Source organism: Loxodonta africana, chromosome 2 (genome assembly GCF_030014295.1).
Source record: "Loxodonta africana isolate mLoxAfr1 chromosome 2, mLoxAfr1.hap2, whole genome shotgun sequence".
Classification (NCBI taxonomy): domain Eukaryota; kingdom Metazoa; phylum Chordata; class Mammalia; order Proboscidea; family Elephantidae; genus Loxodonta; species Loxodonta africana.
The window spans coordinates 104,928,682-105,072,860 of NC_087343.1; the positions used below are offsets into that span (position 1 = coordinate 104,928,682).

Consider the following 144,179-nt stretch of genomic DNA (forward strand, 5'->3'; position numbering starts at 1 on the left):
TATCCATATGAAGACGTTTGTACACTGAACAGCCTTGGAAGATAGATAGTGTGACCCTCTGGAGCAAAGGGCTGACATGCCTACTGTCCAGTATAAAAGACTCCATTTCTCTAAGCTCAGAGTTCCTCTCCTGTAATGCAACCCACTGTATATGCAGATATTACTGAGCCCTCTTCATGTTGGCCTGTGAGAAACTTTGCTTGGGGGATGGCGCAAAAAAAAAAAAAAAATACTGATTCTCTGGCTATTGTATTGTTGTGAGTAATAAAATTCTTTATTTCTGTTGTGGGAGTTTTCAATATGTTTTTTTCCCAGCATCTGTGAAACTATGACATGACAACTTATTAGTTTGAAAGTAAGATAAAATCTCAGACCTTTCACATTTCTTGACAAGGAGATGTGAAGATGTTCAACAGTAGGTAGAGGAAATTCTAAATGAAGAAATGAGCATTGTCAAAGATGTGGATGGGAAAAAGCATAGAATTGTATAGTCTGGTTTTGTGAGATCATGGTGTTCATGGAGAAGGGAAACAGACAACAAGCTTGGAAAAGGAGCATGGGGGGTTGATTTGCAATGAGAATTTTATTTAATCTTATTTAGTAGGAAAGGAGACTAGAAAATGGTCTTTGAATAAGTATATTTTCTGTTCTTCAAAAGATTAATGTTATAGCAATGTCCATGAGAGGTTAGACAGGGGAAAGACTGAGGAAGGAGAATCAGTTATAATTATATATTATAATTATAATATTCTAAGTAAGGAATAATTGTTTCCCAGAATTGAGTTAGTGGCAGTGGAGATTGAGAAGAGAAGACAAACACGAGAGGTTTAATGCAAACAGAGAAATAATAAATTGGATGCTGTATAGTGGGCAGAGACCTTGTCTATTTGGGTACGAATGTATTTACATACACGTTGGCATGTGACAGGTGTTCAATAAATATTACTGAACTGGAAGTTGAACGAAAAAATTAGCATGAATTCTAACAGAGGAGAAGGGAGAAAAATTTGCTTTAAGTCACAGTAACAGGGAGAATGATGGCAATAAAGGAAGAGCATGTTTGAAGGGCACACTAATGAGTTTATTCTTCAACACATTGAACTTGATACTCCTATGACTCAGCAGGCAGTTAGGAATGGTTAGGAATGGGACTCATAAGTCTGGGAAAGTTCTCAAGCTGATGACCATCAACATAAAAGTGATCACTTAAGGAGAGACAATGAGGAGGAGAAAAAAAAAAGGAGGGGAAGGAGGAGGAGGATGAGGAGAAAAAAGACTAGAGTTAAGACAGAAACCCTGAATAATACCCAGACCTGGGATCAAAATGAGAGTTTAAGATAGAGAAAGAGAAGTCAGAGAGATAGAACAAAAGAAGCTTATCTCAAAGTTTTAGAAGATAAGTTGGAATGTTTTTAAAATAAAATGATGGTCACCTGTCCCGAGTCTTCAGCAAGGCTTAGAAGAAGAGGTCTAGGAAAGGGCCACTGGGAAACTAGTGAAATATTTTTGAGAGGGTAATCCAGTAGAGCGGTGAAAGTGGAAGATAAGATTGTAGAGAGTTGCTGATTGAGTAGTAGTGAGGCTATGTGGGAACATGAAGGTTTTTGCAAAAGGTTTAATGTCAGACAATATTTGGGTGAATATGTTCTTGATTTTGGAAGGAACTGGGATATGAATGCAATTTGTAGGTGGTGCGGGTGCATATGTTTGCTGAGGCCCAAATTTCTAAAACAGACAAATTGAAAGCAAGTGATATTCTGTGGGCAAGACTATGATAGCAAATGATGGAGCTGAGTAATAGAATGATGCCTGGGGAATGTGGCCAGGCCAACTGGGTTAAAAAGCATAATTCCAAATATTTTGAAATATTATTGTAAATAATGGGGCCTTCTTTGGAAATAGGGTCTTTAATTTAGCTAAGTTAAGATGAGGTCAAAATGGAGCACCAAAACCGGTTGCCCTTGAATCAATTGTGACTCATAGTGACTGTACAGGACAGAGTAGAACTGTCCCATTGGGTTTCCGATGGAAGCAGGCTGCTACGTCTTTCTTCTACAGAGCAGCTGGTGGGTTTGAACTGCTGACCTTTTGGTTAGCAGCCAAGCACTTAACCACTGCACCACCAGGGCTCCTACCATCCGAGTACATCCTAAATACAATATGACTGGTGTCCTTATAAGAAGAGAAGAGACAGAGAGACTGGCAGAGACACAGAGGGAAGATGACCATGTGAAGATGGAGGCAGAGATTAGAGTTATGCTGCCAATGCCAAGGAATGCTTGGGGCTACCAGAAGCTGGAAGAGACAAAGAAGGATTCCCTCTTGATCTTTGGTGGAAGCATGGCCCCACTGACACCTTGATTTCATACTTCTAGCCACCAGAACTGTGAAAGAATAAATTTCTGTTGTTGTAAGCCACCACCCAGTTTGTGATACTTTGTTATGGCAGCCCTCTTAAACTAACAGCACTCCCAAACACAACCTATTATGCTTATTTAATCCTAAAATTACTGTTTGCCTAGAAGGTCTTAGAAACGAAAACAGTCTTTTGCACTGAAACAAAATGAGTATGCTTTCTTTCCTTTTTTTTTTGTAAATAGCTTTCCCTTTAGATTTGGTAGAAGTTAACGTTTTGCAGAGGCTCATCACCATGACAGAGACTGGTCTTAGGAAAGGAATTTTGAAGCTAATAAATAGAGAAGAGTGAAATGTGGTCACTCACCTTGGACAAAGCCCTCATCTTAGGGAAGATAATGTCCCAGTTGTTGCTATTTTTGCCCCAAACAGGAGTCCCAGGTGCCAGGTAGTTAGCTCCCACATCATCATTTACAGCATATGCTATGTACTTGTGAAAACCGATCTTGAGATACAGAAGAAGCCCTGGGTCAGAGAGATGTTCACTGCAGGAAACGATGCTGTTGTCACCTGATGAAGATGGTGTAGGTGATTTAAATGGAGATTTAATTTAAAAATTTTAAAAGAAGAAAGAAAATATCCACTAGTTGAAAGCTTCAACTTAAAAATTAAATAGAATTCTTACTCTAATTTTTACCGTGGATATCATTTAAATAATCAGCTCATGCAAATTGCTTCTGCTGGTGAGCTAAGGGTAAAGTGGCTGCTTTTCTGGTGCTCCTGGGCATAACCATGGGCGATGATTAATAGATTTAAAAACTGGCTAGAATCTTGCATAAGAAACTACCAAACGTTCACTCCTGTTAAGCAGATTGTGTTTCTGGATAACTGAAAAGTTAAGCAGCTTTTTGTCTTCTTGACAAGCTTTTAGTGATACCCACCAATCCTGCAGACAGATTCCAGTGTTACCAGGCCTGCTCTGGAAAAACCCTGGAGGTGTAGAGGTTAAGTGCTACAGTTGCTAACCAGAAGGTCGGTAGTTCGAATCCACCAGGCGCTCCCTGGAAAATCTGTGAGTTGGAATTGACTTGACAGCAATGGGTTTGGTTTGTCTGTTAAGTGTAAGTGGGTTCTACTAAACGTTCTCCAAATGCTAGGTAGAAACTAAACTTAGTAAAAAGCTATTAAAGCTTAATTTGATGGATAGAAAGAAAAAAAACCACTTTTTTTTTTTTTTTTTAATGTCATGAGGTCTCATATTTTTTCCTAGTCTGAGCAAGATTGGCTTTCACAATGTGACCTTGTGAGAGTTGTGCAGGGATGTATTGGTGTGTATTTAGGGGGCTAACGTTACTTCCTTGGTTAAGGATTTTAATTTCCTGGTTTTTCATTAGAGGGACAGTGGGGGCTTTGGAACTCAGAGGCATATCTCTGATCATGTGTGTATCTAAGCCCCTGTTAGCAGGCCAGTTTCAAGTATCTTCAATTGTACTGTGCTGGGGAACAAGCCTGAGAGTTGATAGCAGCAGATGAGAGAAGTAAAATCTTTTGCAATCATTTGAAATATATTTTGGGGAAGGCATATAGGTTGTACTGACACATTTCCTGGGTATTCTATATTTTGAAACTATGGAACCTATGTTTTGTGATGTCTTTGGATTGTTTTACACTGTCAACATGGTACAGAAAGAAGACGGTGGTTGTCAAGCAGTGACTGAATACCCATCTGGAAGGAAAGGCTAGAGCCGGGAAGGTACTAAAGATCTTTGAGGGCCTTCACCTTCTCATTCATTCATTCAGAAAATATTTATTGAATATCTACTAGGTGACAGACTCTGAGGATACAATGCATTTCTCAAAGGGTCTACCTTTTGAGTGCTGACAGTCTGGTGGGGGTGGGACACATAGAAAAGTTAACAGTCCATGATGATGGAGTGTAATAACTGCTAGAATAGTAATAAACTTAAGGTGCCTGTCCTAGCATGTGGGAAATCCAGGAAGGCTTCTTTGAGAATTTTGGGTCTAAATTGGATTCTAAAAGACAAATATAACTAGGCAGGTGTAAGGAAAGAAGACAGATGCTAGGTAGAAAAAACAGAATATGCTAAGTTCTTGGAGATAGCAAAGAGCCTGGTATGCTTAAAAATCTGTAAGTAGTTGATCTGCACCCTGGACCAGTGGTTTGGAGGAAGTGTAAGGAACAGAGAGACATGAGGATGTACTGGCAGGCCAGATGAGGCTTCCTATGTCATTTGAATAACTATGGATTTTGTCCTTCTTGCAGGAAAGCAGGGAGCCATTTTAGAGGTTTGAGCAGGGGAATGACAGTGAAATCATCCTGGTTGCAGATGGGAAGTGTTCAGAAGGGGAGACTCTGAATTTAAGGAGACCATTTAAGAGGAAATACAGTGATAAGAGTGAGTGACAACAGCAGCCTCAGCTGAAATGAGATAGTGGTGACAGGGAGAGTGATTTCAGAATTAACGAGCAAGTGTTTATCTCATTCATGGGGGTTCTGTTTATTATTTTCAGTCCCAGATTTCTGCAGGACCTGCCACCGCTACAGGCCCTGCTGCCCATAGGACACCACCAGCCCCAGGGTTCCCAGCCATGTGGTGACCTGATTAGAAGATTGGTCAGGCCTTGGGATTCTTCTCTCATTCTTAAAGAATATGGGAACTGAGACACCAAAACATTGGATCCGTTAATATTGAGAATTTGACCTGAAAGACTGTATGACTGTTAATGAGTGAGAAGAAAAGAACTAATCATCAAAGGGAGGAATATGAAACAGAGTCTCAGATTCTGACAGAGACAAGAGCCACTGGAGCATTTGGGAGACTGAGAGAGTTGTCTGACTTTACTTCATATCCTACTCTTAGATTACCAAAGATGATACTGACTCTACAAGAATCACAGCTTTTTTACTTGAACTATGAGTTTACATTCCTTGACAACAAAGAGCTTTTTCTTGAATAGTGAGCTTATTATTAATAATGCCTCATACCTCAGCATTATGTTTAGAGTCCCTGGGTGGTGCAAATAGTTAATGCCTCAGCAGTTTACTGAAAGGTTGGAAGTTTAAGCTCACCCAGAGGCACCTTGGAAGAAAGGCCTGGTGATCTACTTCCAAAAAATCAGTCACCAAAAACCTTAGGGAGCACAATCCTACTTTGACACACATGGGATCACTATGAGTCGGAGTTGACTCAATGGCAACTGGTACTAGTATGACATAACTTAGGATTCAAGTGGGGCTAAGTGGGTTGCATGGTGAGTCAGTTGAGGCCTCTGAGCCTTTAATTATTCTATTTCCTTGTTTACATCTCCCTTAGCATATGCATTTGAAAGTGAGGAGGTAGAACGCTCATGATCACAAATTCAGTACTCCGGGTTTCTGAGTTTGAGCCGATGGGTTTGCTGGTTCCCTGGACGTCTTTATTTCCACTTACAAAAACGTCATGAAACTGACCAAAGCATCCCCACCCAGCCTGTCAGAAGCCTTGTGATAGGACAAGTTGATGTGTTATCATTAAAAACCCATCATGTTAGTACTGATCGTATTATCCTAGGGGATGAGAATGCTGCTTTGGCTGTGGAGTGGACCGTGGGAAATGATTGTACTATTTGACAGTAAGAGGAAAAGTATGAGGGCTTCTCCCATCTAATGTTCAAACTCCAGTCTTTTCAGAACAAATAGGCTCCTACATTTGAAGACTCTGAAGCTAGTAAATGGAACTGAAAGCATCTTAGAGCTCCTGTTGACACCACATGGTCATAAACCCTTCAGACTCTGCAAAGAGGTTGTAAAGCAAATTGCTCCTTCACAAGTAAACCAATTAAAGGGAGACAGAGCTTAGACATCTTGGAGCCTAATGAAGGCATTTCAGGGAAATGATGCTCCTTTTCTAGAACAAATGATAAATTCTTGTTATGTGTGAGAAACAGAATTGCTCATAGGAATAAAGTCAAGGGGACAGTGTAGGAACTGCGCTGGTCTATTTTCAGTAACACTGGGTTAGGAATCAGGAGATTTGGGATTCCTAATGTCCTTGGCTGCTAACTGAAACGTTGGAGGTTTGAGTCCATCCAGATATGCCTTGGAAGAAAGGCCTGGTGGTCTACATTTGAAAAATCAGCCATCGAAAACCCTATGGAGAACAATTTTACTCTGACGTGTATGGGGTTTTTATGAGTCAGAGTTGAATCACTGGCAACTGGTTAATCTGACATTAACTAGATGACCTTTGGCAAGTAACCTAACCATTCTGTTTCCTTTCTTATCTGTAAATGGAAAAGTCTTCTCTTCCCGTAGACATTTATTGACTAAATACTATTATCCTGTTACTTGCACTTTTTTTTTTTTTTTTACCTGCTTAACCCTCACTAGAATCCCATGGGGAGGCTATAATTATTCATTTGTACTAATAAAGAATCTGAAGCTCCGAGGATCTAAGTAACTTGTCTGAAGTAATTTTGTTGGTAAGTGGTGGAGCCAGAATTCAATTCCAACGTTTGAAGTCCAGTATTATTCCTACTACTGTAAGTTGCCTTCCTTATGGTTTAATTGTGTTTATTAATGTATGTAATTACATTGATCAATGCATGTTATCTCATTTGAATTATTGTCCAGTTTCCTATGTGCTTGTATGTTTTCCCAACTAAATCATAAGGAGAAGGTCACGATGCTTCCGTCTTTATATACTTGCCTCCTCACCTCCACAAGGTAGTGTACTGATATTCATTCTTTGTTTATTATTGATTCCTTACTTAGAAAAATATTAATTAAGTATCTATTATGTGGCAGACACTGGTTTAAGTGCTGGGAATATATTAGTGAGCAAAATACATGATATCCTTGACCTAACGCACATTATATTCTACTGGGAGAAGCAAGTAAATAATAAATGGCATAAATCATGAAATATATTAGGATGTGATAAGTGTAATAAAAAAAGGTAGAGCAAGTTAAGGGGATTAAAAATGTGGGAGAAAGTGTTGGTTTGCAATTTTAAACAGGGCCATCATGGTAGGCTTCATTGACAGCTGCATATTTGTTGCCTCAATTCAGTTGGGATTGCCCCCTGACAACTTCAAACTTGGCTTTACTAATGTACAAGGGTGAAATGACAACAGGCCTTGGCCTTAACCAAACTTCACTGACACACACTCATTCCCCACCAGAGAATTTTAGATCAATGTCTTCCATATCCATCTACAGAAACACCAGTGGTATAAGGGGTATGTGGCCAAAGCATAACCTGAATTTATGTCATGCCCTCTAATGCCGACAGCTCAACACCAGGGTGCAGGGCTTAAGGTAATGCTGACCTTGGTGAGAAAAACATGAGTCTACGAGCCTCACAGATGTGTAATCAATTGTGAGGTAACTGACTACAGGAGGCTTTATACATCTGTCAGCTAAATCAGAACCCTAAAGGGAAAATGCTGTTCTAAAGAACATTAGCCAGATTTGTGCTGCTGACTCAAGGAGTTTAGGTCCATAAACCAATGCATGCATTACAAGGAGACATTGGCATGACAATTTGTCATTGGTGACAGTCATAATCCTGTTTCAGTCTGGTTTTCTAGTTGATATTCATGGAAAAATGTTGGATTGGCTGGGCTGTCATCAGAGATGATTTTGTTTTTATTTTAAGCTTTCTTTTTTATTTCTGTTCCCATCTTAGAATACTTTTCCTCTTGGGTTCTGTCTTAGGCTATATTCTCTAGAGAAACAAAACTAGTGAAGTATATATATATATATATATATATATATATATAAAACCAAAAAAACCAAACCCGCTGCCATCAAGTCGATTCTGACTCATAGCAACCCTATAGAACAGAGTAGAACTGCCCCATAGAGTTTCCAAGGAGCGCCTGGCAGATTCGAACTGCTGAACTCTTGGTTAGCAGCTGTAGCACTTAACCACTACGCCACCAGTGTTTCCATATATATAGCAAAAAAAAAAAAAAAAAGATCCCAAATCTGTTGCCATTGAGTCAATTTGGACTTATAGCCACTCTATAGGACAGAGTAGAACTGTCCCGTAGGGTTTCTTAGGACTGGGTGGTGGAGTTGAACTACCTATCTTTTGATTAGCAGCTGAGCTCTTAGCCACCGTGCCACTAGGGTTCTATATATATATATATATGTATGCGTATATATATATATTATATATATACACATATATATAGGCAGAGAGATTTATCTCAAGGAAATGGCTCATCCGGCTGTGGAAACTGTTAAATCAGATGACAAGCTGCTGGCTCAAGTCCCAAGAACTGGAGGTCAGGTGACGATGAGCCAGAAACAGGATCCAGAGCAAGCAAGCATGCTTTGCCAGAATGTTCACATATATATTAGGTGCAGACCACACTCCAGGGAAACACCACTTACAACTGATTGGCTGATCACATTATGGAGGTGATTACATAATACTGAGAATCGTGGCCTAGCCAAGTTGACATGGAACATTATCCATCACAGACTCCATCTTTCCTCTATTTTCTGCTTGTTCTTTTCTTATCATTCCTTTTTTTTTTCTAAAAGTTATATGCTTTTTTTCTGGCTTTCCTCTTATTTAGCTTTCATCACTGTCATTCCTTCTCTCTCCTCCTTCCTTCTTGTCTTCCTTAAATATTCATGGTGTATCTAGCATGTGCTGGGGGAGGGGATTGTGCTGAGTGCTGGGTAACAGTGGTAAGAAACAGAGGACTTTCACTTACGAACCTATTGTCTAGGTTAAAAGACGGACATTAAACTAGTAAACACAAATAAATCTGTACTTAGCATATGGTGGTGAATTTTATAATGAAAAAAGTTGATGCCTTAAGAGAATAATGGAGGGACCTGCCTTACCTCCATGGTAAGAGAAGTCCTCTCTGAGAAGAGGAAAAAAAGAAATTATGATGAGACTTGAAGGAAGGAAAGGAACTATCCAAGCCAATGTCAAGGGAGCAGTCTTCCAGAGAGAGGGAGCATTGCGAAGAAAGACCTTAGGGATGCCAAGAGCTTGGTGCATGAGTAACTATTCAAAGACCAGTGGTGCTGGAACACAGTGTGGGAGGAAGAACTTGACAATAGGGAAACTGGGGATTCCAGAGGCCTTTCCTCTTATTTTTCCTTCTTTTCTCGTATCCATTTGGGGTGGACATAAATGTGGTATTTGTCTGAAGGTACCTTTGATTTTTTAGGTTTCTGCCATGGTTTCTGTTGTTAACAGAACATGATGAGCATGAAAAAATAAAAATATAAAAAGATGCAGAACAAGAAGCTTTGATGAAAGAACCAAGAAGTTTAAGTGGACACTAAGCAAACAGAAGTGGCTACTGTGGTTTTCTACGCAAACATGGACTAGCCTGGTTGCTAAGACACCTAATGTGAATGTGACCCACAGTTATCAGGGTTACAGTTTGCCACAGCATATGCATATGTGTGTAGTGCATGTGTGTGTGCATATACATGTATGTGTATAGTTTTTGCTGAGAGGTAATATTTATGCCTAAATCACAACTAAATGTTTTCTCCTGAATTAAAAAAAACCTTATTTTAGTACTTCAAATTGTTTTGTGAATTTGATGCCTCTTTTGTGTTTTCTGTTTGAAACATTCTTTCTCTGTTTCTTCATTCTTTCAAGAATTATAAAGTAATTCTATGTATAAGTTGTTTTTGTTGTTATTAGGTGCCATCAAGTTGGTTCTGACTCATAGCAACTCTATGTACAACGGAATGAAATACTTCCTGGTCCTGTGCCATTCTTGCAATCGTTGTTATGGTTTGAGCCCATCATTGAAGCCACTGTGTCAGTCCATCTCGTTATGGGTCTTCCTCTTTTTTGCTGACCCTCTCTCTCTCTCTCTGTATATATATATATATATATATATGTACATACACATATATATGTGTGTGTGTATATATGTATATATATATATATAAAAATCTCTGAGTGGCACAAAGGGTTAAGTGCTCAATTGCTAACTGAAGTTGGTGATTTGAACCCACCCAGAGATGTCTCAGAAGGAAAGCCTGGTGATCTGCTTCTAAAAGGTAACAGCCTTGAAAACCCTATGGAGTGCAGTTCTGTATCATATGGGATTGCCACGAGTTGGAATTGCATTGAAGGCAACTGCTTTGGTTATATGTCTATCTCTGTTTCTTTCTCTATCTGTCTGTATATTTGGAAACTATATTATAGTTTCGTTTTGACAGGCTCAATATTGATGAGTGATCAAGATACAAAATATGTGGCAAAGCTTAATCTTGTAATTTATTAAGATAAAAATATCATGCACTATAAGCTAGAATTCTCTGTAGGTACAAATGGGTATGCAACCTTAGAAATAAATACGCATTTTTGCTAGATGTAACAATTTAGTTAAATGGTTTTGCAGCTTATAAAGGCTTATTCTCCTCATAATATGTGTTTTGAGCAGAATACTTTAGGGAATAACGTCATGCTTTCCTAGAGACTGAATTTAATTTACTAAAAGTTAATGGGAAAAGAATGAGAGAAAAAAAAAAAACTCTCCATTTATTGACCCACATTCTTAAGGAGGCTAAAAAACAACACCATTAAAATCTCTTGTAATACTACAAATGAAACATTAAAAAAATTATAAAAAATAAAGTGGTTCAAATCAATACTTGATAATAATTGTGTGCTATGTTTTAATTTGCTATAAAGAGGAGGCCCTCAAAGGATTTAGGGAGTCACAGGACACAGGGTGGAATTGGGGGCCACATGTGATAATCATAATAGACCAGTAAGGGATAATGCAGATCGGAACAAAGCTATTAGTACTGGGAAAAGATAAGGATATTAAGGATATAAGATGTGGTGAGTTAAGGAGAGGGAAAATTGAAAATGATTTATATGGTTCTGTTTTACGTGATCTTTATTGCAAAACAGAAAGAGGAAAGTCAGGTCCGTTGGAAAGATGATGAGTTAGGTGGTGAATGTGGTGGGCTTGAAGTGTCTGTTGTGTATCTAGAGGGAGACCTTTGAGGGGTAGCTGAATTCATAAGCTTGGAAACTGGGGAAAGTTTCTGGGCTTAAGTAATGGATTCGGAAATAATTGGCATGTAAGTAGATAGTATATCAAACCGTGGGAGGAGGTGGAATCCATGAGAGTTATGTGTACCTAAGGAATCATAGAGATGTAGATTGGTGTAATGGGGAACATACTGGGCAAACAATTACAGTTTAGACTTTATCCTAACATTTAATAACCAGCCATTTATGCATGTCACCTAGCCCAGTTCCTTTTAAAATAATTGTCAGAGTAACTGTCTTGCCTTCCTTAAAATGGTGTTCTGAGAATAAAATAAGTTAGTATGACTGAAATATCTTTGAAAAATCTTACATTCCTTAGTTCCTTTGCTCCTCCCTCCTTCTCTCCCTCCATCTTTCGTTCCTTTCTGCATTCCTTCTTTCCTTCCTTCTGTCTGTTCATCAGTGATCCATCTCTCCAGTGTTCTCCATGAGCAAGGCCTTATGGGCAATAAGATGATGTCTAAAGGATGGTCCTTACTTTTAGAAAGTATCTTGGCTAAACAGTTGGGTGAAGAGCATAAGTGATGGAGACAAGAAGGGAGAACACATGTGAACAACTAATATAATACAACAAAGAAGTAATTTACCACTAGACTAGTTTTTCAAGCAGGGTAATATGAAGGAAAAAAAAGGAGCAATTGATTGAGAGCAGAATGATGAGACAGGTTTCTTGGAGGAAGAAACATCTGAGTTAGACCTTGAAGATGAGGAGAATTGTAGCCAGTGTAGAAATAAGTGAGAGCATTTCAACCTGAGGGATAATAATAAAATTATATTTATTGAGTGATTTTTAAGTGTTTAATACTATGCTAAGTTCTTAAACGTTCGCAAAATTTATTGTGCATTATAAATGGGATAAACATAGTGTAGAGAAAATGATTTTGTCTTGGAATTTTTTCCGTTCTACAAAAAGAATCACGATGTCCTCAGCTCCACTGATATGCAAAATGTATGTACATACCTGTCCCCAATCCCTTCTGCCCAAGCAATTAGTTTATTTGCCATATCACTCTTCCGTTTCCCTAATCACAGTTAATGAATCAAGAAATGATGAACACCTGACCCAGGTGAGACTCAACTATAAGTTGCCCAGTGAATTATATGTCACATGGCCTGGTTTCTGAAGCTAAAGAAAGTCAGATTCTAAATCTCAGGAATTAAACTGGGAGATAGTGACTGGTATGTGGTAGGGCTGGAAGGTCATGCAGACTTTGGAGTTCTGGTAGTCAACTGGGCTATGAGCAAAAACAGTAAGCAGAGGCATTTGATCATTTGAATAGGGAAAAAGGAGATAACACAAATTTGAGAGACAGAATATACAGAAAGCAGACAGGCCCTATAATGTAGAGACAAAGTATGTACTTTACATGTACTAACTTATTTAATCTTCACAAAACAATGATTAAGTAGGTCCTACACATGGGACGGCTAGGAGTCAGAATCGACGTGACAAGGGGTTTATTATTAGGACCATTTAAAAATGTTTCTTCCTCCAAGAAACGTGTCTCCTCATTCTGCTCCCAATCAATTGCTCCTTTTTTTTCTTCATATTACCCTGCTTGAAAAACTAATCTAGTAGTAATTTACTTCCTTGATATATCATATTATTTGTTCACATGTCTTCTCTCTTCTTGTCTCCATCACTTATGCTCTTCACCCAAATGCTTAGTTGAGACCTTTTCTAAAAGTAAAGACCATGCTTTAAACATCGTCTTATTCCCCATAAAGCCTTGCTCATGGAGAACACTGGAGAGATGGATCAGTGATAAATAGGAAGGAAGGAAGGGAGGGAGGGAGGGAGGGAGGGAGGGAGGGAGGGAGGAAGGAAGGAAGGAAGGAAGGAAGGAAGGAAGGAAGGAAGGAAGGAAGGAAGGAAGGAGGGAAGGAAGGAGGGAAGGAAGGATACAGAAGTTAAATCATTGCTGCAGGTTACATGGTTAATCCATTTTAGTACCCAGACTTGAAACAGGCTGTCTGACTCTGCAGCACATGCCCTTGTAATACCTTGTAGTTCCTAACCTTCCAGTTTTCAGGAAAGCTCTGGCAAATCTGGGCTGTGCTTCACATTCTGTGAAGTCCACAAGGTTCATTATCCTATAAGAAGTTCCTCTTCTTAAACTTGTTTGGGAAAATTTCTGTTACTTGCATCTAGAACTATGAATAGGAAGGAATTTATCATCCTAGAAAATAAAGCTTTTTTTTTTTTTAACAGACTATCTTATATAGAATAACTTAAAATAACTTAGAATCTTTTAAATTGTAATGGAGGTTATAAAATCTCAACTTATTGAAAATATTCAGTGATAAAGAGGCAGTTATATATCTTGGCTTAGTCTAGCTTCTTTCAGGTCTACAATCTATGTTTCTAAAGAATAAGCAATTATTATAATAGCTACTGGAATCATTGTTTAAATAGCAGAGGCACAGAGAAGAGTGACTACGCCTGGCACTATAAAGGATTGCCTTGCAGAGAAGGAATCATTAAAATTGAATAGTAGAAAAAGAGTAGAAGCTCTCTATGGAGATAAGAGGAAAAGGCATCAAAATAGAATGGGTAGCATATACAAATCCCAAGAATTATGTAAAAGTATGGCTTCACTGTGACTTGGGAACATGTAACAAGATCAGTGACAGTTAAAGGTGTGTGTCATCTTGGCTGGGCCATGGTTCTCAGTGGTTTGGCAGTTATGATGTAGTCTGGCAGTCTTATAATGATGTAATCACTTACATGATGTGATCACCTCAATTATGAGATTTGCTGTGAGTAGCCAAGCAGTTGAAAGGAAGTCTTCTTGGGGGTGTGATCTGCATCCAATATAGGTGGACTTTCAGGTAAGGCTTGTGGGCTTTTGCTCACTCTGGATCCTTAGGCTGGCTTCAGTTAATCTGACCTCTTATTCTTGGGACTTGAGCTAGCTGTTTACCTGTTGTCTTGCCTGCTGATCTTGGGATTCATCAGTCTCCAAAACCTGACAGCCAGGAGAAGCATCCAGTCTGACCATGGATTTGGGACTTTCCAGCCTCTACAACCGTGTAAGCCATTTCCTTGATATAAATCTCTCTCCAATGTCACTATGAGTTGAAATCTACTCAATAGCAATGGGTTTGGTTTCTTGGTTTTATATATGATATTTATACACCTTAGTGGTTTTTCTTCTCTAGAGAACTCAGCCTAAGACATTTGGTACCAAGAGTGGTTCTAGAGAAACACAATTGTAAGGATGAGTTTTTTAAATCGATTCTCAAGTTTTTTAGTCCTAAAGATGTTGATAACTCTGCTTCCTGTAGTAAAGAAGGCACTGCTAATCCATGGCATGAGGTGACAATAGAAATGCACAAAATATCACCACTGATAGATCAGGTATTGGTGAAAGGTGAAACTGAGTCATTGCATGTTTGACACCTTTCTACAATTTCATCTGAATGAGAAGTATAAGAAAGCTGGTCAGTTGGTCCTACATTTCCTAGACAAAGTGGTGAAGGGAAGAGATGAACTCAGGACTTCAGAATGAAAGCTCAAGTGCCACATAAATGACCTCAAAGTTTCCACTTGTGCCTTGAAAGAAAGCCTTATTCTTGTAGTTACAAAGCTGATATTGCCAAAAATCAAACCCAGAGTCTTATTGTAAAAGTGGCTGAATTGCAACGCCAACTGAATTTCCAACCTCAAAATGTGTCTGAAGTTAAAGTGAGGGTATTGATTGGGAAGAAATGAGATCCTGAAACTTGGGGATGGGGACATAAGGACAAATAATCAGGATGCTGGGGACACAGAGCCCTAAATTCTGTTAAATCACTCCTGCGAACAGAACCAGCCCTCTTACATCTGAAGAAATCACTCCATCTTTGTCTGCTAAGCCACCCTCCCCAGTAAAACCACTAACCTCTCCACTCCCATCTGATGAAATGAACCCAGCTGTGCCTGAAGAGCCTTTGTCTGAGTCGTTGCCTGGGACATTGCCTGGGGTGGATGTCCTAAAAGACAATGTTGAATGTTCTTAAAACACATCCCCATCACCCATTTTGACTTCTAGACCTATAACTAGACTTAAATCTGAGCGAGCCCCAAGAGATGAAATGCCAAGTGTGATCCAGGAGGAGGTATATTACACTCCAAAAAAACAGCTTGACTGTTCTAATATGTAGAAACAGAAACCTGGAGGATTTGTGGTATGGGATAATGGTGCAAGAAACATAAAGATGTATTAGTCTGAGTTTACTGATACGGACCCACTAAGTACAGATTCTTCATTCAGTGTTTTAGCTTGAAATGTTAGGAAAAGAGCTAATAGTTTATTTTGTTGGGTCGCTGAAGCATGGCCTATGTGGTGGCCTACACTAAATCAAGTTGAAGTACTAGACCTGCCTTGGTATACTGTAGAAGGAAGTATCCAAAGGCTTAGGGAAATTCTCAAGTTAGTGTGGATTTATGGGGTTAGACTCACACAAGGAGCACCCAGAGGACACACCTTTTACCACAAGGTTGAGGAACAAATTTGTGAAGGGAGCCCCAGCATCCTTGAAGACTGCTGTGATTGCTATTTTATGTAAATCAGATTTGACAGTGAGAACAGCCCTAACTGAATTAAGACACCTAATGTAGGAATCAACTAGATGGCAATGAGTTTTTTTTGGTAACTACAGTGGGGCTAATTGGACCCCTTAGTAGTAGGGGCCAAGTGATGGCACTCAATCAACAAAGATGGACATGGTTACCATAATGGACAGCAGAATCAAAGCAGCAATCAGAATAGTTTGACTCATACGGGCTTATTGCACTGGCTACTTAGTCATGGTGTCACCAGGAGTGAAATAGATAGGAAATCTACCAAATGCTTACTTGATCTGTACAGTGAAAGAATTCTAGGTCAAGTGAACAGCAGTCTAACTTGAATCACCAAAATAGTCAATTCCCAGACTTAAGTGCATTTACAGACCCACAATCCCTTGAATGAAGAGGAAGCTTGGTCCTCTTGAGGAAGGACTCTATTAACACTACAAAAACTTATACTGTTAATCTTACTCCCAGCCTTCCCCAAACGAATCTATGGAATTTTACTACAGTGACTGCTCATTGGGGAAAAAGAAATAACCAGACTTTTCAAGGATTACTGGATACTGGCTCTGAACTGACACTAATTCCAAGAGACCCAAAACATCATTGTGGCCCACAGTGGAGTGGGGGATGTGGAGGTCAGGTTATTCATGGATTCTTAGCTAGTGTCCATCTCAAATAGGTCCAGTGGGTCCCTGAACTTATCCTGTAGTTATATTCCCAGTTCTGGAATGAATAATTGGGATAGATATACTCAGCAACTGGTGGAACACCCACACTGGATCCCTGACAAGTGGAGTAAGGGCTATTATGATAGGAAATGCCAAGTGAAAACCACTGGAATTGACTCTACCTAGGAAAATATTAAACCGAAATAAATACTGTATTCCTGGAGGGGTTGCAGAGATTACTGCCACCATCAAGGTCTTGAAGGATGCAGGGGTGGTGATTCCCACCACATCCCCATTCAATTTACCCATTTGTCTTCTGCAAAAAAAGGATGGATCTTGGAGAATGACAGTGGATTATCGAAAACTTGACCAGGTGGTGACTCCAATTGCAGCTGCTGTTCCAGATGTGGTTTCACTGCTTGAGTAAATTAATACATCTCCTGGTACCTGATATGCAGCTATTGAACTGGCTAATGACTTTTACTCCATACCCGTTTTGAAGAACCTCCATGAGCAGTTTCCCTTCAGCTGACAAGGCCGGAAATACACCTTCACTGTCCTACCCAAGAGTTATATCAACTCTCTAGCCCTGTATCTCCCCATGCATCTGTCAGTTTGTCATACTGTGGGGCTTGTGTGTTGCTGTGATGATGGAAGCTATGCCCCCGGTATTCAAATATCAACAGGATCACCCAAGGCAGACAGATTTCAGCTAAGCTTCCAGGGTAAAGCAGACTAGAAGGACCCAGAGGTCTACTTCTGAAAAGAATTAGCCAGTGAAAACCTTATGAATAGCAGTGGAATATTGTCTGATTTAGTGCCGGAAGATAAGCCCCTCAGGTTGGCAGGCACTCAAAATAGGACTGAGGAATAGCCGCCTCCTCAAAGTATAGTCTGTCTTAATGATGTGAATTGAGTCAAGCTTTAGGGACTTTCATCTGCTGATGTGGCACAACTCAAAATAAGAAGAAACAGTTGCAAATGTCCATTAATAATCAGAACATGGAACGTATGAATTATGAATCTAGGATAATTGAAAGTCATCAAAAATGAAATGCATAAAGATTGATATCCTAGGCATTAGTGAGCTGAAATGGACTGAAATTGGTCATTTTGAATTGGACAATCATATGGTCTACTATGCCAGGAATGACAAATTGAAGAGGAATGGTGTTGCGTTTGTTGTAAAAAAAAAAATTCAAGATCTATCCTGAATTACACCGCTTTCAGTGATAGGATAGTGTCCATATGCCTACAAGTAAGAACAGTTAATATGATTATTATTCAAAATTACGCACCAACCACTAAGGCCAAAGATGAAGATTTTTACCAACTTCTGCAGTCTGAAATTGATTGAACATACAATTAGGATAGACTGATAATTACTGGTGACTGGAATGCAAAAGTTGGAAACAAAGAAGGATCAATAGTTGGAAAATACCGCCTTGGTGATAGAAATGATGCAGGAGATTGTATGATTGAATTTTGCAATACCAACAACTTCTTCATTGCAAATACCTTTTTCACCAACGTAAATGGCAACTATACACATGGACTTTGCCAGACAGAATACACAGGAATCAAATAGACTACATCTGTGAAAAGAGACGATAGAAAAGCTTAATATCACCAGTCAGAACAAGGCTGGGGCCGACCAGAGATCAGACCATCAATTGCTCATATGCAAGTTCAAGTGGAAACTGAAGAAAATTAGAACAAGTCCCTGAGACCCAAAATACGACCTTGAGTATATCCGACTTGAATTTAGAGATCATCTCAAAAATAGATTTGATGAGTTGAACAATAATGACCAAAGACCAGACAAATTGTGGAATGACATCAAGGATATCATACATGAAGAAAGCAATAGGTCATTAAGAAGACAGGAGGGAAAGAAAAGACCTAAATGGATGTCAGAAGAGACTTTGAAACTTGCTCTTGAAAGTTGAGTAGCTAAAGCAAAAGGAAAAAATGATGAAATAAAAAGAGCTGAACAGAAGATTTCAAAGGACGGCTTGAGAAGACAAAGAAAAGTAGTATGATGACAGGTACAAAGACTTGGAGATAGAAAACCAAATGGGAAGAACATGCTCTGCATTTCTCAAGCTGAAAGAACTGAAGAAACAAAATTCAAGCCTCAAGTTGCAATACTTAAGAATTCTATGGGGAAAATACTAAATGATGTAGGAAGCATCCTAAGAAGATGGAAGGAATACACAGAGTCACTATACCAAAAAGAATTGGCCAACATTCAACCATTTCAGAATGTAGCATATGATCAGGAACCACTGGAACTGAAGGAAGAGGTCCAAACTGCACTGAAGGCGTTGGCCAAAAACGAGGCTCCAGGAATTCACGGAATACCAATTGAGATGTTTCAACAAACAGATGCAGCGCTGGAAGTGCTCACTCCACTATATCAAGAAATTTGGAAGACAGCTATCAGGCCAACCAGCTGGAAGAAATCCATATTTATGCTTATTCCCAAGAAAGATGAGCTAACTGAATGCGAAAATTATTGAACAATATCGTTAATACCACACACAAGAAAAATTTTGCTGCAGATCATTCAAAAGCAGCTGCAGCAGTACATTGACAGGGTATTGTCAGAAATTCAAGCCAAATTTAGAAGAGACGTGGAACGAGGGATGTCATTGCTGATGTCAGATGGATCCTGGCTGAAATAAGAGAATACCAGAAAGATGTTTACTTGTGTTTTATTGACTATGCTAAGGCATTTGACTGTGTGGATCATAACAAATTATGGATAACATTGCAGAAAATAAGAATTCAGGAACACTTAATTGTGTTCATGAGGAATCTGTACACAGATCAAGAGGCAGTATTTGAACAGAACAAGGGGATACTGCACGGTGTGAAGTCAGGAAAGGTGTACATCAGGGTTGTATCCTTTCACCATATTTATTCAATCTGCATGGCGAGCAAATAAACCAAGAAGCTGAACTATTTGAAGAAGAATGGGGCATCAGGATTGGAGGAAGACTCATTAACAACTTGCATTATGCGGATGACAAAACCTTGCTTGCTGAAAGTGAAGAGGACTTGAAGCACTTACTGATGAAGAGCAAAGACCACAGCCTTCTCTGTGGATTACACCTCAACATAGAGAAAACAAATATCCTCACAATTGGACCAATAAACAGAGAAAAGATTGAAGTTGTCAAGGATTTCATTTTATCTGGATCCGACAATCAACACCCACGGAAGTAGCAGTCAAGAAGTCAAAAGATGCATTGCATTGGGCAAATCTGCTGCAAAAGACCTCTGTAAAGTGTTGAAAAGCAGAGATGTCACCTTGAGGACTAAGATGCACCTGACCCAAGGCATGGTGTTTTCAGTCACCTCATAGGCATGTGAGAGCTGGACAATGAATAAGGAAGATGGAAGAAGAATTGACACCTTTGAGCTGTGGTGTTGCTGAAGAATATTGAGTATACCATGGACTGCCAAAAGAACGAATGATTCTGTCTTGGAAGAATTGTCAGCAAAATTCTCGGAAGCAAGGATGGTGAGAGTACGTCTCACATACTTCGGGCATGTAATCAGGAGGCATCAGTCCCTGGAGAAGGACATCATGCTTGGTAAAGTGGAGGGCCAGCTAAAAAGAGGAAGACCCTCAATGTGAGGGACTGACCCAGTGGCTGTAACAATGGGCTTAAGCATAGTAACAACTGTGAGGATGGTGTAGGACCAGGCAGTGTTTTGTTCTGTTGTGCATAGGGTTGCTATGAGTTGGAACTGACTTGACGGCACCAAACAACAACAACAACAGTGTCATAATTTAGTCCACAGGGACCTTGACTGCCTTTCGCTTCCATTAGACATTACCCTGGTCCATTACATTGATGATATTATGCTGATTGGACCTAGTGAGAAAGACATGTCAATGACTCTGGACTTATTGGTAAAACATTTGCATGCTGGAGGGTGGGAAATTAATCGGACAAAAATTCAAGTCCCTCCCAACAACTAAAAAGAGGCATAATACCCAGCAGGCCTCTGAATTTTGGAGGCAACATATTCTTTGTTAGCTACTGGTGGCACAGTGTTTAAGAGCTACAGCTGCTGACCAAAATGTCGGCAATTTGAATCTACCAGCTGCTCCTTGGAAACCCTATGGGGCAGTTCTACCCTGTCCTATAGGGTAACTATGAGTTGAAATCAACTCGGCAGCAATGGGTTTGTTTTTTGGGGTTTATATTCCTCATTTGGGTGTGCTGCTGCAGCCTATTTATCAAGTGACTCAAAAAGCTGCTAGTTTTGAGTGGAGCCCAGAACAAGGGAACAGGTTCTGGCTGCTATACAAGCAGCTCTGCCACTTGGGCAATATGATCTGGCTGATCCAATGGTGTCTGGAGTGTCAGTGGCAGATAGAGGTGCTATTTGGAGTCTTTGGCAAGCCTCTATTGATGAATCACAGCACACCCTTATAGGATTTTGGAGCAAAGCACTGCCATCCTCTGAAGATATCTATTCTCCTTTTGCGAAACAGATTTTGGCTTGTTACTGGACCTTAGTGGAGACTGAATGCTTAACCATGGGCCACCAAGTCACCATGCGGTTGAGCTGCCCATCATGAACTGGGTGTTGTCTGACCCACAGAGTCATAAAGTTAGACATGAATATAGCACTCCATCATTAAATGGAAGTGGTATATATAAGATGGCACTTGAGTAGGGCCTGAAGGCACAAGTTGCATGATGAAGTGGCGTAAATGTCCATGGTATGCACTCCTTTCACATTACCTTCTATCTCCCAGTTTACATCTATGGCCTCATGGGGAATTTCTTAAGATCAGTTGGCTGAAGAAGAGAAAACTTGTGTCTGGTTTACAGATGGTTCTGTGTGATAGGCAGGCACCATTTTAAATTGGACATCAGCAGTACTACAGCCCTTTTTTGGGACTTCCTGAAGATCAGCGATGAAGGGAAATCCACCCAAAGGGCAGAACTTAGAGCAGTGCACCTGGCCTTTCACTTTGCTTTGAAGGAGAAATGGCCTGATGTGTGATTGCATACTGACTCATGAACTGTGACCAATGGTTTGACTGGATGCTCAGGGACTCAGAAGGAACATGAACAGAAAATTGGATGCAAGAAAGTATGGGAAGAGGTATGTGGACAGACCTCTCTGAATGGGCCAGAGAAGTGAAGATATTTGTGTCTCATGTGAATGCTTATCAAAGGGTGACCTCAGCAGAGGAGGATTTTGATAATCAAGTGGATAGGATGGTACATTCTGTGGAACCACTCATCCTCTTTCCCTAGCTGCTCCTGTCATTGCCAATGGGCTCATGAACAAAGTGGCCAGGATAGTGGCAGGATGGAGGTTATGCATGGGCCCAGCAAGGTAGACTTCCACTTTGCAAGGCCAACTTGGCTACAGCCACTGCTGAGTGCCCAACCTGCCAGCAACAGAGACCAACAGAGTCCCCGATATGCCACCATTCCTGGTGGCTGGTTAAATACATTGGGCTGCTTCTATTCATGGAAGGGGCAGTGTTTTGTTCTTACTGGAGAAGACACTTACTTTGGATATGAATTTGCCTTCCCTGCATAAAATGTTTCTGCCAAAACTACCATCTGTGGACTTGCGGAATGTCTTACTCACCATCATGATATCGCACATAGAATTGCCTTGCATTAAGGAACTAACTTCACAGCAAACGAAGTGCGGCAATGGGCCCATGCTCATGGAATTCACTGGTCTTACCATATTCCCCATCATCCTGAAGTAGCTGGCTTGATAGAATAATGGAATGGCCTTCTAAAGGCACAATTACGGTACTAAGTAGGTGGCAATACTTTGCAGGATTGGGGCGATGTTCTCCAGAAGGCTGTATATGCTCTAAACCAGCATCTAATATATGGTGCTGTTTCTCCCATAGCTAGGATTCATGGTCCAGGAATCAAGGGATGGAAATGGGAATGGCACCACTCACAATTACCCCTATTGACCCACTTACAAAACTTTTTCTTCCTTTCCTGGGGTCCCTATGCCCTGCAAGTCTAGAGGCCTTAGTTCTAAAGTGAGGGATGCTCTCATCTGGAGACACATCACTGATTCCATTGAACTGGAAGTTAAGCATGCCAACCAGCCACTTTAGGCTCCTTATGCCTCTGAATCAATAGGCAAAGAAGGGAGCTACCATATTTTCTGGTGTGATTGGTCCTGATTACCAAGAGGAAATCTTATTGATGTTACATAATAGAGGCAAAGAAGAATATGTCTGTAATGCAGGAGATTCCTTAGGGCATCTCTTAGTACTAACATGCCCTGTGATTAATGTCAATGCAAAACTACAGCAACCCAATTCTGACACGACTACTAATGGCCCAGACTCTGCAGGAATGAAGGTTTGGGTCACCCCACCAGGCAAAGAACCACAACCAGCTGATGTGCTTGCTGAAGGCAAAGGGAATACAGAATGGGTAGTAGAAGAAGGTAGTTCTAAATACCAGTTATGACCACATGGCCAGTTGCGGAAATGAAGACTGTAATAGTTATGAGTATTTCTTAAGCGTATGTGTGCATCAAATAATTTTGTTCTCTTATAAAATGTAAGCTGTAAACAGGGCTAGTGTGTTTTCAGTTGCAAGTCCGTTAGTTGCATCATTTTAGGTGCAAGTACGACTTTATAATTGTCTTTATTCAGAGATTATGTACTGTTTAAGATGTGTACAGGTGCCAAATTAACAAGGGGTGGACTATGATGGTTAAAGTTGTGTGTCAACTTGTCTGGGTCATGATTCTCAGTGGTTTGGAAGTCATACAATGATGTAATCACATCCAGGATGAGATCTGCTGTGAGTAGCCAATCAGTTGAAAGGGAGTTTCCTTGGGGGTGTGGCCTGCATCCAATATACGTGGACTTTCTGGTAAGGCTAGTGGGCTTTTGTTCACTTTGGATCTTGCAGTTGGCTCCTGTTTGTCCAAGCTCTTGTTCTTGGGACTTGCGCTACCAGCTTACCTGTCGTCTTACCTGCCAACCTTGGGATTCATTGATCTCCACAGCCTGTGGGCCAGGGAGAAGCCTCCAGTCTGACCCACGGATTTGGGTCTACAACCACATGAGCCATTTCCCTGATCTCAATGTCTCTATATGTATTTATATGTTGTACTGGTTTTGCTACTTTATAGAACCCAGCCTAAGGCATACCTCCAAAAGATATATTTGTACTTGTTTATACATGTGTTGTTATGTAAATACATCACAAAATACTCCCCCAGAATAGAATCTAAAAATGAGATTGAAAAGAAATAAACAATCTTTTAAATTAATTTTTCATTTTATTTAAAGTACACAAATGTCTTTGCTCTTATTGAAATTATTACTAATAATATTTTACCAAGCAATGTGAATGAGTATGATTTATTATTTTCAAAGATTTTTTCAAACTGTAATCCAAAACCCATTGCCATCGAGTTGATTCCGACTCATAGCAGCCCTATAGGACAGAGTTGAACTGCCCCATAGGGTTTCTAAGGAGAGGCTGGTAGATTTGAACTGCTGACCTTTTGGTTAGCAGCCAAGCTCTTAACCACTGTGTCACCAGGGCCGGTTCTGTGGTTGGTTTATTTCAGTACCTTAATGAAAATCAAAACAGAAATATATTTATCCCAGTGGAAAAAACAAATGCTTTGTTTGCTGACCTTAATAAATCATGATTCTTAATACTTAAATTCCTTCATTAAAGTATGCAAATGTTTTTGTCAGTTTTCAGACAGTAAATTTCCATCTTCCATGATGAAAATCATCCATTTTTTTAAAACTAATCAGAAAGGCTTGCCTTCTTATATTTTTAACACATTTTTCAAAATCCACCAAGCCCTTAATTTGAAAGATTTTCAGACAGGTTCTGAAGTTCTAAATATTTCCTATATGCTACTTGTGAATTTCTTGTATCCCATTTTGGAGACTACAGGCTTTCCTTAGATAACCCAGGGTGATTACCAGCCAGGCTGACCATTGTCAGGGAATCTACCACAGTTGTACAGGTTTGAAAATTATGTATGAAAGCTTTAAAAGTGTATTGGTAAAGCATTTTTATAGGCGATACCTTGTTTTCTTCCAAGAGCACAACAGTGAAAATGTTTCCAAACATCAGGTTTTCAAAATGACTTTATAGCATGAGTTTCTTTTATGAAGAATTTTCTTACTTATTGTCAGTATCACTTTCACCTTGAAGGGACAAATAAAGTTTTTCTTTTTATGAAATATTTTGTTAGGTAGTATCCCGCTGACAGCCATCTGTCGTCACAATATATATCAATATATTTGAAAAAGCATGTGCTTGGAAAAGGAAAATGCCTAACTTATTTTATGTTTGATGATTCTTTTATGTCCTGGCCATTAGAGAAACTTCTGTGTGGTAAGGAACTCTTTCATGGCCAATTCTATTTCTTTGCAAACACTTGTAAACATTTTGCTATTTAAAGATCTTGCTTTATAAAATTAACCACATCAAATACATTCTGTAGCACGTAACAAGTGATATGTTTTAACATGCTGAAAGCAAACAAACCTCCCTCTAATCCTTTCAGACTGTGGCCTTCCTTTTCCCTTAAGATACCTCATTAACTGTGTCAAATGACTCTCTGACATGTAGGTAAAGTAAGGGCACTGCTAACAACCCATTTATTAAATATTAGTAAAGCTTAATTTCTTCCGTACACACACACACGATTAATAGTTCTGAATATTTCCCCAAATGCCATCTGTGAATTTCCTGCATCCCATTTTGGAGACCACCAGGCTTTTCTGAGATGACCCAGGGTGAGTATCCACCAGGCTGACCATTGTCCAGGGAATCCTCAATGACTGTACCAAAACTGCTGAATTCAGGAGAGAAGGTTCAGGCAGGAGAGTATCCTTCCTGTGGAATGAGAGATGAAATGATGTGACAGAGAGGTTCTATTTAACCATTGTCTTTTTTTTTTTTTTATAACTTTTATTAAGCTTCAAGTGAACGTTTACAAATCCAATCAGTCTGTCACATATAAGTTTACATACATCTCACTCCCTACTCCCACTTGCTCTCCCCCTCTTGAGTCAGCCCTTTCAGTCTCTCCTTTCTTGACAATTTTGCCGGCTTCCCTCTCTCTCTATCCTCCCATCCACCCTCCAGACAAGAGTTGCCAACACACTCTCAAGTGTCCACCTGATATAATTAGTTCACTCTTCATCAGCATCTCTCTCCCCCCCGCTGACCAGTCCCTTTCATGTCTGATGAATTGTCTTCGGGGATGGTTCCTGTCCTGTGCCAACAGAAGGTCTGGGGACCATGGCCGCTGGGATTCCTCTAGTCTCAGTCAGACCATTAAGTTTGGTCTTTTTATGAGAATTTGGGGTCTGTATCCCACTGATCTCCTGCTCCCTCAGGGGTCCTCTGCTGTGCTCACTGTCAGGGCAGTCATCGATTGTGGCCGGGCACCAACTAGTTCTTCTGGTCTCAGGATGATGTAGGTCTCTGGTTCATGTGGCCCTTTCTGTCTCTTGGGCTCTTAGTTGTCGTGTGGCCTTGGTGTTCTTCATTCTCCTTTGATCCAGGTGGGTTGAGACCAACTGAGGCATCTTAGATGGCCGCTTGTTAGCATTTAAGACCCCAGACACCACATTTCAAAGTGGGATGCAGAATGATTTCATAATAGAATTATTTTGCCAATTGACTTAGAAGTCCCCGCAAACCATGTTCCCCAGACCCCCGCGCTTGCTCCGCTGACCTTTGAAGCATTCATTTTATCCTGGAAACTTCTTTGCTTTTGGTCCAGTGCAATTGAGCTGACCTTCCATGTATTGAGTGTTGTCCTTCCCTTCACCTAAAGCAGTTCTTATCTACTGATTAATCAATAAAAAACCCTCTCCCACCCTCCTTCCCTCCCCCCCTCGTAACCACAAAAGTATGTGTTCTTCTCAGGTTTACTATTTCTCAAGATCTTATAATAGTGGTCTTATACAATATTTGTCCTTTTGCCTCTGACTCATTTTGCTCAGCATAATGCCTTCCAGGTTCCTCCATGTTATGAAATGTTTCACAGATTCGTCACTGTTCTTTATCGATGCGTAGTATTCCATTGTGTGAATATACCACAATTTATTTACCCATTCATCCATTGATGGACACCTTGGTTGCTTCCAACTTTTTGCTATTGTATACAGAGCTGCAATAAACATGGGTGTGCATATATATCTGTTTGTATGAAGGCTCTTGTATCTCTAGGGTATATTCCCAGGAGTGGGATTTCTGAGTTGTATGGTAGTTCTATTTCTAACTGTTCAAGATAACGCCAGATAGATTTCCAAAGTGGTTGTACCATTTTACATTCCCACCAGCAGTGTATGAGAGTTCCAATCTCTCCACAGCCTCTCCAACATTTATTATTTTACAAAGGACCAGTGTCAATTAATTGGGGAAAAGATAGCCTTTTTAACAAATGGTGCTGGCATAACTGGATATCCATTTGCAAAAAAATGAAACAGGACCCATACCTCACACCATGCACAAAAACTAACTCCAAGTGGATCAAAGACCTAAACATAAAGACTAAAACGATAAAGATCATGGAAGAAAAAATTGGGAGAACCCTAGGAGCCCTAATACAAGGCATAAACAGAATACAAAACATTACCAAAAATGATGAAGAGAAACCCGATAACTGGGAGCTCCTAAAAATCAAACACCTATGCTCATCTAAAGACTTCTCCAAAAGAGTAAAAAGACCACCTACAGATTGGGAAAGAATTTTCAGCTATGACATCTCCGACCAGCGCCTGATCTCTAAAATCTACATGATTCTGTCAAAACTCAACCACAAAAAGACAAACAACCCAATCAAGAAGTGGGCAAAGGATATGAACACACATTTCACTAAGGAAGATATTCAGGCAGCCAACAGATACATGAGAAAATGCTCTCGATCATTAGCCATTAGAGAAATGCAAATTAAAACTACGATGAGATTCCATCTCACACCAGCAAGGCTGGCATTAATCCAAAAAACACAAAATAATAAATGGATCTATGTCTGGGTTCTCAATTCTGTTCCATTGGTCTATGTGCCTGTTGTTGCACCAGTACCAGGCTGTTTTGACTACTGTGGCTGTATAATAGGTTCTGAAGTCAGGTAAAGTGAGGCCTCCCACTTTCTTCTTCTTTTTCAGTAGTGCTTTGCTTATCCGGGGCTTCTTTCCCTTCCATATGAAATTGGTGATTTGTTTCTCTATCCCCTTAAAATATGACATTGGAATTTGGATCGGAAGCGCGTTAAATGTATAGATGGCTTTTGGTAGAATAGACATTTTTACTATGTTAAGTCTTCCTATCCACGAGCAAGGTATGTTTTTCCACTTAAGTATGTCCTTTTGAATTTCTTGTAGTAGAGCTTTGTAGTTTTCTTTGTATAGGTCTTTTACATCCTTGGTAAGATTTATTCCTAAGTATCTTATCTTCTTGGGGGCTACTGTGAATGGTATTGATTTGGTTATTTCCTCTTCAATGTTCTTTTTGTTGATGTAGAGGAATCCAAATGATTTTTGTATGTTTATTTTATAACCTGAGACTCTGCCAAACTCTTCTATTAGTTTCAGTAGTTTTCTGGAGGATTCCTTAGGGTTTTCTGTGTATATAATCATGTCATCTGCAAATAGTGATAACTTTACTTCTTCCTTGCCAATCCGGATACCTTTTATTTCTTTGTCTAGCCTGATTGCCCTGGCTAAGACTTCCAACACGATGTGGAATAAGAGTGGTGATAAAGGGCATCCTTGTCTGGTTCCCGTTCTCAAGGGAAATGCTTTCAGGTTCTCTCCATTTAGAGTGATATTGGCTGTTGGCTTTGCATAGATGCCCTTTATTATGTTGAGGAATTTTCCTTCAATTCCTATTTTGGTAAGAGTTTTTATCATAAATGGGTGTTGGACTTTGTCAAATGCCTTTTCTGCATCAATTGATAAGATCATGTGGTTTTTGTCTTTTGTTTTATTTATGTGGTGGATTACATTAATGGTTTTTCTGATATTAAACCAGCCTTGCATACCTGGTATAAATCCCACTTGATCAGGGTGAATTATTTTTTTGATGTGTTGTTGGATTCTATTGGCTAGAATTTTGTTGAGGATTTTTGCATCTATGTTCATGAGGGATATAGGTCTAAAATTTTCTTTTTTTGTAATGTCTTTACCTGGTTTTGGTATCAGGGAGATGGTGGCTTCATAGAATGAGTTGGGTAGTATTCCGTCATTTTCTATGCTTTGGAATACCTTCAGAAGTAGTGGTGTTAACTCTTCTCTGAAAGTTTGGTAGAACTCTGCAGTGAAGCCATCTGGGCCAGGGCTTTTTTTTTGTTGGGAGTTTTTTGATTACCGCTTCAATCTCTTTTTTTGTTCTGGGTCTATTTAGTTGTTCTACTTCTGATTGTGTTAGTTTAGGTAGGTAGTGTTTTTCCAGGAATTCATCCATTTCTTCTAGGTTTTCAAATTTGTTAGAGTACAATTTTTCATAATGATCTGAAATGATTCTTTTAATTTCATTTGGTTCTGTTGTGATGTGGTCCTTCTCGTTTCTTATTCGGGTTATTTGTTTCCTTTCCTGTATTTCTTTAGTCAGTCTAGCCAATGGTTTATCAATTTTGTTAATTTTTTCAAAGAACCAGCTTTTGGGTTTGTTAATTCTTTCAACTGTTTTTCTGTTCTCTAATTCATTTAGTTCAGCTCTAATTTTTGTTATTTGTTTTCTTCTGGTGTCTGATGGATTCTTTTGTTGCTCAGTTTCTATTTGTTCAAGTTGTAGGGACAGTTCTCTGCTTTTGGCTCTTTCTTCTTTTTGTATGTGTGCATTTATTGATATAAATTGGCCTCTGAGCACTGCTTTTGCTGTGTCCCAGAGGTTTTGATAGGAAGTATTTTCATTCTCATTGCTTTCTATGAATTTCCTTATTCCCTCCTTGATGTCTTCTATAACCCAGTCTTTTTTCAGGAGGGTATTGTTCATTTTCCAAGTATTTGATTTCTTTTCCCTAGTTTTTCTGTTATTGATCTCTAGTTTTATTGCCTTGTGGTCTGAGAAGATGCTTTGTAATATTTCGATGTTTTGGACTCTGCAAAGGTTTGTTTTATGACCTAATATGTGGTCTATTCTAGAGAATGTTCCATGTGCGCTAGAAAAAAAAGTATATTTTGCAGCAGTTGGGTGGAGAGTTCTGTATAAGTCAATGAGGTCAAGTTGGTTGATTGTTGTAATTAGATCTTCCGTGTCTCTATTGAGCTTCTTACTGGATGTCCTGTCCTTCTCCGAAAGTGGTGTGTTGAAGTCTCCTACTATAATTGTGGAGGTATCTATCTCACTTTTCAATTCTGTTAAAATTTGATTTATGTATCTTGCAGCCCTGTCATTGGGTGCATAAATATTTAATATGGTTATGTCTTCCTGATCAATTGTCCCTTTTATCATTATATAGTGTCCTTCTTTATCCTTTGTGGTGGATTTAAGTCTAAAGTCTATTTTGTCAGAAATTAATATTGCTACTCCTCTTCTTTTTTGCTTATTGTTTGCTTGATATACTTTTTTCCATCCTTTGAGTTTTAGTTTGTTTGTGTCTCTAAGTCTAAGGTGTGTCTCTTGTAGGCAGCATATAGATGGATCGTGTTTCTTTATCCAGTCTGTGACTCTCCGTCTCTTTATTGGTGCATTTAGTCCATTTACATTCAGGGTAATTATAGATAAATAAGTTTTTAGTGCTGTCATTTTGATGCCTTTTTATGTGTGTTGTTGACAATTTCATTTTTCCACATACTTTTTTGTGCTGAGGCGTTTTTCTTAGTAAATTGTGAGATCCTCATTTTCATAGTGTTTGACTTTATGCTAGTTGAGTCGTTACTTTTTTTTGGCTTTTATCTTGAGTTATAGAGTTGTTATACCTTTTTGTGGTTACCTTATTATTTACCCCTAGTTTTCTAAGTAAAAACCTAACTTGTATTGTTCTATATCGCCTTGTATCACTCTCCATATGGCAGTTCAATGCCTCCTGTATTTAGTCCCTCTTTTTCATTATTGTGATCTTTTACCTATTGAGTTCCATGATTCCCTGTTATGTGTATTTTTTTTTTTAATTAATCTTAATTTGTTTGTTTTTGTGATTTCCCTATTTGAGTTGATATCAGGACGTTCTGTTTTGTGACCTTGTGTTGTGTTGATATCTGATATTATTGGTTCTCTGACCAAACAATATCCTTCAGTATTTCTTGTAGCTTTGGTTTGGTTTTTGCAAAGTCTCTAAACTTGTGTTTGTCTGTAAATATCTTAATTTCACCTTCATATTTCAGAGAGAGTTTTGCTGGATATATGATCCTTGGCTGGCAGTTTTTCTCCTTCAGTGTTCTGTATATGTCGTCCCATTCCCTTCTTGCCTGCATGGTTTCTGCTGAGTAGTCTGAACTTATTCTTATTGATTCTCCCTTGAAGGAAACCTTTCTTTTCTCCCTGGCTGCTTTTAAAATTTTCCGTTTATCTTTGGTTTTGGTGAGTTTGATGATAATATGTCTTGGTGTTTTTCTTTTTGGATCAATCTTAAATGGGGTTCGATGAGCATCTTGGATAGATATCCTTTCGTCTTTCATGATGTCAGGGAAGTTTTCTGTCAGGAGTTCTTCAACTATTCTCTCTGTGTTTTCTGTTATCCCTCCCTGTTCTGGGACTCCAATCACCCACAGGTTATCCTTCTTGATAGAGTCCCACATAATTCTTAGGGTTTCTTCATTTTTTTTTAATTCTTTTATCTGATTTTTTTTCAGCTATGTTGGTATTGATTCCCTGGTCCTCCAGATGTCCCAGTCTGCATTCTAATTACTCGAGTCTGCTCCTCTGACTTCCTATTGTGTTGTCTAATTCTGTAATTTTATTGTTAATCTTTTGGATTTCTACATGTTGTCTCTCTATGGATTCTTGCAACTTATTAATTTTTCCACTATGTTCTTGAATAATCTTTTTGAGTTCTTCAACAGTTTTATCGGTGTGTTCCTTGGCTTTTTCTGCAGTTATCCTAATTTCATTTGTGATATCTTTAAGCATTCTGTAAATTAGTTTTTTATATTCTGTATCTGATAATTCCAGGATTGTATCTTCATTTGGGAAAGATTTTGATTCTTTTGTTTGGGGGGTTGTAGAAGCTGTCATGGTCTGCTTCTTTAAGTGGTTTGATATGGATTGTTGTCTCCAAGCCATCACTGGGAAACTAGTTTTTCCAGAAAATCTGCTGACTGGTGCGCTGGCTTCAGGCTCTGGAAACAATCGCTGCTTCCCCGTATTAGTTCGTTCTCCATCTCTAAATCTGTGTTTGTTGTTCAGGGTTCGTAGATTGTTATGTATGTGATCGATTCACTTGTTTTTCCGTGTCTTTGTTGTAAGAGGGATCCGAGGTAGCATCTGCCTAGTCCGCCATCTTGGCTCCGCCCTCTCACCATTGTCTTTTTGAATAGACCAGGTGTCATTAACATTGTTATAACTTACCATATAGAGTAGGGAATGAAAAAGAAAATCTGACTCTGTAGCTGGAACTGTGTAGCAGTTGTATGTGCTCTGTACATGACCACTGGGATCCATCCACCCTTTTCTGACACCAGGCTAGTTTCCAAGGCCAGCACCTACATCTTTACCTGGGGGCTGCCCTTGGTTTTGAGAACAGACTTGGCTTGTGCTAGAGGCAAGTTGGAGGTGCCTGGAAATAAACACATCTCTAGAAACAGTCCTAAAGCTATGAATGGTTGGTGTGTGGTTATAAATAACCAGCTCTTTATCCAGGTTTGCTGGATAATCCTGAGGGAGGAGTTTTGCATTGTTACCTACAATTTGCACGTGGGATTAAGCAACAGTCCTCCACTGTGGGAGCTAGCCTTTTCTTACTTATATCACTTCCGCCTCCACCCTGCTATCATGCATGCACCCCTCAAAAAAAATATACCTTGAATCCTCATCTCAGACTCTGTATATGGGGAAGCCTAACTGACTCAGACTCCTAGGCCTACTGTTGGCTTTTTATTGAGACTGGAATTACATATATACCAGAGCTGCAGAAACTCTAGTTGAAATTTAAGGGGTTCTGGAAACTCCAAGAGACACATGTATTAGTTTGAAAATCATTGGGACTAGGAGCAGGGGATTGAGACTTGCCTGAAGATTTCCTTGGTTTCTAGGTTTATCTAAGTCTTCAGAGCCATGGTCTTCCTTTTTCATTTAACTTGAAATCATCTGAAACAGACAGAATTTTGGAGAATAGTCAGTGTGCAACTGACGACTTTGAATGGCTTCTTAAAGATCCTCTGCATACACAAACAGTATAATACCAAAAACCAAATCAGGTGTTGTAGAGTTGATTCTGATTCATGGTGACCCTCCTTTCTTCTGAACTTTCAGAATCTTCCTTTCAAATTACTAGAACTTCTCTACCTTAGGTTTGATTATCTCTCCTTCCTGGACTACTTTCCTATACTAGACATACTTTTCTACCACGGGTCTGTCGTTTTGCCATATTGTGGTGACCTAAGTGTTGCAGTGGTACTGGAAGCTTTGCCACTGGTATTTCAATACTAGCAAGGTTACCCTTGGTGAACAGGTTTCAGGTGAGCTTCTAGACTAAGACAGACTAGGGAGAAGGACCTGACAGTCTACTTCTGAAAAACTTGGCCTTGGAAACTTTATGAACAGCAGCGGAATATTGTCTGGTATAGTGCCTGAGGATGAGACCCTCAGGTTGGAAGGGACTCAAAATAAGACTGGAGAAGAGCCACCTCCTCAAAGTACAGTTAACTTTAATGACATGGATGGTGTAAAGCTTTTGAGATTTTCATTCGCTTATGTGGCACAACTCAAAATGAGAAGAAATAGCTGCAAACATCCATTAAGAATTAGACCAAAAAATGTACAAAATATGATTCAAGAAAAATTGGAAGTCCTTAAAAATGAAGTGGAATGCATAAAGATTGATATCCTAGGCATTAGTGACCTGGAATGGACTAGTATTGACCGTTTTGAATCAGACAATCATATGGTCTACTATGCTGGGAATGACAACTTGAAGAGGAATGGCATCACGTTCATCATCAAAAAGAACATTTCACGATCCATGCTGAAGTACAACATGGTCAGTAATAGAATAATATCCATGTCCCGAAAAGGAAGACCAGTTAATACAACTATTTTTTTTTAATTTACATACCAACCACTAAGGCCAAAGATGAAGAAATTGAAGATTTTTACCAATTTCAGCAATGTGAAATTGATCAAACAAGCAACCAAAATGCATTGATAATTACTGGTGATTGGAATGTGAAAGTTGGAAACAAAGAAGGAGGAACAATATGGCCTTTGTTATAGATACGACACCAGAGATCTCATGATAGAATTTTGCAAGACCAAAGAATTCTTCATTGCAAATACCTTTTTTCACCAACATAAACGGCCACTATACATATGGACCTCATCAGATAGAATAAGCAAGAATTGAATCGACTACATCTGTGGGAAAGAGATAATGGAAAAACTCAGCATCATCAGTCAAAACAAGGGCAAGGGCTAACTTCAGAAAAGACCATCAATTGCTCATATGCAAGTTCAAGTTGAAGTTGAAGAATATTAGAACAAGCCCATGAGAGCCAAAGTACAAGCTTGAGTATATCCCACCTGAATTTAGAAACCATCTCAAGAATAGTTTTGGTGCACTGAACGCTAATGACCGAACACTAATGATAGACGAGTTGTGGGATGACATCAAGGAGATCATACCTGAATAAAGCAAGGGGTCATTAAAAAGAAAGAAAAGACCAAAATGGATTTCAGAAGAGACTCTGAAATGATGAAGTAAAAAGAGGTGAACAGGAGATTTCAAAGGGTAGCTCAAGAAGACAAAGTATTATAATGAAATGCGCAAAGCCCTGGAGATAGAAAACCAAAAGGGAAGAAAACACTTGGCATTTCTGAAGCTGGAAGAACTGATGAAAAAATTCAAGTCTTGAGTTGAAATATTGAAGGATTCTATGGGGAAAAATATTAAATGATACAGGAAGCATCAAAAGAAGATGGAAGGAATACACAGAATCACTATACCATAGAGAATTGGTCAATATTCAACCATTTCAGGAGGTAGCAAATGATCAAGAACCGATAGAACTGAAGGAAGCAGTCCAAGCTGCACTGAAGGCATTGGTAAAGAACAAAGCTTCAGGAACTGGTTGAATACCAACTGAGATGTTTCATCAAATGGATGCTGTGCTGGAAGTGCTCACTTGTCTATGCCAAGAAATTTGGGAGACAGTTACCTGGCCAACTGACTAGAAGAGATACATATTTGTGCCCATTCCAAAGAGAAGTGATCCAACAGAATGTGGAAATTATAGAACAATATCATTAACATCACACAAGTAAAATTTTGCTGAAGATAATTCCAAAGTGATTGGAGCAGTACATTGACAGGGAACTTCCAGAACTTCATTCCAAATTCAGAAGACACGTGGAATGAGGGGTATCATTGTTGATGTCAGATGGATCCTGGCTGAAAGCAGAGAATACCAGAAAGATGTTTACCTTGTTTTTTGACTATGCAAAGGCATTTGACCGTGTGGATCATAACACATTATGGATAACATTGCGAAGAATGGGAATTTCAGAACACTTAATTGTGCTCTTGAAGGACATGGACTTAGAGCAAAAGGCAATCGTTAGAACAGAACAAGGGAATAATATGTGGTTTAAAAGTGAGAAAGGTGTGCCAGGGTTATATTTTTTCACCATACTTATTCAATCTCTATGCTGAGCAAATAACCTGAGAAGCTGGACTATATTTAAGAATTGAAGGAAGACTCATTAACAACCTGTGTTGTGCAAATGACCCAAACTTGCTTGCTGAAAGGGGAGAGGACTTGAAGCACTTACTGAGGAAGATTTTATTTTCATACTTGTCTTATTCTCCTGCTAGCTTTTGGGGTTTTTTGAGGCCATAGGCTTAATCCTTTAGCCCTTACATAGCTCCTGACTTGAAGCCCAGTACATATATACCCTTGTCAAATCTGGCTTACAAAAAACTAAATAAAATTAATTTTTAAAGGTTTAATAAACAAAAGAAAAAAAAAAGAGAAAACTTCTAAAATAGTTTGAAGCATTGCAGAATGTAGTACCCTTGGCTATACAGAATATTAAAAAAAAAAAAATGCAGACAATCTTGTGAGAGTTACTGAAAATTTTTTTCTTCCCAAAGCTCTCTGACAAGATTTGCAGTGAAAAACTGCAAGAATCTTGGTAGCCTAGGAGGTTTTGACGTGTAACAGATTTTTTTTTTTTTTACAATTTGAGTTCTGAATCACTCTTGCCTGCTGTCCTAAATATTTTTCTCAATGTATAGTGATGTGTTGAAGTGACTTGAAGAACTAAATCTATGTTTTGATTTGGGTACCTATGTCTCTTCAGGCTTTTGTCTCTGAAGAATTTTCATTGCTAGCTTTTTCTTAGCACTTCATAAATACACTGGCATAGTCTGGCAGGAGACTAGTTGCTGCTGACAAGGGTAGGATTTTAAATTTGGAATGATAATATTCTGCAGTGAGGTGGCCATATAAGTCAGAAGCATGAGTTATAACCTGCTGAATCAACTGATTCATTTGGATAGGCACTTATGGCCAATATTTGCTGGCTGTATACAATATCATCCTTTTCTTGGAATTTTCAGAGTTCATGAGTTAGTCATCAATATTTATTGAGTGGCTCCTGGATACAGAATATGAGGTACTATATCAGGAGCTATGACATATGTTCAGAGAATGAGAGACTGTACACACATCATGTATCATGGGCTATATTTGGAAGAAAAGTTATCAACCTGCATGATTGCAGTAGTCAAGCCAGGCATCTGCCAGTTCAAAAGCCCTGTTCTGGGAAGCCTCAGAATGCTTCTTTTCATACCTAGATGCGTTATGATGTATTTCTAATGAATGTTGTTGTTTTCGTTAGGTGCTGTCAAGTGAATTCCAATTCATTTTGACCCTATGTACAACAGAACAAAACATTGCCTGGCCCAGTGCCATCCTCAAAAATTGTTGTTATGCTTGAGCCCATTGTTGCAACCATTGTGTCAGTCCCTCTCACTGAGGGTCTTCCTCTTTTCAGCTGATCCTCTACTTTATCAAGCATGATATCCTTCTCCAGAAACTGGTCCCTCCTGATAACATGTCCAGAATAGATGAGACAATGTCTCTCTATCCTTGCCTCTAAGGAGCATTCTGGCTGTACTCCTTCCAAGACAGATTTGCTCCTTCTTTTGGCAGTCTACGGTATAATCGATATTCTAATGCATGGGTGGACATAATTTGCACCTCATATCTCCACCATCTTTGACCAAGTTTACCAGCTCCAGTAGTAGTTGTCGATGAGGCCATTCTGACTCTTGAAGACTCAATGTGTGTCAAAGTGAACTGTGTTCCATAGGGTTTTCAACAGATAACTTTTCAGAAGTAGATCACCAGGTCTTTCTTCTGGGGCACCTCTAGGAGGACTCAAACCTCCAACCTTTTTGCTGTCAGTGGAGCTACTTTAACCACTTCCCTTAACCAGGGACTTGTTGTGATGTAAATACAAGTTGATGACTGTTTTCTCAGAACAACCTAAGGATGAACAGCAGTGCACTATAGCAGATGTCAGCTAGATGAATTAGGCTCAAACTCAGGGAGTTTAAACAGGAAATTGGACAGAGAAATCAGAAATAGTAGATGTAAATTGAGGAGTGGCTAGGTCACTGAGGTAGAGCACCAGTAGGGAGTAGCCACTGGTTACTCTGAGAGGGCAACAAAGTATCTGAGTTTCTATTACAGCGTCAGAACTGCTATTAGACTCCACGAAATATTACTTTGTGCAGAATTCTGAGGCATGTCCCCTTGATGGTCTCTCAGAGTATCCCTGAGATACAACTAAGGCAGGATTGAACCCATTAACACATTTCGTTTCGCTTCTTCCTGGGCTTACTTCCTAACTGCCTCAAAGTGTTTCCTGAGATCCTCTCAAAGGTAATGCTTATCTCAGCATTTACTTAGCGGGGGATACAAATCAATATAATCTTCTCTTTGCATGGTGCTGCAACTCTCATGGGTAGTAAGAACTCGGGGACTAGTTCAGGGCACAGTCGCTCAAGTGGATATCAGGCTTTGTACCAACTCACAGCTCTGCCATCCTTACTGAAATTTCCTGGACAGAAACCTGAGGACTTGAAAGCTCTTTGAGAGGTGGTTCTCTTGGCTAGCACTCTCAGATCAGGCCTCTTGAATTGACCAAGTGAATTATCATGTGTTAAAATATGATTAGCTCTTTTTAATTACTGACCTGTTACAATAGTTAATTATAAAGTTATAATTGTCTTAAATTGAAATGGATAGTGTTTTTAGGCACAAAACCTTTTATTAATAATACTTGGTTATCTTTTCAGCATTTTACTGTTGACTGGCTATTCAATTGTGATTTATTTTCTTTAGAAAAATTCTTATTTCTAGGATGTAACAAAACATTTCATATCCATTATATTAATTCTTTCTCACACAATTACAAAATTAGCTATAAAATAGGAAAGGCAATTTGCAAGCATTGAATTTTTCTTGGTCATGTAATCTGAAGGAAAAAAAATGACAATTCAGTTCAAAGTCTTCATATTTACATAAGGAGTAAGGAAAGAGACTAAAATGTGTTGGTAAATAAACAGAGAATCCCAGAGAATGGACATTTATGACAGGCTTGAGAAATTCTGCAATGCAAGTTAACTGGGATTGTCAAATCTGCTTTTTAAATAATACATTGTATAAGACTTTGGACATTTTTTCCTACATAGTAAATTTCTCTATGAAATAAACCTGTCATTTAAAGCCACAAACAGTCATGTCTTAAGTTGCAGAATATGAAAAAAATGTATAAAATAAACCTCCTCAATAGCCAAGGTGTACGTATAGTGACACATCAAATCTCATTTGCAGATTTCCAAATAAAATTTGTTTCTTTTTGTTTTACTTTAATTATGGATATAATTAATAAATTTCCTAATATATTCAATTAAGCTTTTAAAATATTAAGAAATTTGTCCAGTAAAAATTTTATACACTCATTTGTGAAATTAAAATTGATTGGTGTTTTCATGCAGGTTTCAGAACTGCTTGTGTGCCAAAAAAAAGTGTGTTCTGTTATCTCTCAGGTTCTTTATCATTCTGTCTTCTGTCTGTTCTTGCTCGTATTGCCTTCATTGTCCTCAGCTCAGTGAGATGTCAGCACTTTCACTTTCAAAGAGAATATGTAGTGCATTTCCCTACGCCCTTTCTCTAACGTCGCCAACTACTAGCAGCATGCAAGTGACTTTAATAGGGGCTATGTGTCTTAATTCATTTGTGGAGTCAAAGGATCCATATAAGGCAAACTCTAGCATATGGCAGAGCTAAGTCTCATTGTTCTCACGTAATTCTACCGTTATCAGTTTAATTGATCCTGTTCTTGTCAGAAGGCAATTTGTGTCAGCTCTACAGAAAGGGAGACAACCAATAAAAGGCAATACACTTTAGGGCCAAGTTGTATACTTCTACAGTGTCACTGTCGGGCAGATTTATATTCCTTAGTATTATGCAGGAAATGGTAAAAAAGAAAAGAAAAAAGAAGGGTGAAGAGAACTGTTTTCTCAGTGGGCCAATTAGATGAGGGGTTTGGAAGTAACGAATGAAAAATTTGGACCTCCTAGGTACAGGTTACCTACCTAGAATGCAGTTTAATGGCAATGGTGCATAGAATATCATTAATTCATGAGTAATAATCAGTGGACAATTCACTTAAACACTTAGAAAGGATAGTGTAGTGTTGTAGAGCTCGTGTAAAAGTGCTTCAAGTGTACACAGTTAGCCTTCTATCATCTTCTTTGATGGGGAGAAGAAAAGAAGTTGTGAATAATTTTTGCTTAAAGTACAATTTGAGGACTAGGTTTTTCTTAAAGAGAAATAAGACTTAGGATGCTTACGCTCACCCCTGTTAATAGCTAAAATAATATACATGAATTACAATGTTTCATTTCTTAGATAATTAACAACATTTTGGCACATAACCAAAGCAAATTAAATGAAAACTCAATAACCTGGTGGACCAGAGTTGGAGGGGGAGAAGCATAAAGAATCCCTAGAGCCACTGCGAGTTGATCCACATGTGCACATACAGACAGGCACACACAGAGCTGCACACACACACAAATAACAGTTGCTGAAAACTACCACACTATAAACAAATAGATTTCTCTCACTCAAAGCTCAAATGTAAAAGAATACTTATTCTGATGGGAAAAATCACAGCTTTGTTTTTTAAAAAATTAGCTTCACACACACACACACACACAATCAGTTTTGTTTTTTAAAAAATTAGCTTCACACACACACACACACACAATCAGAAATGCCAAAGCAAATAAACAAAACCTGTATTCCAGACGGTTTTCTGGAATACAGGTTTTGTTTATTTGCTTTGGCATTTCTCTGAGTAGCTTTTCAACAGAGGGATTTGTCCAGGTGCTTCCCATTAGTTTTTAATGTCTATACCACCTTTCTTTATTCTGATTTTGACTCATCTTGACACTTTTGGATATGACTGAGAGGCAACCTCAAGTTATTATTATTATTGAGTGAATAGAATTAGAGAGACAATTCTTAATAGTTTCTTGAAGTTTGAGCCTTCTCATTTTAGGACTAGTGTAGTATAGGATATGATACCCATATAAAAATTTGTCAATAACTTTCGTTTGTAAGTTGTTGGTTAATTTCCAGCAACACACTAATCTTCACTCTGTCCTTTTTTATTTCTCTATTTTCTTTGACCACTCCATTTTACATTGCTTGAGCACTCATTGTGGGCAAGCTATAGCACCTTCCCATAAATAACTTAAAATCACTTGATTTGGTTTATTTCTTCATGGAAAGAAAGCATACGTTATTTAGGAACTGGAAGTGAAATTGGAGGTAGAGAAGTAATCTCTGGCTTCTTAGTAAAGGAACATGGTTTTCTAAGACTTAGATTTAAATTTAAGGTATTTATTAATGAAAGCATACACATAAATGTTTCTCTATACTTGATTCTTCACCGATTCCCCAAATTTTTGACTACACATAGAACATCTATGAGTTGTTCTTTCATAATTATCAAAATAACACTGGCTGATAAGTAACATACATATAAACCAATGTCCTTATTCAGTTTATATCTTTGTCATTCTGAGAATTCAACCTTCTCCAGCATGAGTGGATCTGTGTTGAATAACTAAGGTAGGCTGAGTACAAAATAATCTGTACTAGGAATAGATACAGAAAAACTGTGAAAATTTTTCTATTCTGATAATATTTTTTCCCAATTTTATGACCTTTCCAGGAATACTACTTATTTTTTTAATAACCAGAAGTATAGAAGCATGGAAGATGTATTTCCTATGGCACACACACACACACACACGTGCAAGTTTGGTAGAATAATATTTGTGATATTATCTTATGCATCCTTCTCCCCCTCTTCTGGTTTTTTTACATTACACTGTGACCTGCCCTCATTCCAGTGTCTAGACTACGAGGCATCCAATGTCTCAGGAAGTTTTGTTACAGCAGAGAGCAAAGAATGAGTCAGATTCTTAACTTTTGAATTAAAAATATCATGGCCTAAGCATAAAGACAAAAGATTTTAAGAAAATACAAGACCAATAAAGTAAGAGCCAGATTTTTCACTCTTGCCCCACTGACCATATAAAGAATATCCAGACTCATGAGGTAGGGGGAGAGTGGTGGAGAGGAAAAGACAGAACAGAAAAAGAATGCTTAGCTGCTTGTGAGTCCTTGAAAAAGGGCCAGATACACTTTGTCCCATCCTCTTTCCCTAATTGACAATTCGGGAGAGGTGATAGATCCCCCACCGGTGAATGGGTTTGGCAAACTTTGTGCTCTTTTTTTTCCCCCAGGTAAAACCTAGGAAACGGAATCGTCAACTTCTCTGCATCCTAAAGCCAAAAAAACTCATCACTGTCAAGTTGATTCCGATTCATAGTGACCCTATAGGACAGAGTAGAACTGTCCCATAAGATTTCCAAGGGGTGGCTGGTGGATTCAAACTGTCGACCTTTTGGTTAGCAGCCAAGTTCTTAACCACCGTGCTTCCCAGCATGGTGCAGAATGGATTTGAAACAGCTTCATTACATATACATTTCATTTCATACACGGTTGGAAAAAGGAAAACCATTTTAATAGTCTTTTCAGATAATTGTGGACATATCTTGAAGTCTCTGGAAAACTCCACCATATCCTTAAGAATGAGAGTAAAAAAGACACGTAATATTTCAGTATTATGAATATGGTTTTAGCCTCATGTACTCCTTGAAATGTCTCAGCAGCTCACAAGTATCTCCAGGCTGTGGTTTGAGAACTACTGGTCTTAAATACATTATTCCAAGAGGGGAAAATTTTTTTTCAGGTTGAATTTTTTATTATTACTTCCAACCAATTTATTTAATCACTTTCACAGGGTGATTTATTTCAGTGACATAGAAGCAATTGGTGAAAACCCTATACAGCAGTAAAAGGATGTACTAAATGTCACTATAAAGTTAGGCAAGGTAAGTCAAATTAAACAATTTATAGTGCCAACAGGTCATCTTCACTTGGTATAATTTTCTCCCTCACACCTTCTCCTTTTACTTTCTTCCTATTTGCCCATTATAACTTGTCTTACTATCACACTCGGTGGTTAGGGCAGCTGTGTAACACGTGTGAGGAGGGGTCACTTGCAGGCATTTTTCCATGCTTTGCCCTGATCATCAATCAGCCATGATGAGTGGTTGTGTGAGCAATTTCCATCATGAAAACACCTTGTGGGGTACTTGAGAGTGAGAGAGTAAAGGTGGGCTTAGCAAGAACGAGGAGGCAGGGGAACAAGCCCAACACCAATTTTCTAAATCTGTGGCTGTGTTGGAATGATTGTGAGAGATGACGGATGACTGATATCACTCTTAAGTGTCTTTTACCCCTTAAGATCGTTTTGCCAATTTTCTGGTGACCTTAAATGTCCACAGATGTTTGAGATGAAACCTACTGATTTGTAACTCAAAAGCTTACACTGCCAAATTGTTGGAGAATGTCAGTGGAAACTGGCTATTTGACTGCAGTTTCAACAAAGACCGTTGAGTGTCCTGAAGGTACTCTTGTAATTTGTCACTGGCACCAATGTGAAGCTTAATGATTTTTTTTTTTTGTACAGTAGGTTGGGGGTAAGAATGGAATGTTACTTATTAGCTGCAGTTCACAGTTGGTGAATATATACTACATTTCCCTGTCTATTACTGTTGATACTCTTAGTTCAAGAAAAAAAAGGTAGCTAGGTCAAAGTTGTGCTGTGTTTTGGATTTATTAAAATAACTGTGAATATTAAAAAAATAATTTTACAGGGCATAAAACATAAGAACATTTTTAAGAAAAATAATATTTTCTATTGACACATACATGAAACAGATGAAATGGATATGAGCTAAAATGAAAAGAATATCTCTATAGTTAAAATATTGCTCTGAAATTTGTTGAAAAAGACACTGGCCTCTCTGTGTCTTTCTGACTTGTAGACCTCATCCTACTTTTTATTCTCTCCTCTCCTTAATGTTCTTTACATCGATTACTAAATGTTTGACAGAAACGATGGCTTACCTTTTTCCTGTCATACCTCCCATTAAGCACATTAAATATTTTAACTACAGTTCACCCCTTTTATTGGGAATAAAAATAGAGAAGCTTTGTATTCAAATATTAAAATATTTAGAGTCTGGATTTCATAGACAATTATTTTCAATGGTAAGTATTATTATTTTCCTTTTCCTAAGATGCATGTCACTTCATTGCTGGGCTTCAAACTGATTCATTCTGGTTCAACCCCCTGTTGCGAATTTGCATTTCCACCCCAGATATACTGAATCAGAATATACATTTTAACAAGATCCCCAGGTGATTCTTATAGGTCCCTAGGAATCACCTGACTCATTTCTATCGTTGCTGTATAACCACATCTACCAGAAATCTTAGTCAGAGTTTCTTAACTTTACTGTATATTAGAATCACCTGAGGAACTTTAAAAACTATAGAGGGCTGGATGCCACTCGAACCAAGGGAATCAGAATCCCTGGCAGGTGCTTTTTCGAAGTCCTCCAAGTGATTCTAATGCACAACTTGAGTTGAGAATCACTGGTCTAGGCTATAAGTGACAAGCTTTCATTTCATATAACACCAACAGATTGTTAATAGCTGTCTAGAGGACCACATTAAGAATGATTCCAAGGTCATGTATGGGCTCATGGTGAGACAGCTGTGATGTACTCCTGATATCTGCAAAGGACCCTAGAGAGGGGATCAGTAGCTGACGTGTCAGGTTCTTACCATCCCTCACATGGCCTTCTGACTTTAAGTTTGTTCCCTTATAAGTACTAAAGTCCACTCCCAATTTCTCTGGTCTGTACACATATTGTGGAGCCCAACATGCATATCTCATAATATCGATGTGGAGCAATTTCATTTTATGCAAGATTTGCTATTAGTTTTACAAAAAAATGGATTCTAAGAGTAAACCCATTATCTATATCTGTCGCATAGTGGTCAATATTCAAATATATATTCAGAGGTATTTTAAAACTTCAGAAATCTTGCTTTACATATTCACATATTGCCAAAGCAACTGAGCATTTCTTATGGCCATATTAAAGAATATAAGGGGTCTTTTTTTTTTTTTTTTGACAAGACAAATGCCAATATATGTTATTAGTTAAATGTTATGGACTTAGAAGTGAAGGGGTGGGGCTTCCTTTTATTTCAGGTTACCAGTTCTACTTACTCTATAACCTCTGCTAGTTGCTTGATCTACCTGATCTTCAGTTTCGTCATATATTAAATAGAGCTAGTAATATTATAAGATTTCATTGGTGAATTTTTTTCAGAAGTAAACTGTCAGGTCCTTCTTTCTAGTCTATCTTATTCTCGAAGCTCAGCTGAAACCTGTCCACCATAGGTGACCCTGCTGGTATCAGACTAGCAATGGCATAGCTTCAAGCATCACAGCAACATCTAGCCCCCACAGTACAACAAATTGATGGAGTGTGGGGAAATCATCAAAAATGAAATGCAACTCATAAACATTGATATCCTAGGCATTATTGAGCTGAAAGGGACTGGTATTGGCCATTTTGAATCAGACAATTACATGGTCTACTAAGCTGGAAATGAGAAAATGAAGAGGAATGACTGTGCATTCATCTTCAAAAATAACATTTCAAGATCTATCCTATGGTACACGGCTATCAGTGATAGGATAATATCCACACACCTACAAGGAAGACCAGTTAATAGGACTATTATTGAATCTTAACCAACCACTAAGGCCAAAGATGAAAAAATTGAAGATTTTTACCAACTTCTGCAGTCTGAAATTGATCAAACATGCAATCAGGATGCACTGATAATTATTGGTGATTGGAATGTGAAAGTTGGAAACAAAGAAGAAGGATTGGTAGTTGGATAATACGGCCTTGGTGACAGAAATGATACTGAAGATGGCATGATAGAATTTTGCAAGACAGACTTCTTCATTGCAAATAACTTTTTCTTAACAACACAAGCAGCAACTATGCATGTGTAGCTCGCGAGATGGAGTACACAGGAATTAAATAGACTACATGTGTGGGAAGAGATGATGGAAAGCTCAATATCATCAGTCAGAACAAGGTCAGGGGCTGACTGCAGAACAGACTATCAATTGCTCGTATGCAAGTTCAAGTTGAAGCTGAAGAAAATTAGAATTAGTCTAGAAGAGCCAAAGTATGACCTTTAATATATCCCATCTATATTTAAAGACCATCTCAAGAATAGATTTGATGCATTGAACACTAATGATTGAAGACCAGATGAATTGTGAATGACATGAAGGACATCATCCATGAAGAAAGCAAGAGGTCATTAAAAAGATAGAAAAGAAAGAAAAAAACAAAATGGATGTCAGAAGAGACTCTGAAAGTTGCTCTTGAACAGAGAGCAGCTAAAGCCAATGAAAGAAATGATGAAGTCAAAGAGTTGAACAGATTTCAAAGGGCGGCTCAAGAAGACAAAGTACTTTAATTATAATGACATGTGCAAAGACCTGGAGTTAGAAAACCAAAAGAGAAGAACACACTTGGCATTTCTCAAGCTGAAAAAATTGAAGGGGGAAAGAAAAAAAAAAAAAATCAAGGCTCCAGTTGCATTATTGAAGAGTTCTAAAAGAAGATGGAAGGAATACACAGAGTTATTGTACCAAAAAGTCATTGTACCATTTCAGTAGGTAGCACATGATCCAGAACCAATGGTACCGAAGGAAGATGTCGAAGCTGCACAAAGACATGGGCAAAAAACAAGGCTTCAGGAGTTGATGGAATACCACTTGAAATGTTTCAACAAATGGATGCAGCAGTGGAAGTACTCACTTGTCTATGCCAAGAAATTTGGAAGACAGATACCTGCCCAACCAAGTGGAGGAAATCCATATTTATGTCTACCTTAAAAGAAGGTGATCTAACCGAATTTGGAAATTATTAAACAATATCATTAGTATCACACCCAAGTAAAATTTTGCTGAACATCATCCAAAAGCTGTTGCAGCAGTGTATTGACAGGGAATTGCCAGAAATGGAAGCCAGACTGAGAAGAGGACATTGAATGAAGGATATCATTGCTGATGTCAGATGGATCCTGGCTGAAAGCAGAGAATACCAGAAAGACGTTTACGTGTGTTTTATTGACTATGCAAAGGCCTTCGACTGTGTGTACGCTAACAAATTATGGATAAAATTGAGAAGAATGGGAATAATTGTGCTCATGAGAAACCTATACATAAATCAAGAGGCAGTCATAGAACTAGGTTGATCTAGCTACACTTGCAGCTAGCTGTTAGTTGTTGTTAGATGCCGGCAAGTTGACTTTGACTCATAGTGACCCCATGTGACACAGCAGAACTGGCCCAGAAGGTTTTCTTGGCAAATCACCAGGTCTTTTTCCTGTAGAGTGGCTGGGTAAGTTCAAACCACTGGTCATTTGATCAGCAGCCTTAGTATTTAACCATTTACACCACCAGCTGTTAGATAATACTTCATAATTTACAAAACCTATTGATTTAAAAAAAAAAATTTTTTTTTTTTTTTTTATTGATTTACATCATCTCATTTGATCCTAATAGCAACCTGTGAGACAGGTACTATTGAACACATTTTTGTAGGTAAATAAGGGCTCAGAGATTTAAAATGCTTTGATCAGCTGGCTCAGCAATTTTAATTAAAATTTTAATTATTACAATTATAGCTGTAGTATTATGTATACAACTAATTGCCGTTGACTGGGCTGCTTCAGAATAAAATATTATATTTATAAATTTACGATAATACATACTTTAAAATTTTTATAACCTTAATACGGAAAATTGAAAATTGTCAGCATTTATTTTAATTTTTTGTACAAAACTCAATCTTTAAACATTATGTTATTTATTTACAGTTTATATTGTCAAAGTTTCAGGATAATTAACATTTTATATCTGATAGTGATTTAAGTCAACAATTTTGTCTACTTTGAAAAATCAAACAAACATTAAGAGGGACAAATATTTCCATTTCAAATTTGCCTGCTTAAGACTATTTCTTGTGCAGAGAGGATGAGATTTCTTTCCCTTTCCAGAGATGACCATTTCCACTTACATTTACAATAACGATTTTGTAGTTTTGTCAGATGCGATCACATCCTGTATACTACAGGTGTTAAGCATTTAAAGGTCAACATCCAAACAAACAGCTAAATGTCTATGCCCAACAGTGTTTGCATATGTTTTCTCACGCCCTTGAATGACCATGCATGCAGCAAATGCACGTGCAAACCATACGGCGAGAGATCTATGGGTCACTTCCAGGAATCTCTACCTATATGGATCGATGTTGCATACAAGCAAAATCACAGTTGAAGATTGCTAGGAGTTAAAATTTCAAATGTGTGATGAAGCCAAAGCACTGAATTCATTTTTAGAACAAAAGGGAAGACTGTAAAAGTACCTAAGTGACTCATTTGTTAGAATATTAAGTACAGAAGCAGGAATATCAACTCTTTTAGGAGACATGCATTATTATATCTCAATAATCTCGCATCCACTCCCTCTGCCAAATTTAAATTTTTCTTAGGAAATAATAAAACCACAACAGAAATATCAGGCCAGCTGACTTACCGTTTTCTAATGGAACTAAGTCAGGAACTACATCCCTTAAGGAATTATAAATTAGGAGTGATGTGCCTTTGATTTCCTTTACTGGGTGTCACGGATTGAACTGTGTTCCCCCCAAAAATCTGTCAACTTGGATAGGCCATGATTCCCAGCATTGTGCAGTTGTCCACCATTTTGTCATCTGATGTGATTTTCCTATGTGTAGTAAATCCTACCTCTATGTTAATGAGAAAGAGCCCAATCTACAAGATTAGATTGTGTCTTAAGCCAATCTTTTTTGAGATATAAAAGAGAAGCAAGCAGAGAGACATACCACCAAGAAACTAGTGCCAGGAACAGAGTGTGTTCTTTGGACCCAGGGTTCCTGTGCTAAGAAGCTCCCAGACCAGGGGAAGATTGATGACAAGGGCTTTCCTCCAGAGCCAACAGAGAGAGAAAGTCTTCCCCTGGAGCTGGTGCCCTGAATTTGGATTTCTAGCCTCTTAGACTGTGAGAGAATAAATTTCTGTTTGTTAAAACCATCCACTCGTGATATTTAGGTTATAGCAGCACTAGATGACTAAGATGCTGGGCATGCACTTTCTTGTTTGGCACAGCCACACCATATCCTGTTGTGCTAAACCCTGCCCAGCTCACATATTTAGGTTGCCAGCCCAGCCCCGTCAGGATTCAAATTTGTAACTCTTGCAGGTGACCAGGCATACAGCACCCCCACCTCCACACTGTGTGTGATGGTTAAGGCTGTGTTTCATCTTGGCTGGGCCATGATTCTCAGTGGTTTGGCAGTTATGATATAGTTTAGCAGTTATAAAGTCATATAATCACTTCTGTGATTAGATCTGATATAATGTAATCTCCATGATGAGATCTTCTAAGAACAACCAATCAGTTGAATGGAAGTTTCCTTGGGGGTATGGACTGCATCCAAAATATGTGGACTTTCTAGCAAAGCTTGTTGGCTTTTTCTCTGCTCTGGATCCTGCATTGCGATCATCATCATCTGAGCTCCAGTTCTCGGGACTTAAGTTAGCAGCCTGCCATCTTACTTGCCCATCTTGGATTCATCAGCCTCTGTAACCCGTGAGCCAGTGGTCTTCTGTCTGACCTGCCAATATTGGGTTTGTCAGCCCCTGCAGCCACGTTGAGTCAGGAGAAGCCTCCAGCCTGACACCTGACCCATGGACATAGGACTTTCCAGCCTCTACAACTACAAGAGCCATTTCCTTGACATAAATCTCTCTCTCTCTCTCTCTATGTATGTATGTATATATATTTGCTGTCAAGTCAGTTCAGACCCATATATATATACACATATATATGTGTATATATATATATATATATATTATATATATATATGTACACATACACACGCTTCACTGGTTTTGCTTCTTTAGAGAACCCAGCCTAAGACATTTGGTACTAAAAGTGGTTCTAGAAAAACAAAATTGTAAGGATGAATTTTTTAAATTAGTTCTCAAGTCTGGTTAATCTTAAAGATGTTGATGACCCTGTTTCCAGGAGTAAAGAAGGCATTGCTAATCCATGGCTTGAGGTGGCAATAGAAATACGCAAAATATTACCACCAATAAATCAAGCATTGGTGAGAGATGAAGCTCTTGGTGATCGCATGTTTGATACCTTTCTACAATTTTATCAAAATGAGAAGTATAAGGAAGGTGGTTAGTTGGTCCTACTTTCACTAGACAAAGTGGTGAAAGAAAGAGAAGAACTCAGGGCTTCAAAGTCAAACCTGAAGCACCGTATAACCAACCTAAAACTTGCCATTTTTGCCCTGAAAAAAGCCTTATTTCTTGTAGTAACAAAGCTGATATTGCCAAAATCCAAACCCAGAGTCTTATTGTAAGAGTGGCTGAATTACAAGGCCAACTGAATTCTCAACCTTCAATGGTGTCTGAAGTGAGGGCATTGATTGGGAAGAAATGGGATACTGAAACGTGAGATGGGGATATATGGCCAGATAATCAGGAAAATGGGGACACTGAACCCGTAAATTCCATTGAATCACTCCTGCCAACCAAACCATTAGCTCCTCCACCCCTATCTGATGAGATTAACCCAGCTGTGTCTGAAGAGCCTTTGTTTGAGATATTGCCTGAGTTGTTGTCTGGAGTAGATGCTTTAGAAGACATTGCTGAATGTTCTCAAAACACATCCTGCCACTCATTTTTGCTTCTAAATCTATAACTAGACTTAAGTCCCAGGGAGCCCTAAAAGGTGAAATACAAAGTGTGACCCAGGAGGAGGTATGCTACGCTCCAAAAAAACTGCTTGACTTTTCTTGTATGTACAAACAAAAATCTGGGTAATATGTGTGTGAATGGCTATTAATGGCACCACATAATGATGCGAGGAACATAAAGATGGATCAATCTGAGTTTATTGATATGGGCCCACTAAGCCCATGTCAGTAATATTTCATTCAATGTTTCGGCTCGTGAAGGTAGGGAAGGATCTAATAGCTTATTGGCTTGAGTTGCTGAAGCATGGGTTATGTGGTGGCCTACACTAAATCAAGTTAAAGTACCAGACCTGCCATGGTGTACTGTAAAAGAAGGTATCCAAAGGCTTAGGGAAATTGGCATGTTAGAGTGGATTTATCAGGCTGGACCCATAGACCCACACTTGGAGTTCCCAGAGGACACACATTTTACTACAATGGTGAGGAACAAACTTGTGAAGGGAGCCCTAGCATCCTTAGACTGGAGTGACTGCTAGTTTATGTAAATCAGATTTGACAATGGGAACTTCCCCGACTTAAGACTCCTAAATACAATGAGGCTGATTGGACCCCATTGTGGTAGGGGCTATGTAGCGGCACTTACTCACGGCACTTAATCTACAAAGAAAAGGTAGGTGTGGTTACTGTAATGAACAGAAGAGTCAAAGCAGTAATCAGAATAGTCTGACTTTTATGGAATTCTGGCATTGGCTACTTAGTCATGGTGTCCCTAGGAGGGAAATAGATAGGAGATGTACTAAATATTTACTTGATTTGTACAATCGGAAGAATTCTAGGTCAAGTGAACAAGAGTCTAACTTGAATCGCCGGAATAGAAAGTCAGAGCCCCTTCGTCAATTCCCAGACTTGAGTCAGTTTATAGACCCACGGATCCTCTTGAATAAAGGGGAGGCTGGGTCCACTTGAGGAAGGACCTTAATGCACTGCCAAAATTTATACTATTAATCTTTCCTCAGCCTTCCCCAAAAGGATCTACAGCCTTTTATGAGAATGACTATTCACTGGGGAAAATGACATAATCAGTCTTTTTGGCGATTACTGGATACTGGCTCTGAACTGACATTAATTCCAGGAGACCCAAAACGTCACTGTGGCCCACAAGTCACAGTGGGGGTGCATGGAGGTCAGGTTATTAATAGAGTGTTAGCTCATGTCTGTCTCACAGTGCGTCTAGTGGGTCCCCGAACCCATTCTGTAGTGATTACCCCAGTTCCAGAACGCATAATTGGAATAGACATACTTAGCGACTGACAGAACCTCCACAGTGGATTCCTCACACATGCAGTAAGGGCTATTATGGTAGAAAAGCCAAGTGGAATCAATTAGAACTGCCTCTACCTAGGAAAATAGTAAACCAAAAGCAGTACCACATTCCTGGAGGGATTGCAGAGATTACTGCCACCATCAAAGACTTGAAGAATGCAGAGGTGGTGAGTCCCACCACATCCCCACTCAACTCACCTATTTGCCCTGTGCAAAAAACAGATGGATCTTGAAGAATGACAGTGGATTATCGAAAACTTAACCAGGTGGTGACTCCAATTGCAGCTGCTCTTCCAGATGTGGTTTCATTTCTTGAGCAAATTAGTACATCTCCTGGAGCACTGATGGTGCAGTGGTTAAAACTATCGACTGCTAACTGAAAGGTTGGTGGTTCAAAACCACCAGTGGCTCTGCAGGAGAAAAATGTATCAGTCTGCTTCTGTAGACATTTACAGCCTTGGAAACCCTATAGTGTCCCCATGAGTCAGAATCTACTCAACGGCAGTGGTTTTGAGTTTTTTGTTTGTTTGTTTACCTGATATGCAGCTATTGGTCTGGCTAATGCCTTTCTTCTCCATACCTGTTTTGAAGGACTACCAGAAGCAGTTTGACTTCAGCTAATGAGGCTAGCAACACATTTTCACTTTCCTACCTAGAGGTATATCAAGTCTCCAGGCCTATGTCACAATTTAGTCCAAAGGGACCTAGGTCGACTTTCCCTTCATAAGACATTACACAAATCCATTACATTGATGACATTATGCTGAAAGAACATAGTAAGGAAGAAATGTCAATGACTCTGAACTTATGGGTAAAGCATTTGCACGCTAGAGGATGGGAAATTAATCTGAAAAAAATTCAAGCGCTTTCCACCTCAGTGAAATTTCCAGGGTCCCAGTGGTGTCGGGTATGTTGAGATATTCCTTCTAAAGTGAAGGATAAGTTATTGCATCTGGCATCTCCCACAATTAAAAAGAGTGCTCAATGACTGGTTGGATTCATTGGGTTTTGGAGGCAACATATTCTTCATTTGGGTGTGTTACTCCGGCCTATTTATCAGGTGACTTATAAGCTGCTAGTTTTGAGTGGAGTCCAGAACAAGAGAAGGCTCTGTAACAGGTTCAGGCTGCCCATGCAAGTTGCTCTGCCACTTGGGCCATATGATCCGGCTTATCCAATAGTGCCTTGAAGTGTCAGTGACACATAGAGATGCTGTTTGAAGTCCTTGGCAGGCCCCTAATGATGAGTCACAGCACAGACCCTTAGGATTTTGGAGCAAAGTCCTGCCATTCTCTGAAGATAACTACTCTCCTTTTGAGAAATAATGTTTGGCTTGTTACTAGGCTTAGTAGAGACTGAATGCTTAGCTATGGGCCACTAAGTCACCTTGTTGCCTGAGTTGGCCGTCATGAATTGAATGTTGTCTGACTCACAGAGCCATGAAGTTAGAAGTGCACAGCAGCATTCAATCATTAAATGGAAGTCGTATATATGAGGTCGTGCCTGAGCAGGACCTGAAGGCACAAGTATGTTGCATGAAGAAGTGGCCCATAGTCTCCCCTCCTGTCACATTACCTTCCCTCTCTCTGTCTGTACCTATGGCCTCATGGCGAGCTTCTTATGTTCAGTTGACTAAGGAAGAGAAAACTTGGGCCTGGTTTACCGAGGGTTCTGTGCAATATGAAGGCACCACTCAAAGGTGGACAGTGGCAGCCCTATAGCCCCTTTCTGGATTCTTCCTAAAGGGCAGCTGTGAAAGGAAACCCTCTTAATGGGCAGAACTTTGAGCAGTACACCTGGTCGTTAAACTTTGCTTGGAAGGGGAAATGACTTGATGTGTGATTGTATACCGATTCATGAGCTGGGTTGTCTTTGTTATGTTAATGAGACAGGATTAGTGTACTGCATGTCTTGAGTCAATCTTTTTTGAGATATAAAAGAGATTAAAGAAGCAAGCAAAAAGCAGAATGGAAGAAGACACATGCCAAGCCACATGAAGATCACCAAGGCCTTCCCCTAAAGCTGGCATCCTGAATTTGGATTTTAGCTGCCTGAAGTTTAAAAAGGGAATACATTTCTGTTTGTTAAAGCCATCAACTTGTGGTATTTCTGTTATAGCAGCACTAGATAACTAAGACACAAGTGAAGCAGAAAAGTAACCTAAAGATAGAGGAAGATGGAGAAAGGAAAGGGTGATGAAAAAATAATATACACTGTAATATATATACATATATCTAAGTGAATAGTGACAGACTGCCTAGAAACTAGTAACAAAATTATAAATAAGGACTATTAAAGTAGAAGTAATGATGGAGCAAGATTTCCAGAGTGACTAAGTGAAGAACTCAGCAAAACCTCTTGCTAAAAAGCAGTAAGACTGGGGAAAATTGTTAAAAACAAATTTCAGGTTGTGAAAATTGACCAAAGGCGTTCAGTATATTGAGGATCATTTATTCAAGAAAACCTGAAATCTGGCAAGAATAGTAGAAGTCTCTGGCAATTTCTTCTGGGGTTTTTCTCATTTCCCTCTGTCTACCCTTTAGTTAAGCTGAGCATTATTCAAGACAAATTCAGACATTCAAGCCAAATCCCAAGCATCAAACATGAATATGCATTTTTTTTACCCTTTAGTTAAGCTGAGCATTATTCAAGACAAATTCAGACATTCAAGCCAAATCCCAAACATCAAACATGAATATGCATTGTCTTAGTTTTCTAGTACTGCTATAACAGAAATACCACAAAAGGATGCACTTAATAAAGAGAAATTTATTCTTTTACAGCCTGGGAGGCTGGGAGTCCAAATGCAGGGCACCAGCTCCAGGAGATGTTTTTTTCTCTCTGTTGGCTCTGGAGGAAGTTCCTTGTCACCATTCTCCTGGTCTAGGAGCTTCTCAGGGCAGGGACCCTGTGTCCAAAGGACATGCTATGCTCTCAGTGCTTCTTCCTTGGTGGTATGAGGTCCGCCTGTTCCTCTGCTTGCTTCTCTCTTTTATATCACAAAAGACATTGGCTTAAGATATGACCTAAACTTGTAGATTGAGTACTGACACATTAACATAACTGCCACTAATCCCACTTCATCAACATCATAGAGGTAGGATTTACAACATAGGAAAATCACATCAGATGACAAAATGGTGGACAATCACACAATACTGGGAATCATGGACTAGCTAAGTTGACACACATTTTTGGGGGACACAATTCAATTCATAACATGCATATTTCAGTGATTTTAGACTTGATTTAAGCTGTAATATTCTTGAAAAATTTCCCCTATTTCTATATTATAATACACTAAAAAAATGGGAGATATGATCAATACTCAAAATTAAATGTCTGTATTGGTGGTACCAAAGAATGATGGATAACGAACAAAACTCTTATTCTCTAAAAATATTTTGATATGTTATATATTTATGATTATATAAACTATTGAAAACTAAAGTATCTCTGAAGGAAAAACAATGAATACAGAAGAATCAGTCCTCCAGAGGTCTAGAATATTCTTCCTCAGAGGGTGGCGTTACTGTGAGGGCACCGTGTCCCATGAGGGCAAGCTCCAAAGTTCAGGTGCTTTTCCCACTGGCCGATTAGCCATCCAGTACTTATTGAATGATTACTTCTCAGCATTGATTAGACATAGTAAGGGCTACAGAAAAATTGACACTGGTCCCTAATCTGTAGCTTGGTAATTCTTTCACTTGGACTCACTCACGCAGCTACACCCAGCTGAAGAATTAACTGGGGATTAGACTTAGCTGAGAGAGGTAAAATGGCTCAGTACTGCTTTACATGTGGTCTTTCGACTCCAAGAGGTGAGACTAGACTTCTTCACATGCCGGCAGCAATGATCTAAGAGTACAAGTCCCAATTCACAAATGCACATCAAGCTTCAGCTTCCATTACATTAGTTAATGTCTCATTGGCGAAAGCAAATCACATGGTTAATCTCATGAGGAAGGGGATTTTATAAGAATGTGGTTACAGGAACTTGTGATTTACTGAGTTCCATTTGGTAATAATCTACTACAGTCCAACCTCTGGCCTAAATGATTCATGTCTTCCCACATGCAAAATACACTTATCATCTTCTAACCCCTCAGAGCTCCATCCAATCACTGTATCCATTAAGAAGTACATGATCTCATAAACAAAACCAGGTCTGGTTATGGATGAGTTTCTTTGGATAAAGCTCCTCATGATCCAAATACTCATGATCTAAAGAAACAAGTTATTTGCTCCTCATATATTCAACACATAGCAGTGAAACAGAGAGAGGTAACAGCAACAGAGAGAACTGTTCAAAAATGGGAAGAAAACGAAGCACATAAAAACCATTGGACCATAACAATTCTAAAAGCCAGCCAGGCACAAATTAGCAGGGCTTCCCACACAGGAGGCACGGGTGTTCCTTGATTAGGGTACAACTTTGTTCCCTGGAAGTCATTCTCTAATTCATGTTCTCTGTGGCTCTAACTTTGTTCTTTGAGAACTTAGTTCTGGCCTATGAGAAATCTTTCTTATTTCATAAGAAATGGCATGTGTTTGCAGCTGAGTAGCTTTCTTATATAAAAAAGTATATATGTCCACAGTATATCAACACAGAACTGCTAGAAGTTCAAGCCAAATTTAGAACAGAATGTGAAACCAGGGATATCATTGCTGATGTCAGATGGATTCTGGTTGAAAGCAGAGAATACTAGAAAGATGTTTACCTGTGTTTTATCGACTATGCTAAGGCATTCAGTTGTGTGGATCATAACAAATTGTGAATAACATTGTGGAGAATGGGAGTTCTGGAACACTTAATTGTGCTCATGAGGAATCTGTCCATGGACCAAGAGGCAGTTGTTCCAACAGAACAAGGTGATACTTCATGGCTTAAAGTCAGGAAAGATATATGTCAGGGTTGTATACTTTCACTGTACATATTCAATCTGTGTGCTGAGCAAATAATCTGAGAAGCTAGACTATATGAAGAAGAACAGGGCATCAGGATTGGAGGAAGACTCATTAACAACCTGTATTATGCAGAGGACACAAACTTCCTTGCTGAAAATGAAGAGGGCTTGAAGTACTTACTGATGAAGATCAAAGACCTCAGCTTTCAGTGTGGATTACACCTTAACATAAGGAAAAATAAAAATCCTCACAACTCGACCAGTAAGCAACATCATGACAAATGGAGAAAAGATTGAGATTGTAAAGGATTTCATCTACCTTGGTCCACAGTCAACACCCAAGGAAGCATCAGTCAAGAAATCAAAAGTGCATTGCGTTGGGCAAATTGGCTGCAAGAGATCTCTTTAAAGTGTTAAAAAGCAAAGAGTTCGCCTTTAGGACTAAGGTGCACCTGACCCAAGCCCTGGTGTTTTCAATCACCTCACATGCATGTGAAAGCTGGACAAGGAATAAAGAAGACTGAAGAATTGATGCCTTTGAATTGTGGTGTTGGAGAAGAATATTGAACATACCATGGACTGCCAAAAGAACGAACAAATCTGTCTCGGAGAAAGTACAACCAGAGTGCTCCTTGGAAGCAAGTGTGGTGAGACTTCATCTCACATACATTATCAGGAGGATCAGTTCCTGCAGAAGGACATCATGCTTGGTAAAGTAGAGGGTCAGCAGAAAAGAGGAAGACCCTCAATGAGGTGGATTGACACAGTGGCTGCAACAATGGGCTCAAGCATAACAATTGTGAAGATGGCACAGGACTGGGCAGTGTTTTGTTCTGTTGTGCATAGGGTCACTACGAGTTGGAACCGACTCGATGGCACCTAACAACAACAACAACAGCTTTCTTAGCCTATTGCCCTTAGTAATTTGGGGAACCAGAGGCTTCTTTTCCTTTCAAACTATCTGTATCCCTTTTAGTCCAAACTGATAAATTCCCTTAAGAACTTTGTGATATATATGTAAGTCTGATTGGAGTTCATTCCATGTCCCCAATGCCACATCTGTAATTATTTTTAAGGGCAAACCTCTCTTTCTTCATTGGACTCCACATGTGGCAGCTGTGAGAAAATGTCTGTAAGATTCTTAGAATCCCTTTTGTCTAGATAAGCGTTATCTACTAGACACTTAAATTGTTTTTAGGTATTAACAAAAAGTCTTACAGTTACACATTTGATTTAATCTTATCCTTGAACGCATTTTTTTATTTGAGAATCTTCTGCTGGCTGGAGAGACTAAAACTCTAATACAGCATAATTTTCCAATCCAAGTTCTGAATCCTTTATATTTTCCCTAAATTGACCTTGCAACGTGAAGTTTTCTTTGTTTCTCCTCTTTCTCTCCCCTGACTGTATCATTCCCAGCTGAAAGAAGGCAACTGACACTTTTAATATTCTGCTACAAGGTCACTACTGAATCATGAGGCACATTTTCTACCTCCCAAAATGCTGCAGGCAACAGTTCTTGCCATTTCTTTAATACTACAAAACATATGTCGCCATCTTTCCAGACTCCAATAGCAGTTTTGTCACCACCCCTCAGGGATCCAAACACTGCCCAGTCCCAAAGTCAATACCACAACTTTTAGGTTTGTATTTCAGCAACCATGCTGAAATAATTTATTGTTGCTTTAAGTCAGAAATAGGTAAATGATTCAGAAATTACCTATTTCTGACTTAAAGCAACAATAAATGATTATTTCTCACAATTGTATCAGTTGGCTTGGTAGTTCTTCTGCAGCTTTACCCTGGGCTCACTCATGTAGATACATTTAACTAGAGGATCTATTAGGACCTCAGCTTGTTTGAGACATTTATGATGGCTGCCTCTCTTTCCATATGGTTTTTTATCCTCCAGAGGTCTGGAATGCACATAGTGGCATCAATGTTTCATGAGGCAAGCCCCAACGTCCAAGCACTTTTCCCATTGGTGAAAACAAGTTACCTGGCCAAACCCTTGTGGGAGAGGACCACACAAGAATATGAATAGTGAGAAACGTGATTCATTGGATTCCATTATTTTAACAAAGTGATACATAATCCATAATCTTATTTTTTAGTAATAGAAAAACGCTGGAGTATGTAGTCATATAGAAATCTCTAAACAGGTGATAGAAATTGAACTTAAAATTTTCTCAAGATCTCAGTACTATTTCTTGATGTTACTTATTCCTACAAGGAAATAATTTCTACTGTCAATCCCGATACTATTTCTAGTCATGAATCTGACAAATTCTGGTTGAAAATACTAGTCCTTGGTTAACATAGACTATTTCCTATAGAGCATCTTAGAATGAGAAGCAAATTCCAATTTCCTTTTTAGGTTATTCTTCCTCTTTCTAAATTTCCTCTTTTTAATATTGGTATGTAGAGTCTCAGTTGGGATAAGAATGTCTAAAAAAGCACTCAAGTGGACAGAGCACTTTGATTTTATGCCCCAATGATGTCAGAGGAAAGGCAGCTCTTCTGACGATTGTTTTATTAATGCATTTAAACCTCATTTTTCCTATTTCATAGAATAGGGATGATAACAGTACCTGCCTCATGGGACATTATGATAATTAAATAAAGTAATGCATGTGAGTGCTTAGCAAAGTACATAGTACAAGATAAAATAAAGTACAAGATAGGTGCTCAATAAATGGAATTCAGTGTTATCATATCTCTGCAAATTAATTCATTTTCTTTTGCCTAATTTACTGTAAATTAATTTCTGTTATTTGCAACCTAAGAACTCTAAATGAGTCAATGTATAAATAGAATTGAAATAAAATAATCTGTTTCAAAAAACATCAAATATTTGCAGTTGCCATTAGGCAATGTAGGTTTTAAGTTGTTTATGAGAGCTAACATAAAATTCTGGAGTCAGCTGAAAGTTTCAATTTTTAGAACAACTTTTCTAACTTCCCCTGCCCAGTGCAAAATTAATCACACCCTCAAATATGTCCTCAGAGAGTTTGGATCCTTGCAGGACTATGCGTTGCAAGAAGGTGTAGAGGAAATACTATATTTTTAAAGGTAGATAAAAATGTACTTATATTATATTATGATTATTTTCCAGCATTTCCTTTTTCCTAAATTGTGAGCTAATTGAGGACAAAGGACCTCATTTAGTTCTTATTTTTTGTATATGTAGTACCTATTTCAATGTCTGGCACTTTTAGCAGATCAATAAAAAAAATAATTAAATTGATTTGTTGCCCAGAGCTCCTTGTGAGGAATCAATAGGTATGCAGGAATGTTTGCTTTGTGAATCTTTGTAGAAATAATCCAGTAATAGTCTTCAAAGTCATACAAGAAATAGTTGATGGCTGATAGATGTTTTTTAAAAAGAAAGAAGTTAAAATTAAGAGGGCTTACAAACTGAAGTATCATAACTGATGCCAACTATTGGACATCTGTTACAATGTTATGATAAGGTCCCTTACTATATGTTTGGAGTCAGCTGGTCAATATTAAGCACCCAGAAGTTGCATGGCAGGCTACTGGAATCTGGAACACTTAAAAATTTTATTTCTAGCCAAAAGAATTTTCATCATCTATGGAGATGTTCTTATTAATATTGTAATTGCAACTAATCAGCAATTCTAGGGTTTTTAATGATATCTGCTTTCTGAAATTACTTCAGGCTTTGTGAAGTTTGTTAGTAGCTGAAAAGTGAAATAAGCCTTCCATTCCTCTTGCTACTTTAATCTCCTTCAGTTCCCTAATAATCTTTGATGCATTTGAGAGCAGAAGACAGAATTTCTGAAGATTCCTTATGTTTTAAAGGTAGAATTGAAAGTCTGATCATGCTTGTCTCTTAGTGTAATTAACACAGTGAGAACATTAAGCTAATAAGGTTAAACCCATGGGTTTAACTGCCAAATATGCTGGGCTAGGCTCCAAAGCCAGAAAATCAATATTTTAAGATGAGTGGCAAAAACACTAGACTTAGAGGAATATGACACAAGTTTGAATTTTATTTCTTCCACTTACTGTGTAACCTTGGGCAAGTTAATTAGCCCTTTTGGATTAAAGAGTGAAAAATAAATATTAAATGAATCTGAATTAATTTTTAGAGGTATTGAGAAGATAAAATATAATAATATATTTGAAATTAATTTGTAAACTATAACACTTAATGAACACATTAGTGTAAGTTTTATTATCATTATTGGGACATGGAAAAAAGGTTTTGATAGGTTAACATAAAATCTATCACTGTTATAAAAACACTTAATGCTTGGTATTAACAAGTCTCTGGATGGTGTCTTCTATCTATCATCTATCTGTGAATGATATTATAATACTAATATTTTAGTTTAAAATGTATTGGGAATTCCAGCACTATATTTTATATATAGTACTCTGTCTTTTTTTTTTTCTATATTACTTATGATCAGGTACAATAAAACTGTCAAAGAAGCTCAGAGCCTTAGGGAAATGGGTAAGTGGGTTTTTTGGTTTATAGTTTGGGGCTTTAAGGAAAAAAAATCTATGTCAGCTTCTTGGTGTGTTGGCATTGATACTCTACCATATTTGCTTGTATTTGGGGGAATAATTTTAATGTAAAAGAAGGGCAATATAGCTAGCACCAGTATTACAACTATCCATACACAATACCAATTGTCGATTTTTGAAATTATTATGAGGCAAAAACCACCCAGGTCAGGAAATAGAATGTTGCCAGCCTCCCAAGAAACCCTTTCGTATTTCTCATTATAATCACAATGTCTTCCCTCCTACCACAAATAATCACTATCTTGGCATTAAATCACTTCCTTGTGATGTTCTTTTTATAGTTACATCATTCATTTATGCCCCTAGACACTATAGTCTAGCCTTGCCCATGATTATGATACCATGAAGGGTTTGGGCTGTTGGTGGCTCATCCCCCACATTCTTATAATTTGCAGGTTCGTGGAAATACCTTTCCTTCTAATTTTACTGTGAACGGTTTTCACCAGCTTTAATATTACTATGTAGTTGCTCTCTTGGTTGTTATGTGGGGAATCAGAGAGACTGAAAAACTTGCTGCCACTGCTGCTACCATCTTCCCAGGTCATTATTATCAATTTGTCATCTTTTCCACCAGTTTTTTTTCTTTCTTCTCAAAATGAAACAATGCATATGTAGCCAAAGTATCATTTTTAATTCAAAATTTCAGTCTAGTTTATCTTTCTTCCTGGGGAAAACCATCATAGTGTGTATCCTTCCGGTACATTTTAAACATTCTTAATTATGTAAATATCTTTAAGTAATGTATGGTATTGTTCTATAGGAGTGTTTTTGATTTTATATAATTGACATACCATACATGTGATTCTGAATTTTGCTTTATTCACTTAATATTTAACTTTGGACATTTAAATTCCTTTTTAATGCAACTGAAATATAATATAGCAAGCACCAATATTATAAGAATCCACACAGATAATTGTAATATTTTCAGATTTCCTTTGAATGAACGCATGAAGTTTTATTTATCCATTTCCCTGCAGATGAATGTTTAAATTATTTCTGATTTTGCACTGTGACAAACAATGGTGTGATTGGTATCCTCAGACTTGTACCCTTTACACATGTACAAGATTTTGATACACTTAAGAATGGAACTTAGAAGTATGGCTTATGTACATGACCATGGCTGTAAAAATTTGCTCTCCTACCAGCAGCTGGTAAATGCCATTTCCTTCATATCTATGCCAAGTGATATCATTCAACTTTGTAATTTTTGCCAATCTGGTGAATAAAATAACTTATGGTATTGATTTTCAAGTATTCATTTCCTGCATTACTCATGATATTAAAATTCTCTTTAAAATATTGTATAGAATACCTCTGCTTAGAGCCCAAAACTGGAAGGATTTTATCATTTCCTCACTCTTTCATTTGATATGGATGACGCTATTGAACATTTCTTTTCTCAGAATTGGATAGATTTCAATTTCCTAAACAGAGAAAAGATTGAAGTTGTCAAGGATTTCATTTTACTTGGATCCACAATCAACACCCATGGAAGCAGCGGTCAGGAAATCAAATGACATGTTGCATTGGGCAAATCTGCAAAAGACCTCTTTAAAGTGTTAAAAAGCAAAGATATCACTTTGAGGACTAAGGGCCACCTGACCCAAGCCATGGCATTTTCAATTGCCTCATTTGCATACGAAAGCTAGACAATGAATGAGGATGATTGAAGAAGGATTGATGCCTTTAAATTATGGTGTGAGAGAAAAATATTGAATATACCATGGACTGCCAGAAGAAGGAACAAATCTGTCTTGGCAGAAGTACAGCCAGAATGCTCCTTAGAAGCGAGGATGGTGAGACTATGTCTCATGTACTTTTGACGTGTTATCAAGAGGGATTAGTTGCTGGAGAAGGACATTATGCTTGGTAAAGTACAGGGTCAGTAAAAGAGAGGAAGACCCTCAATGAGGTGGAATGGCACAGTGGCTGCAACAATGGGCTCAAACAAAGCAATGATTGTGAGAATGGCATAGGATCGGACAGTGTTGTTCTGTTGTACATAGGCTCACTGTGAGTCGGAACCAGATTCACCAGCACCTAACAACAACAACAACAACCTTTATCTAATTATAACACCATGGCCTAGTGTCAGCTTCGCTATCTTATTAAATAAATTAGGACAAATTCTAGAACAAATTACATCAATTTGTTCTCCTTTCCTCTCCCTTCTTCCTCTGCCATTCTACTCCTTCTTTCTTTTCTCCTATCCTTTTCTTAATTTAATTTTTTGATCTCAGATGCTGAGGATTTAACTAAGCATATTTCTTGATTATGGCACCTGCCATCGTTAGATAAGAGTGTATTACCCATACATCCCTTCCATTTCTTTACTCATCTCCCACTTTACCCTCCATAGGTAAGTAACTGCTGTATTTAAGGCATACCTTTGTATTTATATTTTTTATTATAAATAAAATTTTTGCATAATATGTATAGTATTTCTTACTTTGGTCACTCAACTTCTGTTTTTAAGAGCTATCCAGATTGCAATGGTCATATGCTATCTGTTGCTTCCATATTAGACCAGGAAGTGATTCCACTACTTTTGCTAAGAGCTCTCCCAGAGATGGAAACCAGGCTTTATGCTTCAATTCCAAGCTAATTCAATGCTACACTAATGAACATCCTTGTACATATTTCTTGTGGGCTTGTGTAAGAATTTCTACAGTATATACACCTGGTAGAAATATTGGATGTATTTTTACTAGATATATATAGGATTTACTTTTAACTAAGTGCTGCGGGGCAATTTTCCAAAGTTGTCGCACCTGCTTATGCCCACTGAAGAAGTGAAAGAGATTTAGTTTATTTATACATTTCTTCCAAAATTTGGCATTATGCTGTTTTTGGAATTTTGCTAATCTAGTTTGTATTTAGCAATAGCTCATTGTCGTTTTAATTAGGATTTCTCCGTTATGCACAGTTTTGAGCATCTCTTTATATATTTGTTTGTCCTTAGTGAATTTTCATTCTTATGCTTTATATTTTCTTGAGGTTTCTAATTTTTTTCTTATTAATTTATAGGTATTCTTTGTGCATTCTAGTCCCATTCCAGTTTTATGTGAAAACATCTATCTATCTATCTATATATATATTAGTGTTTTAAAGATGTCATTCCATTGTCTTCTGCCTTCTATAGTTTCTGGTGTTCTCTTTCCAATATCATACATCCTTTTTTATTCCCTGTGGTTATTTTAAAGGTTTTGTTTATTTGTTTGTTTTTGCCTGTTTCAGCATTTTGATCTGATAGGTGTGAATTTGTTTGTATTTATACTTCTGGGCATTTGTTAATTACTTTTATTTATGAGTTGATGCCTTCCTTCAGGTTTTGAAAATCCTCAGTCATCATGTCTTAAAACAGGTTCGGCCCCTTACTCTTAGCCCTCTCCCTCTATAACATAACATACCATGTTATGTTTTCATTTTGCCCACATTTCTTTTTTCTCTCTGTGGTTCAGGTTAAATATTTTCTATTTATCTCCTTTGAGTTCACTAATCCTCTCTTCTATTGCATTTATCTGCTAATAATCCAATACAATTCATTCTTAATTTTAGATATTCTAATTTTTCATTCTTGGATCTCTAATTTTTAAAAACTACTATTCTGTGTTGAATTTCTCCATTTTTGCAATTATTTGAAAATATTGCTCTCAAAAGTGAAAAAATTAAAAAAGAAAATGCATCCTTGTCTGCTAACTCCAATTTATTTCTCTCTCCCATTTTATTATTTACTTATTTTCCACACACACAAAAAATAATTTTATTATGGTAAAACATATACATCAGAAAGTTTGCCATTTTAACCATTTTTTAAAAATGTACAATTAAATGATGTCAACTGCCCTCACCATGCAGTGCTACCAACATCATTATCCATTTCCAAAAGGTTTACATCATCCCAAACAGAACTTAGTACTTCTTCAGCAACAACTCTCATTCTAATGAGCTCCTGGCAGCCACTAACCTGTCTCGATGCATTTGACAATCTCAGACATTGTACATAAGTGTGATCATGTGATATTTGTTCTTTTGTGTCTGCCATCTCATTCAACATAATGTTTTCAAGGTTCATCTATCTTGCAGTGTATGACAACATTCCATTCATCTTTAACACTGAATAATATTCCATTCTGTGTCTGTATTGCTTTTTGTTTTGCATTTATCTGTTGATTAGCACTTGTGTTGTTTCTACTTTTTGGTTATTGTGAATAATGACAGCTGCAATGGACATTGGCATACACATGTCTGTCTGAATCCCTGCTCTTAAGTCTATTGGGTGTATATCTAGAAGTAGAATTGCTGGCTCATGTGGTATTTTATGCTTATTCCATTTTATAAATTTTTGTTTTAAATGCATTACAACTACACTTTCAGAAACATATATGATCATGCTTATATTTTCTTTCCCTATGTTTCCTTTTACTGGGTTAAAAAGTCTCTCTTTGATCATTTTTACAATCTTGGGTATGCATTTCTTTTTTCTCAAATATTAAGTTTAGTGCCTCAAACTTTTCCTTTTTTTTAACTGTAAATTTTTTTCCATTTACTTCTTTTCTTATCCTTTGCATTCACTTTTCTTAAGCATGTCTCTTGCAGACATGTTGTTATATCTTTTTGTTAATACAAATAAATTGTCCTTCTGTATTAAGTAGAGATTTAGAGCCATTTACATTTGCTGTGATTATTGTTACATTATGGCTTTTTCCCACCACATTATTTGATATTTAAAAATTTTTATTCTTTATTTTCTTTCAAGTTTTACATAGTACAATTTAAATTTTCTTCTTGAAGTTATCAGGCTGTGTTAGTTTGCCTTCTTATGAAAACTAGAGGTATCTGAACTGCCTTTATTTTTCCTATTATAGACAACAAATGGTTAAGATACTTGAGTCATGATTTAGAAACACAAAGTGAATGTTTTATCCTATCTTTCTCTGTACATTGTATCATGATTACTTTTATATGTCATTATAAATTATTTTTAATGGCTGCATAATATATATTGTAGAAATAAATGGTAATTATTTTCCTTTTTTCTGGGGCACTTAACAACAACAACAAAAAACAGTTGCCTTTGAGTCGATTGCAACTCACAGTGACCCTATAGGACACAGTGACCCATAGAGTCTCCAAGGAGCTGGCAGTGAATTTGATTTGCTGACCTTTCAGTTAGGAGCTGAGTTCCTGGGACATTAAAAAAAAAAAAAAAAAAAACTGTTACCATCAAGTCAATTCCAACTCATAGCAACCCCATAGGACAGAGTAGGACTGTCCCATAGAGTTTCCAAGGAGTGCCTGGGAGATTCGGACTGCCAACCTCTTGGTTAGCAGCTGTAAGTCTTAACCACTACACCACCAGGGTTTCCAAAGCCTACAGCACCCAGTATTCCCAGGCAGTCTCCCATCCAAGTACTAACCAGGGTCGACCCTGCTTAGCTTCCCAGATCAGATGAGATTGTGTGTCTTCAGGGTGGTATGGCCATAGATCTTGGGCAGTTAGGTGGTTTTAATTCCATTAGAGTCATAAACAATGCTATGAATATCTTTGTATAAAAATTGTCCAAATCTGTAGTTTCTTAGAACATTGGAATCATAAAATCATGTTTTAGAAATATAATTAATAACAAGGCACATTGAAAGAAACGTTCAAAAAAGACTTGTGATATTCATTGCTAAAGATCTTTACCAAAAGGTTATAAAATAGCCTTATTTTTAAATTGCAGTTTAATTCAATAAATATAAACAAACTCTAAATATAAAAAAAATCACAATTACAAAACATTGCTAGTTAATTTGTTTTCTCGTTTCAACCATTAAAAGAATCTGCTTTACAGTATACCAAACTAAAGTATGAACTGAACCTGGCAACTTTTAATACCCCAGTGTGAGCAATCATTCTATGTTCTCTAGATTTTGGCCAAACCTTTTTGTTTATTGCTATGCTTTCTAATTTAGGGTAAATGGAATTAAGGGAGTGGTGATATTTATAAGAACAAGTGAATTGGTAAAAAATTCAACGGAATTCCTTACAACATGCAAGCAACCTTTGGGAGACCTGCTCCAACTGGAGATGATGAGATATTTCTGCAGTTGTTCAAATACATTTGGATGGTAGTTATAACATTAGATTAAGTAATGTGCTACGCAAATTGTGTCTTAATCATAGATTTCATTTTCCTTTGAACCCTGCCAAGAACAATTCTCTCTGTTTGGATTTGATTTTGATAATCTTTTAAAATCATTTCTTGCTTGGATCTGGCCAGATATGAATACTTTTTGATTAAGTTTTTAAAATATTCTTTTTTAGTTCAGGAATTCAAAGTCATACAAATGAAGAACTAGAATACAATAATAAAAACAAAATAGATTTTTACCAAAATTGGTTACAACAAGGTCCTTGGCCACTGGTCTCCTTTTGGCTGAACCATCTGGGCTTAATGTCTGAGTTCAGAGAGTTACATCATTGACAGGAAGAAACAGGAAATAAATTTGAGCAACATCTGTTTTTCTCCTTGGACGAATTTGTCAATTTGGATTCCATCTTTTACAGCTGTTTTCCCTTTTGTTTTATAAACTTTAACATTTCCTGGTTATCTTCATTCCTCTAACCTCAACAATATTGGATGGTAACATGGGGAGCTCCTTGGATTTCCTGGTCAGTTTGTTTGACCATGAGCACCTAATCCCAAATATCGTTATGATGGATGCACAAACAATGCTAGATTCACTAGAAAGTCAGCACATGGTCAGAGTGTATAATAGTAAAGTACATGTCTTTGTTTACCCAAACTTTGTTCTGTTTTACACTGTGCCCAAAACAAAAAACCCTCAATAGTGTTGAAGCATCCATATTTTAGTATGCTTTTCATTTACACTTTTTAGTGCATTACTTGGTTAATTCAAAGATATTTTCACGTGCTTTAAGTGTCAATATTTTTGATGTATTATTAGAAGTGGGACTGAAAATAAAATTTTTGGGTTGGGCGATGCAGTTGAGGACATCAGGAACTGCATTTTCATGAACACCTTGTCTCTCCTCTGCTGTCTTCCTACCCATATTTTCAGGTGTAGCTTGAGGATGATATTCCTTCCCTCTCCCTTACTGGTCCATTAAACTGAAAGTATAAAGCTTTTCTTAGTGCTGAATGGCATTTTCTTATATATTTTATCCCAGATCACTTTTGTTCATTTCTTCTATTTATCATATAGGTGATAAGCTATCTGAAGTTAGTCTTTTGCTGGGCATCCTTAAAACTCCCAGGATGATGTTAGCCAACAGTTTGTACTGACGAATCCTCATGGAGGAATGAAGATAAATGCAAATAAAACACTCTTGTTTAGAAAGATAGAAATATGTTAGAGTTTCAGTTAAGTTAGATTTAATTGCCAAACTCGGAACTATCTGGGGACTCTTCAGTCATTGTAGCTTTAAGAGCTGAGAATGCAGTAGGAAAATTAGAGATCAGAGTTGGACAGCTTGCTGGCTTCTCCCTCAGGTTGAATAAGCAGTACTCTGCAGCCCTTACATACAAACCTAGAGGAGCTTCCCAAGCAACCCAACTGGCACAAAATCTCTTTTAAGTTCTTCCTATAAAACTCCTTTTGAATTTAGCTTAGCTATAATTGTTTATGGCATTGTTTTAGGTCACTAGTGCCAAGATGTTGTTTTGTAATAATATTAAAAAAGGCGAGTTTCTGATACTCTGTATTTCATGAAATCCCAAACCATTTCTCTAGGCAGAATACAAAAGCGTGGTAGGTAAAATGTCCCAGGATTAAAGAGTCAAGACTTTCTCTGCAACAAACATACACATTCACCACGAACTGTTTCTTCTTTTAGTCACTTATTTACATAATCACCGTATATTTAGGGAGTTGTATGTCAGGCACTAAGCTGTCGTTAGGTGCTGACAAGCCGGTTCTGACTCATTGCGACCCTATGGACAACAGAACAAAGCTCTGCCCAATCCTGCGCCACCCTCGCAATTACTGCTATGCTTGAGCGCATTGTTGCAGCCACTGTGTCAGTCCATCTTGTTGAGGGACTTCCTCTTTTTCACTGACCCTTTACTTTACCAAGCATTGTGTCCTGCTCCAGGGACTGATTCCTCCTTACAACATGTCCAAATTACGTGAGATGTGGTCTTGCCATCCCTGCTTCCAAGGAGCATTTTGGCTGTACTTTTTCCAAGACAGATTTGTTTGTTCTTTTGGCAGTCCATGGTATTCAATATTCTTTGCCAACACCACAATTCAAAGGTGTCAATTCTTCTTCGGTCTTCCTTATTCCTTGTCCAGCTTTCACACGCATATGAGGTGATTGAAAACACCATGGCTTGGGTCAGGTCCTCAAGGTAATATCTTTGCTTTTTAACACTTTAAAGACATCTCTTGGAGCCAATTTTCCCAATGCAATACGCCTTTTGATTTCTTGACTGCTGCTTCTGTGGGTGTTGATTTTGGATCCAAGTAAAATGAAATCCTTAACAACCTCAATCTTTTCTCTGTTTATCATGGTGCTGCTTATTGGTCCAGTTGTGAGGATTTTTGTTTGTTTGCGCTGAGGTGTAATCCACACTGAAGGCTGTGATCTTTGATCTTCATCAGTGAATGCTTCAAGTCCTCTTCACTTTCAGCAAGCTAGATACTGTGATATTGGGCTCTAATGATTAAAGAAAGTCAGAGCCCAGACTGCAGGCATAACAGCCTACACATAGAGAGAGAAGGGAAAAATACATGTATTAATAAGAATTGGCTATGCCCTTTTCCCCCTTTTTCCCATCACAAAATTCCACAAAGGAAATATCGAGCACAGTTGAAGAATTGATTCCTTCTGTTACTGGAGAATGGCCTTGGTTCTTGTCTTCGGTGTAGGAAAGAATTCAAACACTGAGACAAATAGTGCCAAGTGAGCAGAGGTTTATTAGCTAGCAGAGGCTTAGTAATGAAAGTACACTTGACTAGGAAGCTTCAAGCAGGCTACTCAGGTAGAGAAAGAACCTGAGTGCCCTGATAGTCGCCTTCTTAGGGTTTTATACCCCTCTTGCCTCTTATTTCTCCCTGTTAATGTTTAACACCCAAGAGAGGAAACCCTATAGAAACTATTTCCTTGGCTTAAGGTTTAATTACCAAGTTAGGGGCCTTATCAAGTTAGAGACTTTATCAAGTTAAGAACTTTATCAAGTTAAAGACTCCTGTAAGGATCATTTCCTTGGCTTAAAGTTTAACTATGTAGGGACCTTCTTATTGAGGTATGTCACCACCCCCATCTCTTCCTTTGCAGGGACTGTCTTATTGAGGAATGTCACCACCCCCACCTCTTCCTCTTCCCAAGTGCAAGCTTTCTCCCTCCCCCTTACACTTCCTAGAATGATAAATCCTGAACACTTTAAGAGAAAAAGACATTCTAAGTAATACATTTCCTTTTTTATATTGCTTGAACTGAAGAAGGACTAGGAAAGAAACCAAACATGCAAGTGTGTAATAAGGAACTCATTGATGCCGAAGGCAGGGAAATGTGTTTTGTTATCAATTGTGCTGGCCCCCAAATTAGTGCCTGGCCTGGGGGTGGTCTTTAATCTACTTGGTTCAATAGCTTAAGAACTAGATGAGCTTTCACTTCACATTAGTAGGGATGTGGAAAGCAAAACCCAAGGTGAGTGACCCAATCCTAGCCTTCATAGAATCCAGAGCACCCAAGGCACTCTATGTCCTATAGTTCTGACAGACTTCTAGTACTGACTGGCCTGCAGGATCTCAGGGTGTACTCCAGGAAAAACACTATAAACTTGGGCATACAGGTGGGGTGACGGTAGAATGGATATAGAGGGCAAAATTCTACTGTGGTTACGGATGGGGTTTCCAAAGACAGGAGGGGAAGAGGAAGGCTCAAAGATAATGTGTCTTTCAATGTCAGGGTAAGATAGAGAGATTAAAGAATGGTAAAAGCTGTGAAAGCCAGAACCTGTGTAAGGTGGAAGCCTGTCAGAAAAGGAAAACTCAAATATTTTCCTTTAAAACAAGCGATAGAAAAGTGATAAGTCTGCACCCTGTCAAAGGTGAAAAACTTGCAAGACACCAAACAACAAGACAGTCCCATGGAGTTCTGGCTTCCACAGGTTTCGCTGTATAGGAAATGCCTATAAGGGCACTTCTAACTAATTTTTTAAAGCTTTCACTGTGAGACCCTGGGAAGAATCAAAATTAGTCAGAACCGTACATTTATATTCCTACCTATAATAGAAAAATTAAAAAAAATAAACCCAGGTGTTACTGAGTAGAAATGCTCCAGAGGGTTGTCTATAATCTTTATGGAAGCAGATCGCCAGGCCTTACTTCTATGCTGCCAGTGGGATTATCCCATGTCTTTAATATACACATGCACTTGTGTCAATACGCTTAATTGCCATAGGAAAACTGAAAAGACAGAGTGACAACACAAACACAAAAAAATTGCTGCTCTATCGCATCTCCCCTGACAGAGAAAAAGCATTTTTTTATTTAGAGGTCTTGGGATGTTTTTGTAGTGGCTAAGTAGTCACCACTGAGAATGACAGGCGAAAAGATCTATAAAACTGGAGTCATTTTCTTCCTCAAACTTTTCTTTAGGTTTTTTTTTTTTTTTTTTTTTTTTCAGAACAAGGCTGACCTTTGAAATGAGGAAAGGGAGATACATAAATTAGAAAAATTAACAAAGGATCATTAAGTCACATAATGAATAATTTAAAATGATAAATTAAAATCATTAACATTATAAATTGAGACAATAAGGAGGCCTTCAAATAATATTACAAAGGGTACAATTTTAATAAGAAAAAATCATCTTTAGAGCATAGATGGTTAAGTACTGAAATGGGTAATTTCCCCCCACCAGATGTCTTTAAAAAATATGGATTCATACCATAAAAAAAAATCTTATAGATTTATCATTGGATGTAAAATCTGGAAATATGATGGGTAGGGGGATTTTTAAGGTTTTATCCTGCTGTGTGATAAGATTTTTGTTTCAGAAAGCTCACCATAGTGACAATGGGGCCAGGGAAAGCAAGTAGCCTAGTAGCAAAATTATATATGGCAGTATATAAATTATATATGGCACCGTATAAGTTAAAATTGCGTATCTAAGGCACAAGCAGTGAGAATGGAAATAATGGGATATTTAATAGGTAAAACTGACATGATTTAGTAAAAAAAAAAAATGATATAATAAGCGTCTGGGATAATTTTCAAGTTTTTGCATCTGTGTAGATGATAATGCCATTCACTAATAAAGAAAAAAAAGAACACAGAGAGATTTTAAGAAGAAAATACATCCTAATTAAGGGCTGTGAATACTGAGGTGACTAATGAAGCATTAGGTGGAGATGGCTAGTAGGTAATTGGTTATATGAGTCAGATTGCTCCAGGCACCACACAGCTCCTTAGAATTACTACTGTTTATGTCACTCCTTCAGGCAACTCATCTGATCAGGGATTTGCATGTAAACTCTCAGGGAGAAGCTGTACTGGGAAGAAGTTAACCCCATGGATTTTAATCCACTAGCTCTCTGGATTTGGGGAGGGGCAGTGATGGACTGTATGCTTAAGGTAGGGAAGATCAGCCTGCACCTGTCTTCATTAGTTCCTTGTTCCAAAGGATTTCAAGTTGCCTAATGTCCCTGACTCCGCTTATAAACCTTGATGTCTATGGGTGACACAGACTATAGTCTCAAGGGACTATAGGAGAAAAGCAAGAACAGAATTTAAATACTCTATTCCAGCCTTTCCTCCCATAGTAGTGTATGGTCATTTTGCCATAGGCTTCTGCCACTATTCTCACCCCACCCCTGGTATCTTACACACACACACACACGCACACAGTAAAAATGGTGTGGTGAAGCATCTTCAGAACTTCTTGTCTGACTTCATAAGGGGGAAGAAAGAGTTAAGATGAACATCAGCCCAAGGCTGATTCCTATGAGGTGGAGATCAAACATATTCAAACATATTGCCGCCCTTCAAACTTTCTTTTTTTTTTTTTTTAACCAATTCTGACACCAGCTGTCCCCTCCACAGCATTCTCTACTTCTCCACTGGGTTCAATAATTCATTGCAATTGTCCCACAGAACTCACAGACAAAATTCACCATTATGGGGTTTATTAGGGAAGTACCAGGTTACAAATCAGGATCAACAGGCTGCAGCTTGGGATCAGGATCAGGAAGCGTGTAGGCAAAGTCTCCCTTCTTCAGTGCAGGACAGCTCTCTTAGCTCCTCTTGGTCATGCAGGGCTCCTCGTGGCCCCCTGAGGACAAGCTTCCTTTCTCGGCCCTTGGCCCTCAGCCTGGCCTCTGCCCTGCTTGGGCAAGTGTTACAAAGCTTCTTTAGCTCTGCCGCTAAGTGCCCAGAGGCACCCTACTCTGCCAGAAGCCTCCTGCCTGGAGACACACAACACTCCTGCTCCTTGAGTCAGTAAGACTTTAGTATATCTGTATTCATAGCTGCTAATACCAATATTGGAGTTCTGGTGGTGCAGTGGTTAAGCAATATGGTTGTTAGTCAGAAGGTCAGCAGTTCAAATCCACTAGCCGCTTCTTGGAATCCCTATGGAGCAGTTTTATTTTGTCCTCTAGGGTCCTTATGGGTTGGAATCAACTCGAATGCAATGAGTTTGGATTTTTTTTTTTTTGGTTTAATAACAACCTAGTTTGTTGTTTTTTTTTTTCTAAAATTAGCCAGACCAGGTGTATTAATTATCTATTGCTGCATAACAAAGCACTCCAAATATGTTTTACTTAAAACAACTACCTTTTATTACATCTTACAAGTCAATGTGTTAGCTAGGTACCTCTGCAGATCTGGCCAAGACTAAATCTGGGCTTCCTCAGGTATCTGTAGTCAGCTGCCAGATTGGCTAGTCAATGGGAATGTATGGGCCGTGTGCTGTCGCCATCACTGTAGCCACCTTGCGTGGTGGGCTGGGAAGCCCACTGCACTGTCTTGTGCTCATCTCCTGGTTCTGCGACTGTTTCTCTGGTGCTACTTCTCACTGTCTCATGCCTTCTCCTGTGTTACAGCTCTCTGTCTCCTGAGTCTAGGAGCTTCTCGGTGCAGGGGCTCCGAGTCCAAAGAATGCACTCCATTCCTGGATCTTCTTTCTTGGTGGTAGTGGGGTCCCCAGTCCCACCTCTGGGATGGCTTATTTTAAGCCTTGCAAGATGGTAAAACTGACCAACCCCTTTAAGGTTCCATAAACCTTATTTGCATGATCCCACTGCTAAAATGTTCTGCGCACCCTATGTTTGCATTGTTAACAAGCTGTCTATTCCCCTTGGTGGGCCACAAGCACCTTATTTTCATAGTCCCACCGAATCGCTGTGTGGGAGTTACAAGACGATGTGTGGCTAAAAGGGTCATATTAAGTAATTCATTGCACTACACACATAGATACACATACACACATGCACACACTAGTTCAAGGTGATCTTTTGTTTCATTCTTGAAAATATTAATTTCCCAAGAATTTCTCATTCTTTTAATGTTAGTTCCTTAGATTCACGTTTCTATCTTACCATACGGTTTCCCCAGTGTTGATTTTAGAGTAGCAAGTCAGCACCACTGCTAGGTGGCCACCTTTCCAGGGTCCCAGTGCATTATCAATCAGGAATATCCATTTCATTCATAATTCTTCTGAAATAACATTCACTTTGATCTTTTCTGAAGTTCAAGTTTTTAATTATCCTCAAACTCGAGGAGTATTTACCCCTCAGTGACAACTTCCCAGCTCTAATTCTGTCCTGTCTTGGCATCCTAGGGGGGAAAAAATCTATCTACCTATACATATAGATATGGATATAAACAAATATATATATCTAGAAATGTTCAGCAACATCATCCTTGTTATTGTTCATTGAAAAATCAATGATATTTAAATCCAAAGTGCCATATGGACTCAAATATTTCTATTTAAATGAAGAGAAAGTTCAGCTCCTTTCCCTGGGGATTCTTAGTAAATTGGCTTTTAAAGAGACTGTAGGTAAATGTCTATTAGGAAATATCTTTCAAGAAATATCTTTTTATTGGATTAATTTCAGAAGGTTTTTCTATAGAACATTGTAACTTGTAGTGAAATGGAGATTTCTGGAAATGTGGCTTCTATTATTATTTGTAACGTCAGTGAGAAAAAATTACATAGAGACTGACCATTGCAAATTCATTTCTCTCTTTCTTACAATAATATGGTACAAAACTGATCTTTATTCCTCCTTTTCCTTTTTCATTCAGACAGCTGCCCTTTTATCACTCTTAATACTATAAAAATGAAAAGAGACTGGCTTTGATGTCTGAGGCATTACATGCACTCCTGTAAAACGTGAGACATTAGTAGATCTCTATTCATAGCTGCTAATAACAACTCTAATCTGCTATTTATTTTTTCTGAAATTAGCCAGGCCGGGTGTATTAATTATCTATTGCTGTGTAACAAACTATTCCAAGTATTTTTGACTTAAAACAACTATCTTTTATTATATCTTATAAGTCAATGTGTCAGCTGAGTACCTCTGGCTGATCTGGCCAGTACTGACTGGGCTTCCTCAGATATCTGTAGTCAGCTGGCAGATTTGCTGGGGCAACAGGAGCGTGTGGGCCATATGCTGTCACCATCCAGTAGGCCAGCTCAGGCTTGTTCACATGGTGCAACAAGTTTCCAAGAAAGAGTGTGCAAGCATGCTCGCCTCTTGGGGCCAAGGCTCAGGATTCCACTGTTAGTCAAAGCAAATCACAAAATCAGCCCTAACTCAAAAGGAAGGAAAATAGGTGCCATCTTTTTATGGGAGGACTCTCTAGGTTACATGGGAAAAGGGCATGGTTATCAGGAGAGGAATGTAATTGCAACCATTTCGCAAACCACACCAACCTATTGGGTGTTATGGGCAAGCAGAGGACAGGATACTTGTAGTACTCTGCTTTGTGACTTTTCCTCTCTCTTCTTTCCTGGGCCAGCTAATATGAGAATCAATTATGGTATACAGTTCTTCAAGGCAGAGTCTGGCTGTAATATTTCTCCTCCACTCAGGGCACTTCTCTGGATTGTATACATTGTTGATATATTGGTAGAGGAACACAGTTTTCTTTAGAGCAAACCTTTCTTCTGACCGGGCTGATATATACTCTGAGTGATCGATACTTGTGACATATGGGACGTTAAATATTTGAAATTTCATCCCTGTTTGAAAACATATTTGGTACTCAGTCACCGATTCAACAACTCAGTAAGAAATCTGGAATTCAACTCAAAACCCAAGTAAGTTCAAACCCGAGGTAAGATGGTTAAGAACCTTACTCATTTTTTGCCAAAGAATATACATTTTTACTCCTATTCCAGCAAAAATAAGAGTTGAATTCTCTATGCTGAATCTGTCTGCCTGCCTGTCTGCCTGTTACCGTCCAGTCGATTCCACTCATAGAGAACCTATAGGACTCTGGGAATTCCATCCAGGCACCTTCTGCCTCTAGAATTATTTTACGGGAGCAAACCTGTTTGACTCAAAATACTGCACATGCCAGACGATTTTTATGGATGCATCAAGGCTTGGCACCAAGTAGATAAAACCTCTTTCACCTATCCAATGAATTCAATTTAGCAGCAGCAAAATGCTCAGTTACCCTTATTCATCATTTTTAATGGTGTTTCTGCAAAGTACTTCATGGTAATTCTCTAAATGTCTCCTTCCCACAACTGATTGGAAAGCTATTATTTTATTTTAATTAGAAAGTTAGGACTTGCACACCTTCAGAGGAAATCATTCTTGCCTAGTAGCAATACAGACTATCTTCCAATTAAAATTGTCTTAATTTTAGTTACCGAAGAAACATAAACATGCTTAATTAACAAGTAGAAATTTAAAATGAAGCTATAGTTTGCTTTATTCTAGCAAATGTTAACTTGAGTAAGTTTTCATCGAAGCCTCTTCCTTGCGGGATTTAATTATGTAAAGGAAAAAATTTGTTTTCTTTGATGTTAACTTAAAATGACTGACTTGATTATGGTTAATGAAACCTATTTGAATCTCAAGAACTTTTCCAGGCTACAGGGCTGACTGTACCCAAAACGGTCAAGTAGAGTCTCTTCAACATGTTTCTAAACTTTTCCTCTAATTTTTCAACTTCCTCTGAAGGTATTGTGGCCACATGTTTTTGTCTGTCTTTCCCCGTCTATACCTTCTCTGAGAAAATCACTGACATTAAAGAAGTCATGACTAATGTGCATTAGAATTGCTTCTTCCAGTAATATGTATGTTTTAGTCTGGATTCTGGATCATAAAGTAATATCAGAGGTCCCTAACTGATGGCCTTCTGCCATCATCTGGCCTCCAGATGTGTTCTTAAAACATTTTGAACTAGTTGCTAAAATTTAGAAGTAAGCATATTTCACAAGAAACCTTAGATTTCTGGTATCTCTTGAAATACCTAAAAATCTAGCCATCCTGGGTCTGCCCTCCTGAATAGCAACAGTTGGGTGAAGCTACGATGCCAAATCAAATTTACATTTCAATAGACAGTAAATAACGTTTTAAAATAAGTATATTTTGGGGACATGTTGTTGTCGTTGTTAGGTGCTATCCAGTCGGTTCCAACTCATAATGACCCTGTGTACCACTGCCAAAACACTGCCTGGTCCTGTGCCATCCTCACAATCATTGCTATGCTTGAGCCCATTGTTACAGCCACTGTGTCAATCCATCTAGTACTTATACTAAAGAATGATCCACTGTTTATCTGAAATTCAAATTTAACTGGGCATCTTGTGTTTTTGTTTGTTAAGTCTGACAACCCTATCAGAAGCTAAGCAGTGAGTTCTCACCCTAGGTGGCACACAAGCTGTACAGTTTGCTGCGGTATCCTCTGAGCCCACCTCACTCCTTTAGGTGACCTGCATGACCAGTTAAGCCATTAAAGTTTTACTGCTGTCTTCAACTAGAGAACTGAGTCTCTAACGGTATCTCAGTCTTCAGTTCTACAAGTTGAGTGTGATTATTTTAGCAAAAATCATCCCATGAAAGTGTCTTTCAGATGTGAGGGTCTTTGTGCTTTGGGTTCCTACGTATCCTTTCAAAGTTTCCAGCAGTGGCCACGAGACTAAGGCCTAGACCTTTGCTCTATTATGACTCTTTCCCAGGCTTTACCTACGTTACTCTGCCAGGATAAAACAACACTGAGAGGGTCTGATTTTAGACCACTCAGAGGTGTTTAAATCTTGAGGGTTTCCTTTTAAGCCAAAAAAAAAAGATACTAAACCCAGGGGAAAAAAATTATGGAAAAAACGTGTTTATGGTATTAATATTCATAAATGCTAAAATTGGAATCAATTATAATGTTTAACAATAAGGGAAGAGTAAAATAAATTGTGGTACATTTCCAGAGTGGGCTAGTTTATCCCTATTAGTCCTGTTTGTGAAGCGTTTAGAATCATATGGAAAATGTCAGAGTTAAGTCAAAAGAAATCCCAATGGAAAATTGTATACACAATATGAGCATAACATGTAAAGAACCATACACACAGAAAAACAAAAACAACTGAGTAGAAATATATCAAAATAATAGCATGAGTTGCCTGTGGTTGCTGAGGTTCTAGGGCATGTTTTCCCCTTCTATTTTTTTTTACATTTTCTTTTTTCTACAATAAATATGGACTACATTTATTTCTGCAGCCACATTTTGAATTTACAGGACTTAAAAAAAATTTCTTTTATATACACACACACAGATATAGGTGCTAAAATTGGATCTTTCTGTCTCAAATTTGTCTGCAGCCTGATGACAGTAGATATCAGATACTACAGTTAACTATAAGGTAGGCCACCATGGAGGATCCGTAAAATCTAGGTAGCTGAGCATTGGTTAGATAATTTTTAAGGCCCTTATATGTGGTGTCAAAACCCTGGTGGTGTAGTGGTTAAGTGCTTAGGGCTGCTAACCAAAAGGTGGCTAGTTCAAATTCACCTGGTGCTCCTTGGAAACTCTATGGGACAGTTCTACTCTGTTCTATAGGTCCCTACGAGTCAGAATTTACTTGAGGGCAATGGGTTATACATGGTGTAGGAGCTCTGGTAGTGCAGTGGTTAAGCACTGGGCTGCTAACTGAAAAATCAGAGGTTTCAACCCACCAGCCACTCTGCAGAAGAAAGATATGGTAGTCTGCTTCCTTAAAGACTACAGCCTTGGAAAGCCAATGGGGCAGAAGCCTAACTATGGTATGGCAGGTACGGTAGGTATTACACTGGCCCTCAGTGTGTGGTGCCAAGGAGCAAATTTCTATTAACCCCTTTCGGCCTGTGGCATATTTACAAAAAATGGCACCTTTGGCAAGGACTGAAAGCGTGCCCCTGTCCAAACATCTCACACCCTTCTTTTAGATAATTTTACCATAATATCAGCTCAAAAATACTAGTTAAGCTTGTTACTCTTTTAACTAACACATCACCGTGCTTGAGGAAGGATACCAGTCTGTACTGGGTTAGTAGAAACTGCTCAGCGGTGTTAAACACCAAGGGCCAGTGCAATGCCCCATATATAGCACTGCTTGGGGAAATTCTATTCTGTCCTATAGGGTCACTGTGAGTTGGAATTGACTTGATGGCAATGGGTTTGGTTTTAGTTTACATACTTTGTGGTTATCTAGAGTTGAGAAGACTGTATAGGGAAGAATTTGTAAAGAGGATATTTTTAGAAAAATTCCTCCTCCATTCTGGAAGAGGAGATGGAGATTTCTGCCCTTCATCTCAAGCCTAGTAAGAGAACCTTCAATATGACAATTTGAAGAACTGCATGCATGCCTTTTGCAGTTGGAGGAAGCAGGCTATTGATGTCCAATTCCTGTTTGGGAATATCTAAAAGATGAGAAGTGGGCTGGCTAACTGCCAAAGTCATGGCAGGAATGAGAAATGGCTATACAAGGGATCTGTATTTTTAGAGTTTTGGCAAGATAACAAAATTAGGAATGTTTTCTGTGGACTGGATGAGGTTCACATACACCAGAGAGGACCTCCTTGAAGCGATTTTGGGTCCTGTCTAATACAAAAATAGGTCAACAAGCTTGAGGACAGAGAGACTATAGCCAAGGATTTTTTAGGCTTGCAGGAAGAGTAAGCTATGATTCAGAAAAGACTACATCCAGGTTACTGTTGGGGAGACAGTCCCAAAGAGCCCAAAAATGTGCCACATTAAAGAGCAGACTTTACACATTAGTCAGGTTTGGAGAACCCTTGAGATCAGCTTATGGTACTTCCAGACAAGTCAAAACTTTCCCATCTCTCCTTTCTCCCTTCTCTTCCAATTTGCAACTCTGGAGGGGTCAGAAATTGTAGCCATCAAAGTAACATGGGCAAAGAAGCTAGAATAGGAAAAAAAAAACAGTGAGATCACTCTCCTAGGGGGAAGTAGAGTAGCCATAACTTTAATTAAAATTGGAAGAGTTGCGTGTTACATGGGACTGGGTAAGTTGAGTACAGATAAGGCTATTTTGTGACTTGAGATGATCAAAGGTCATGGACTCAGATGATGGCTTACTCATATTTCCTTGGTTCTCACAATTTCTGTAAAAGATGAACAGAAGGCTTCCAACTGGAAGCACTTGTAACTCTTTACTTAAAGGCTTTTCCTGATATCCATAGCTTTTTTAGTCTGTAAGCAGGGCAGGCCAGAATTTTCAGGGAGCTGACGCTTCTCCACTCCACCTCCATGAGCAGCCCTCAGTCAATGACTGATAGGAAATTATGGAAAAATATCCCAGCTCACTGGCCTCTTAAATAGGGTAACCTCAAGATGTGCTCTATACTGTCTCCCAAAGTTTCCCACTGGGATTGAGCTCCAGGTGCCTTCTGTAGTTACATGATCCAAAAGGCTCCTTTTGTTGTCTTTCTTCCCTTTCCTGTCTCATTTTCCCACCCTCCTACCAGTGCTTCATGGAATCATCTCCCAAATAAGCTACTTGCATTAAATCTTTGTTTCAGAGTCTCTTTCTTGGGATATTCGAATTAAGACAGGTGGTACCAGAAGTGGTCATAGTATACAGAACCACAGAATAGAGATTTGAAATTGGATCACTGATGGTCAGGTGATAACAAGCACCCTATTCCTGGTGGACCTTGAAGTGATGATAATTGTAGGTATGCTGTCATATCAAAATTATTAAAACTCTCACCTGCAGTGAATTGAGATGGGATATATGCAGAAGGGGATGCAGTGGTTCCTGCGATATTTCTCGTACTTGCATATGTGGAAACAATGGTAATTATAACAATTGACATGTTGGTTGACTGTTATTAATTGCCTCTGAAATGTTAAAGGAAGAAAAAGAAGGGCTCAGTTCACCTAACTATCAAATCAAGGTGTGACTTTCACGGCAACATTTGTTGTTGTTATTAGCTGCCATTGAGTCACCCCAGACTCAAGGCAACCCCATGTAACATTTAAAGAGACACTTATTTTATTTAGCCTTAGAGCAGATTGTGGTAAAAATAAGTGCCAGGTTCTAATAGTAAGAGAAACAGAGTAACAAAAAAGGGTAAATTCATAGTTCTGGCAAGTTTCATGTGCTAAAGCCAGAATTCTAATAGGGAAGTGGTAGGGCTTAAGGCCTGGCTAAAATATACTGGCAAGAACCAGGAGAATGTGTCTGAGAATAGTTGTTGACAGTGCTGGACCCCAGGTAAGGCAGAATATAAGACAGGATAAAGTTTATCGATACAGAGGAGCTCTGCCATGACTCAGGATTCAAGGCAAGGAGAGTTGGATCTTATTTCATTTCTGTCATGGATCTTTGAAGTTTGGAAAAAAAACAATAACTTACAGTAAATAAGATAAAGCTGCAGGAACTGACTTAGAAGAGTATTGAGACAGGGGTCACAGGCCTTAGAGAACAGGGGCATATTATAATTGATTAATGATGTTAGCCTGGAAAACAAAACAGCAGACTATGAATTTTGGCAGACCCCAGAGGATACATTCTTCCCTAAGGCAAGAAGAAATATGTCAGTGAAGGGAATACATGCATTGTTGAGAAGCTAGTAGTGGCTCTGCTCTGCAGGTCCCAGCTGATGTTTGGAGATGCTGCTCTGGAGCTGGGCTACTTGGCATCAGTGGGGAATGATAGGAATCCTATACAGTAGAGAGACTTAGCAGTCACGGCCAAGCTGACTGTAACTACAGTATGGGGGAACATGGCCAGAATGGCAATTAGAGATCTTGACAGACTAGTATTTGTGAGTTTGGCTGATAGATCATAATGTTCTTAAATTTGAGATAGTTGCACAGCAACCCAGGGCACTGCTTACCTTACATGATCAGAAAAGATAAGAACACAGAAGATACCTTATAAAGAAAATATTCTACATTCTACTTTGGTGAGTAGCATCTGGGGTCTTAAAAGCCTGTGAGTGGCCATCTAAGATACTCCATTGGTCTCACCCCTTCAGGAGCAAGGAAGAATGAAGAAAACTGAAGATACAAGGGAAAGACTAGTCCAAAGGACTAAAGGACCACATCTACCATGGCCTCCACCAGGCTGAGTCTAGTATAACTAGATGGTGCCCAGCTACTACCTCTGACTACTCTGACAGGGATCAAAATAGAAGGGCTCAGACAGAGCTGGAGAAAAATGTAGACAAAATTCTAACTCAAAAAGAAATACCAGACTTGCTGACCTGACAGAGACTGAAGAAATCCTGAGAGTATGGCCCCTGGACATCCTTTCAGCTCAGTAATGAAGTCACTCCTGAGATTCAACCTTCAGCCAAAGATTGGACAGGCCCATAAAACAAAACAAGACTAAAAGGGCACACTAGCCCAGAGTTAAGGACTAGAAGTCAGGAGGGAACAGGAAAGCTGGTAATAGGGAACCCAGGGTTGAGAAGGGAGAGTGTTGACATGTTGTGGGATTGTTAACCAATGTCATAAAACAATATGTGTAATAACTGATCAATGAGAAAATAGTTTGTTCTGTAAACCATCATCTGAAGTACAAAAAAAAAAAAAGGAAACCATGGAAGAGAAGGTTAAAGTCATCCACCATAATGGAAAATTTATGATTCTTTACCTAGGTTCCAGACATGAGACAGTTCTCAGAGTTCACTGAATGAGAAAAAATCTTTAATCCCATAGCATGCATTTCTAATTACCCCAATCCTTCTTCAAAAGGAGATATAACCATTTTCTAGAATAAGAAGACTTCAGAGAAAAGGGAATAAGCAAGTCTTTTAGGGATTGTTGGATACAGGATCTAAGCTGACAGTGATAAGTAAGGGACCCCAAATATCATGAATCTCCTAACACTGTTTAGAATAAGGACATACAGAGACCCAGAGAAATATAGAGTTGGCCCAGGCTGATCTCACAGAAGTCCAAAGCATCTATGGACCAACTCTCAGGCTATCTCCTTGATCTCTGAGTGCATATCTGCAGCAGCCAGCACAACATTTACATGGTACTATGAGCTGAAGAGAAAGGTATTGTCTTTGTTACCTAGTGCTGCTTTAACAGAAATACCACAAGTGGGTGGCTTTAACAAAGAGAAATTTATTCTCTCACAGTCTAGGAGGCTAGAAATCTAAATCCAGGGTGCCAGCTCCAGGAGAATGCTTTCTCTCTCTGTTGGCTCTGGGGAAAGATCCTTGTCATCAGTCTTCCCTTGGTCTAGGAGCTTCTCAGTGCTGGGACCCCAGGTCCAAAGGACACACTTTGCTCCTGGCACTACTTTCTTGGTGGTATGAGGTCCCCATGCCTCTCTGCTCACTTCTGTTTTTTATATCTCAAAAGACATTGACTTAAAACACAACCTAACTGCTGCTAATCCCACTTCATTAATATCATAGAGGTAGGATTTCCAACACAGGAAAATCACATCAGATAACAAAATGGTGGGCCATCACACAATACTGGGAATCAAGGACTAGCCAAGTTGGCATATATTTTTTGGGGGGACACAATTCAATCCATAACAGGTATCATAGTAGGAAAGTAAAAGTGGAAGTCCTTAAAACTATTGCTACCCTGATTCTGACCCAGATAATAAATTAGAAACAACACTGAGTTTTGGTGAGAAAAGATTTATTTACAATTAGTGCCACCTTCAAGACTTAAAGAATGAGGGGATTGTTCATCATATCTCCATTTAACTCACCAGCCTAGCTCCTGTGTTACGGATTGAACTGTGTCCCCCCAAAATATATTTTGGAATCCTAATCCCTATGTAATCCCTATACCTGTATATGTAATCCTATTTGGAAATAGGGCTTTCTTTGTTATGTTAATGAGGCCATGTCAGTGTAGGGTGTGTCCTATACCTAAGGAGCAGCATACACACAGAGACAAGCAAATACATAGGGGAAAATAGATGCTACGCCACTTGTATATTGCCAGGAACCGAGAAATACTAGAAAAGACAAGAGTCTTTCCCTAGAGCTGATAGGGAGAGAGCCTTTCCCTAGAGCCAGTGCCCTGAATTCAGACTTCTAGTCTCCTGAACTGTGAGGAAATAAATTTATCTTTTTTAAAGCCACCCACTAGTGGTATTTGTTATAGCACTAGGAAACGAAGATGCCCTCCAAGAACCAAATATATTTTGGCAGATGATGGTGGATTACCATAATTTTAACAAGGGGCTGCTTGAGTTGCAGTTGCTATGGTACACATGGTATCTCTATTAAAATGGATCAATATAGCTCTAGAACTTGGAAGGTGGCTAAAGATCTGGCAAATGCATGATTATCAGCATATCTGTATCAATTTATCTTTCCCCTAATCCACTCAATTGACACAATGGACCAAAATGAATTCCACCCATGTAGTAAGTTTACCTCCCAGGTGAGGCACCCAGGACCAAGTACCCAAAACTTTTTGAGCAAGCATCAAACATTGTAGCAAGAAGCAAACAAGCTAGTCCTGAGGTATGAGTAGTTGTGCAGTAGTTCGCTGTAGTCTCCTGGACCTACTTATCTGCCTATGTGACTAACTACAGAAATTATTCAGTATCTGGAAATGGATAAGCCTTCCAATGTGGTGTACACGGCAAGAATGTGCAAGGATGCTCAGGGCCTGTGGTAGACTGCCTCTACCCCTTTAGCTTTACAATATTAAGTTCCATCTACTTTGTGTGGCGAGGCAGGACCCTTTGTGACCTGACTCTTAACTCACTCTTCACCCTGCATTTCTGAGCTCAAACTCTGAGCATTTAGTAATAATGACTTGCAGTTATGCAGCCTTATCCTCTATCTGCTTTTTTATGTCCCCCTTTATGTTCATCCTTATCCACTTGGATAAAATATCCTTGTCTTTCTCTTCCAAGATTCAGTTCAGGAATCCTCTAATCCAAGAAGCCTTCACTGAATTTCCTGGCTGGATCAAATATTTCCCTGCTGACTCCCAAAGTATTTGGGATCTATTTAAACCACTTGTCAATGGATTTAAACTCTTGGTGGCAGGATTAGATCCTCTTCCTGAGTATTCCCAGCGTTCAACAAAGTACTGGTCACCTGGTGGACATGAAAATAGTTTCTCTTTTTAAATTATTATTACTATTCATGACTGATTTCATAGTACCCTCCTGCCACATGAACTCACCCCCACTCATATTTGACCTTCTTCCTGTACATTGTTTTGCAATCAAGATATACACAGAAAATATATTTTGATGATCTTTAGATGGAATTCATGTGCCCCCAATCTTGATCTAGTCCCTTCCTACCATTATCTGTTTGTAAAGGAGGATGCAGAGAACAAAACAAGCAAATGCACAGTCTTGGATGCCAGCTGGGCCTTTGCCTCCCAAATCTTGACCTGGATTAGACAATGAGGAGCCTTTCCTGGCCTTGTTCTCCAATCATATACCTGCGTCATGCAATATGGAGCACCCATGATAGATGCCGTGGCAGGGATTAAAAGATCCTGAGTCCCTGCTTGAATCCCTCTCTTTTTCTTGCATCAATTCTGCTAATTTCTCCCTTGCTACAGTAGGGCCTTACTGTTATATTTAATCCATAGCTGCCACGGCTAAAATAGTGAGGACGGAACAAGTGATCATTGGAGAGTTATTTTATACAGACCTTATTTTCTTTTTGCTTTCAAGTTGATGTGTTCACTGCCTAGAATTCTTTTAAGAATTGCAAAATGGCACATTGATTCACTTTCCTGACTGCTCTATTAATTCAAGGTGCCATGCAGACACGGTGGGCTTTTTGTATTATTTTTAGTTTTTAATTTTGAGTTCGACTTAGCTAAAACTGAGGAAAAAAGGAACCTACTAAGCTCTTAACAAAGAGAAAATGTGCTCTATGGACATGCAGTGAATTCAGATGCATAAAAATTATCATCAAATTGGTGCATATTGCATTCTTTCTGATTTTGGTTGGTACTGTAACATAATGGAGCACCATGTTACTCTTACCATTTACCTTTTTAAAAAAGTCTATATAAAACTAATGCAGGTAAGAGATACCATATGGGATAGGTTTATTCAAAGATTAATTCATCCATGAAACAGCTTTCTCCAGATGTGGACTGTATACTTTTCAAATCTACATCCCTCCTGGGCCTTTCAACTAGTGAGAGTGACATTGTTTAAGATAAGGTGAGTTAACCTGTAGTCCAGGCCCAGATTTGTCTCCCCCACTGGTTTGTCTCTATCTTAAAGCTGTAACATAGATCGTGGCTTTCAGTAATTGAACCAAGTTAAAAAATAAAATTATAATTAAAAAATAGAGAGGTGTATTTTCTAAGAACAGAACTTTTGGTTTTCTCTGCCCTCAATAAAATAAAACAACCACCACAATGGTCGGGACAAAATTTGACTGCATTGCCATTTGATACAGCTATTCAGTTTCCTAATGAGAAGAATCTTCTTTACACAACGTGGAAAATGAATTAGATTAAAGAGGCAACATAAATGCCAAAAATTGAAGATACAAGTTTTATTTCCATTCCTAAAACTAAATATTTCTGGAAACTTGGATCTAACATTTGGTCCTCCTTGTTAGAAAGGTGAATTGAAATATTACTGCTATACTCTCTGAAAGTAGCCAAATTAAATCCTCTACTTAATTCTCATCACCATCATCCATTTCTGCAAGTGATTTCCTGCTATATCTATAAACACTCTTTAAAGCAATAGTAAGGACAACACATCTATCTAAACATCTGTGGAATATCATGTCAACATACACAACTCCTACAGATACCATACTTATATAGAACACCCTGTACTTGTTAGATTATGGCTATTTTACTTAATTCCTGTGAAGTCAGGGATAATATCTCCATTAATGAATAATGAAACAGGTTAAGAGATTTGAGGCTATGTTCAAAACAGTGCAACTAATTTGTAGCAGATCCAGTTCAAATCAACTCACTTGAGTTCTTAGCAATAGCCATTGAGGCCATATGAAGCTCTCTTTTTAATACCTATGCTAATGATTAAAAATGTTTCTTATGACTTTTCCCAGTAAAGGATAAAATACTCTGAGGAATATCAAAAAGGTTTAAAACTTAACTGTCTTTATCCCCTATTAACCTTTATTTGACTAACCAAATTAAGTTAAATCTTTTTAATACAGATTCTTACAGCACCATGTACTGCCACTTTGAGCACCTGTCAGAGTTATAATTTTACTTTTGCTTATATAATTATTTGATTCGTCTTTTCCCACAGGTTGTGAACCCCATGTGAGCAGGGACCCTGTCTGTTTTTGGATCTCTTTGTGTCTCCTCTGTCTAGCTAACACAATGTCTATCACATAATCAAATGTTTATTGAATAAAAAAATGCATGTAAGAATGAACAAATGACCAAAAACATGTGCTTAGCACCCATTACAGTACTTAGACCTAACTCAGGGGTGCTGAGTGCCTTTACTTGCTATAGGAAGTACATGCCCAGGAAAAGAATGTATCACCTCAAACACCCTTGGATAATCTTTACAGGGCCTTGATTAATTTAAATTATGCTCTTGAAAATTGTAAGACAAAATTCTAATGATATTCTTCATGAGTTATTTATGCTTCTAGTTAGCTTCTACTTCTGTCTTCTAAGCTGACTCCCTGACTCCCCACAACTCTTCACTTGCTTGCCTTCCATGGAAACACATTTTCAAAGTTCTCACTGACATATCTGACCATTCGTTCCTAATCCCGATCATAGATTTCTCTTCTGTTTGTCCCTTTGGTGAGGATTTTGTCCTTGAGCCCCCACTCTTCTCACCCCATGTATGTTAGTATATTTAATCTACATACATTATCTTAAATAGTTTGATTACTTTCATATGTAAGGAACAGGATATTAAAATGGATTTTTTTCTGTGTTTGTTGAAACCTAAAGACATGTATACAGTTCTCAGATTAAAAAAGTGAGACACTAGACCACATTTGTGGGACTTGCAGAGGTGAGCTTCAAGGTTCATTTCGTGATGCTTAGCCCAACATCCACACTGAGGCCAAGGGGGAGTATTTCTTAGAGGTGGTCTTGAAGAATTTTCCTTTCTCCATACCCCACATAGGGTAGAGAATGCTCTCTTAGTTTAGATAAAAAGTCTGTGAGAGAATGACTCAAAAGAGGTTGATATCAGACCTATAATAGTAAGTATTCTGGACAGCATGGTGGTCTCCAGGCTTGGTTTAAGTGTTCGATACTGAGTATTTCTCTCCTAGAGTGTGTTAGAATGCTTAGGTATTTTTACACTGGGAGCACCCAATTGCATCTTCCATCATAATAACACTGCTCTGTTCTAGCTGATCTCTTGATAGCATCTGCTGAAAGGAAGCCTTTACAAAGAAAATTCTTTAGAAATGACTACAATCCCTACCAGGCTCCCCGTTGGGTGACCTGCATGTAGTCCATTGGACTCCCTTACCTTGACGCTGACCTCAGAAGGTGCGTAGCTGGCTCCCAATGTGGCTCTCTTCACTCTGCTGCTAGATTTGGAATTCCAGCTCTACATTTACCATTTGTCTTTTTGGATAAGGTTTGAACAACAGTCCTTTTGCTCTTTCAAACTCCAGAGGGCACATATCAAATTAGTCAAGTGAGAACTCTCCTGCTTTTCACCACTACTTTCTCTTCACCACGTTTACTCTAATCCTGGAGGTCTCAGAAATCACAGCTAGACCCTGTGTGGGGAAGAGGAAGCTGACAATATCAGAGGAAAGAAGCTGGCCTCCTGTCATCACTGAAGGCTGTAGACCTAAAGCTGACCCAAGCTGTGAGAAAGAAGTCTAACTTTAAATGAAGTTTTTATTTTTGTTATTACACCAACTTGGATATAGTAAGGTACTATAATGAAATGACTCATCCAGAAAAAAGTGACTGAAAGTGTTTCATTATTAGAGAGTGACCAAAGAGGGCTTTTCTTTGCTTCCATTCGGGATTAGAGATAATACTAGCCCATGGAGAAATTTTAAAATGCAGTGGGGAGAAAAAATAAAGTTTGTGGTTACAACTACTTTATTCATTGTATCTCCAGCCCAGGTTGTTTTCCTTTAAAACTTATATATCCAACAAGTTTTGGTAGGCCTTCACTGGAAGTTCTCAGAAGCATTTCAAAGTCAACGTCTTTAAAATCAATGTCATCAGATTCTTTGCAAACCTGCTCCACTCTCTCTATTTCAGATGCCACCTACAAGTCAAATACATTAGATAAACCTTTGAGATTTCCTATTCTACTTCTTCCACTTTGATTATCAAGTTTTGCCTATGTGCCACCTAAGTATTTCTTCAGTTTTTCTCCTGGTTTGGATTTTTGCAATCATCCCTTAACTAATTCTTTTTCAACTTGTTTTCCAGTCTTCAATTCTTTATCTACTCTGCAACTGAAGCGATTATATGGATTTTTGCCTTGGCTACATCCCTCACTCTCATGCCTCTCTGGAGCTGTAGGATCAAGCCTAAGAATCTTCATATGGCATCTGAGACTCATCATACTCTGCTCCATGCTGACTTTCTAGACTCATCTGCTGGTCCTTGGCTCGTATTTCAGACCTCATCAAACTCCTTAGAGTTTCCTCCACATATCATGCTGCCTTATACCTTTGCTTACAATATTCTCTCTATGAAGAATACCATTCTCCCTTTTTACCTAGATAAATCCCATGCATTCTTTACAGCCAAGTTCAGGTGGCACCTCATCTAGGAAAAATTGTCTTATCCTCTTTCCAAAGTGAGCCTCTCAGACTGGGCTATGTACCACACTTTTATTTTTGCATCTTGTCCCTTTTCCCAATTCTCTCACCACCATGCTGCATAGTTTTATAATGATCTGTTCTCTTGTCTTTATCTTACATCAGCCTGTTAGCTACATGACATGGACCTTGTTTGATTAATCTTCTATCTCCCACATTTACACAATTCCTGATGATGAATAAATATTTGTTTGATTGTTAAGCTAAATACAAATCCATTGGATTGTAATGTGTACAGAGTAGAGATTATTTATGTTTTGTCCACCAGTGAATTACCAGTGCTTAACCTAGCGCCTGGAATCTAATAGATGTTTCACAGTGGCATGTTGTATTAATCCGTAAGTTAATGAATGATATTGGAGTATTTGTGCATTAAAGAAAATACCTTATTTTTTTATCTTGCTCATTCATTCATTTTTTAAAGCTACAATGTTGAGCCAAAATGGACATGGTCCTTGGGCTTACAGAGCTCCATTTGCCTGACATTGATATAGAGTAATCATATTTTACACAACTATTGCTCTTTTTTTGTAAGGCAATTTAGGAACCCTAGACATTCCAGTGTAGAAGAAAAACAATAATTGCAGACATTAAATAAATCATTACGTATTTTGTGCTAGAATAAGTGCTATGAAGAAATAAGAGGTTTACTGGGGGCTTTTAACTACAAATAAAGGGATTTTACTTAACACGGAGGTGAGGCTTCTTTGTTGAAATAATTGTTGAGCTGAGAACTGAAGGAAAAGCGTAAGAGGCAGGAAGATGTGGTAGGGAGAACTTTTCAGAGAAAGGAGCTGCGTGTACAGAGGAAAGAAGGCAGAACAGTCTAAGAATCTGAGAAAAAGTCATTATGGCTAGAACTCAGAGAGAGAGAGAGAGAGAACATACTGTGATGTGATTATTTGGAGGGGCGGGGGGCAGACCACAAGTTCTCTTAAGAACCATGTTAAAGAGCTAGTCCTTTAAGCTCAAAAGGAAGGCATTTAAATGTTTTCAGCAACCCAACCAAATGGTAGAATAAGGTTTTCATTCCATAAAAATGACTTTGGTTGCATGTGTACAACACATTGCCTGGAAGGCAGTAGAAGTGGGTGTGGGAAGACCAGTTAGCAGGCTTTTGATCAGGCGAGAGTAATGGTGGTTTGGATTCAGGTAGATGTAAGAGGAAATGGAAAGAAGTAGAAAGATTCAAAACCTATCTAGGAAGTAATGATATGTCCAGTGAATGTGTTAGTGTTCGTACTGTCCATTTTACGGTCTTTCAGGGGCAGAAAATATGACTTAAATTTTTTAAATAATATTATGTATAATTCCACTTAGGAATTTAATAGCAGTCTCAGTTTAATCATAAAATCATAGACTCGTCAAGAACCTGAAGAGTTGTTTGACTTCATTGCCTTTCCTTAGGATAGGAAAATGTAGTTTCTATTAATGATATTTATTTTCTTCTGGTCCTATAGTTAAGGTATTTTCGATTCATTTTGGACTACTCCCTCTCATTTGCTCTTGCCCAACCTAATCATCCATAGTGTAATGCTAATTCTTTATTTCACGAGAATAGGAAAAACTGCTTATATTTTCATATCCTCTTATATGAGTTTTGGGTGCTCTTCATGTCCCATGTAGATTTTTTACTAATAACTTCTGTGTCAGAATGCTTGGTTGCAACTTTAGAGTGTTTTAACCAAATGGGAGTTAGTTTTTTAAATCATATAACAAGAAAGAAGTATGTGGTTTTGTTAATTTTTTTTTTTTTTATGGAAGGAATACACAGAGTCATTATACCAAAAAGAATTAGTCAATGTTCAACCATTTCAAGAGGTGGCATATGATCAGGAACCGATGGTACTGAAGGAAAAAGTCCAAGCTGATCTGAAGGCATTGGTGAAAAACAAGCTCCAGGAATTGATGGAATATCAACTGAGATGTTTCAACAAACAGATACAGTGCTGGAGGTGCTCACTTGTCTATGCCAAGAAATATGGAAGACAACTTCCTGGCCAACTGACTGGAAGACATCCATATTTATGCCTATTCCCAAGAAAGGTAATCCAACTGAATGTGGAAATTATAGAACAATTTCATTAATATCACACGCAAGCAAAATTTTGCTGAAGATCATTCAAAAATGGCTGCAGCAGTATATTGACAGGAAACTGCCAGAAATGTAGGCGAGTTTCAGAAGAGGATGTGGAACCAGGGATATCATTGCTGATGTCAGACAGATCCTGGCTGAAAGCAGAGAATACCAGAAGAATGTTTACCTGTGTTTTATTGATTATGCAAAGGCATTTGACTGTGTGGATCATAACAAACTATGGATAACACTGCGAAGAATGGGAATTCCAGAACACTTAATTGTGCTCATGAGGAACCTTTACATAGATCAAGAGGCAGTTGTTCAGACAGAACAAGGGGATACTGATTGGTTTAAAGTCAGGAAAGGTGTGTGTCAGGGTTGTATTCTTTCACCATACCTATTTAATCTGTATGCTGAACAAATAATACGAGAAGCTAGAGTATATGAAGAAGAACAGGGCATCAGCATTGGAGGAAGACTCATTAACAACCTGCCTTATGCAGATGACACAACCTTGCTTGCTGAAAGTGAAGAGGACTTGAAGCACTTACTGATCAAGATCAAAGACCACAGCCTTCAGTGTGGATTACACCTCAACATAAAGCAAACAAAAATCCTCACAACTGGACCAATGAGCAACATCATGATAAACGGAGAAAAGAGTGAAGTTGTCCAGGATTTCATTTTACTTGGATCCACAATCAACAGCTGTGGAAGCAGCAGTCAAGAAATCAAAAGATGCATTGTATTGGGCAAATCTGTTGCAAAGGACCTCTTCAAAGTGTTGAAGAGCAAAGCTGTCACCCTGAAGACTAAGGTGCACCTGACCCAAGCCATGGTATTTTCAATCACATCATATGCATGTGAAAGCTGGGCGATGAATAAGGAAGACTGAAGAAGAGTTGACGCCTTTGAATTGTGGTGTTGACGAAGAATATTGAATATACCATGGACTGCCAAAAGAACAAACAAATCTGTCTTGGACGAAGTACGGCCAGAATGCTCCTTAGAGGCAAGGATGGTGAAACTGCATCTTACATACTTTGGACATGTTGTCAGGAAGGATTAGTCCCTGGAGAAGGACATCATGCTTGGCGGAATACAGGGTCAGCGGAAAAGAGGAAGAGCCTCAACGAGGTGGACTGACAGGGTGGCTGCAACAATGAGCTCAAGCAAAACAACAATTGTAAGGATGGTGCAGGACCAGGCAGTGTTTCGTTCTGTTGTGCATAGGGTCGCTATGAGTCGGAACCAAATCGACGGCACCGAACAACAACAACAACCTAGCAATCCCACTCCTTGGAATATATCCTAGAGAAATAAGAGCCTTTACACAAACAGATATATGCACACCCATGTTCATTGCAGCACAGTTTACAATAGCAAAAAGTTGGAAGCAACCAAGGTGCCCATCAACGGATGAATGGATAAATAAATTATGGTATATTGACACAATGGATTTACTATGCATTGATGAAGAACAATGATGAATCCATGAAACATCTCATAACATGGAGGAATCTGGAAGGTAGTATGCCGAGTGAAGTTAGTCAGTTGCAAAAGGACAAATATTGTATGAGACCACTATTATAAGAACTCCAAACGAAGTTTAATCACAAGAAAATATTCTTTGATAGTTACGAGGGTGGCATGGGAGGAAGAGGGATATTCACTAATTAGATAATAGACAAGAACTATTTTAGGTGAAGGCAAAGACAACACACGATACAGGAGAAGTCAGCAGATGTGGACTAAACCAAAAGCAAAGAAGTTTCCTGAATACAACCGAATGCTTCGAAGGCCAGAGTATCAGGGATGGGAGTCTGGGGACCATGGTTTCAGGGGACATCTAGGTCAACTGGCATAACAAAATGTGTTAGGAAAATACTTTGGTGAGTGGTGTCTGGGGTCTTAAACATTAGCAAGCTGCCTTCTAAGATGCATCCATTGGTCTCAACTCACCTGGGTCAAAGGAGAATGAAGAACACCAAAGACAAAAGGTAAAGGTGACCTCAAGAGACAGAGCCACGTAAACCAGAGACTACATCAGACTGAGACCAGAAGAACTAGATGGTGCCAGGCTACACTGATGATGACCCTGAAAGGGAACTCAGCAGTGAATACCTGTTGGAGCAGGAAAACATTGGGATGTGGACCTCAAATTCTCATAAAAAGATCAGACTTAATTGACTGAATGAGAATGGAGGGACCCTGGCGGTCATGGTCACCAGACCTTTTGTTAGCCAAAGACTGGAACCATTCCCGAGGCCAACTCTTCATTAGGGATTGGACAGACTATATAAGAAAGAAAATTATATTGGTGAGGAGTGAGCTTCTTGGCTCAAGTGGACACATGAAACTATGTGGGCTACTCCTGTCTGGAGGCAAGATGAGAAGCCAGAGGGGGACAGGAGCTGGTTGAATGGACACGGGGAATACAGGATGGAGAGGAGGAGTGTGCTATCTTATTAGGGGGAGAGCAGCTAGGAGAACATAACAAGGTATATAAGCTTTTGTATGAGTAAAAAAAAAAAAATTTTTTTTTTTGTATGAGAGACTGACTTAATTTGTAAAGTTCCACTTAAAGCACAATAAAAACAAAAAAACCCAAAAAACTCAAAACACGGAACACAAAAAGGTCATTTCAGTATACTTTAAATTGTGATTGAATTCATGACTCACAAAATCACAAAATTCTCTTTAAAAAATTTTTTTTTATTGTGTTTAAGGGAAAGTTTACAAATCAAGTCAGTCTCTCATACAAAAAGCCATATACACCCCACAGTGCACTCCCAGCTGTTCTCCTCTTAACCAGACAGCACATTCCTCCTCTCCACCCTGTAATTGCCTTGTCCAGTCAAACAGCTCCTGTACCCCTCTTCTTTCTCATCTCACCATCAGACAAGAGTCACCTCCATAGTCTCATGTATCTACTTGAGCCTGGAAGTTCACTCCTCATCAGCATCATTTTCTATGTTACAGTCCAGGCGAATCCCGGTCTGTAGAGTTGGTTTCTAGAATGGTTACAATCTTGGGCTGTCAAAGGGTCCAGGGACCATGACCATCAGAGCCCCTCTGGTCCCAGTCAGACCATTAAGCCTGGTCTTTTTATGAGAATTTAAGATCTGCCTCCCACTGTTCTCCTGCTCCATCAGGGATTCACTGTTGTGTTCCCTGTCGGGGCAGTGATTGGTGGTAGCCAGGCACCATCTAGTTCTTCTGGTCTCAGGTTGATGGAACCTGTTTTATGTGGTCCTTTCTGTCTCTTGGGCTCATATTTACCTTGTGTCTTTGGTGTTCCTCATTCTCCTTTACTCCAGGTGAGTTGAGACCAATTTAAGCATCTTGGATGGGTGCTTGCTAGCGTTTAAGACCCCAGACGCCTCTCATCAATGTGGAGTGCAGACCGTTTTCTTAATACATTTTGTTATGCCAATTGACCTAGATGTCTCCTGAAACCATGGTCCCCAGACATCTGTCCCTGCTACTCTGGCCTTCGAAGCTTTGGTTATACTGAGGAATTTGCTTTGCTTTTGTTTTAGTCCAGTTGTACTGACTCTCCCTGTGTTATGTGTTGGCCTTCCCTTCACCTAAAAAAATTTCTTGTCTACTATCTAGTTAGTAAATATCCCTCTCCCTCCCTCCCCAGCCTCATAACCATCAAAGAATATTTTCTTGTGTTTAAATTTTGTTTGGAGTTCTTATAATAGTGGTCTCATACAATATTTGTCTTTTTGCAATTGACTGATTTCACTCAGCATAATGCCTTCCAGATTCCTCCATTATGAAATGTTTCACAGATTCATTGTTGTTCTTAATCGTTGAGTAGTATTCCATTGTATGAATAAACCATAATTTATTTATCCATTCATCCGTTGATGGGCACCTTGGTTGCTTCCAACTTTTTGCTATTGTAAACTGTGCTGCAATGAACATGGGTGTGCATATATTTGTTTGTGTGAAGGCTCTTATTTCTTTAGGTATATTCCAAGGAGTGGAATTGCTGGGTCATATGGTAGTTCTATTTCTAGCTTTTTAAGGAAGTGCCAAATTGATTTCCAAAGTGGCTGTACCATTTTACATTCCCACCAGCAGTGTATAAGTGTTCCAGTCTCTCTACAACCTTCCCAACACTTATTATTTTGTATTAATGCCAGCCTTGTTGGGGTGAGATGGAATATCGTTGTAGTTTTGATTTGCATTTCTCTAATAGTAATGATCATGAGCATTTCCTCATGTATCTGTTAGCAGCCTGAGTGTCTTCTTTGGTGAAGTGTCTGTTCATATCCTTTGCCCATTTTTAAATTGGGTTTTCTTTTTGTTGTTGAGTTTTTGCAGTAGCATGTAGATTTTAGAGATCAGATGCTGATCCGAAATGTCATAGCTAAAAACTGTTTCCCAAGGTGTAGGTAGCCTTTTTACTCTTTTGCTGAAGTCTCTGGATGAGCATAGGTGTTTGACTTTTATGAGCCCCCAGTTATCTAATTTCTCTTCTGGTTTTCGTACAATGTTAATAATGTTCTGTATACTGTTTATGCCATATATTAACGCTCCTAGTGTTGTCCCTATTTTTTCTTCCATGATCTTTATTGTTTTAGATTTTATATTTAGGCCTTTGTTCCATTTTGAGTCAGTTTTTCTGTATGGTGTGAGCTATGGGTCTTGTTTCTCTTTTTTTCAGATGGATATCCAGTTATGCCAGCACCATTTATTGAAGAGACTGTCTGTTTCCCCATTTAATAGATTTTGGGCCTTTGTCACATATCAACTGCTCATACGTGGATGAATTTATGCCCAGATTCTCAGTTCTGTTCCATTGGTTTAAGTATCTGTTGTTGTACCAGTACCAGGCTGTTTTGACTACTGTGGTGGTATAATATGTTCTAAAATCAGGTAGTGCGAGGCCTCCCACTTTGTTCTTCTTTTTCAGTAATACTTTACTTATCTGGGGCCTCTTTCCCTTCCATATGAAGTTGGTGATTTGTTTCTCCATCTCATTAAAAACTGTCACTGGTATTTGGATCAGATTGCATTGGGTAGAATAGACATTGTTACAATGTTGAGTCTTCCTATCCATGAGCAAGGTATGTTTTTCCACTTATGTAGGTCTCTTTTGATTTATTGCAGTACCGTCTTACAGCTTTCTTCGTATAGGTCTTTTACGTCTCTGATTAGATTTATTCCTAAGTGTTTTATCTTCTTAGGGGCTATTGTAAATAGTATTGATTGGTGATTTCCTCTTCGACCTTCTTTTTGTTGATGTAGAGGAATCCAACTGATTTATGTATGTTTATCTTGTATCCTGATACTCTGCTATACTCTTGTATTAGTTTTCTTGAGGATTCTTGAGGTTTCTCTGTGTATAAGATCATGTCATCTGCAAAGGGAGATACCTTTACTTCTCTTTGCCAATTTGGATGCCCTTTATTTCATTACCTAGCCTAATGGCTCTGGCTAGGACCTCCAGCACAACGTTGAGTAAGAGTGGTGATAAAGGGCATCCTTGTCTGGTTCCAGTTCTCAAAGGGAATGCTTTGAGTATTTCTCTGTTTAGGATGATGTCGGCTGTTGGCTTTGTATAGATGACCTTTATAATGTTTAGGAATTTTCCATCCATCTCTATTTTGCCGAGAGTTTTTATCATGAATGGGTGTTGGACTTTGTCAAATACCTTTTCTGCATCAATTGATAAGATCATGTGGTTCTTGTCTTTTGTTTTATTTATGTGATGGATTACATTAATTGTTTTTCTAATCTTAACCATCCCTGCATAACTGGTATGAATCCCACTTGATCGTGGTGAATTCTGTTTTTGATATCTTGTTGAATTCTATTGGCTAGAATTTTGTTGAGGATTTTTGCGTCTAAGTTCATGAAGGGTATTGGTCTGTAATTTTCTTTTTTTGTGGTGTCTTTACCTGGTTTTGGAATCCGGGATATGCTGAATTCATAGAATGAGTTTGGGAGTATTCCATCCTTTTCTATGTTCTGGAATACCTTCAGTAGTAGTGGTGTTAACTCTTCCCTGAACATTTGGTAGAATTCTCCAGTGAAGCCGTCAAGGCCAGGGCTTTTTTTTTTTTTTTTGCTGGGAATTTTTTAATTACTTTTTCAATCTCTTCCTTTGTTATGGGTTTATTTAGCTCTTCTGTCTCTGTTTGTGTTAGTTTAGGTAGGTAATGTGTTTCCAGAAACTTGTCCATGTCCTTTAGGTTTTCAAATTTGTTAGAGTGCAATTTTTCATAGTATTCTATTAGGATTCTTTTAATTTTAGTTGGGTCTGCTGTGATATCACCCATCTCATGTCTTATTCAGGTTATTTGCTTTGTCTCCTGGTTTTCTTTTGTCAGTCTGGCAAAAGCTTAATCAATTTTGTTGATCTTTTCAAAGAACCAGCTTTTGGTCTTGTTAACTCTTTCAGTTTTTTTTTCTGTTCTCCATTGCATTTAATTCTGCACCAGTTTTTATTATATGCTTTCTTCTGGTGCCTGAGGGTTTCTTTTGTTGCTGTCTTTCTATTTGTTCAAGTTGTTCTATTTGTTCTTCTTTTTGTATGTGTGCATTTATTGATATAAATTGGCCTCTGAGCCCTGCTTTCGCTGTGTCCCAAAAATTATGATAGGAAGTATTTTCATTCTTATTGGATTCAATGAATTTCTTTAGTCCATCCTTAATTTGTTCTATAATCCAATCATTCTTGAGCAAAGTGTTGTTCAGTTTCCATGTGTTTGATTTCTCTTCTCTGATTTTTCTGTTATTGACTTTTAGTTTTATGGCTTTATGATCAGAGAAGATGCTTTGTAATATTTTGATGTTTTGGATTCTGTTAAGGCTTGCTTTATGACCTAATATGTGGTCTGTTCTAGAGAATGCTCCATGTGCACTAGAAAAGAAAGTATACTTGGATGCTGTTGGATGGAGTGTTCTGTATATGTCTATGAGGTCAAGTTGGTTGATTGTGGCATTTTAGCTCTTCTGTGTCTTTATTGAGATTCTTTCTGGATGTTCTGTCCTTCACTGAAAGTGGCGAGTTGAAGTTTCCTACTCTTATTGTAGAGCTGTCTATCTCGCTTTTCAATGCTGTTAGAGTTTATGTATCTTGGGAGTTTGTATCTTAAAGCCCAGTCATTGGGTGCATAAATATTTAATATGGTAATATCCTCCTGGTATATTTTCCCTTTAATCATTATATAGTGTCCTTATCCTTTGTGGTAGGTTTAAGTTTGAAGTCTGTTTCATCAGAAATCAGCATAGGCACTCCTGCTCTTTGTTTGATTGCTGTTTGCTTGATATATTTTTTCCACCCTTTGAGTTTTAGTTTGTTTGTGTCTTTAAATTTTAGGTGTGTCTCTTGTAGGTAGCATATAGAGGGATTGTGTTTTTAATCCATTCTGCACTCTCTGTCTCTTTATTGGTGCATTTAGTCCAGTGACATTCAGCATGATTATACACAGGCATGAGTTTAGTGCTGTCATTTTGATGTCTTTTTTTGTGTTGTTGACAGTTTCATTTTTCCAATTTTTGGGGGGGCTGAGTAGTTTTTCTTTGTAAATTGTGTGTTCCTCTTTTTCATTTTTATTGGTTTTGTTTTTGCTGAGTCTTTATGTTTTTCTTGTGTATTATTTTGATGTGTAGGATTGTTAGTCTCCATTGTGGTTACCTGAATATTTACCCCTATATTTCTAAGTTTAAACCTAATTTGCATCTCCCTATATCACCTTGATTTTTTCTCCATAAGGAAGATCTATGACTACTTTTTTGAGTCTCTCTTCATTGATTTAATGTTGTCATCTTTTACATAATGACATCACTGATTCCCTGTTTTGAACATTTTCCTATCTTAATTTATTTTTGTGATTTCTGTATCTGGGTTGATACCTGGTTGCTCTGTCCTGAGTCCTAGTGTTGTGTTGTTTTCTGATATTACTGATTTCTAACCAGAGAATTTCCTTTAGTGTTTCTTGTGGTTTTGGTTTGGTTTTTGCAAGTTCCCTAAGCTTCTGTTTATCTGGAAATGTCCTAATTTAGCCTTCATATTTGAGAGACAGTTTTGCTGGATGTATGATTCTTGGCTGGCAATTTTTCTCCTTCAATACTTTATGTATGTCATCCCATTGCCTTCTTACCTGCATGGTTTCGCTCAGTAGTCTGAGCTTATTCTTATTGATTCTCCTTTGTAGGTAACTTTTTGCTTATCCCTGGCCACTCTTAAAATTTTTTCTTTGTCTTAGGTTTTGGCAAGTTTGATGATAATATGTCTTGGTGACTTTCTTTTGGGATCTACCTTGTATGGGGTTCGATGAGCATCTTGGATAGATATCCTTTCATCTTTCAAAATGTCAGAGAAGTTTTCTGCCAACAAATCTTCAACAATTCTCTCTGTATTTTCTGTTATCACTCCCTGTTCTGGTACTCCAATCACTCATAGGTTATTTCTCTTGATAGAGTCCCACATGATTCTTAGGTTTCTTCCTTTTTTAAAAATTGTTTTATCTGATTTTTCTTCAAATATATTGTTGCCAAGTGTTTTCTCTTCAATCTTGCTAATTCTAACTTCCAGATCATCAGTTCTGCTCCTCTGACTGTCTACTGAGTTGTCTTATTCTGAAATTTTATTGTTAAATCTTCTAAATTTCTGATTGCTGTCTCTCTATGGATTCTTGCAGCCTATTAAATTTTTCATTATGTTTTTGAATAATCCTCTTAATTTGCTTGACTGCTTTATCTTTGTGCTCCTGGGTTTGTTCTACATTTTGCCATATCTCCTTCCTGATGTCTTGAAGAGTTCTGTATGTTTATCTTTTGTTTTCTACATCTGGTAATTCCAGGAATACATCTTCACCTGAAAGAGTCCTTGATTGTTTGTTTTGGGAGTTTGTCAAGCAAACATGGTCTGTTTCTTTATGTGAAAAAAAATTCTTTTTTTTTTTTTGTCTTCTTCTAATTTGCTCACAGTCTACAGCTTCTGAGAACCTCTTATTTTCTTTTCACTCTTTCTTGCCAACAAAACTGCCTGAGTCTCAATTCTTAATAATTCTCGTGTCTTGATTTTCCTCCTGCCTCTTCAGTCTTGTTTTCTTTTACTTGTTCTCTGAAATCCTACATAAAAATTGAGAGAATGGACTGGCAAAAGCACAACTTTCTCAGGTGATGGAGAAGGGAGAATAGAGAAGAGAACAAAGAGAGTTATGTCAAGAACACTAATACTTCAACACATCTTTTCTCCACTTTCGTCTGAAGAGAATGAAACACATCTTTTAGGAGCATTCTAAGCAACAAAGTTTGGCCTTGAGTTACCAACTTTGCTTGAATCTCAAAATGGATTTTCCTTGTGATTTAGATTAGAATCAAAAGCTGTTAATAAATTCTGTTTTATGTAAATTAACAGAATTTTTTAAAAAGAATTTTAACCTTTACTTCATTTAGAAATTAAGGATACTTTTCCTATGTGCATTTCATTCTAATATTGTCATCCAAAAAATGTATTCTGTACAGATTTATTATATTTATAAAGGATTTTACCCTTATTTAAGTTTTTCAGACATTTTAAAGCAGTGATTCAACATTCAAAAATCACTTACTGAACTTCTGATATATGTTAAGGTCTGGGCCAGGTAACAAAGGTACAAAGTCGACAAGTAATTGTAAACTGTACATTGCCTTAGATACCATATTAGAAGTTACAATTCCTATATGACACACAAAGATACACACACAATGGTATTGACTTGTGACATACCCTAGTAGTAATAAGTGCTTCTTAGGGAAAATACAGAATATTAGAGAAAAGAAAAAAATGCCCTCCTCCCAGGCTTAAAGGAAAAAAACCTTCATTTTGTTGTATTTTTGCGGAGAGTTTGGATGCTGGAAAGGGACATGATTGTCAGGGAGGAATTAGGAATTGAGAGGGGTGTCCTTGAAGGTGAGAATTTTCTAAACTGAGTACATGGGGAAAAAAAAATTCAGTGGCTTCTGGAAGGTAGGATCCAAACTTCTGTTTACTTGAGGGAGATATTTTTTTTCTTTTGGCTAGAATAGAGCTCTATAGGAATTTATCAAAAAGAGAAAGGGAGTTAATAAAAGAGAAAGTAGATTATACAATATTTGACTGTGAAACTATTAGTACTTAATTATAAGAGCCCATTCATTCATTCATTGATCCAACAATTACCTACTGAGTTTTTACTGTGTGCCAGACATTGTATCAGATACTGAGAATTCAACAATAAAAAGATAGACCCTCTTTGATGTTTGACAGCTCATAATTTAAGAATACAGAATGTACTTTTGTGATTTCTCTAAGTGTTTAATATCTACAAAAGGTTCTATCATAGGTAGACACTGAAATATTCAATTTTGAATGAGATTTGAAAGTCACTAAAGAAACAAAAATCTAATAGAAGTTCACATTTTTGTGTCCTTTTGGTATGCCAAGCACTGCTTAGCTCTTTAGGTTGATTTTTTACTGAATCCTTGCCACAGCTTTATGAGGAAGGTACCGTTATTATGGAAACCCTGGTGACGTAGTGGTTAAGTGCTACGGCTGCTAACCAAAAGGTCAGCAGTTCGAATCCACCAAGTGCTCCTTGGAAACTCTATGGGGGCAGTTCTACTCTGTCTTATAGGGTCTCTATGAGTCAAAATTGACTCAACGGCACTGGGTTTGGTTTTGGTTTACCATTATTATAGATGAGGAAACTGGTTTAGAGATGTTAAGTAAGTTGGTCCTAAAATTCTGTAGCTACTAAAAGGCAGACCTAAAATTTGAAAGAAGAAACCTGACTCCAAATTTCTCTCTTAAGCACCACATTGCATTGAATTCTACTGACTCCCTAGTGTGGCTGATAAGTTCCCAGGTTGCGAAAGTCTCTTTTTTGTGTTTACTCTCTACTATTGGTATTCATACGTGGGTAGAGCAGTTTGAGAAAACTTGAACACAGAGGCTGATTTAATCATCACATAAACTCTACGAAATTTTTCTTATAATGATTTGTGCTGTACTAGGACATCATTCAGCAAGTAGAATAGAAAGATCTACTTGTTGAATTGGCTTTTTGTTCCAAACGAAAACCATAAACCTTTATCTCCCTGCCTATCAGAGTTCCCATTTTGAGTTACACTTCTAGGTTAAGACCTCAAAGTCTCAATGAGAAAGTAAGTTTAGTTGTTTGGGGTTGTTTAAATCATGATCCAAAACCCGATAGTCAATAATTTTATACTAATTCGCTTGAAAAAATTTCACTCAATATCTTGTTCATTAAATCAACAATTTTGGGACAATGTTTATTTGTCAGATTTTGTCTTAATCACTGGAGACAGCACAGTGAGTAAAAAAAAAAAAAAAAAAACAGCTTTCATACTCTCATGTAACTTACATTCAAGTCAGGGGAGACAAAATAAATAATTACATATATATCCATATACATATATGGATAAGGATATGGATATAGATTGATCTATAGATCAACCAATAGATAGATAGCAGAAGATAAATGGTAAGAAGAGAAGTGATGGATGGTGCTGCTTCAGATAGGTGGATTGGGAAAGTCCTCTCAGATGAGGTGACATTAGAGCACACACTTGAGGCAAGTGAGAGAGAGATAGTTGTAGTCTATTTGAGAAAGAGCCTTCACATAGAGAAGAATTTGGGACAACTCTATGGTGGAGGAGCCCTGGTGGTGCAGTGGTTAAGAGCTGCTGCTGCTAACCAAAAGGCTGGCAGTTCCAATCCACCAACCCTCTTTGGAAACCCTATGGGGCAGTTCTACTCTGTCCTATAGGGTCACTGGAGTCAGGATCTACTCAACAGCAATGGGTTCTATGGTGGATGTGAGACTGCCAAAAGGGATGAGGGAGAGAAAGTAAAAGGGTATAAGGAGCCTGCGAGACAAACTTTGACTACTGCAAGTTTGCACACATGTATGTACACACACCCACACACACCAGAAATTTTCATGTCCCTTTAGAATGTTTGTTTAATTATATTCTCTAGAATGGCAGTGAAATAATTGTTCTATAGAACAACTTCATTACTCCTTGATCTCTATTAGAGGTTTGACCGGTCCCCTTACTTTTGAGAGCTGATGTGTAAGAAGTCCTACATCCACTGTGTTTTCTTTTTGTGGCTCTGAGTACCCCATGGTTATGCATTCTATCTGTGGACACTTTATTTCTATATGCATTTTTTGTTACTTTTAATATATATTTTATCTCTGTTATTATATACTGATTTCTGTGGTTGCAGATTTTGGTATTGTTATCTATTTTAGATAAATAACCAAAAAACCAAACCAAACCCATTGCTGTCTAGTCAATTCTGACTCACAGTGATGCTATACTCAGAGTAGAACTGCCCTGTAGGGTTTCCGAGGAGTGGCTGGTGAATTCAAACTGCCGGCATTTTGGTTAGCAGCCAAGCTCTTAACCACTGTGCCACCAAGGCTCCTTAGACAAATAGTAGAAAGAAATTTCTAAGGTGCTAATCTCATGTAAGATATTAAAACTTACACCAAATTTTTAACTTTGAGGAAATTTTAAATGATCTGGTAAACCACTGCATCTTAAGACTTTTCTGAATAAATGAACCATCCTTTAAAAGTTTATTCTGCAAACCAAGGGCAGGAGTCATCACTAATAAACTGGTTCAAGGTCAGACAATAAATGACACTTCAACCACCAGATATGGCAAGTTTGTGCAAACTGCAGCCAATAAATAGCTCTTCCACCTTTTAAAAAAGATAAGGGTGAGAACATAGTTGAGATGAGAGAAGCAACATATCACTTTAAAAATTTTTTTTTGCAAATGCTAAGCACTAAAGTTCATTAAAAAAGTTCATTAGAATATTATTTAAGAAGTAAAAAGTGGGAAAATGTCATTGGCAAAGTAATTCAACCAAATACGAACGATAAAATTGCCATTAAAGCTATTACTAAATCATTAGGAAGCTTGTGAAATAATGGCAATGATTATATTAAAACATATGCAGTAGAGACAAATGCTACCATTTGGCCTGCACTTGTGTTTCGATGGGTGAACAACCATCTAGGGCTGGTTTTTTATTTACAATATGGATGATGCTGTAGTCTGTGATCAGATTAGCCCCATTTATGGTAGTAAATCACAAGGATAAATAGGATGTAAATTCGCCAAATATATTAAAACAAGCCATGGAGGTGATTTCCTGGCTCCCTGATACTGATTAATTTATTTATATCTACACATAAACCATCCAGGCATGGAGTTTATCCTTGTTCCATAAGAAAGATGGCTCTGTTTAGAACAGTGTCATTTCTGGTACAAAGTTCGAGTTCTTTTGATTTTAGAATTTATTATTCTGTATGACTTTGAGAGGTGAGAGGTAAAGAAACTGACTTCAAAATGATTAAGATCAAAATAATGGTATTTTGTGCAAATTGAAAATTATTTCTGATTTGCCTTGATCTTTTTCTTTTAAAAGATCATAGGATGCTTTTGAACAAAAGGAGCTACTTACTGTGTGTGTGTGTGTGTGTGTGTGTGTGTGTAGGGGGGGTATGTTGCTTTGGAAACATTTTCTTTTTAATTAAGCTTATTTTTAATGTGCATGAAGATATGTATGCTTTATTATATAATATCAACCACTCTACAAAGAACATTGATACTTAGCTAGTCTATTAATAATCTAAAACTTTCCCTGTGTGCAAAATAATTAAATTAAAAAAATTAAAAAAAAAAAAGCAAACTTTGTACTTCAGTAGAGAGTTACAAAGAAGTCAGAGTTCTAAATCTCCACCAGAAGCAATAGGACACAGTGTCTTAGTCATCTAGTGCTGCTATAACAGAAATACCGTAAGTGGATGGCTTTAACAAAGAGAAATTAATTTTCTCACAGTCCGGTAGGCTAGAAGTCTGAATTCAGAACATCAGCTCCAGGGGAAGACTTTCTCTCTCTGTTGGCTCTGGAGGAAGGTCCTTGTCCTTAATCTTCCCATAGTCAAGGAGCTTCTCAGGCACAGGGACCCCAGGTCCAAAGGACACGCTCTGCTCCTGGTGCTGCTTTCTTGGTGGTATAAGGTCCTCACCTCTCTGCTCAATTCCCTTTCCTTTTATCTCTTAATAGTTAAAAAGTGGTGCAGACCACACCCCAGGGAAAATCCCTTTACATTGGATCATCCCACCCTAATCCTCTTTAACCACAAGCAGAGATTATGATTTATAATACAGAGGAAAATCACAAAATGGAGGACAAACACACGTGGCCTAACAAAGTTGACACATATTTTGGGGGGACACAATTCAATCCATTACATGCAGATTAGAAAGTAAAAGTCAAAAATAAAGGGAAATGGAATAGAAGGAAATGTATTTGGGGGGGCATTATAGGTAAAATTTCTTTAGAAAATAAAAGCATCTATTAGTCCCATTGAAGGATGTGAAATATAAAATGGAGGCATTTTTAGAGAATATTTAACTGTGCTTTCTTTTTTAAAAAAAGTAGGGGGGGCCAAGATAGCTGACTAGGTAGAAGCTACCTCGGATCCCTCTTGCAACAAAGACTCAGAAAAACAAGTGAACCGATCACATACATGACAATCTACAAATCCTGAACAACAAACACAGATTTAAAGAGTTGACCTGAGTGACAGAGACGGAGAACGAACAACTACGGGGAAGCAGCGACTGTTTTCGGAGCCTGGAGCCAGCGTCCCAGTCAGGTAACCTTGGCACCGGGCTTAGGACTGGGCCCAGGGGAGCTGAACACAACATCTTGTGATGGCACAAACACGGGGTGCAGCCCTACCCCCCTGAACTGACCCCGGGAGGGGGCCCAGCCGGTCTGCGCGGGCAGCGTGGCGACGTGGCTGGTGGGAGGAGAAGTCCCTGGGAGGCAGTGACTGGTTTTGGAGCCGGGAGCGCAGCGTCCCACCAGGGAACCTTGGCGCCGGGCTTTGGACTGGACACAGGGGGGCTGAACACGGCATCCGGTTATGGCGCAGACACGGGGCGCAGCCCTACTCCCCTGAACTAACCCCGGGAGGGGGCCCAGCCGGTCCGTAGAGGTGGCGCAGCAATGCGGCTCGCGGGATGAGAAGTCCCCAGGAGGCAGCGACTGATTTTGGAGCCGGGAGTGCAGTGTCCCAGCAGGGGAACCTTGACGCTGGGCTTTGGACTGGCAGCGGAGGATCTGACCACAGCTTCACCAGGCCAGACCCTCAGGGACAATCTCCACACAGCCAGCACACATAGGTGACACACCCCTCCGGAATCTCAGATAAAATAGTCATTCCAAGCAAGATAAGCAACTTTAGCTATATTCCGGGGTGCTACTCTCTCCTGTTTTTCTGAACCCTCCTCTCCCCTTCCCAGGCGGCTTCATTAACATTGGAATTTCCTGAGCCAGAGGGAGAAAGGCTCCAGCTCCGTGGCTTTGCTTTTCCCTTTTTTTTTTTTTTGGTCTTTTCCTAACCCATTCTTCCGGCCTGAGAGAAGCAACCACAAAAAGCCCAGGAACCAAAAATCCTTCCCTAATTGGACTAAAAACACAGAACCAGCTCCAGCCAAGCATATATGATCCAAATCTTGGGCTTTCATCCTTACAGGGAACAAGGTGGCTGTTATAATGCAAAGGCATTTCTGATAGGGATCCGACTGCATTTTTTTTAGCAGATTTACTGGAAAAACAAGTTTCCCAGGTCTGATATCTCTGCTTATTCAACAGAGCCCTAACTAACCCACAACAGGGAACTGAGGGCTGAGGCTCCCCCCAGACCACCTAGCCTCTTGCCTTAAGGGTCTAAGGAGGGTGACACCTACCAATCTGTAGAGGTACTTGCATTGGGGGCCTAAGGTACAGCTGCAGAGCCCTCCCACCAAGGTGCTATAGGAATAGAGACACACCTACCTCACTGACACTTGGGGGAAGCCTGTCAGCATCCTGCCCCCCCTGGAGGGTGAACCGCAGCTGCTAATAGAATCTGGTGCACACAACTATCACCACTACTTCTCAAGGTGGATAGGTGTTAGGGTGCAGCACACACTTGATGACCCAAAATCAGATTCTACTCAAGAATAGTGAATAGACTCAGGCATATATATCTGGCAACAGCCCAAACCAACTGGTAATAGGTCATAAGTAAGTCAAGGGCTACAACAAACAAGACAGCACAATCTAGTAGCTAATCCACATACATTGAAAGAAAACAAAACAAGATAAGACTCAGTGAGCAAATATAGAATAAATCACTACTATATCTTTTTATATCTTAGTGATGGCTCGGAGACAGCAGTTGATATCAAACCACATAAAGAAGCAGACCACGACAGCTTCTACAACCCCCCAAACAAAAGAATCAAAATCTTTCCCAAATGAAGATACAATCCTGGAATTATCAGATACAGAATATAAAAAACTAATTTACAGAATGCTTCAAGACCTCAGGGATGACCTCAGAAATGAAATAAGGCAAACTGCAGAAAAAGCCAAGGAACACACTGATAAAACTGTTGAAGAACTCAAAAAGATTATTCAAGAACATAGTGGAAAAATTAATAAGTTGCAAGAATCCATAGAGAGACAGCATGCAGAAATCCAAAAGATTAACAATAAAATTACAGAATTAGACAACATGATAGGAAGTCAGAGGAGCAGACTCGAGCAATTAGAATGCAGAGTGGGAAATCTGGAGGACCAGGGAATCAACACCAACATAGCTGAAAAAAAATCAGATAAAAGAATTAAAAAAAATGAAGAAACCCTTAGAATCATGTGGGACTCTATCAAGAAGGATAACTTGCGTGTGATTGGAGTCCGAGAACAGGGAGGGAGGACAGAAAACACAGAGAAAATAGTTGAAGATCTGCTGACAGAAAACTTCCCTGACATCATGAAAGACGAAAGGATATCTATCCAAGATGCTTATCGAACCCCATTTAAGACTGATCCAAAAAGAAAAACACCAAGACATATTATCATCAAACTGGCCAAAACCAAAGATAAAGAGAAAATTTTAAAAGCAGCCAGGGAGAAAAGAAAGGTCTCCTTCAAGGGAGAATCAATAAGAATAAGTTCAGACGACTCAGCAGAAACCAGAGAGTCAAGAAGGCAATGGGATGACATATATAGAGCACTGAAGAAGAAAAACTGCCAGCCAAGGATCATATATCCAGCAAAACTCTCTCTGAAATATGAAGGAGAAATTAAGATATTTACAGATAAACACAAGTTTAGAGAATTTGCAAAAACCAAATCAAAGCTACAAGAAATACTAAAGGAAATTGTTTGGTCAGAAAACCAATAATATCAGATACCGGCACAACACAAGGTCACAGAACAGAACATCCTGATATCAACTCAAATAGGGAAATCACAAAAACAAATTAGGATTACTTAAAAAAAAAATGCTCAAAACAGGGAATCATTGAAGTCAGTATATAAAAGATCACGATAATCAAAAAGAGGGACTAAATACAGGTGACATAGAACTGCCATATGGAGAGGGATACAAGCGATATAGGACAATACAAGTTAGGTTTTTACTTAGAAAAATAGGGGTAAATACTAAGGTGACCACAAAGAGGTATAACAACTCCATAACTCAAAATAAAAGCCAAGAAAAAAGTAACGACTCAACAAACATAAAGTCAAGCACTATGAAAATGAGGATCTCACAATTTACAAAGAAAAATGTCTCAGCACAAAAAAGTAAGTAGAAAAATGAAATTGTCAACAACACACATAAAAAGGCATCAAAATGACAACACTAAATGCTTACTTATCTATAATTACGCTGAATGTAAATGGACTAAATGCACCAATAATGAGACAGAGAGTCTCGGACTGGATAAAGAAAGGCAATCCGTCTATATGCTGCCTACAAGAGACACACCTTAGACTTAGAGACACAAACAAACTAAAACTCAAAGGATGGAAAAAAATATATCAAGCAAACAATAAGCAAAAAAGAAGAGGAGTAGCAATATTAATTTCTGACAAAATAGACTTTAAACTTAAATCCACCACAAAGGATAAAGAAGGACACTACATAATGATAAAAGGGACAATTAACCAGGAAGATATAACCATATTAAATATTTATGCACCCAATGACAGGGCTACAAGATACATAAATCAAATTTTAACAGAACTGAAAAGTGAGATAGACACCTCCACAATTATAGTAGGAGACTTCAACACACCACTTTCGGAGAAGGACAGGACATCCAGTAAGAAGCTCAATAGAGACATGGAAGACCTAATTACAACAATCAACCATCTTGACCTCATTGACTTGTACAGAACTCTCCACCCAACTGCTGTAAAATATACTTTTTTTTCTAGCGCACATGGAACATTCTCTAGAATAGACTACATATTAGGTCATAAAACAAACCTTTGCAGAATCCAAAACATCGAAATATTACAAAGCATCTTCTCAGACCACAAGGCAATAAAAGTAGAAATCAATAACAGAAAAATTAGGGAAAAGAAATCAAATACTTGGAAACTGAACAATACCCTCCTGAAAAAAGACTGGGTTATAGAAGACATCAAGGAGGGAATAAGGAAATTCAGAGAATGCAACGAGAATGAAAATACTTCCTATCAAAACCTCTGGGACACAGCAAAAGCAGTGCTCAGAGGCCAATTTATAGCGATAAATGCACACATACAAAAAGAAGAAAGAGCCAAAATCAGAGAACTGTCCCTACAACTTGAACAAATAGAAACTGAGCAACAAAAGAATCCATCAGGCACCAGAAGAAAACAAATAGTAAAAATTAGAGCTGAACTAAATGAATTAGAGAACAGAAAAACAATTGAAAGAATTAACAAAGCCAAAAGCTGGTTCTTTGAAAAAATTAACAAAATTGATAAACCATTGGCTAGACTGACTAAACAAATACAGGAAAGGAAACAAATAACCCGAATAAGAAACGAGGAGGGCCACATCACAACAGACCCAACTGAAATTAAAAGAATCATATCAGATTATTACGAAAAATTGTACTCTAACAAATTTGCAAACCTAGAAGAAATGGATGAATTCCTACCTAAACTAACACAATCAGAAGTGGAACAACTAAATAGACCCATAACAAAAAAAGAGATTGAAACTGTAATCAAAAAACTCCCAACAAAAAAAAAAAAGCCCTGGCCCGGATGGCTGTACTGCAGAGTTCTACCAAACTTTCAGAGAAGAGATAACGCCACTACTACTAAAGGTATTTCAAAGCATAGAAAATGATGGAATACTACCCAACTCATTCTATGAAGCCACCATCTCCCTGATACCAAAACCAGGTACAGACATCACAAAAAAAGAAAATTACAGACCTATATCCCTCATGAATATAGATGCAAAAATCCTCAACAAAATTCTAGCCAATAGAATTCAACAACATATCAAAAAAATAATCCACCACGACCAAGTGGGATTTATACCAGGTATGCAAGGCTGGTTTAATATTAGAAAAACCATTAATGTAATCCACCATATAAATAAAACAAAAGACAAAAACCACATGGTCTTATCAATTGATGCGAAAAGGCATTTGACAAAGTCCAACACCCATTTATGATAAAAACTCTCACCAAAATAGGAATTGAAGGAAAATTCCTCAACATAATAAAGGGCATCTAGGCAAAGCCAACAGCCAACATCACTCTAAATGGAGAGAGCCTGAAAGCATTTCCCTTGAGAATGGGAACCAGACAAGGATGCCCTTTATCACTGCTCTTATTCAACATTGTGCTAGAACTCCTAGCCAGAGCAATTAGGCTAGACAAAGAAATAAAGGGCATCCAGACTGGCAAAGAGGAAGTAAAATTATCTCTATTTGCAGATGACATGATCTTATACACAGAAAACCCCAAGGAATCCTCCAGAAAACTACTGAAACTAATAGAAGAGTTTGGCAGAGTCTCAGGTTATAAGATAAACATATAAAAATCACTTGGATTCCTCTACATCAACAAAAAGAACATTGAAGAGGAAATAACCAAATTAATACCAATCACAGTAGCCCTCAAGAAGATAAAATACTTAGGAATAAATCTTACCAAGGATGTAAAAGACCTATACAAAGAAAACTACAAAGCTCTACTACAAGAAATTCAAAAGGACATACTTAAGTGGAAAAACATACCTTGCTCATGGACAGGAAGACTTAACATAGTAAAAATGTCTATTCTACCAAAAGCTATCTATACATACAATGCACTTCCGATCCAAATTCCAATGTCATTTTTTAAGGTGATAGAGAAACAAATCACCAACTTCATATGGAAGTGAAAGAAGCCTCGGATAAGCAAAGCATTACTGAAAAAGAAGAAGAAAGTGGGAGGCCTCACTCTACCTGATTTCAGAACCTACTATACAGCCACATTAGTCAAAACAGCCTGGTACTGGTACAACAACAGATACATAGACCAGTGGAACAGAATTGAGAACCCAGATATAAATCCATACACATATGAGCAGCTGATATTTGACAAAGGCCCAGTGTCAGTTAATTGGGGAAAAGATAGTCTTTTTAACAAATGGTGCTGGCATAACTGGATATCCGTTTGCAAAAAAATGAAACAGGACCCATACTTCACACCATGCACAAAAACTAACTCCAAGTGGACCAAAGACCTAAACATAAAGACTAAAATGATAAAGATCATGAAAGAAAAAATAGGGACAACGTTAGGAGCCCTAATACAAGGCATAAACAGAATACAAAACATTACCAAAAATGACGAAGAGAAACCAGATAACTGGGAGCTCCTAAAAATCAAACACCTATGCTCATCTAAGGACTTCACCAAAAGAGTAAAAAGACCACCTACAGACTGGGAAAAAATTTTAAGCTATGACATCTCCGACCAGCGCCTGATCTCTAAAATCTATATGATTCTGTCAAAACTCAACCACAAAAAGACAAACAACCCAATCAAGAAGTGGGCAAAGGATATGAACACACACTTCACTAAAGAAAATATTCAGGCAGCTAACAGATACATGAGAAAATGCTCCCAATTATTAGCCATTAGAGACATGCAAATTAAAACTACGATGAGATTCCATCTCACTCCAACAAGTCTGGCATTAATCCAAAAAACACAAAATAATAAATGTTGGAGAGGCTGCGGAGAGATTGGAACTCTTATGCACTGCTGATGGGAATGTAAAATGGTACAACCACTTTGGAAATCTATCTGGCGTTATCTTAAACAGTTAGAAATAGAACTACCATACAACCCAGAAATCCCACTCCTCGGAATATACCCTAGAGAAAGAAGAGCCTTCACACAAACAGATATATGCACACCCATGTTTATTGCAGCTCTGTTTACAATAGCAAAAAGCTGGAAGCAACCAAGGTGTCCATCAACGGATGAATGGGTAAATAAATTGTGGTATATTCACACAATGGAATACTACGCATACATAAAGAACAGTGACGAATCTGTGAAACATTTCATAACATGGAGGAACCTGGAAGGCATTATGCTGAGTGAAATTAGTCAGAGGCAAAAGGACAAATATTGTGTAAGACCACAATTATAAGATCTTGAGAAATAGTATAAACTGAGAAGAACACATACTTTTGTGATTACGAGGCGGGGGGAGGGAGGGTGGGAGAGGGTTTTTTACTGATTAATTAGTAGAGAAGAACTGCCTTTGGTGAAGGGAAGGACAATACTCAATACATGGAAGGTCAGCTCAACTGGACTGGACCAAAAGCAAAGAAGTTTCCCGGATAAACTGAAAGCTTCAAAGGTCAGCGGAGCAAGGGTGGGGATTTGGGGACTATGGTTTAAGGGGACTTCTAAGTCAATTGGCAAAATAATTCTATTATGAAAACATTCTGCATCCCACTTTGAAATGTGGCGTCTGGGGTCTTAAATGCTAACAAGCGGCCATCTAAGGTGCATCAATTGGTCTCAACCCACCTGGAGCAAAGGAGAATGAAGAACACCAAGGTCACACGATAACTAAGAGCCCAAGAGACAGAAAGGGCCACATGAACCAGAGACCTACATCATCCTGAGACCAGAAGAACTAGTTGGTGCCAGGCCACAACTGATGACTGCCCTGCCAGGGAGCACAACAGAAAACCCCTGAGGGAGCAGGAGATCAGTGGGATGCAGACCCCAAATTCTCACAAAAAGACCATACTTAATGGTCTGACTGAGACTAGAGGAATCCTGGCAGTCATGGTCCCCAAACCTTCTGTTGGTCCAGGACAGGAACCATTCCTGAACACAACTCATCAGACATGAAAGGGACTGGACAGTGGGTAGGAGAGAGATGCTGATGAAGAGTGAGCTATTTGTATCAGGTGGACACTTGAGACTGTGTTGGCATCTCCTGTCTGGAGGCGGGATGGGAGGATAGAGAGAGTTGGAAGCTCGCAAAATTGTCACGAAAGGAGAGACTGGAAGGGCTGACTCATTAGGGGGAGAGCAAGTGGGAGTATGGAGTAAGGTGTATATAAACTTATATGTGACAGTCTGACTTGGTTTGTAAACGTTCACTTGAAGCTCAATAAAAGTTAATAAAAAAAAAAAAGTAATAACCCACACCCAGTGCTGAAAGTAATAGATGTCCATAATAAATAACTCAAACAGTAACAAAAGAAAAAAATTGAAAAAAAAAAAAAAGTCATCTTTCCACAGCTAATTTCAGTCTTCCACACTCACTGCCAGAGGTGCTCGTTGTAACAGGTTGAGTATATTATTTCAGAATGTTTTACACAAACGTAAACCAAACAAAGGTATACGTATGCGTGGTTTAAACACATGCAGGCATTGTTTTGCTTCTTGGTTACTCAATCATATACGCTGGAGAGACTTCCGTGTTTGCATTTGAAATATACTCCATCTTTTTTGTTTTGTTTTCTTTTTATTTGCTTGAACAGATAATAGAAGCAAGGTCAAAAATCTTAAAAGAAACTGTAACGTTAAAGTAAGCAGCCTCACTACTCCTGCCTCCAGCTACACAGTTCCCTTCATTAGCAACAACTATGTAATTAATTTTTTGGATATCTTTCCAGAGACACACCAGATATTCCACGAGCACATATAACTGCCCCCCAACATATATGCACACACATGCGTGCATGCACACACACACACACGCACACACACACACAAACTCAAATACACTAAAGGTTGTAAAATATACTAACTGATCTGCACTTTAAAAACAAGATGCAAAAACAATTATCTTTCCTATTGTTCCATTTCAGCATATATAGAGCTGCTCCTTATATATATGTATATTATTATATAGATATTATAGCTGCATATTTCATAGTATAAATATACTCTAAATTATTTATTTTGCTATTACAGACATGACTACTGTGTATATTTTAAAGCATACGGCAAAGCATATATAAAAATACATGTTAGGATATACTCCTAGAAGTTAAATTGCTGGAAAAAAATTTGTGCAAAAATAGCTTTGATGTTATCAAATTTCTCTCCACATTTGTTGAACAAATTTACGTTTCTGCCAGCAAAGTATGGGATCCTTCTTTTTTCACATCCTTTCTAATACAGTGCCTAAACTTCTTTTGCAAGCTAGTTGAGTTTTAAAAAATGTTACCACGAAGTGGTTTATATTGAATTTCTCTTTTTTATAAATGAGGTTAAACATCTTTTCACATTTTTAAGGCCCCTTGCCTTTCCATTTAGCTAAACATTCTCCCTACCCTTTCCCAATTTTTCTGTTGGTCTGTTTGGTCTTCTTTTTTCCTTATTAAGTCGATGAAGATTTTATATATTACGAAAATCATTTGTGTATGTATAACTATGTATTTTTCCAAGTGTGTCATATGGTTTTAACTTTGCTTATTATATATCATTTTCAGTCTCACTTACTTAATGAAATCGAATTTATTAATGTTTATAGGTTCTGCTTGGTTTTTGGGTTATTTAAGGCATCTGATATTTTAACTTGTAATGAAGTTTGATACAGAAATCTGATTCCCTGCCCCTCTGCCAATGGCCAGTCAGTTGTCTCAATACCATTTGTAGAAAATTCATTTTACATACATTTGCAATGCCAATTTTATCATATTCTAAATTCCCAGATGTATAGGGGTCTTTCTCTGTTTTTCTATTTTATTTCTTTGAAATTTTAGTCCTTTTATGAGCCAATACTGCATTTATTTATTCTGGCTTAACAATACTTTTTAATATCTGATAAAGCTGGGCTCCTTATTTCATTTTCAGAATGTTTTTTGGCCCTTCTTGTATGTGTATTTTTCCAGAAGAACTTTCAAAAGGACTTATCCGGTTAAAAAAACCATAGATAATTAGATATATAGATCTTAAAATGCACATAAAAAATATTGATTTTGGGGTATTGAATTGTGTTTTTAATTAAAATGGAAGCACTGACGATGTTTTCATGTTGGGTGTTCCTATCCAAGTACAACATATGCCTTTGGTTTTGTATATACAATCATGTTCAAATGAAATATTTTAAAGTTTCTGTTATAGAGTTTTGAATAAAATTCTTGTTTATTCTAAGAATTATTTTGGTGTCATGTTTTTTCTATTCTATTTCTAATTCATTGATTTTCCTGATTTTTTCAGTGTTATATAGCTGAATTCTTTATTATTGTTTATAATACTATTTATTACTGGTAGTTGTAGTAGGAGGAAAAAAAAGTTGTAGTAGGAGTAGTAGTAATAATATGGATTCTCTTGTTTTATCTCAGAGATTCAATAATAACATTTGCAAATAGTGGTAATTCTTGCTTTATCCATAGACATATACACACAAACACGCACACGCATATATCTGTAGTTGTATCTCTCTCTCTCTCTCTATATATATATAAAATCTAGGCTTCTTCCTTGGTTAAGAGTTATTTAAGAGTGCCTTTAAACAATTTCTCGTGTGCATGCTCGTATTTGGATTGTTATTCATCTCTACTTTACAGTATGATCAGAGGATATTATTTGTATTATTTTTATTTTGGAATTTATGGGGCCTTTTGGAGGCTTCTTGTGGGCTAGTTTATGAATGATCTCTGGAAACTGTAGGAGATGTACTCCCTGCTTCCTGTTTTCAGATTTAACTTATTAAGAATGCTGTTTAGGCCATCTATATCCTTGCTTAATTTTTGTTCACGTGATTTTTCATGTACTGAGGATGGAGAATCAAAATCCTACTACTACTATCTTTTTCATTTTCATTATTCTATTCTCTGATTTCCTGATGCTATTGCATTGTGACTATTGATCCCGTGTTATTTGGTGCAGAGGTATTTTTAGATTTGGTAGCTCATTATGGATGGTACTTTTTAACAATATAAACTGGCCTGTTTTGTCTCTTTTAATGCCGTTTTTCATTGAATTCAACGTAGTCTGTTAGAAAGATTAAAGCCCCTTGCTTTCCTTTATTGTAATTGCCTTCTATGCCTCCACCTATATTTTTAGTTTTGTCATTATTGTATCTATTTTTATAAGTGCTCTGTGATACACTCCAAGAATCTTTTTTATTTTAAGAGTGAATTTCCCCTATTTGCCTTTGCTTTATACATGATTCCTACGACTATTTTTCCTGTCAAATTTGATTTAAATTTCTTACCTACCAACCAAAGTCTCTGGGTGGTGCAAATTGTTTGTGCTCGACTACTAACCTGAAGGTTAGAGGTTCAAACCTACCCAGTGGTGCTGCAGAAGAAAAAGTCCTGGTGACTTGCTTCTGAAAGATTACCTCCAAGAAAGCCCTACAGAGCAGTTTCACTCTGTAACACGTGGGGTTGCCATGAGCTGGGGCCAACTAGATGGCAGCTAACAGCAACATCACCACCTACCAGTACCTGCTAGTTGCTGCCGCGTTCATTCTGACTTATGGAAACCCTATGTGTTTTTTTTTATGTGTTTGAGAGAACTGCACTCCATGGGGTTTTCATGACTGTGACCTTTTGTAAACAGCTTGCCAGGCCTTTCTTCCAAGGGGCCTCTGGGTGGGTTCAAATTGCCAACGTTTTTGTTAGTAGCCACTCAGGGACTCCTTTATGTTCATTAAGGATGCTTAAACATTTATTGTTAAAAGATAATGCCCCAGTGTTGTTATTCAGATATCCAGATTACCTTCAAACTGCCCCAAAATACCAGCCCAAAATAAAAACACCAACCAATGATCCAACCAATCGAAATAACATCAACAAAAAAGTGATTTCAATCCATACATTTCCCCCTTTTTTTTTTTCTTTTTCCAACCAGTTATTTGTTGTTCCTTTGCAAGTGTTTGTTTTAGGTAGAGTCAACTGCCTTTACACTCATCGATGATCAAAACCCTGGGAAAGCGCTGACTGGGGATGAGGCTTTCTCTTCTTAAACCGGAAACAGCTTCCATGACACACGGCCTACTATAGGTTTTAGGTCTGAGCTAGCTACATTTATTTTCACCTTTCTCTCTTCTCCCAGCCAACACTCAGTTGCTTAACACTTTTTTTTTTTTTTTTTTAAGGTTTTATCCCTGTTTGGGACTGACACCTCTGTGTGGACTCAAATGGCCTTTTTTGTGCTGTTCTTGGTATCCTGCTTATTTGACAGGAAGCATTCTTTCTGCTCCCCTAGGTGTACTTTGCTGTCTATTTTTTACTTGATGGCTCCTAGCCAGCCCACGATGTTCTATCTCTTTAAACATAAAACAAACCTCTTTAACTCCTTTTCTCCCCTACTCATCCTCTCTACCTTTGAAAAAATAAATTCATATGTTTTTATTACAGAAAGGAGGAAGGCACAGAATATGTTGACCTGATAGGTAATTGTGTATTTCACATGTCTTTTTTATATATATATTAAAAAAAAAAACCTTTTTGTCTAAGCTCATATCTGTATTTAAACATTTTTAAAAATAGATATTTTACAAATATCATATTCTGCCTTTTGAGTGCTTCCTGGGTAAGAATTTGTAACATAATCACTTTACTGGCAAGCCTCTACTCAAGCATAAAACCTCTACAATTTTGAGATTTTTCTATTTTTCATTAAACCCAGGTATACATGTATATAAAAAAAAATACATATACATATATTACATTTATTTTAAAAGTCTCTGCTATTGGTTTTAAATTAAGTAAAATATTTTGTAAAATAATGCATTAATTAAGAAGTTCTTACCACTCTTTTAAATGTAGACTCTTTTCTCCCCTCCTTATCATACAAATGATTTGATAGAGTTGTTGTTGTGTCCCTTTGAACTGATTCTGACTCACAGCAACCCTACATGTCAGAGTAAAACTGTTCCATAGAGTTTCCTAGGCTGTAACCTTTACCAGAGCAGATTGGCAGGTCTTTTCTCCTGCAAAGCACTGACCTTTTTGGTTAGCAGCAGAGCCCTGAGCAATTGTGCTACCAAAGAGAAAAACGAACAAACAATAAAAACCCCTTGACATGTAGAGTCGATTCCACCTCACATCTCCTTAAAGAGCCTGTAGTGTATGTGTCTCACCCTCTGTCAAATACAACTTTTCAGCTTCTGTTTGAAATGTGTTTTGTTTTCATTTTGTTGACTTTTCTACAATATTTTCTGATGATGACAAATGGTGGTAACACAGTTCTATGTTCTTTCTTTTCCAATACTTGTAGTTACTGGTTTTTCAATTATGAATTATTGAGTTACTTGTAGTTACTGGCTTTGTTTTTTTGCCCACCCAGAACTCACATTTCTGACCTATAGAGGCAGGCTGTACTTTCTCCGCATTCCTCTTCCATCACTGTAGTTTTCTTCACAGAACCAACATAAAAAAATATGAAAAAACTCTATAATCCTAAAAAAATATATTTGAATTTCCCTTTTGATATAAAAATATGGGTTTAAAATCTATTTTTATATTTATTTTCATTTCTTTCTTAAGAAGATGAGTTTTCACAAGGCATCTGTTTGGGCCAAAGTCCTAAATAAAACACTTTTGTTCATATTTCAGTTTTCTTACAGATTTTTTATATCTTGTAATCTGTTTTAGAGTGTCTCATATAACACTTTGTTCATTCCTTATGTCACACTCCCTGTGCTAAATCTGTGCTCCTTTTGGTCATGGTGTATATATTCACAGATTTTCATTAGAATTTATGACAGGATAAAATGCACAGCCAACATTTTTGCTGTTCATATAGATTTTTTACCATAAAATCTTTATAAAATCTTTATTTACCATAAAGCTTAATCTTTTTAAAAAATTTTTTTATCGTGCTGTAAATGAAAGTTTACAAATCAAGTCAGTCTCTCGTACAAAAATTTATATGCACCTTGCTATGTACTCCTAGCTGCTCTCCCCCTGATGAGACAGCACACTTCTCTACACCCTGTCTTCCCCTTGGTTATTCAGTCAGCTTCTGAGCCCCTCTGCCTTCTCATCTCGCCTCCAGACAGGAGCTGCCCACATAGTCTCATGTGTCCACTTGAGCCAAGAAACTCACTCCTCACAAGTGTCATTTTCTGTCCAGTCAAATCCCTGTCTGAAGAGTTGGCTTTGGGAATGGTTCCAGTCTTGGGCCAACAGAAGGTCCGGGGACCATGACCTCCGGGGTCCCTCTAGTCTCAGTCAGACCATTAAGTCTGGTCTTTTTATGAGATTTTGAGGTCTACATCCCACTGCTCTCCTCTCCTTCAGGGATTCTCTGTTGTGTTCCCCATCAGGGCAGTCACTGGTTATAGCTGGCACCACCTAGCTCTTCTGGTCTCAGGCTAATGTAGTCTCTGGTTTATGTAGCCCTTTCTGTCTCTGGGGTTCATAATTACCCTGTATCTTTGGTGTTCTTCATTCTCCTTTGCTCCAGGTGGGTAGAGACCAATTGATGCATCTTAGATGGCCACTTACTAGCTTCTAAGACCGCAGACGCCACTCACCAAAGTGGGATGCACAATGTTTTCTAATAGATTTTTTTGTGCCGGTTGACCTAGATGTTCCCTGCAACCATGATCCCCAGGCCCCCGCTCCTGCTACGTTGGCATTCAAAGTGTTCGGTTTATTAAGGAAACTTCTTTGTTTTTAGTCCAGTTGTGCTGACCTCTCCTGTACTGTGTGTTGTCTTTCCCTTCACCTAAAATAGTTCTTGTCCACTACCTAATTAGTGAACACCCCTCTCCCTTCCTCCCTCCCTACCCTCGTAACCATCAAAAAATAGTCTCTTCTCTGTTTAAACTGTTTCTCGAGTTCTTATACTAGTGGTCTTATACAATATTTGTCTTTTTGCAACTGACTAATTTCACTCAGCATAATACCATCCAGATTCCTCCATGTTATGAAATGTTCCATGGATTCATCATTATTCTTTGTCAATGTGTGACTATACCATAATTTATTTATCCCTTCATCCATTGACGGGCACCTTGTTTGCTTCCATCTTTCTGATATTGTAAACAGTGCTTCAGTGAACATGGGTGTGCATATATTTGTTCTTGTAAAGGCTCTTATTTCTCTAGGATGTATTCCAAGGAGTGGGATTGCTGGATCATATGGTAGTTCTATTTCTAGCTTTTTAAGGAAGCGCCAAATCGATTTCAAAAGTGGTTGTACCATTTTACATTCCCACCAGCAATGCATAAGTATTCCAGTCTATTCACAACCACTCCAACATTTATTATTTTGTGTTTTTTGAGTTAACACCAGCCTTGTTGGAGTGAGATGGTATCTCATTGTAGTTTTGATTTGCATTCTTTAATGGCTAATAATTGTGAGCATTTCCTTATATGTCTGTTAGGAATGTCTTCTTTGGTGTAGTGCCTGTTCACACACTTTGCCCATTTTTTAATTGGGCTATTTATCTTTTTGTTGTTGAGTTTACGCAGTATCATGTAGATTTTAGAGGTCAGACGCTGATAGGAAATGTCATAGCCTAAAACTTTTTCCCAGTCTGTAGGTAATCTTTTCATTCTTTTGGTAAAATCTTTGAATGAGCATAGGTGTTTGATTTTTAGGAGCTCCCAGTTATCTAGTTTCTCTTCTGTTGTTTGTGCATTGTTAGTAATGTTAGTAATTTTTTTTTTTAGTATTTTTTTTATACTGTTTATGCCATGTGTTAGGGTTCCTAGCATTGTCCCTATTTTTTCTTCTATGATTTTTATTGCTTTAGATTTTAGGTCTTTGATCCATTTTGAGTTAGTTTTTGTGTATGGTGTGAGGTATGGGTCTTGTTTCATTTTTTTTGCAGATGAATGTCCAGTTATGCCAGTGCCATTTGTTAAAGAGTCTGTCTTTTCCCCACTTAACAGACTTTGGGACTTTGTCAAATATCAGCTGCTCATATGTGGATGAATTTACGTCTGGATTCTCAATTCTGTTCCATTGGTCTATGTATCTGTTGTAGTACCAGTACCAGGCTGTTTTGACTACTGAGGCGGTGTAATGTGTTCTAAAACCAGGTAGTGTGAGGCCTCTCACTTTATTCTTTTTCAGTAATGCTTTACTTACCTGGGGCCTCTTTCCCTTCCAAATGAAGCTGATTATTTGTTTCTCCAACTCATTAAAAAATATTGTTGGAATTTGGATTGGAATTGCATTGTGTCTATAGATCACTTTTGGTAGAATAGACATTTTTACAATGTTGAGTCTTCCCATCCATGAGCAAGGTATGCTTTTCCACTCATGTAGGTCTCTTTTGGTTTCTTGCAGTAGTGTCTTGTAGTTTTCTTTGTATAGGTCTTTTATGTCTCTGGTTAGACTTATTCCTAAGTATTTTATCTTCATGGGGGCTACTGTAAATGGTATTGATTTGATGATTTCCTCGTTGATGTTCTCTTTGTTGGTGTAGAGGAATCCAACTAAGTTTTGTATGTTTATCTTGTATCCTGATACTCTGCTGAACTCTCCTATTAGTTTCAGTAGTTTTCTTGAGGATTCTTTAGCGTTTTGTGTGTATAATATCATGTCATCTGCAAATAGAGACACTTTTACTTCTTCCTTACCAATCTGGATGCCCTTTATTCCTTTTATCTAGCCTAACTATTCTGGCTAGGACCTCCAGCACAACGTTGAATAAGAGTGGTGGTAAAGGGCGTATTTGTCTAGTTCCCGTTCTCATGGGGAATGCTTTCAGACTCTCTTCTTTTAGGATGATGTTGGCTGTTGGCTTTGTGTGAATGCCCTTTATTATGTTGAGGAATTCTCCTTCTATTTTTATTTTACTGAGTGTTTTTATCATGAATCGGTGTTGGACTTTGTCAAATGCCTTTTCTGCACCAATTGGTAAGATCACGTGGTTCTTGTCTTTTGTTTTATTTATGTGATGGATTACATCGATTGCTTTTCTAAATGTTGAACCATCCCTGCATATCTGGTATGAATCCCACTTGATCATGATGAATTCTTTTTTTGATATGTTGTTGAATTCTATTGGCTAGAATTGTGCTGAGGGTTTTTGCATCTAAGTTTCTGAGGGATACAGGTGTGTAATTTTCTTTTTTTGTGGTGTCTTTATCTAGCTTTTGTATCAGGGATATGCTGGCTTTGTAGAATGAGTTGGGGAGTATTCCATCCTTTTCTATGCTCTGAAATACCTTTAATAGTAGTGGTGTTAACTCTTTGAAACTTTGGTAGAACTCTCCAGTGAAGCCACCAGGGCCAGGGCATTTATTTGTTGGGAGTTTTTAATCTCTTCTTTTTTTATGGATTTATTTAGTTTTTCTCCCTCTGTTTGTGTTAGTTGAGGTAGGTAGTGTGCGTCTAGAAATTCACCCATTTCTCCTAGGTTTTCAAATTTGTTAGAGTACAATTTTTCATAGGAATCTGATATGATTCTTCTAATTTCATTGGGTCTGCTATGATATTGTCCATCATATTATTCAGTTTATTTGCTTCCTCTCCTGTTTTTCTTTTGTCAGTTTGGCCAATGGTTCATCAATTTTGTTAATTTTTTCAAAGAACCAGCTTTTGGTTTTGTTAACTCTTTCAATTGTTTTTCTCTTCTCTATTTCATTTAATTCCGCTCTAATTTTTATTACTTGCTTTCTTCTGGTGCCTGAGGGTTTCTTTTGTTGCTCTTTTTTTATTTGCTCAAGTTGTAGTAATAATTCTCGAATTTTGGCCCTTTCTTGTTTTTGGATGTGTGCATTTATTGCTATAAATTGACAGCTGAGCACTGCTTTAGCTGTGTTCCAAAGGATCTGTTAGGAAGTGTTTTTATTCTCATTGAATTTTATGAATGTCTTTATTCTGCCCTTAGTTTCTTCTATAACCCAGTCATTTTTGAACAGGGTGCTGTTCAGTTTCCAAGTGTTTGATTTCTTTTCCCTGATTTTTCTGTTATTGATTTCTACTTTTATAGCTTTATGGTCAGAGAATATGTTTTGAAATATTTCAGTGTTTTGGATTTTGTTAAGGCTTGTTTTATAACCCAATATGTGGCCTATTCTGGAGAATGTTCCATGGGCATTGAAAAAAAATTTTAATTGGCTGCTATTGGGCCCAGTGTTCTGTATATGTCTATGAGGTCTAGTCGGTTGATTGCAGCATTTAGATCATCTGTGTCTTTATTGAGCTTCTTTTTGGATGTTCTGTCCTTCACCGAAAGTGGTGTGCTGGACTCCTACTATAATTGTGGAGCTGCCTATCTTAGTTCTCAACGCTGTTAGAGTGTGTTTTGTGTATCTTCAAGCCCTGTCATTGGGTGCGTAAATATTTAATATGCTTATATCCTCCTGCTATGTTGTCCCCTTTATCATTATGTAGTGTCCTTCCTTATCCTTTGTGTTGCATTCAACTTTAAACCTTTTTTTGTTAGAAATTAGTATTCCCGCTTCTGCTCTTTTTTTTAACACATAAAAATGTCTTTATTTTATATATAGTTTTACACAAAAAGTGATTTTTTAAAAAAATAATTTTTATTGTCCTTTAAGTGAAAGTTTACAAGTCAAGTCAGTCTGTCACATATAAGCTTATATACACCTTACTCCATATGCCCATTTACTCTCCCCCTAATGACTCAGCCCACTCCCTCCTTCCAGTCTCTCCTTTCGTGACCGTTTTGCCAGTTTCTAAGCCTCTCTACCCTCCCATCTCCCCTCCAGACAGGAGACGCCAACACAGTCTCAAGTGTCCACGTGATAAAAGTAGCTCACTCTTCCTCAGCATCTCCCTTCAACCCATTGTCCAGTCCCTCCATGTCTGATGAATTGTCTTCGGGAATGGTTCCTGTCCTGTGCCAACAGGTTTGGGGACCATGACCGCCGGGATTCCTCTAGTCTCAGTCAGACCATTAAGTATGGTCTTTTTATAAGAATTTGGGGTCTGCATGCCACTGTTCTCCTGCCCCCTCAGGGGTTCTCTGTTGTGCTCCCTGTCAGGGCAGTCATCAGTTGTGGCTGGGCACCATCTAGTTCTTCTGGTCTCAGGATGATGTAAGTCCGGTTCATGTGGACCTTTCTGTCTCTTGGGCTCATAGTTATCGTGTGACTTTGGTGATCTTCATTCTCCTTTGATCCAGGTGGGTTGAGACCGATTGATGCATCTTAGATGGCCGCTTGTTAGAATTTAAGACCCCAGACGCCACACTTCAAAGTGGGATGCAGAATGTTTTCATAATAGAATTATTTTGCCAATTGACTTAGAAGTCCCCTTAAGCCATAGTCCCCAGACCCCCGCCCTTGCTCTGCTCACCTTTGAAGCATTCAGTTTATCCTGAAAACTTATTTGCTTTTGGTCCAGTCCAGTTGAGCTGACCTTCCATGTATTGAGTATTGTCCTTCCCTTCACCTAAAGTAGTTCTTATCTACTAACTAATCAGTAAATAACCCTCTCCCACCCTCCCTCCCTCCCCCCCCATATCCAAAAAAGTGTGTGTTCTTCTCCGTTTATACTATTTCTCAAGATCTTATAATAGCGGTCTTATACAATATTTGTCCTTTTGCCTCTGACTAATTTTTTTTTTTTTAATTTCACTAAGCATAATGCCTTCCAGGTTCCTCCATGTTATGAAATGTTTCACACATTCGTCACTGTTCTTTATTGATACGTGGTATTCCATTGTGTGGATACATCATAATTTATTTAACCATTCATCCACTGATGGACACCTTGGTTGCTTCCAGCTTTTTGCTATTGTAAACAGAGCTGCAATAAACATGGGTGAGCATATATTTGTTCGTGTAAAGGCTCTTATTTCTCTAGGGTATATTCCGAGGAGTGGGATTTCTGGGTTGTATGGTAGTTCTATTTCTAACTTTTTAAGAAAACGCCAGATAGATTTCCAAAGTGGTTGTACCATTTTACATTTCCACTAGCAGTGTATAACAGTTCCAATCTCTCTATAGCCTCTCCAACATTTATTATTTTGTGTTTTTTGGATTAATGCCAACCTTGCTGGAGTGAGATGGAATCTCATCGTAGTTTTAATTTGCATTTCTCTAATGGCTAATGATGAAGAGGATTTTCTCATCTATCTGTTAGCTGCCTGAATATTTCCTTAGTGAAGTGCATGTTCATATCCTTTGCCCACTTTTTGATTGGGTTGCTTGTCTTTTTGTGGTTGAGATTTAACAGAATCATATAGATTTTAGAAATCAGGCGCTGGTCGGAGATGTCATAGCTGAAAATTTTTTCCCAGTCTGTAGGTGGTCTTTTTACTCTTTTGGTGAAGTCTTTAGATGAGCATAGGTGTTTGATTTTTAGGAGCTCCCAGTTATCTGGTTTCTCTTCGTCATTTTTGGTAATGTTTTGTATTCTGTTTATGCCTTGTGTTAGGGCTCCTAAGGTTGTCCCTATTTTTTCTTCCATGATCTTTATCGTTTTAGTCTTTATGTTTAGGTCTTTGATCCACTTGGAGTTAGTTTTTGTGCATGGTGTGAAGTATGGGTCCTGTTTCATTTTTTGCAAATGGATATCCAGTTATGCCAGCACCATTTGTTAAAAAGACTATCTTTTCCCCAATTAACTGACACTGGGCCTTCGTCAAATATCAGCTGCTCATATGTGGATGGATTTATATCTGGGTTCTCAATTCTGTTCCATTGGTCTATGTATCTGTTGTTGTACCAGTACCAGGCTGTTTTGAGTACTGTGGCTGTATAATATGTTCTAAAATCAGGTAGAGTGAGGCCTCCCACTTTCTTCTTCTTTTCAATAATGCTTTACTTATCCAGGGCTTCTTTCCTTTCCATATGAAGTTGGTGATTTGTCTTTCCATCACATTAAAAAATGTCATTGGAATTTGGATCAGAAGTGCATTGTATGTATAGATGGCTTTTGGTAGAATAGACATTTTTACTATGTTAAGTCTTCCTATCCTTGTGCAAGGTATGTTTTTCCACTTATGTAGGTCCTTTTTAGTTTCTTGCACTAGTACTTTGTAGTTTTCTTTGCATAGGTCTTTTACATCTTTGGTAAGATTTATTCCTAAGTATTTTATCTTCTTGGGGGCTACTGTGATTGGTATTGATTTGGTGATTTCCTCTTTGATGTTCTTTTTGTTGATGTAGAGGAATCCAAGTGATTTTTGTATGTTTATCTTATAACCTGAGACTCTGCCAAACTCTTCTACTAGTTTCAGTAGTTTTCTGGAGGATTCCTTAGGGTTTTCTGTGTATAAGATCATGTCATCTGCAAATAGAGGTAATTTTACTTCTTCCTTGTCAATCTGGATGCCCTTTATTTCTTTGTCTAGCCCAATTGCTCTGGCTAGGAACTCTAGCGCAATGTCGAGTAAGAGCGGTGATAAAGGGTATCCTTGTCTGGTTCCCGTTCTCAAGGGAAATGCTTCAGGCTCTCTCCATTTAGAGTGATGTTGGCTTTGTGTAGATGCCCTTTATTATGTTGAGGAATTTTCCTTCAATTCCTATTTTGCTGAGAGTTTTTATCATGAATGGGTGTTGGACTTTGTCAAATGCCTTTTCTGCATCAATTGATAAGATCATGTGGTTTTCGTCTTTTGTTTTTTTTGTATGGTGAATTACATTAATGGTTTTTCTAATATTAAACCAGCCTTGCATACCTGGTATAAATCCCACTTGGTCGTGGTGGATTATTTTTTTGATATGTTGTTGAATTCTATTGGCTAGAATTTTGTTGAGGATTTTTGCATCTATGTTCATGAGAGATGTAGGTCTGTAATTTTCTTTTTTTTGTGGTGTCTTTACCTGGTTTTGGTATCAGGGATATGGTGGCTTCATAGAATGAGTTAGGTAGTATTCCATCATTTTCTATGCTTTGAAATACCTTTAGTAGTAGTGGTGTTAACTCTTCTCTGAACGTTTGGTAGAACTCTGCAGTGAAGCCATCCGGGCCAGGGCGTTTTTTTTTTTTTTGTTTTTTTTTTGGAGTTTTTTGATTACCTTTTCAATCTCTTTTTTTGTTCTGGGTCTATTTAGTTGTTCTACTTCTGATTGTGTTAGTTTAGGTAGGTAGTGTTTTTCTAGGAATTCATCCATTTCTTCTAGGTTTGCAAATTTGTTAGAGTACAATTTTTCATAATAATCTGATATGATTCTTTTAATTTCAGTTGGGTCTGTTGTGATATGGCCCTTCTCGTTTCTTATTCGGGTTATTTGTTTCCTTTCCTGTATTTCTTTAGTCAGTCTAGCCAATGGTTTATCAATTTTGTTAATTTTTTCAAAGAACCAGCTTTTGGCTTTGTTAATTCAATTGTTTTTCTGTTCTCTAATTCATTTATTTCAGCTCTAATTTTTATTATTTGTTCTCTTCTCGGGCCTGATGGATTCTTTTGTTGCTCACTTTCTTTTTGTTCAAGTTGTAGGGACAGTTCTCTGATTTTGTTTCTTTCTTCTTTATGTATGTGTGCATTTATCGATATAAATTGGCCTCTGAGCACTGCTTTTGCTGTGTCCCAGAGGTTTTGATAGGAAGTGTTTTCATTCTCGTTGCATTCTATAAATTTCTTTATTCCCTCCTTAATGTCTTCTATAACCTAGTCTTTTTTCAGCAGGGTATTGTTCAGTTTCCAAGTATTTGATTTCTTTTCCCTGATTTTTCTGTTATTGATTTCCACTTTTATGGCTTTGTGGTCTGAAAAGATGCTTTGTAATATTTCGATGTTTTGGATTCTGCACAGGTTTGTTTTATGACCTAATATGTAGTCTATTCTGGAGAATGTTCCATGTGCGCTAGAAAAAAAAAGTATAGTTTGCAACTGTTGGATGGAGTGTTCTGTATAAGTCAACGTGGTCAAGTTGGTTGATTGTAGGAATTATGTGTTCCATGTCTCTATTGAGCTTCTTACTGGAAGTCCTGTCCTTCACTGAAAGTGGTGTGTTGAAGTCTCCTACTATAATTGTGGAGGTGTCTATCTCATTTTTCAGTTTTGTTAAAGTTCGTTTTAAGTATTTTGCAGCCCTGTCATTGGGTGCATAAATATTTAATGTGGTTGTATCTTTCTAGTCAATTGTTCCTTTAATCATTATGTAGTGTCCTTCTTTATCCTTGTGGTGGATTTAACTTTAAAGTCTATTTTGTCAGAAATTAATATTGCTACTCCTCTTCTTTTTTGCTTATTGTTTGCTTGATATATTTTTTTCCATCCTTTGAGTTTTAGTTTGTTTGTGTCTCTAAGTCTAAGATGTGTCTCTTGTAGGCAGCATATAGACAGATCGTGTTTCTTTATCCAGTCTGAGACTCTCTGTCTGTTTATTGGTGCATTTTGGCCACTTACATTCAGCGTAATTATAGATAACCAAGTAGGCCAAACCTCGTACATTTCATAATAAATACAAAGTACAAGTGTTACTACAATGCCACCTAAAGGGTAAAAGTGTAGGATAGCACACTAATTAAATGGCATCAAGAATAGGATTTCTTTTGTGAGCCTGGTATAAGGAAAGCATTAAGGGAATGCCATGCAGCCACTGAAAAGATAATGTATGGATTTATTTAGTGACAAAATGACCTTGATGCTTCTAATATTCTGTGAAATAGAGAATGTGATGTCATCTATGGAAAATTGGATCCCATTTTTAAAATGGGAGTAAGCAAGTGCTGTCATTTTGATGCCTTTTTGTGTGTGTTGTGACAATTTCATTTTTCCACTTACTCTTTTGTGCTGAGACGTTTTTCTTTGTAAATTGTTTGTTCCTCATTTTCGTAGTAGTCGAATTTATGTTTGCTGAGTGGATATGTTTTTCTTGGTTTTTATTTTGAGTTATGGAATTGTTATACCTCCTTGTGGTTACCTTAATATTTACCCCTAATTCTCTAAGTAAAAACCTAACTTGTATTGTCCTGTATCACCTTGTTTTCCTCTCCATATGGCAGTTCTATGCCTCCTGTATTTAATCCCTCTTTTTGATTATTGTGATCTTTTACATAATGACTTCAATGATTCCCTGTTTTGAGAGTTTTTTTCTTTTTAAAATTAATCTTATTTTGTTTTGTGATTTCCCTATTTGAGTTGATATCAGGATGTTCTATTCTGTGGCCTTGTGTTGTGCTGGTATCTGATGTTATTGGTTTTCTGACCAAACAATTTCCTTTAGTATTTCTTGTAGCTTTGGTTTGGTTTTTGCAAATTCTCTAAGCTTGTGTTTATCTGTAAATGTTTTAATTTCACCTTCATATTTGAGAGAGAGTTTTGCTGGATATATGATCCTTGGCTGGCAGTTTTTCTTCTTCAGTGCTCTATATATGTCATCCCATTGCCTTCTTGACTGCATGGTTTCTGGTGAGTCATCTGAACTTATTCTTACTGATTCTCCTTTGTAGGAGACCTTTCTTTTCTCCCTGGCTGCTTTTAAAATTTTCTCTTTCTCTTTGGTTTTGGCAAGTTTGGTGATAATATGTCTTGGTGATTTTCCTTTTTGGCTCAATCTTATATGGGGTTCGATGCACGTCTTGAATAGATATGCTTTCGTCTTTAATGATGTCAGGGAAGTTTTCTGCCAACAGATCTTCAACTATTCTCTCTGTATTTTCTGTTATCCCTCCCTGTTCTGGAACTCCAATCACACGCAAGTTATTCTTCTTGATAGAGTCCCACATGATTCTTAGAGTTTCTTCATTTTTTTAAATTCTTTCATGTGATTTTTTCCCAGCTATAAAAATATATTGGTGTCAATTCTCTTGTCCTCCAGGTCCCCCACTCTGCATTCCAATTGCTCGATTCTGCTCCTCTGACTTCCTATTGAGTTGTCTAATTCTGTAATTTTACTGTTAATCTTTTGGATTTCTGAATGCTGTATCTCTGTGGATTCTTGCAGCTTATTAATTTTTCCACTATTTTCTTGAATAATGTTTTTGATTTCTTCAACTGCTTTATCAGTGTGTTCCTTGGCTCTTTCTGTAGATTGCCTTATTTCATTTCTGAGGTCGTCCCTGATGTCTTGAAGCATTCTGTAAATTAGTTTTTTATATTCTGCATCTAGCAATTCCAGGATTGTATCTTCATTTGGGAAAGATTTTGATTTTTAGTTTGGGGAGTTGTAGAAGCAATCATGGTCTGTTTCTTTACATGGTTTGATATCAACTGCTGTCTCCAAGCCATCTATAAGATATTGTAATGATTTATTCTATATTTGCTCACTGAGTCTTATCTTGTTTTGTTTTCTTTCAATATACGTAGATGGGCTACTAGATTGCTCTGTCTTGATTGTTGTAGCCCTTGAGTCACTTATGTCCTATTACCAGCTGGTTTGGGCTGTTACCAGATATATAAGCCTAAGAGTCCATTCACTATTCTTGAGTAGAATCTGATTTTCGGTCACCAAGTGTGTGGTGCAGACTGTCACCTATCCACCTAGAGGAGTAGTGGTGATAGTTGTGTGCACCAGATTCTAGTAGCAGCAGGGGGTCACACTCTGGGGGGGGGCAGGATGCTGACAGGGTTCCCCCAAGTGCCAGTGAGATACGTGTGTCTCTATTCCTAAAGCACCTTGGTGGGTGGGCTCTGCAGCAGTACCTTAGGCACCCAATGTAATTACCTCTACAGATTGGTAGGTGTCACCATCCTCAGACCCCTAAGGCAGGAGGCTAGATGGTCTGGGGGGAGCTTCAGCCCTCAGTTCCCTGTTATGGGTCAGTGAGGGCTCTGTTGACTATGCAGAGATATCAGGCCTGGGAAACTTGTCTTTCCAGTAATCTGCTAAAACAATTACAGTCAGATCCCTATCAGAATTGCCTTTGCATTATAATAGCCACCTTGTTGCCTGTAGGGATGAAAGCCCAAGACTGTGGATCTCATATGCTTGGCTGGAGCTGGTTCTGTATTTTTAGTCCAATTTTGGGAAGTCAGGGAAGGATTTTTGGTCCCTGGGTTTTTTGTAGCTGCTTCTCTCAGACCAGGAGAATGGGTTAGGAAAAGACCAAATAAATAAATAAATAAATAAAAACCACAGAACACTTCATTCTCCGGCTCAGGAAATCCAATTTTAATGAAGCCACCTGGGAAGGGGAGGGGAGGGATCAGTTAGATAGGAGAGAGTAGCACCCTGGAATGTAGACAAAGTTACTTTTCTTGTTTGGTGATGACTCTTTTATCTGAGATTTCCTAGGGGTGTGTAGCCTGTGTGCGTTGGCTGGGTCCAGATTGCCCCCGAGGGTCAGGCCCGTGCCCTGTGCTTGTGCTATCTCAGAAGCCGTGGTCAGTTCCTCTGTTCCCAGTCCAAAACCCAGTGCCAAGATTCCCTGGCTGGGACGCCGCACTCCAGGCTCCAAAACCAGTTGCTGCCTCCTGGTGACTTCTTTCAGCCACATGGCTGCGCTGCCTGCGTGCACTGGATGGGCATCCCCGAAGGTCACTTCTGGGGGCTAGGGCTGTGTCCCGTGTTTGCGCCATCTCAGGATGCCGTGCTCAGCTCCCCTGCGCCCAGTCCAAAGCCCGGCGCCAAGGTTTTCTGACTGGGATGCTGGCTCCAGGCTCCGAAAACAGTTGTTGCTTCCCTGTGGTTGCTCGTTCTCAGTCTCTGTCACTCAGGTCAACTCTTTAGATCTGTGTTTGATGGTCAGGGTTCGTAGATTGTCATGTATGTGATCGATTCACTTGTTTTTCTGAGCCTTTGTTGCAAGAGGGATCCGAGGTAGCTTTTACCTAGTCAGCCATCTTGGCCCCGCCCCCATCCTGCTCTTTTTTGATTGTTGTTGCTTGATACATTTTTTTCCATCCTTTGAGTTTTACTTTGTGTCAAGTCTAACGTGTGTCTCTTGTAGGCAGCATATAGTCAGATTGTGTTTTTTTACTCACTCTGCCACTGTTTCTTTTTTGGTGCATTTAGTATATTTACATTCAGCATAATTATGGATAAGTATGAGTTTAGTGCTGTCATTTTGATGTCTTTTTGTTTGTGTTGTTGTCAGTTTCTTTTTCCACCTTTTTTGTGCTGAGTAGTTTATATATTGTCTTTTCCTCTTATTTGTTGTTGCTGAGCCTTTATGTTTTTCTTGTGTTTTATTTTGATGTGTAGGATCGTTAGTGTCCTTTGTAGTTACCCTAATATTTACCCCTATTTTTCTAGATTTAAACCTAATTTTTATTTCTTTATATCGCCTTGACTTCCTCTCCATATGAAAGATCTATGACTACATTTTTTAGTCCCTCTTTGTTGTTTTAATTTTTTCATCTTTTACATAATGACATCAATGTTTCCCTGTTTGAACATTTTTTTTTTAATCTTGATTTATTTTTGTGATTTCCCTATCTGGATTGATATCTGGTTGCTCTGTCCTGTGTTGTAGTCTTGGGTTGATATCTGATATTATTGATTTTCTAACCAGAGAACACCATTTAGTATTTCTTGCAATTTTAGTTTGGTTTTTATGAATTCTCTAAACTTCTGTTTATCTGGAATTGCCCTAATTTCACCTTCATATTTGAGAGACAGTTTTGCTGGTTATATAATTCTTGGCTAGTGTGTATTTTTCTTTCAATGCTTTATATAAGTCATCCCATTGTCTTCTTGCCTGCATGGTTTCTCCTGAGTAGTCTGAGTTTATTCTTATTGATTCTCCTTTGTAGGTGTCTTTGTATTTATCCCTAAACCACTCTTAAAATTCTCTCTTTATGTTTGGTTTTGGCAAGTTTGATTATAATACCTCTTGGTGACTTTCTTTTGAGATCTACCTTATGAGGGGTTCGATGAGCATCTTAGATAGATATTCTCTGGTTTTTCACAATATCAGGGAAGTTTTCTGCCAACAAGTCTTCAACAATTCTCTTTGTATTTTCTGTTATCCCTCCCTGTTCTGGTACTCCAATCACTCGTAGGTTATTTCTCTTGATAGAGTCCGACATGATTCTTAGGGTTTCTTCATTTTTTTAAATTCTATTGTCTTAATTTTTCTTAGAATATATTGGTACCAATTGTTTTGTCTTCAGTCTCACTAATTCTGCCTTCAATTTCCTCAATTCTGCTCCTCTGACTTTCTATGGAGTTGTCTAATTCTGAAATTTTATTGTTAATCTGAATTTCTGATTGCTGTCTCTCTATGGAGTCTTACAGTCTATTAAATTTTTCATTATGTTCTTGAATAACTTTTTTAATTTCTTCAACTGCTTTATCTGTGTGTTCCTTTGCTTGTTCTGCATTTTGCTTGATCTCCTTCCTGATCTCTTGAAGAGTTCTGTATATTAATCTGTATTCTACATCTGATAATTCCAGGAATACATCTTCATTCAGAAGATTCTTTGATTCTTTGTTTTGAGAGCTTGTTGAAGAGATCATGGTCTGCTTCTCTATGTGATTTGGTATTGACCGTTGTCTCTGAGCCATCTATAAGTCATTGTATTAATTTATTTTGTTTACATACTGTATCCTAGCTTCTTGCTTTGCTTTGTTTTGATATGCTCAAATAGGCTGCTTGAGCAAGCTAGCTGGATTATTTGCACCTTGGAAGCTCTAATGTACTGTCACCAGATGGCTAGAGCTGTTTCCAGGTATGTGAGCCTAGAAATGCATTCACTTTTCTTGTATAGATTCAGCTCAGGTGACCAGGTAGTTGGTCATCAAGTGTGTGGTACGGGGTCTGTCTTATAGTCTTAGAGGGGGTGTGGCAATTGGTGTAGGCCAGGTATCTGGTTGCAGCAGAGGTCACACTCTGAACAAATGCAAGTGGCTGACAACTGCCCCCAAGTGTTTGTGAAGAAAGCATGTCCTTGTTCCCTAGAGCACACAGGGGTGGGTTCTACAGCTGTAGCATGAGTACCCAATGCTTTTGGCTGTAAGTACTGGGAGACACCGTTTATCCTTGCACCCCTGTCATGGATGGCAAGATGATGTTGGTTAGGCCACCAGTCCTCAGGCCCCTGATGTGGGTAGGTGAGGACCCTGTTTAATAGGCAGAGTAGTGTCAAACATCAAAAACCCATCTCTCCACTGCACATCTGAAACAGTTGAAGTCAGATCTCAAGCACATACACTGTTGCAATTACATGGGACTAATCTCCTGAAATGGGCCCACAGATGTCCATGCAGGGATGAAAGGTATTCAAAGTCTGTGGACTATTTGTGCCTGGACAAGAGCTGCTTCTGTCCTGAGCTCCTCAAGTTAGTGGAGCTGGCAGATTATCTTTTCCCCCAATTGTTAATTAATTCCTTCTCCATGGCTGGTAGAATGGCTAAGGTTACACAGCAGGACCCTTCTTAGGCCCAGGGAAATCAAGAGCCACTTAAGCCTGCGTGGGGGCTGGGGAGCAGCAAAATAAGCAGAAGTGCTTACCTTTTGCTGGGTGCGCTATTCTTCTCTGTTTCCAGATGTGTGAGTAGACTGTGTAGTTCTCTACTTTTCTTTTCAGCTATATCTAATCTGGTATTTAATTGCCCATTGAGATTTTAATTCCAATAATTTTATATGTGGACAGAGCTAGAGATATTTGGAAGTCCTGTTTGGTTACTTTCAGTGTTTTTTTCAAATTTTATCATTTATTTGTATTCTCACATTCTTCATGTGTATTACTTTTTTAATTTATTTAGATATTTTAAATATCATTGCTCCATACTAAATGTCAAATAATTCAAATATATAACAACCTCGTTAATTGCAGTTGAGCTTGCTTGGACTCACGGAGACCCCACGAACAACAGAATAAAATGGTGCCTGGCCCACATCATCCTCATTATCGCCAACATGTTTGGAAGTCCGTTGTAGTGGTCAGTGTGTATTTTGAATGCCTTTCAACCTAGGGGACTCATCTTCCAGCACCATATCAAACAATATGCTGTTCGATCCATAAGGTTTTCATTGGCTACTATGGGAAGTAGATCACCAGGCCTTTTTTCCTAGTCTGTTAGTCTAGAAGCCCCCCTGAAATATGTCCATCATGGGTGACCCTGGTGATATTTGAAATACTGGTGGCATAATGTCCAGCATCACAGAAACACACAAGCCAACACAGTACAAAAAACTGACAGACAGGTAGTGAATATAATTTCTTAGTTATAGGAATTATATCCTTAACTCCTTATCCTTAGAATTTGCCAGAGGCCCCACATGGTACTTTCTCCACCACAGGTATTATACTTCAGGGGCTTGTTTTGGGAAATCCCTCTTGTGTTTTCCAATAAATGGGTTAGGGCAGTATTGTCAAATGCAATTTATGCTGCCTCTAAATCTCAAGGAGGTTTACTAAGTGGTCTGCTTCTTTCTTAGTAGTATGAAGGGCAAGGTGCAAATCTTGTCTTTTACTTCAACATCATTAATGTAGGAGGTCTCTGAATCTTTCTTGTGCTTCTCTCTCATTCTTTAGAGTGCATGTGTCATATAAATGTATTCAGTGCACTTGCCACTTCTTGCTCATCAAGACTGATTATATAATGTTACCAGTATAGTGATTAATGTAATATTTCACAAGACGCCTAGGTACTTCTTGTTCCTTCACACTATATTATGATAAAGAGCTGAAGAATTAGCGAAGTCCTTGGGCAAAATCATGTGTATATATTGTTGTCTACCTCATGTGAATGAAAAATTATTTTGATTTTTCTTCTAATAGTATGGAAAAGAAAACATTCACCTGATTAGCAGCTATATATAATGTAAACGAAAGTGTATTAACTTGCTCTAAAATAGACACGACATTCAGCACAGCAGTTGCAAATAGGGCAACTAATTGCTTAAGTCTGCAGTAGCCTACTATTATCTACCATGATTGATTCTGTTTTTGTATCAGTCAGATCAGATTGTGAATTAAATTGGACTATGATAATTATAGAGATATATGATAATTATGTAGAGACTACTATGGCTGCATCAAATTTTGAAGATAGCGCTAATCCCTGCCATTCCCCCAGGATGCATTATTGATTTACTATATTGGAAGAGGAAGTTTTAGGGACTTCTACTTGGTTTTACCCTGCAGGTCAAGAAACTTATGTGAACGTTTGTCCAAATTCTAAGTATGTCCATTCCAAAAATACATTTGAAAACTAGGGACATGATCAATGGACAGGTCTGTGGACCAAATAAACCTACTGTGATGAACGTGGCCTACTATTCCAGTTATTACTGGGTAAATCAGGCTAGTCTTTCTATGGAGAACAACAATGAAAGCTAAGGAAAAAAAGAAAAAGTTTTTATAAACATCTGCTTGAAGGCATGTGAAATCCAAAAAAGCAATGGGATTAAAATGTGAAAGAGGAATGAAGTATAGAGAGGAATGAAATATAGCCTGGCATTTATAATAATTTCCCCCTTTGGAGTGTCTGTCTCTTAGCGGTAAATTGGAAATACACTAGTCCTCATGGGCACTGAAACTCACTCTTCAAACATCTTAATTCCTGAAGTTGTGTAACCTCAAATTTCTAGTGCCCTTGGCCATCCATCAGACACCAATATAAATCCTCTCAGAGGAGGTGAACATCAACTTAGGATTCAAATTTCTTTTAAACTTTATTATGTACAATACAAAGTACTTAAAAGATAATAAGGGAAACAATCTAACATGTTAGATGACCAAGATAAACAAAAGAAACTGCAGAGAACACCACAGAGGACCCAGATAATATAATCGTCAAGCTATGCTTGACAATTTGAAGGGAACAAAAGATAAAATTGAGAATTTCAGCAAAAACCTAAAAAAATATAAAATAGGTATTCTAGAACAGAATAAAAAATAGCTAAAATAATTTACTTGATAATGCTCAATAGCAGATTAGACACTGCTAGAAGATAAGACTGAAGAAAATACCCACAAAGAAAAGCAAAGAGACAAAGAATGAAAAATAGAGAAAAGGGAGTAAGGATTGCAGATAGAAGGTCTAACATTCATGTAATTGGAGTCCCAGAAAGAGAGGAGAGTAAGATAGAATCAATATTACAGAAGATAATGCCTAAGAATTTTCCAAAAATAAAGAAATATTTTAAGCTACAGATTCAACAAAACTTATAGAATCAGAATCAATATAAATAAAAAAGGAACTCACACTTAGGCACTCATAGTAAAAATTCTGACAGCTAAAAAGGAAGATTTATCAAAAAAAAAAAAAAATCCTAAGAAATATCTTTCAAAGAAGCAATGATTTTCCTAGCAGCTGGTTTTTCAACAACAACCACAACAAAAGAATGGAGACTGAAGAAACTTGGAAAATATTGTCAAACTACTGAAAGAAAATAACTTTTTCATATCAAATGAAAAATATCCTTTAAAAAAGAAGGTGAGAGATCATAATGGAATAGTTGGTATATGATCCAAAAAAACAACAAAAAAAACCTGTTGCTGTTCAGTGGGTTCCAACACATAGCGACCCTATAGGACAGAGCAGAATTGCCCCATAGGGCTTCCAAAGAGCTGCCGGTGAATTCAAACTTCTGACTGTTTGGTGAGCAGCTATAGCTTTTAACCACTGTGCCACCAGGGCTCCTTGTATAGCACGGGTGTGATACTCAAAGGAAGTGAAGCACATGAGGCAAGCTTCAAATTTATCATAGATTTTCCCCTGAGAACATTTTTCAGTTAGAGGTAGCACTAGGGAAAAGAGCTTTTTTAGCTGGAAGCTGCATTCTTACTAGACTGAGGAGACAAAGGTTGGAATTTGAAGACACCAGAATAGCTGGAAATTGAGGGGCAAAATCCAGGAGAGTAGTGAACCACAGAATATGCTTTTAAAATGCAAGCATTCTGATATGCCCCCATTCCCTATCCAAATTCCTGGTGTTATGTCAAAGTATATTTTCTTGGGTGTGGAGCAAAAAGTTCCTTACTTTACTTCCTTTTCTTGGTTATAATAGCTTTTTTCAAATCAAGTAACTACTTTTCTCTTGACTTTGTGCAAAAGCAACCTTAAAGATCTCTTAATTTATTGCAATCTGAAATCTGTGGGCTGAAATGCACAAAATTGACCTACTATTATACCAGTTTCTCCCTTTCAGCCAATTTGAGTTTCAGTCTGATGAAGTCATTCCTGATTAGGACAATTCAATTCTCCATATGGACACAAAGAATCTCATATTTCCCAGCCCTTAGGGCAACTTAAGTTGGCTGTTTATTGCATATTTATAAAGGTTGGTTCACCCTTTCTAGAAATAGCATAAAAGAAAATCTTAGTAAAATCTGATCTGGGATTCCAGAGCAAAAATAAAATGAAAACAAGAAAGCAGATTGCAAAATATCTTTTCAAAACATCAAGAAATTGGCTGAAGAAATTATACTCGACAGGAGTTTATCTTATACCTAAATTTTTTCCTGCTCTTTGAAAAATCTATCTAACTGACATCTCTCTGAGTAAATTAACCAATTAATTCACCCAAATGAAGATTTACTGCCCAAGCTCTCACCATTTTCTGCACTCTTTCAAAGTAGGAATGCTGCCTTCCTCTTTGCTGTTGTGCTCGTTTACCTATGTGTACAAAATGCATTTCTTTCATAGGTTTGAAGTTCAGATTTATTTTTTATTGTAACAGCTCATGAAAATAGACTTGGTGGCGGGGGGAGGTGATAAACATTTTAATGTAAAAAAAACATTAGCATTGCAGCATAGGCCCTCATCTACTTAATTGAAATTTAGAGCAAATCTAAAGCATGCACTTAAGAACCATAAAGACAGCCTGCTTTTATTGCCACTCAGTTTGTTCCAGACTGTGCATAATGGTGATCAGGAGGACCCTCTTTGCCGTCATTCAAGTGTCTCCATATTGCTTAGTTCTAAAAACAGCAAATTGTTTTAAAACAAAATGAGTGTTTCCTTCTATGCCTTATTGAATGTAAATTTTTAGAACTATTTAATGTTGCTTAAATATATTTTATTTTTCAGTATGCAAAAGGAACAGCTCAAAAAGAGATAGCAAGAGAGAGTCTGCCATGAATGTGCCTGGTGGTACTTCTGGGATGAAAGCATTCCTGTAGAGGTGTCAATCTGTTTGAGTAAGTAGATATATTGACACAAATATTCTTTAAAAAATCACTTTTCAATACCTTCTTTATGCCTACTACTGTGCTGTTTCTTGGTATCTGAGACAGGTTGTAAATATAAATGGCATAAACTTATCTTCAACACACCCCTATTCCAGAAGGACATACAGATTTATAGTTCTCTCTTTCCCTGGAATTCATGACACTGAACTTTCTTAATTTTCCTCCTACTTCTGTGTCCATCTTTTCTCTGTTCCTTAGGAAATTTGTCCTTTACTTAGAAATTAAGGAGCCCCAATGGTGCAGTGGTTAAAGCAGTCATCTGCTAGCCAAAAGGTTGGTGGTTCAAGGCCACCAGCAGCTCCATAGGAGAAAGACGTGGTAGTCTACTTCCATAAAGATTACAGCCTTGGAAACCCTATGGGGCAGTTCTACTCCATCCTATAGGGCCACTATGGGTCAGAATCGACAGCAGCAGGTTAACAGGGTTTACATAGAATTTAAATGTTAGAGTTATTCTAGGCACAATTCTAGGCCCTCTTGGAGGCCTGGTGGCACAGTGGTTAGAAGCTCGGCTGAGAACCAAAAGGTGGGCAATTTGAATCCACCAGCTGCTTCTTTAAAACCCTATGGGCAGTTCTACTCAGTCCGACAGTGTCACTATGAGTTGGGATGAACTTGATGGCAACAGGTTTTCTCACTGAGTACTCTCTGTGGATAATCTTCATGTGTCTGACTTTGTTTACAACTTATATGTGGAAATGCACAGGTTTAAATCTTTGGGTCAGATCTCTTTTCCAAACTGTGAAACTGTATGTCAACTAAACCAACAAAACCAAACCCATTGCCATGGAGTCGATTCCAACTCATAGCAACCCTATAGGACAGAGTAGAACTGCCCCATAGAGTTTCCAAGGAACGCCTGGTAGATTTGAACTGCCTACCTTTTGCTTAGCAGCTGTAGCTCTTAACCACTAGGCCATCAGAGTTTCCTATATCCAACTAGGTAGTGCAAATTGAATCTATTAAAAAAATGAACAAATGTTCTTTCCACTCAACCATAACCTTCTTCCAATATGCCCTTATCTTTGAATGACATCACACCAGACATCTAACAACTATACTTAAAACCCCCTTTTCTATCCACTTCCATGACAGATCCACTGCCAAATCTTATCAACTGTTCCTCTTAAATGTTTTCAAAATATTACTCCTTTACTTTGTGTCTATCACCAAATCGTTGAATTGTTGTATAAGCTACTCCCTATTTTATTTAGCAATGATCTAATATCTTGTCTGCCCATCACGTCCTCCACATCTGTGTAACCATACTCTGTAACACTCTTCTTTTTTTTTTTTTCTTTATTCCACTTTCACTCCCTGAAGTTCTATGGTGTTATTTAACAGTTTATTATTTATTCATGTATTGTTACTGGAAGGTACACTATGAGGGCAGGAATTTTTGTTTGTTTTGGTCACTGATTTATTCCAATATCAAGAACACACTCTGGTACATAGTAACTACTCAATAAATAGTTATTGAATTACCAGACTCCTCCATTAGAATTTCAGGTCCATAATGCAGGCCTTTTGTCTGTCTAGCTCATCCCTATATTGCCAGTAACTGGAAGAGCACTTACCACATGTGAAAATCTCAATTATTTTTTCTGGTTAACTGAATAAATATGTAAATGAGTATATTCAATTTCCTTCCAAAGAGTTCTCTATTTTACTTCTAGAGTGATGTTTGCAAAACAAATCAGATCACCTTCAATACGTTAAAATGCTGCACATCTGATACACTCTCAATACATATAAACTTAATATCTCCCTTTGCTCTTAGGAAAAACACAAAACTAGTTGACATAATCTCTCAGTGGTGTGACCCTTCTTTATTTCTAGCCTCACCTTTGTTTCATTTTCTGTTCCAACTATTGCAGTCTTCTTTTAAGTTCTCATACTCACCAGGTTTCTTCCTGCTGCGGAACTCTGGTGTATGCTTCTTTGTTGCCTGACATGACCTTTCCTCCTCCACTTCTTTATCCTTCAGCTCTTCAATTCTGTGTTGCTTACTCAGAGAAGTCTTTCTTGGCCTTCCTGGCTAGTAAAACTGTTTCTCTCCTAAGTTTTTATAGCACACTCTCTCCATGACACTTGTAGTTGCAATATTATATTTATCTTGTAATTTATTGATAAATGTCTGCCTTCCCCCATAAAATCGTTAGCTCCATTAGGTCAATTCCTTGCCTGCTTTTGCTCAACATTGTATTCCTAGTAACCAGCAAAAAGTCTGGCTTATAGCTGTCAACTGATAAATGTATATTAAATGAATGAAGTTAAACAGATGAAAATGACACCATAAGAAAAATGCTATCATAGACACATAAATAAAATGCATGGAGTAATAATTTGCCAGGACCAAATCTGGATAGTCTCTGTTCAAGACCCAGTGTTCTAACAGATTTCATACTGCAGGATGGTCAAGGTCTCAGTAGGAAACATGTTACGCTCTTAAATTGGGTAATTAAGGACAGTTTGCTTACTTACACAGGTTTAGACAAGGTTTAAAAAACTAACAAGGGATGTGAAGGAAACCATAAACATCTCCAGGCCTGAAAGGGAAGGGCTGGGGTGATGATTGGATTCCAGAGAGGCTGACTCCATGGAAAGGATCACTCGACAGAAGCTGTGGACTTTAGTAGAAGAACTCACTCAGCTGGTGGCAGCCATGCAAGGAGGTTGCTGAGGAAAGGAATACTCTGACTTCACTCTCTGTATTGGTTTCTATTGCCGCTGTAACAAATCCCTCCCACTTAGTGGCTTAAAACAATAAAATTTATTATACTATAGTTCTATAAGTCAGAAGTTTGACATGGGTCTCAGTGGGCTAAAATCAAGGTGTTGGCAGGGCTGTGTTCCTTTGTAGATATCAGGGGAGAATCTATTTTCTTGCCATTTCCAGTTTCTAGAGTACACCTGCATTCCTTGGGTAATGGCCCCTTCCTTTATCATCAAACCTAGCAGCTGCATAAGAGCTTCAAATCTCTTTCTGATCCTCCTAACTCTGCTTCCGTCCTCACATTGCCTTCTTTCTCTAGCTCTCACTCTTGCTCTCTGACTCTGACCCACCTGCTTCTCTCGTATGAAGAACTTTGTGTTGACATTAATCCATGAGAATAATCCAGAATAAGGTCTCCATCTCAAGAGTCTAACTTTAATGACATCTGCAAAGTCCCTTTGGCCATGTAAGGTAGTATATTCTCAGGTTCTGGAAATTAAGATGTTAACACCTTTTTTTGGTGGGGCACTGTTCAGACTACCACATTTACAGTCTAATATCTGTTTTCCTGCTAGTGTTTCTCATTGCCCTAATCCAAGTGGAAGCCAGAGGGAAAAGGATCTCATTGATGTTACCTGTATAGTTCAGAGCCTTGGGGCACAGTGCTTAATCCATCTGTAAGGGCAAATGGACTTCATGTAGAGAAGCCTATACATAGGAATTAATATTATTACTGCATTGTCTATTGGTTCTACCCTGTCAATTTTAAAACCTAATCAGTTTCTTTCATTTATAATGTTGAATCTTTTAATATGTACTATAACTCCTCTGGAGCCCTGGTGGCACAGTGGCTAAGAGCTTGGCTGCTAACCAAAAGGCCAGCAGTTCAAATCCACCAGCTACTCCTTGGAAACCCTATGGGGCAGTTCTACTCTGTCCTATAGGGTCACTATGAGTT

At 38.2% G+C, this 144,179-nt stretch overlaps 1 pseudogene; it reads right to left on the bottom strand.

Annotated features, from left to right (window-relative positions):
- Positions 1 to 66,314: 66,314 nt before the first annotated feature.
- Positions 66,315 to 66,433, bottom strand: LOC111751838 (5S ribosomal RNA; annotated as a pseudogene).
- Between the last annotated feature and the right edge of the window lie 77,746 nt (positions 66,434 to 144,179).